We start from the raw sequence: 141,894 nt of genomic DNA on the forward strand, positions 1-141,894 counted from the left end.
ATTTAATTCAAAAGAACCATCCTTTATTGATTTTTATCCAAAAACGAAGTAAAAAAAATGAATTGAAAAAATCATAATTTTTTACATACGTTTTCAAATTGCTCGAAAAATCATTGGAAATGACTTCTTTTTATTCCTTTTCAAATCCTTCTACGTTGGAATGTAGTCTCCGAAACTTGATTGGTATGCTGATAATCTGATTTTTTGTATGAAAATGGTGAGTTTGAACGGTTAGAGCACATTTGACATTTCAATCTTGATACTTTTTGGGAGTGAGGTTCAGAGACTGATTATAATTTTTTTTTTACTAAATGAACTATTAAGAGAATTCCTAAACTTTAGGGATTAAAACAATAATAAAAATTCATTATCTCCAATAATTGACTCCTCATCTCTACAAAAGTTTTCAAATATTCAAAAGACCTTTTTACCCAAAATGTGTACATAATTTTTTAAATTCATCTTCAAATATTTGTCGAAGTCATAGTCTCTTCATATACAAATGAGAGGAATCCATGATGACTCACACAAGTAATATAATTACATTTAAACTTAATAATAATATATATTTTTTTAAAGAATATTAAATATTACATGACCTGCTTCTATTTGGCACAAAGTAAATAACTTCTTCTTACAGCACCCCCAATAAAAAGATCTGATGAATTTCCAAGACATGGGGGTAACTACTTTTGAAAAAAAGGAAAAAAAAAAAAAAAAAATTCACGACAACACCGTATTCCTTCTATCTTCATTCAAATCCACACTAAATTATATGCTATCCCCTACAAATTTGAATTATTTTAATTTATCATCATGCTTACGCATTTTTCAACATCATGTAGTCATCATCATTAATTCATCGTCAACATAATTGATTCAGAAAATTGATTAGAATTAATATTTGGCTTGTTTGAGAAAAGTGAGGATTTGGGAAGGATCTTGGAGGTTTAGATGGACTTTAGAAGAAGAAAAAAAATTACAATTAACCTTGTTTGGGATATTGAAGAGTTATAAGGAGTAGCCTATCAAGTAAGGTAATTGAGAACATCTGCTAAGAGAAGGATAAAGGGAGACATAAAAAGAGAGAGAAATAGGTATAGAGAACATGGAGGGTGAGATGAGAAGAAGGGGAGAGAGGCCTTGGGATAAAGAATCTTCACATCAAGAATCATTTTCCACGTTTGGTTTTAAAACTCGTTTTGACATCTTGTCTATGAACGAGATCGAATCGTCTCCAATGAATTTTCCAATATATTTGATTTTAAATCTCTCCTGATATGTTTGACTTGTCCATCCGTTTTGTTGGTGGACGATACCGAGACATATCGAACAAGTTGTCTCGATCATAGATGAGATTTTAAATCATGTTTCATGCGAGATTGAGATAAAGAAAGAAAAGATAAGAGTTGGTGCAATTTTACCCCTCTTCACACAAAATATTTTTAATTAATTTAATTTGAAAAATGAATAAATCATAAATAATACGAAAAAGGTCCATTAAAAGTCAGAAGCTTTTACAAAATTGCTCGAAATTTTAATCCAATATTTGAATCATTTTAAAATTTTGTGAATTATTCACAAATTATTGGAAAGATTGCTAACTATGGTGAGGACTCAATACCACTGATTAGTTATAAGTAATTCATTCAAGCAATCTCCTATCCTTGTTCAGGTTCCACTATTATATGCCACATGGCGATGAAAATGGCCCATAGTTAACTAGCAACCCAACGTCCAGAAGCTTAGGATCATAGCTTCAGAAATACTGCACATTGACCGAGCCAACGCTATAAATACGTCTCCAGCGTGAAACACCACCCATAAATTCTCCTTCTTTTCTCCATTAAAATCTCCTCTCAGACTGTCAACAGTTCTACAACTGAAACTTTAACAAAAAAACGATTTTTCCGAAACTGTCGCCTTTGCCGATTGGAATGAAACAGATAGAATTGAAAACCTCTATCTGCGTGAGATATAGGATGAAGTGTAGGTATAAGGAGCTGTAAATCTCTGATTCTATCTGTCTCGATCGAGGGTTAAGTTAACACTGCAACACTTCCGGAGCTCCAATGGAGGATCTTCCTTACTATCGTTGCTGATGAAGGCAATATCTTTTTCCACATTAGGTACATTTAATCTCCATCTCTCTGAAATATTTCATTTGCTCCGTTTTCTAATCTTTTGATCTGTATGTTCTTGACTCTTCCCCATTAATTTTGATCTTCTTCGATTGCAGCTATTAACGTTAATAGGATTTGATTTGATTGATTCCAAGGACGGATCAGTACTTTTTCATTTTTAATGCTAAATTGGGCCGTTAGTGTCTTGCCACTAAACGGAACCAACGATTCAGAAATGGCTCATGTTAGCAAGATCTGGTTATTGATTTTGACAATTGAATATAGCGGCGAACATTTGCGTTTTTTTTTTTTTAAACCTTCTTATTTATCTTTTCTTGATTTGATATATTATATTAAAAAAATAGAATTGTGATAATCTGAGAACCCCATGCGGCGTATTCAATCAACCACCCTAACGTAACCAGTTTGAAGCTGTAGATCTGCGCTCATCGGGATACATGGCTGTACTTCCTCATAAAAAAATGTATCTCGAGGGAACTATGTATCCCGAGGAGCACATATCTATGATTTCTGAACTTGCCACGTTAGGTGGCCGACTGAGTATGCCAAGTGGGGTAATCAGATTATCACAACTCAAAAAAATAAAAATAGAGTGAACATGTTTTTTTCTTTTTATTTGTTTACTAAATGTAAATCAATCTAACAAATTTTTTCGGTTCAATTTTATAAAGACTAGTATGTTCTTCTAAGAATTTGTAGATGTTGATTTTGTGATAAATCGACGTCGATCACGATCACATCATTAAAATAATAGAAAAATAAATAACACAAAGGATTTTACATGGTTTGGCAAACATGCCTAGGTCTACGGGATTGAGGAGCTCTTCCACTATAAATCTCATGGTTATATGACCTTTTCTCTTAAGTCTCCCCCTTCTTCATCTTCTCATCCCTCTACCTTTTTACAATGACTTCCATCTTCTTTAAATAGAAAAAATCCTTTCACCTAAAAAAAAAAAAAATCATAATCCTAGTTAAATTATAATTGTCATTCTTATCTTTATCCAAATTAGGAAATCTTGTTTAATTAGAATTTTTTTTTACTTGGTAACATTCTAACAACGAAATTTTTAAAAAATTACGCTCATATACCCCAAAATAAAGGATTTAGCATGATTTGTCACGGCACACCATTAAAAGAAATTCCCCCGACCCTAACCTTGAGTCTACTGACCTTGACCTTGGGTCTTTTGATTCCAACCCTAACCTACCGAACCTTGATCTTGGGTCTTTTGATGTCGACCCTGGTCTTGGGTCTTCTGGTTACTCCTGACCTTATGCGTTTTTGTTCCCATCCTTCTTTTACACCTAGCTTTATGCATACCTTACTACTCTTCTGGTTCTTCAAATCCCAATCCAAATAACTTCATGTATCCACCTCGGGATATGTATTGATAGTGCAAATGAACGGTTCAGATAGAATACAAATTTATCCCTCCACAAGATTAATGTAATAAATTTTTTTTGAAATGTGATAAACTTATGATGAAATTCTCATTCCAGCTCACTATTCATTTTAATCCCAAGATGTTACCAACTATATCCCATATTTTTCAAGTAACTATCTCCCAATCATAAAGTAGCTAGATTGTTGATATATATATATATATATATATCTATATATATATATTAATGAAATAGTCATTATATTATCAAGTGAGATTGTAACTTTGAAAAAAAAATGTAATGATCTATCTACTTTATAGATGTAAGACGGTCACTTGATAAAACCTAGGGTATCATTGTTCACATTTTGGGAATTAAATTGAACACGTAGCCAAAATTGAAATTTCGTCGTATTAGCTCACGAAATGATAATTTTTGATTTTACAATATTGTATGTCATCTCTGTTTGATGGAAAGCCTCAACCGTGGGTTCTGGCTACTATTTTCCTTAATGGGCATTCTAAAGATATCTAATTTTGATAATTAATAATAAGATTGCACTCATTACAAAATTTTGTATTTCTTTTCTTTTATATTCATGCATGCAAAAAAATCCTTCACGACTCACGTACATACTTGTATGATTTTGCCGGAAGATCTGATGAGATCAGGTCCTCTATACTCAAATTCTCCAAATTTAAAGTTGGGGATCTCATCATCTTAGCCCTTGGTTAAGGGTTTTTCGATCACCATGACCGAACAAGGGAGCGGAAAGGTTATTGGAATTTGGCAGATAGTCCGGTTAAAGGAGTTCCTCCAGAAATGGCAATCAATCACCCTTACCTCAGGGAGTAAAAGCCCCCCACCAGAAAGTAGTAGCCATGGGGACGAAGAAAAAGAAGGGGAAAGAAGGAGTACTAACAGTCCCCCAACAGAAAGTACAAGCCATGGGGGCATTTTTCCTGCTATCAACAAGCGGCTTAAGAACTCCTACGTATCATGTGATTCCGATGAGGAGAGCTGCCAAAGCCCTGAACCACCACCAGATGTCCCGAAAGGGTATCTGGCGGTCTACGTGGGACCAGAGCTCCGGAGGTTCGTCATTCCCACCAGCTACCTCACCCACTCATTGTTCAAGGTGTTGTTGGAGAAGGCTGAGGAGGAATTCGGATACGATCACAATGGTGCGCTTACGTTTCCTTGCGAGATCGAGACTTTCAAGTACCTACTTAAATGCATTGAGAGCAATTATAATCCTCACGATTGCCTTGATGATAGACCTGGTAATATTTCCTTGTTTCTTCTCCTTCTCTACTTTTTTTTTTCCCTTATTATTAAAGGGTTGGATTTACAGTGGGGGTTGTCGGGGGCACTCGCCGCCATCCACCACCCACCACTACCACCACCACCACCAGAATTTTCAAAGTATATTGATTAGTGAACTATTGCAGCAGATGGATAAAAAAATATGTCACTATTGTCCCCACAAATAATTTTTTCACTCTTAATTGTCCTCTCACAATTATTTTTTTTCACTTATAGTCTCCCCCCCCCCCACTCACTGACAAATTTTTTTTTACTCTTGATTGCCCCCACATGAGCAAAATCCTGGTTCCGCCCTGGTGAGAATGGTCTAGAGAATATTACTAGAGTGACCTTAAGATTGACCTCAATTCACACTTCGCTGATGTGGAGGTGTAGATGCTTTTCATCAAGATTCGGGTGAAAAACATCTATTATTTCGTGGGTACCTCCGCATCAGCAAAGTGTGCATTGAGCTCACTCCTAGTGTACAAGTCTATTAGATTATATCATCATCCAAATCAGATTGTGAATATGAAAATGTGGACCATCGAATGAACAACCTCACGATACTGTTTTGAAAATCAGGGAGCCCATTTTCTCTGTAGCTGTTGTTCTACAGTCATAGAATATCACATTTAACGAAATCAGCGACACTCAACTTGTACTACTCATGGTTTAGATCAGATTTGAAATTTTTTTATTTTTTTTATTTATAAAAAAGAAACATCTTCTTTTGCTCTGATCAAGTGTAAGAAAATGGACGGTGAACAACGTTCTGAATTTATACGGTTGGATGTAACTATTTTGATGATGTGACACACTCAACCGTTCAAAACAGCTACAGAGGATCTGCTCCTTTTGAACCCAATGACCCTTCAGTTCTTGTCCATCAAAATCAGCACGATTGGTGAATACTAGCGGTTCGGTTGGAATTTTTTTTTTTTTGGACCTGGTCGATGGATAACAAGCATGGGTATATGAAGCCCATGAAAACATGCAGGTCTACTGATCGAAAGTGTAACAAAATGATATAAATTTGGATAATTGGATTTTTTTTTTTTTTTTTTTTTTTTTGGGGGGGGGACGGGGATTTATTGGGGTTGTCAATGGATGGGATCAGCCCAGAATCAGATCCGTTCCAATATGGCTTTTGAGTGAATATTTGGATTCTGATAAGGATCCGGATCGATAAGTTTCCAATTTGATATCTTATCAGATCAGTTATTGATCAATCAGGTCATAATCCAATATAAATTATATTATTTACTTTGTCTAAACACGTAACGATCATTTAGATTTTGTATGTCAAAATGGGTTTGGCTGGATCCAATTGTTATCGGATCGAATATGGATTCGATAAAAACACAAATGACAAGGATCCGATTTGATGCTTTTCGAATGAGATACGAGTCCAATCCGATCCTTATCAGATGGGTACAAAATTGACCCTATCTGTTTGTTTCATTTATTTATTTTTAATTTTCTTTTTCACTAACCAAACAATTAAACTAAACTCTGTTGGTGATTTTGCAGAAAATGATCCAAGCTTAGAAGAATAATCCCAATATGGGTGGTTACAGAGGTACACATTTTAAGTGCTAGCTTTGGTGGTCCTTGTAAGCAAATTGCATTGTTTTGTGACACAAACAATTAGGGAAATTTTAGTTAGGATTTGTGGAGGTTGAATCCAGATCCTACCAGACTCCCTCTGTAGACTCTCCACTTCCTTGAATCTGGTTGATAGGATCTTACCCACATCTCATACTCATCAGAATCTGACTCACATCTGATGTTTTGCAATCTTTGTATTGTTTCATATATGGTAAACTTTTACTAACGTTCTAAAATTCAACTCGGACCACCGACATTTTATCAAATTGATCCAACCATGGTTCAATTTGATTGGACCGATTTGCATCTCCTAGAAATGCAAAAAAAAAAAAAAATATGGATTTTGTAACAAAATCGGATTGGGTCCAATTGGACCAATGGTTTGGTCTGTCTTTTAAAACACTTATTTTTAACATTTTCTTAAGGAATAACTAATAACCTCCTTGTTTATCCAAAAAATAAAAAATAAATTGTCTGATGATTGCAAAATTTGTTTTAGGTGATAATAATTTACAGTAGAATGAAAAAATTGCAAAGATAGGGAGATCTTAGAAATCATAACGTGCACTCAATACCATGATCACCGACAAGAAGTTTTAACCATTTTATCATAAAATAATGTAAATAATTCATCTCCAAGCAATCAACCTTGTGGTCACGGCATGCAGCCACCCCACCTCCATTAAACAATCCAAAACCATAAGAAAAAAAAAAAAAAAAAAATCTTAATAAAAAACAATTCAAATAATATATCACCATCACTTGAGCACTAATCATCGTCCAATCACAAAGCGTCCACATGATATCCATCCGTAGATAGTAAGGACATCCGTAAGCACGGCTTTATAATTTATATAGGCCCCTTGTGTCAAGGCAGCACAAGAAGGCTTTGTAGCAAAAAAAAATGGGTGTAAGAGGCAGTAAATTGAGGGGGTTGTTCAGGGCTCATGGAGTTAAACGCTTGAAAGGATCTCCCTCAACGCCTAAGGGGTATGTTCCTGTATGTGTGGGTGATAATAACAACATAAAGCGCTTCATGGTTCATACAACTGCACTTAGTGATGCAGAATTCGTCGAGCTTCTCTACAAGTCTTCTGAGGAATATGGTTTCTGTAACCAAGGCATACTCAGGATCAAATACGACACCAAGGACTTTGAGGAGTGGATGATCCAACGAGCAACGAGGCGAAACATTTTTAGGGTCAGACCCACTTAGCCATCTGAAACTATATGTATATTTCTTGGTCAATGTGGAGTAATTTGGGCAAAATGCATGTTGGGCATATTCATCAATCAATTATATTGGAGATTGGACATTTTTTGTATAATTGTGGTATAGTTGGGATTTTTGTCAAAAAATTAAAAAGGTGCTAAGATCAATAACAAGATGTCACATATGTGCTAAAAAGTAGTGTTATCGGTTAAATGGAGAGAAAAAACATGTGAGAATCTTGTTTCTTCCGGCAATGGGATTTGGATGTTTTCCATCTCTTTTAATTCACTCTGGACTTATATGCCATTTTGAGCTGACTCTGGACTGAAGTGAGTCAGTGTTTCACCCGATCGTTACTGTGTAAATACTATTAATCATGTATAAAGTATGTTGCAACACATCATCTCGAGGAAACACCTTAAGATCAATGAATGACATGAAGGAACAAGATTTATGTTGGAAAATAATTAAGTTCTATACCAATTATTAATCCGAAACCAACTTTCTTTATCTGGGAATTGGACTGGCAATATAGTGTAAAGGAAAAAACTACAAAGGTGGAGTTGATTTTTAATCTCATGAAATGCTCGATTTATGGGTATATTTTGTGTCTTATATGACACTACGTGAAAAAAAAAAAAAAAAAGAAAGGGTAAATTTGATGCCAAAGTTTATGAAATATAACTAAATCCAAGTAAATTTAATGGGCCTTGACTTCAAATTTACCCTTTTTTTCTTGTAGTATGACTTGCCCTTAGGCCAAAGCTAATCCCTACCTTGGGCCAATTCTCACACCCTAACCCAACCTGAAATACTCAACTCTATGCTTCAGCATGATGGGTTGGGCTGATAAGGTTGAGTACTGATAGAAATTCATAACATGTGTATAAATTGGGCGGGTTGGATAATTCTGATAGTGATTAGAGGTCTCATCAAAGCCAAACCTGAGAATCTTTAATTTTAACCGAAGTCCAACCCAAGGTTAGGTATTTAGCCCATCAGGTTTTAGTTTGGTGCACCCAAAATAATAAGCCAGTGGTGCATTTTTTAGGAGATCAACCATAATTAAGAAATTTCTCACATTTTTCTCCAAAATTGAAAAAAGTGAGTCTGTAATTAAATTACATCACAAATTGAGGATCTATTTTACTAAAATTTCAACTTGTCACGTTATTAATATATTATTGTTGAATTACACAAGTGGATACAGAGCAAGAAGGATGAATTATAGAATCCATGTGTGCACGTTAGCACTTGACCAAAGTTGCTAATGTGGTGATTTTATTATAGATTGGGAGGTAAGAGAAGCCATGAGGATGCGTCGATGAAATTGATGTCCAAGAAGGGTTTTGCTTCTTCGTCCGTTAGCATTTTTGCGTAGCTTACACGCTTACGTGTGTCTGCTCCAGGTCCCTTACATTTGTACTCTCCGTAGAACACAGTCCTACAAAATCATAGCTGAGTTAAGTTAGTTCTTAAAACAAAATTAAAATTTATTGTCGTCTCATTACCATCTATGCATCAACAAGTTGTCAATGGGCCAAGGTCAGGCAAGATTTGGATCATGCAGGTTGAGGGTACGGACCTTTTACCCCGAATTATCCCATAAGATATTGATATTTTGAATTGAATCATGATGTTAGAATTGAATGGAGGAACAAGATTCATTCAACATAACCAATGGCACAAATCCCCAAAATTAATAATCATAGGTCCCTAAGATTGTGGGAACTGGGAAGGACGTAGTGGGCGAAAATTACCAAATAAAGATTTAAAAAAGAAAAATTTATAAATTGAGAGGGAGATAATGTGTTAGAATGAATTTGATTTTTGTTAACTTAACCAGAATTCCACTTAAGCATCAGAAACTCTTTGATAAATAACACAACGAAAATGATGATACGGTGTATGAGCTTACTTATCACGTGCAGGGTCTCCCATGTCGAACCATCCTTTAGGGTTGACAATTGTGCCCATATACGTGTGGGCAAATACTACTTCCGATCTTTCCATCCATGCCCGGCCCAAGTAATTGTTTCCAGTGCCTGAAATGGTACAATGGACGAAAACAAATCCACTATCATCGTCTTCTCTCTCCCTTCCATTTGCTGTGATTACCCCATCATCATTAGCTACTGAATGTATCTCTGTTTGCTACAATACCATCCAAGAAGTTAGATCTCATGTAAACATGCTTAATATATATATGGGAAATGGTCAGCAACAAACATTTTGGCAAAACATTTTTCAAAACATGGGTTAGAGGTTTTGGAATGGGCTGATTTTTGGTGAGGATGATCTCCTCACCGTAGAGATCATCCTCACCAAAAATCAGCCCATTCCAAAACCTCTAACCCATGTTTTGAAAAATGTTTTGCCAAACAAAATGTTTGTCAAAATGTTTGTTACTGAACGGGACCCTCTATATATATATATATATTTAAAGGTCTAGTATCACTAAGAAGCTATATATTGTAGACGTGATGTTCAACATGTATATTGTGAGTTCCAATCGAAGAAGTATACAAATCAAATGGTTGTGATCATCTATTTTTGGTTGTCTTTTTTGACTTGGGTGATCACCAACGTCTTATACTCATGGCCATTACATTTTTTTATATTATTTAATTCTAAAATAGGCTTATTATAGATTGTCTAATCTTATCAATAATACTTAAGAACATTATTAATAAATCAATCTTTATAAATTCCAAGAGATCAAAGTAAGGAGTTGATACCAAGTAGAAAGATTTGCCACTCCCAAAGATGAAGTCAACTGTACCAGCTATGAAACAGTCCTTGAAAAAATGTTTGCCCTTATCATCACATAGAGTGTCTTGGAACCCAATGAATTTGCAGTTATAAAAGGCCGCCTTATCCCCGGAGATCCTCATCGCCACTGCCTGAGCTCCCACCCTTTTTCCGTCTGGAATTGGGGCAGAATTCTGATAAAACAGGAATTCAGTGGTAGCCTTGTGTCCATGATGTAAAAAATCCAAATCAAATGGTTGGAAGAACCAACAATTTGGACCTTTTCTTGTAAGTGACCAAGTACTACTTGCTGATCACAAGTTTTCAGTTGCACCCAACCTTAAAAATACTTTTTATTTTTTAAAATTCCTATTACTTGCATCTCATTTCAAAACTCAGGAAAAAAAGAAAAAAAAAAAAAAAAGGAGAAAAACTTTCACGTGAACATCCCCTTTAAAATTCGGTAGAACCCTCTCCTTTGGATTACACGTGGCGTTTTAAAGGAGGTATCCTAAATATTAATAAAAAAGTAGGCACACAAAATAAATATAAAAGATATCAAAGAGGTCTTTCTCTCCTCCACGTCACTCAGTTCATTTCTCCATGTGCTTTGGCCCAGTCTGGCCAACACGTGCGGGCGCGTGTTGAGTTTGGTAGAATTGTCAATGGATCGGGTCTGTATCGGATTGAGGTTGATTTGGTACTGATCCTTATTGGATTGGACCCTTATCGGATCGGGTTTTTTTTCAGACCTCGATATTGAGATCCAAATCCGATCCATTAACAATTGGTTCGGGTTCAAATAAGGTCAAATATAATTTTATATACAAACTCTAAATAAACTTCATTCATCTCAGTAAATATATAATATATTTATAAACTTTCTAACATATTATTGGATCGGGACATGGTTGATCCAAATCCGATCCAATAAGATATCGGATGGGATATTTATCGAAATCCAAAATATCGATGCAGACCCAAAGTTATCGGATTTTGGGTCTGATCCGATCCATTATAGCCCTAGAGTTTAGTTCCACATTGGACACTTATTACCTTATCTCTCTCCTTATTATAAGTTTTTGGGTCTCTTCACTCATTGGCAATTGGTTTTGAGATAGACCCCATATTTATTGGTGAAATAAATATTAAAGGCTATATGTCTTATAACGAGAAGGGTTACTCCAAAATTTTGACCTCGAACTCAAAAGAAGATTTGAGTTTTTAAAGAAGTATAATTTCCAAAAAAGAAAAGAAAGATAGAAGGTTATTGGAGTGATTTCAACTTCCAAAAGAGTATAATTATATATATTGAAGTGCATTAGTCACATTGGTAATGTTAAAGTAACAAAGGGAAATCAATAATAAGTGATCTGCAACTAGTCTAATTACTTTTTGTACAAACTTTGTTTGAGTGGACTAAACTTCCGCGTGTGAGTGGGCTCAAATGATTGTGCCATGTGCACGTATAGAAAGATGGTAGCTATGAGCCTTGTTAGCAATTCAGAATATGAAAAAAAAAATTGATACATGAAAAATTTAAGTTCTATTCGGTTTTGAGTTGCAAAAATCTGATTTAAAATTCGATAAATGAAAAATATGTGGTATATTCTTTATACATGTAATATCCTTCTCATTTCAAAATTTTCAAAAATAAAAAATTCAATAATATGATGATGAAATTGGTGATGTTAATAATGATGATTGTGATAATGAGAGCATCAAGGTTATTGTTCCATTGTTTTATTAAAGAGGACCAAAGTCAAGTGATAAATCATAAGTTTAAAAAATTAAAGTGATATTTCAAATAAATAGATATGGGTAATATATTATTTTGTTAAAAGATGAAAAGAATATTTGTCACCTAAAAAGATGTATTCCTCCAAAATTTTAAAGCATTGTTGCTTAAAAATAGAACTTTTGTTATACTTATAATTTACAAGTTTACATATTATACAATTACACAAGTTACCGTAGTATTTTTTTTATTTTTTTTATCGAGTTTTATAAAAATTAGTAAAAGACATTAAAAAAAATCATGATTTGCCGTTTTTTAACTTAAAATACATGAATTATTTAGAATAATTCAATAATCCGAAAAATAATACTTTCGTTAAAATAAATATTAAAAAATTCGTGAATTTTTTGGGAATTAAATGGGAGATTACCAATAAGGGCTATGGGTTACTCGCAAGTACAGAAATTGCACTTAATAACAGGTGAAGAGTACATAAATACTGTCAAGAGGTAGAAGTTAAAAACGATCGTGAAAGATGAAATTAAAGCTAAGTGGAAGTTATAGAGAAAGAACAAAAGACCTTAAAACGGACGTTATTGGTGATTATACGTGCACGTGCACGTCACGCAAACATTTGCAAGAGTCCCGATCGTATGCATCCAGGGTGGAGGATTAAAATCCTTCTCCCACGCCTCAACACATGCCACGCAAGCCATAATTCAAGGAAATTTTAAAGAGAAGATATTTCGGACACCAATTCCTTTGATTGTGCCTTACGTGGCATGCGCTGAGGAGTGGGAGGAGGGAATTAAAAAGAAGAAAGATAACCGTAGAGAGCAAATACCTCGAAGATGATATTAGCAGCCATGAAATAGTTAGACTCCACTGCAACTGTGGCGCTATCGACTGTCCCGTACTTCGCAGCTGTACCATTGTACGTCAACTTCGGCATCTCTGTCTCCTTCCCATAAAATGTGATGAACGGCTTCGATCGAACTATCGTTATTTTCTCTCGATACACACCAGGTCCTATCCACACGATCGTACGGTTAGTGTTCCCTGGCGCTATACTGTTAACGGCGCCAGTCACCGTTTTAAAGTCTCCATTTCTATCTTTCCTCACTTTTAGGATTTTAACGGCGTTTTCTGCCGTGAAAACGGAGGATTCAAGAGCTGCATTGGATGTGAAGGTGTGTACATTGTGGCTTATCCAGTTTTCAAGATCCGCCGGAGCTGGTGCCAAGTCGTAGGAGATGACGGAGAGAAAACTTGACAAGTTAAGGAGAATTGTCAGAACAGACGCGGAGACGGCGAAGTGTGTCAGTTTTCCGGTCATTTTGTTTCTGCTAGATGACTACGCATGTAAGAAGGCAGAAGAGAATTGTACGTTTTGAAACTTAAAACAGAGAAGTTGGCGCGATACAATATACACTGGTCAACTCGAGGGCCCTGTTTTAAGGTTTCAGTTACAATGGACTGATAGTGGGAGTACTGATAGTATACCCCCGGGAGTTGTTTACTTACTTGATTCCGTCGTAATGCATGCCAAATCAGTTTGACCCGATGATATTAGCAAACGGTTGAGATTAGAGACTAGAGAAAAACAACTGATATGTAGGAATTTTATATATATATATATATACAGAGGGCAAAAAATTTCAGAATGGACTGATTTTTTATGAGGATGATCTACTAATCATAGAGATCATCCTTACCAAAAATCAGCCCATTCCAAAACTTCTAACCCATGTAGGACAGAACACGTTTGTTAAAGTGTAAGGTAAAGCTTAGGGTGTTGAACATTTCCTTATATATTACGAATAATAATTTTCTAACTGACTCTCCCACGTGGCATACTCACAATACTCTTTTGATGTTGTATGTGTCAGAATGATAGATCTTTTTGCCTCAGGATACACAACTGTCATATTTATGAAGATGTACTTATGTATATCCAAAGACAAAATTCAATGATTCTAGCACATGCCACGTCAAGAGAGTATTTTGAGTATGTCATGTATTATCACAACTCATATATTAATTGATAATCTTTGTGACTATTGAATCATTATGTTATTTTTGAAAATACTAATGTTGAGGTGACACATGGTATTTACAACGATTCTCACAATTTTGGCATGAGATGTGCACATAATCATAAATATGTTTCCTCGCAATACGAGTAAAAAATATCCACGGTTATGTATGCATTTTCACGTCAAAATTGTTATTATTACAATAAATCCTATGTTACCCTAGCACGACTCGAAAGTTGGATCAAAGTAGGAAAAATGTCTTTCTCAAGTTTTTTTTTAGAGTCATTATCCTTTTATTTAAGATTAGTTACTATTTTGAGTATGTCACGTATTATCACGACTCATATATTAATTGTTAATCTTCGTGACTATTGAATCATTATGTTATTTTTGGAAGTGCTAATGCTGAGGTGACACAGGGTATTTATTGCGATTCTCACAATCCTAACGTGGGATGCGCACATAACCATAGATGTGTTTCCTTGTGATACGAGAAAAAACATCTACGGTTATGTATGCATTTTCACGTCAAAATTGTTAGTATCATAGTAAATCCCATGTCACCCTAGCATGACCTGAAAGTTGGATCAAAGTAGGAGAAAGGTCTTTCTCAAGTTTTTTTTAGAGTCATTATCCTTTTATTTAAGATTACTCAGTATTTTGAGTATGCCACGTATTATCACGACTCATATATTAATTGTTAATCTTCGTGACTGTTGAATCATTATGTTATTTTTGGAAGTACTAATGTTGTGGTGACACAGGGTATTTACTGCGATTCTCACAATTTTGACGTGGGATATGCACATAACCATCGATGTGTTTCTTCGCGATACAAGTAAAAAACATCTACACATTTTCATGTCAGAATTGTTAGTATCACAGTAAATCTTGTGTCACCCTAATACGACTCAAAAATTGGATTAAAGTAGGAAAAATGTCTTTCTCAAAAACAAAATTAGAGTCATTATCCTTTTATTTAAGATTACTCGCCCTTGACTAAAAGTCATGAAAGATGACTGAAAGTTAAAAGACCAACAACACCCCTATCTTTTTTTTTCTTTGCTCCACACTATTTTCTCTCCCTCCTTCCCTATCCTTACTAAGGGTACCTTTGTTCTTGTAAAATTGATTTCTCATTACACATGAATTATTATATGGCAAGTAACATTAAAGTGTACATCAATTCTCACATTGCTTATGAAATCATAGATGCTTTTCATCAAGATATTAGTGAAGAGCATCTATAGTTATTTGCATCTCCACATCAGCAATGTGAGAATAATCCGATGTACATTTCAATATTACTCTAGCATGACTCTTATTATATTATTATTACAAATTTTAAAAACAAAATTAACTTTGCATTAAATAAAATGAAGAACTTAGGATGATAATAGTTTCCCTTCAAGGAGAGATCACTATGGCTGAATCCCTTGCCCCCTTCCTTCTTTCCCTTATGGTCAAGCTTGCAGTTCTCCATCTTAGAAAATAAAATACATGAGACATTAACTCATAGATAATATTCCACATTGATATGAGAATGCAATAAGGATGAGAGCTGGTAGACCATCACATCAGAGATATTTTTTCTCCACTTCTTTCTGCCATGATTTTTCCTTAGTCCCAAGCTTACTCATAAGCATCAATTATGCTCCATATATACTATAATGCAACCATGTATGGAATTCTGCGGTAGATATCCCACCCGTTTATAGCTCAAATATGTCAATTGTTTCTGGAGTATTTGTTTAACAAACAAACATCTAGTCATACTGTACACACATCCAAAAATTGCACAATCACAAAGTTTGAGATTCAGAAAAATCAAGAAAGAAGAAAAAATTGTAAAAAGAGTAGAAAAATCCGAAACCAATTCCCAACCCAAAACCACATTTCCAAACTTAACCCACCCAACTCAATTCACTCAACAGTCAAAAACTAACTTAACCCAAGTCAATCTATCTAACTCAACCCAGTCATACCAACCCACCAATTCCCAAATATAGCCATTACCCAACCCAAAAATAAACCCAACTCACCCAATTGCCACCTCACCCTCCTATAATTTTCACCCATGTCTCTCTCGTTCTCCATGTTCTCCTCAACTTCAACCAACATGGGTCTCCACCATTAATTTTTCCCACACCTCAAACAAACTACTTACCAACCGATCCATCCCATCATTCTTACTACTGACCACTTAACACCAATACAATCCTAAATAAAGGCCACATTTATTCTCGCTCCAACACAACATCACATGCACCTTCCTCTTACAGTTACATCATTCATCTTTTGTTTTTTCATTAAAACAAGAGCAGTGATTGGATCTCACATCACATATCTTGACGGGAAAGTGGATAGGAGTCAAAGATGCTTTTTCACTTGTATCACACATCTTGACGGGAAAGTGGATAGGAGTCAAAGATGCTTTTTCACTTGTATCTTGAGGAAAGCATCTATGATTGCTTGCACTTTCAGTAAAAATGATGTGCGATGTGAGGTACAATGATGAGGTTACTTCAGCATTACAAATCGATGTAACCGTCAATGTTTGAATAAAAAAAAATATAAAAAAAAAGTGAAGGAACGGTAACCAAGGGCTACCTAATCCATAATTTTTCTTGCTCTATCTCAATACATCATTTATTCTTTGGACATTTAATTATCCTAAGAATATATTGTTTGAATTCAAGCCATCTTTCGGCGGGCATGAACGAGACAATTAATCAGAGACCTGGTGATGCATGTGTGATACTGTACAAATACGCCGCACGTGGAACTGCACTCGGAAACATACAAATAACTAGAAAGAAAGACATGACACGTGATGTCCATACAGTATTGCCCCACCAACCAACATCCGACTAGTGACTATCTGTAGTTCCTCCTGGTCTCTGCTAATATGCTGTGGGACCAGAAAGCTTTTTCTTTCTTCATCAGTTTTACTTTCTAAAAAAGAAACTTTTTTTTTCCCTCCCTCCCTCCCTCCCTACCGCTCATTGGTTTTCAGTGTACATAGTGCGTCCAAACACATTGTGGATTAGTATTTTCTATTTATTCTTGCACGACTTATTATTGATGTCTCTCACATCATCATGTATTTATTTGTGAACACAAATCTTTGCATGATCCGCGGGACCCATCCATCGAGCCTAAATCGGATTTCTCGAGCAACCTCGCACATGGTCTGGTCTCAGGTCATAAGCATAAGTCATTCAATAAGACTTGAAAAGTACTCAAATGCTCTTCTACTTCCACCATTAAATTAAATACATGAAGCAACTCATAATGTTCATAATATTTATATATAAGAAAAAATCATTGTCTTATCAAATTTATATGTCATCTTAATTGAATTATAGTCATCAAGTTAATCATGTTTCAAAAAGCAAACAAAATATGTAAATATTCATTTGATATGGTAGTTAGAAGAATACAAAAATAATTAAGTGGACATTCCATAGAAATCAACGAAAAATTGAGTGAACAACAATGATTGAGTTCGAAAATCTATTGGTATGTAGTTCCTTCAAAACATGTAAATATTCATCTCATGGTGGTTAGAAGCTGGCAAAAAGATTAAAGTAGGCACTTCGTCAAAATTGATGAAAATTATTGATTTAATTTGTAAATCTTTTGGTAAGAAGTTCCATGTATTCCATGAACCTAGAATGAATCATACCTTGAAACTATTTACTTCTTGTAGAGGAAAATTCGAGTATCACCTCAAGTTATTCTACTCTATTGCTCCGAAAAAAATTGCTCATAACTTCTCCGTGAGATACCTACCAATAATCTTCCGACGATCAAGTTAAAGATGCAGAAAGGATTAATCAATGTTGACTCGAATCGAAAGGGAACCAAAAAGATCCCTAACTTTTGATCATCCCCAAATATATAAGATCTCCCAAGATTCAAGATTTCCCTTTTATTCGGGATTTCATCATGGGAGATCCTATGATCATAGGGATCTTAAACTGAATTAGAATTTCCTTTATCATGTCCCTCGATTTTTGGGATCTCTCCTAAAATCTCAGGGTTTGATACACACGACATGGGATTGCACAAGGATATTGACTTACTCTGTCTTGCCAGTAAGACAAACTTCTATCTTTGCTCCAATTTTCTATTGAGCAAGATTGGATTATTAACCTATTTCGAGTACCACTTGTTTTCAGCAATTGCTTCTCTGTTCTCCAACTCATACCTTCATCAGGCCAAGTGTAAGGTCTTAATGGAATATTGATTTTATCCTCTACACTTCCTATAAATCTCTAGTAGGTGTATCTATTTCTACCTTAATAATTTTAAATCTCAATTCCTATCTCAGTTTGAAACACATTACTTGAAAGACATTCAATGAACCATCTTAATCTATTTTGCCTTGATTTAGACCAAATAGGGTACTCCAATATTTTTATGGGTACATTCACCTTTTATTTTATTTATTTTAGGTTCTCAGTCATTTATGATAGTTCAATTTATGGAAAAGTCTTTTTCATGATTGATATTCAATGCTGTAAATTGCAATTGTTCTTGCCATTGTTTTATAAAACTTCTTTCCATTTTACCGAGGTCGGGATGTGCCCAAATGTTGTCTACGTGACACTTTTTGATTGGAAACTAAACACATTGGGTTCTATGCTAAGTAGAAAATGGCTTGTGTTAGGAGTCCAATGTGTTTTAACGTCTAACTAAAAACATGTAGACACCATTCCTAATCTTTAGAAATGGGACAACATTATGGATCCTCATCCTATTCCTAATTAGATTTTGAAGAATATAGGAAAGATCGACATGTTAACCCAATATAAAAAAAGATAAATTTAAGAGTATGTGAGACAATTAAAGGCAATACTACACATTTTTGCCAAGAATATAAAGAGACTGATAAGGTTACTCAAATCATTTGAAGTATCAAAAGGAGCTCAATCATAATTTAAGTGATCGAAATAAATGTGTTTGGAGATAATTAAACAAAAAAACACTAGAGAATATGGGACCGTGTTAGAGACATGTTGCAAGTGTTGCTCGCGTGGGCCAAATTTAGCTTAACTTTCAGCTAATAAATTGAATGAACATGTTTAGCAAAGTAAGCGTATTACAGAGTGTGATACAACTTTGATAGGAAAGAACGCGGCTTCAGCCCTAACAAACTAAAATTCTTTTCCAACAAACCCAATCATTGGGTTCTTAAAGTCCTAATCTATATATATATATATATATATATATATATATATATATATATATATATATATATATATATATATATATATATATATATATATATATTTATGTTATATTTAATTAAGAACCACACTCCAACTAAGATTAATCTATTATTCTCCTTTTCCATAATTTTACCCACCACCTTATAAATATTTCCTAATTGCATCCCTTAGAATATTATTCAATTCTTAGCTTTTTGATTCTGGTCAAATTGGAACTAGCAGAGAAGATGTTTAATCCCAGGTCAAGTTAAATTGAAACATTGCTGTGAGGAAAGCCAAATCAAAGCACTCTGTTATCCATGATTTTGATTTTTTTTACTGAGTAGAATCAAAACTCGACCGAGTTCATACAGAAATTGCATGCAGTGTATTACTCATGCTTATGAAAGAAATATGTAAATTAAATGTTCTGAAACATAGAGGAAGAATGATGGTTGGAATAGTAAGACTTGATGTAAGTACACTTACAATAAAAGAAAATTGGATGGAAGAACATGATTTGGTCAATCGATCTTTCAAACATTATTTGAGACCATGATGTTTACCCGAGTCATATTGGTATCGTTCATGAACAACACAAGATGAGATCTAAGATTATAAACTTGTGTCTAGCCAGTTATCTTTGTATTGTTCACGAACGAGTTGAAAAACCGATTTTGAAAATCATGATCTATGTAGACTACATAGAGGGGTGTTTGGTTATAAACTAATTTCAATATGACCAATGGAATGAGGGGAATCATTTGCACCAAGCACCTCCTTTAAGAACAAATCATGGAACCCAAATACAATATCCACAATAGTAGCCAAATTTATGGAATATTCAGAATAAAGATAACAATAGATTAATAACAATTATGTTTTGAGAACAATATTAATAATGCCCATTGGGTCCTCTTAGAGTGAGTAACCGATGTGAAATGGGTTAATCCTCACCGTTCAAACTTCAAAGAGACTCATCTACCGATAATCGTTATTAATTACTTGGAAAATTTACAACTTTATACGGTGTGAATGAATAACACTTGTCGATATTTGGCCGGGATCTTACCCACGCCAGCGACGTCAACACGAGTAGAATTCGACAAGCTCGTCTAGAGATTCCTGTTGTGGGTCAGCATTCTCGAGCATCCATAGCAAGTGCTCGAACAGTACGACCTCGCATCCAACCGTTATTGTGTCAGATCCGACGGTCGACCTGTCAACAAGCTCTTGGACAAGAGGGTGATCGATGATGTCGGAGCTGATGAGATAGCGCCGGCGTGATTTTCCGACGTAGACTGGATGAAATCCTCCCGGAATCTTCTCTCCGGAGAAGGATTCTTGGTCGTCAGAAGGTGTAGCGGTACAGACGGAGCTGCTGTGAGTACGGCTCAGCCTGCTCATAGACTGCCATTTCTTTATCACGGATTTAAGCTTTGTTAGCTTACCACCTTTTGCCATCTACGAAGAAGAGTGCTTTCTGGTTTTGAAGAGTAGTATAATTGACGGAGTTATAACGGAAGCGAACTTTTTGTTAGACAATGTGGACGGAAAACCAGAGATGGGGTTCAGAGGAGACTGAGAAAGGGTAGAGAAGGTTCGTATTTAAAGGTGATGAGAGGGTCTTTAGCGCTAAAAAAATAAAAAAAAAAATTGGTCTTTTAGTGTCCAACAGCATGAACGGCTGAGATGGGAGGAAAAATACAGATTTTCTTGAGATAAATATGACTTCCTATCTCAACCATTGGATGATATAAAAAAAATTCCCAAAAACGTTAGGTTACTTTTGGGTTCTTATAGTATTTATATATTTTTAAAAGGCAATAGTGTGGGTCCACTCGAAATATAAAAGCGGGAGATTTGGAATGAAAAAAATAAATATAAATTAAATAAATTTGTGCTACCTTCTTCATTATTCGACCGTGAACGGAAACCACGGAATAAAGGAAAAAAGTCTTGACAGTATACACTTGATAGTTGGGTAACTAGTTTACTCTCTGTCTATTTACATAAACAATGTTTAATCCACGAATCCATAGACTTAAAAACAAAAGATGAAACTGGATCATGCATTTATTCATTAGATCTATGATGAAAACGTGATCAAGTTCAATATCTAAAACTTATCAATCACCCAACATGATATTTGTGGTGGGTGATTGGAGTAAAAATTTCCATCAAATACAGCTATACATGCAATCACGCAAGTAGAGGACAATTAGCCAGTGATGCCACCCAAAATTTATAGGCCACATGGAAGCCAACAAAAGAAGGGATTGACTCATTTTAGAAGATTATTGTCTGGCTTTATTGAATTTCAAGGAAATTGAAAATTAAGGGGAACGTCACACACACACACACACACACACACACGTAGATTGTATCGTCCAAGGAGTCGAGGATTGCATTGGACTTGAAACATTAGACTTTACGAGACTTTAACATTAGACTTGTAGGCTCAACATGGAGGGACGTGACAATTGACTTCTTAGAGTGTCATATCTCACCCAAATCCTCTAAGTATATGCAATACCCCACAAACCATACATACCAGGTAAGCATGGATATATCCCTATGGGTGGCTAAGACCAACAAGGGGGTTGAACTCAAAACTTATCCTTTTTTAGAGGGATGCCTTGCCCATTACACCCAAACGCCTATTGCTTTATACTTTTTTAGGATCAAGTTAAACAATACATATGAATTAATTTATAACTAAGGGATATAATACATCAAATCCATTTAGGATTGAGGAATGTAACAAGCAGTTTATACATAGAGGCACGGTGAGATATTTTAGGGTAGACCTATTAATGGCATACACAAATGCACAGACATTTAAAAATTGTGTGACATCTGGAGGCCTTAAAGAGAGTCAAACATTTGTTCAATGTATGAGTTAGAAGTTTAGGAATGGACTTATTTTTTTGTGAGGCTAATTTCTATAATGAGGAGATCATCCTCACCAAAAATCAGTACTCTATTCCGAAATTTCTAACCTTATCAAAGAGATCATCCTCACAAAAAAATCAGCCCCTATTTTGAAAAATGTTTGACTCTCTTTAGAGCATCCGAATGCTTCACTTAAAAATTAGGATTTAAAATATGATAAAGACCATTTTGTGATTTAAACTATTTACCAAAGTGATTTTGAAGATAATTTAAATGTTGAAACATTTTTGATAGATGAAAATTTGATGTCAACAAACACCTACTCGACGTTCTCTCCTTATAATAGTAAAGATTATGAGATTTCAATTTCCATCAATTTGTATATAGATAATGTAGGCTTATTGGGCAAATTTATTGGATTGGCATCATTCCATCTACTCAATGATCATAGAGGCTAAATAAAATTTTCTTTTTGTTTTATTTTCTTAAAATATTGGTGAGGCATGGCAAATATGCCTTACTATTTCTGTGTCCGTACAAATGTAAATGTTGATTACTCAGGTTAACATACTTTGTAAAAGGAAAAGATTGAATAATTGAAAGGAAAAAAAAAAAAAAAGAAGAGGATTATTCAATAATACACATGAAATGTTATCATTATTCAGTATGAACAATATTTCCTCGGGACCACTTGCAAGGGTGCATCCTCACTTACCCAGTGCATGTGATGTGTGGGTGTTGCATGTATTGGCCGTACATTCAGACACTCCAGCATCAAAAAATGAGAAGATGCTAACATTACATTGTACTTTCTAATACAACACAAGCAGGAATTTTCATTGTAGTAGTAGAAATGTTGTCCACTTGATCAAGAAGGGAAAACAAAAAAAAAAACCAGTTTGGTGCCTTGTTTCGTCTTGTTTGAGAGGAATATTTGATTAAAATGAGTAGCAAAAGTTAAATAATATTTGATTTCATTAACCTAAATTTGCAACCGGTAAATATTTGACAAGTGTTCATGGACTTCCACATCCGTCCATACTCACTCAAGTGCCAACTACAAATATGTTAGTAAATTAATTCTATTTACGAATATTGGTTGTGAAAGCGACCGACACATGCAAGTCTTTTGCAAAAGTCTTAATATATCATCATATTAATTATAAACTTTTTAATTTAATATTTATACATTTTATTATCTTAATGAAAAAAGTAAAAAATAATAATAAAATAGACGCATACTTTCTAGCTTCTCCAACTACCGAGCTTAACTACCCTGATTTGAAAAAAAAGGAGGAAATAAACAAATAAATTCATATATATTTAAATAATTGATTAATCGCATTTCTGTTGTTGATAACTTATTATATGTTTAACAATTAGGTAACTTTACTAATTAAATTCTCGAATGATTCTTGAAAGACAGCTTTACTGTTTGATCTGCTAACGTACACAAGTTTCAATTCATGAAGATTATCTGCTCTTGATGAATAAAATATTTCTTGGTAAGTTTAATTTCTTAAGTTAAACAATTAGAAAATGAAGACTTTGATAGAACTACATGACTTAAAAATAAGTAAAAAATCATTGATAACTTTAAAACCATATTGATCAACTGAAACCCTAATGCTATCGCTAATATCCAATCATGAGCATTTTTTACCATATGTTTCGTCAATGATTTTGAGATTAATGTTAGAGATTTAAATGAGCAACTTAGATCCTTCAAATTCAAATAGGCTTTAGTGAAGTAAGGTATGTCAAAATAAATCAAAATTTAGCGAGAATTATTATCAAGGCATGGACAATTTCATTACAAGATTCTATCATGTCTAAAATATTATCAACAAAGGATCCACAAGCTAGAGTACAAACTAAAAGTTAAAAAAAAAAAGAAATAGCGGCCTCTCCATCCTGTATAAATTTATAATGTATAGGATAGAACTCTAACTAAATCCTAGTCCTATATGTGGCATGATCTAAGAGAGATGAGAAGGACAACAAAGGTTGTATTTTTGTGCAGTTCAACTATGAGATACATATGGTGCTATTCAGCTCAGTTTGGCTGAGTCGGGCTGATTATTGATGAGAGAAGAAGAGCAAAGGGTTGGGACTTGGGACAAACTCAAATATTGCTCTGATTGGATTGTGAGAGTATCCCAAGAATCTAGGCATGATTGCTACATTCAATCATGTTGTTTCCTAAATGGATGACTTTTTTTCTTACTAGGGCTTTCCTTTAACTAACATGAAGATCTAAAAGAGGATAATCAAGAATCTCCTTGATTAAGGAAAGTGGTCACATATCTATGAGGATGGTGAAGGAAAAGAATCTAGCATATAAGTAGAGGAGAAGGTCATAAAAGAGATGACTTTTGGATGGTAGTTTAGTTGTGTTAGTCATTACTTGCTACAACTTTTATTATAACTTGAGCGACGAAGGGTGTTTAACAAGTATCACATCGGTGTAGAGGAGAAAGATGGACTTACCATTAAAATTATCATTGAAGTGTTCGAGGTAAATTCAAGAAAAGACCTCTACATATGTCAACTAATTATCCCAAAATTAAGGGCACATATATATATATATCTTGAAAAGAAGTTTCTAAGAGTTCCCACTTTAAACTTGTCTTCTAAATTTATCTTACTAAATCCTTTTTACCCCTCTTTCCTATATGAGTGCAAAAGTCGAATCTTTGTTTGTAAAAAAAATCATGAAGAAGTTTGTTTTCAGAAGGTAGTGCATTTTGATTCTCTTTTTAGGCATTATTTCCTAGTTAGGAATCTTTGTGTGTGTGTGTGTGAGTGAGTGTGAGTGAGAGTGAGAGAGAGTATTTGAATTAATTTCCAAGTCTAATAGGAAGAAGACCATGTGCTTAAGGAAATCAGAAAATATCATCAGATATTGAAGAGTTTTTAAAGGTTATTATACATCCATTGCTTCCTTGTATTTTTCATTGATACCCGAAACTTTATTGTGAGCGTGAATGAGAAAAAGGTGGGATTTATAATTTAATGGAATGGTGACAAATAAGATTCAAGTTTCGAGAAAGCCTCTAGGAATGTGAATCTGTTTAGCATATTAATGAATAGTGGAGATCAATTCCTAAGAGAGCCATGAAAGATATCAATATCGAAGTTTCCATTCACAAGAATCACTTAATGACAAACTACCTAATGCATTTTTTTTCTAAAATTCATAGTTTAATTTTCATATAATATTTTATTCATTTATTGTTGAGAATAAGTTTTGAACTCAAGACCTCTTGAGTGTTTTATTGTAAAAAGTAGTACTTTCCTTTTTTGGTGAAACATAAAAGAACTCTTTTCTTTTTCCTTTTTTGTTTTACTTTACTTTATTGATTTTGAAAGTTGTAAAAGCATGTCTTATTTCTTTAGTCTCACATCGAGTAAATACAAGGAAAGTTCTCAACTTATTTATAATCCCTCTCTCTTTAATGCTTGAGTGTGAGAGAGATAGAGATTGGATCTCCCGCGCACATGGGGGTTCAAGACACTATGAGACTGCAGCCCATTGAGTTTGGGACCAACCAGTCGGAAAACCTTAGTGCGCATACGATGCACACGCAGGGGGGGTGCATATTTCGGAATTTAAGCCTCACGTGGGTGCGCGTGATAGGTCCGGTTTTGCTAAATTTTTATTTAATTTCAATTATTGGCTTGTTGTTTATAAAATAAGTCCTTTTATTCAAGTACAGAAAAACGAAATACTTTCTGATCTCTCTTCTTCTCCGATTTCAAATAAGTTTTCTCTTCTTACTGCTTGTGAAAAGTTCGATCTAATTGAGTTCGTCGTAGATTTGTTATTTCCGAGTACACAGTTAACAGACTGTGATTGTTAAATCTTGGAAATCAAACGCCAGAAACCGACTGCACTGAGGATTCAATCCTAAGGAGGCGAAATTGATTTTAAGGACAGCGGCTTCTCCGTGCCTCAGTCACCGATAAGTTCTTCCAATTTTCTCGAATTATTTACATTATAATATTGCTTATAATTCATTGTTTCAACAAACCAGAATTAGAATAACATCCAACATTTTTTTCCCTCCATAAAATAATAGACTCGTATGGTGATGGTCTATGATTCCTTATAAAGATGTGATGGTAACAGTCAATTAAAATCATATCTTGATCAGATTTGACATGCTTCAAACATAATCTTAGTTGTTGTTCTAATCAATATGTTCCATCTAATGATTCTAACTAAGATTAAAACGCATCAAATGAACGTGATCATATCTTTTTTTTTTTTTGAATGATTATTTAGATACCCTTATATTTATACTTTAACTTGAGATACTTTTGAATTTCTCACCAAAATTATTGTACGATTAACTATAGTTTGTCCCCGCTACAAGCAAATCCTGATTCCGCCTGTCAACAAGTCCAGACCATTCTTTTATCAAAATTAAAATTTTCCTTGGTTTTATATATTTCATTATTTTACTTGTGTGGGCATTTAGAAACATTTATTTGAAAACTAAATCCATGTTTGATTCGACTTGGTTCAATTTGGTTGGGTTGATATGTTTATTAAATTATTTAGAAATATGTATATATATTGGGTCCCATTCACCACCCTACGCCTTACCAAACATGTTTTGTCCTACATAGGTAGAAATTTTGGAATAGGCTGATTTTTTGTGAGGATGATCTATATGGTGAGGAGATCATCCTCACCAAAAATCAGCCCATTCCAAAACTTTTAACCCCATAAAAAATAGTTTACAAAAAATGGATGGTCCATGATTTTTCAACTTGTAAATATGAGGCTAGAAATTTCGGCATGGGCTGACTTTTGGTGAGGAGGATCTTCTAATCATAGAGATCATTCTCACCAAAAATCAGCCCATTCCAAAACTTTTAACCTATGTAATACAAAACACGTTTGGTAAAGCGTAGGGTAAGTGTAGGGTGTTGAACATTTCCCATATATATTTTCTAAAATATCTCTACTTATATTCCTACTAAAAAACAAATCGCTAGTTTTGTTTGTCAAATCAATTTTATTACAAAATATGATCAAACCACTAGATTGATCTGATTTTTAAAACAACATTCAGAATGTGGAGGTTTTTTAACTTACTAATAATAGAATAGGGATTTTGATTTCGATTGAGTCTACTTGTTAGCCAGGATCATTCACAATAGGGCAGCATTAACTATTTCAATAAACAACATTTGCAATGCTCCTCTAGGCTTAGATAATTATATAATTTGAACACATTCACTTAGTGGATTACAGGTTTAAAGCAACAAGGGAAAACTTTGGAAGAAAAAAAATGACAAAAACGAGAATAAAAAGGTGGAAAATGATAAATATAAAAAATAAAAATTATACATTAAAAATTAAAAAAAAAAGATGTAATAGAATGCATTAGACATTTATTCTAAAATTTTAATATATTTTTTATGGAAAAAATTACTATTGAATATATATGCATGATAACATGTTTTCACATAAATTATACATTTTTATGATGTTAAGAAAAGTTTAACCATCAAATAATCTTTTAAGTAAAATAAAATACTATTGAAAAATTTATAACATCAATGCATTATCATCAAATCACATACTAAACAACATTTATGAAAAAACGAAAATAAGTTTAAGACTTACTAAGGGTTGTTTTGCTCAAATGGATTATTACAAAAGCAATCCAACACCATGGTCCTTTAGATTTGTTCAAAAAACTCAAATCCAATTTTTTTCTTCAAAATTTCATCTAATTTCAAATTTTAAAATTAAAATTCAATAATAAAAAATAATTTTATTTTTTTCAGACTTCATAGACTGAACTCTATTTCCAGTTGCATATTGTATATATTAGAAAGGGAAAATTACTTAAAAACTTGACTGAGAGATTTATGTTTAAATAAACCCTAAGTTTTGCATGGAAAGTTGATAGGACATTTAGTTAAATTTTTTTATTTCTTAATGATTCCTCATTATTGGTGAACTCAATACTATTGAGTTCACCGCTCTTTTATTTATTGTCGAATTTGACACTTTTTTATTTAGTGTAGAATTCACAATTTTTACAATCAAATTCACAATTACTTATAGTCGAGTTCACCACTTTTTAAATAAAAATTGGTGAATTTGACACTTGTAAAACCCATTCATTTTCAATTTTTAAGTTTTTTCGACTAAAATGCATGAAAAGATCAATTAAAAACTTAAGATAAAGACTTGTTTAGATTGAAAATAGTTTCTTCTTCCTTCTTAAATCTTTTCTGATGGAATGAAATCTCTAAAATTCAATTGAGGTATCAAAAATCCATATTTTTTTTTATTATAAAAACGATGAATTGGAATGATTAGGCCATTCAATCACGAGAAATGTGAAAGATGGGCTCTAGACTATACTGTCAAGGAAAGAAAAATTTACTAAATGGAATATTAGGAGACCGTCCAAAATTTGAACATTATTTAGAAAAAAATCCCTCCGGCAGGTCCTTTTAAGTAATTATCCCTATTGAAAACACCAAAGGCCCGTCCCTGTGTCTCCAAGTCGAAAGAGGAAACAATTTGGGGGTATTTCCCGTAGAAAACAGCGAGAACAACAGTAAGCGAAGATGGGGAAGGAGGAGGCAATCCCTGCGCCGCAACCTCTTCTGAACGAGACAATTCCCGACAACGTGGAGGCCTTGCTTGAGGTACCTCTCTCACTCTCTTCTTGCCCCAACCCAACATAGAGATATAGAGAACTTTTTTTTTTTTTTTTTTTTCTGTTCAGAAAATAAATGACTAATTCTATAACAAATTTCTAAGATTATTATCCATTAAATTACAAGTTAATTTTAATTATATGTATATATTGATATTGATTGGTATGGTGTTACAGGCAGCTAGATATGATGACATTGATGATGTGGTAAGCTTAGCTTCTGCGGGTGTCTCACTTGATTCTAAGGATTCTCAAGGCCGAACAGGTAAAAATTTATTAATATCCCTATTCATTCCATTACAACTTGTTTGGTTGCAATATTTGTGGCTTAATTTATTAAAATTAAGCTCTCTTGATAGACTATTCGATTGTTTTCATCAACTTGTAACTCTTTGTTATGTGCGAGTACCATCATCATGTCCATTTATAATCTCATCAACATTTAGGATACAATTTAATTTATGCGCAAAATACTTGATTGGGTCTGGCCTAGGTTCAATTTTTGTAAAACATCCGAATAAGCACAAAGTTTACTAAAATAATTCAATTTTTTTTTAAAAAAAAACCAAGTAGTAAGGAGATGAGGGAACGTTTCACTTTGTTCTTCCTTGTGTTTTTTTTTTTTTTTGGCTGAATTTATGAAAATTAAGCTTTTTGTTGTTCATTATTAGGCCATATATTTGATGTATCAGTAGCATTATGTCCATTTATAAGCTCATCAACATTTAGGATATGACGATGACAATAATCTTTATTAGCTTGCTTATCTTGTGCCTACTATTTTCAGCACTTCATATGGCTGCTGGTAATGGGCATCTCGATATTGTGGAGTATCTTGTCAGAAATGGAGTGGTGAGGATTTCTCTTTGCTTCTATTACTGGGTGCCTCACTGTTGGTATCAATGTTACCCGAATACTACATATTTGCTGAACCTTATCCATATCGACTACTTCAATTTTTAAGCGTGCTTGTCTTTTACACCTTGTATTGGTTCCATATCCTTTTTGTTTTTGGGTAAAAAAGTCTCTGGCTTCCATAGTCTTTTGCAATTTTTATTTTTCCTATGTGAATTATGTTTTACTTCTTTTTGATGAATTATTATATTGGCTGATGTGAGATTTGTGGGAGCTTTGGTTCTTAAAGACAAACTTTGGATGTGCTACATCAAAGAAGACTAAAATTTAGCAATGAAAACAGGCCATGCTATCCCCTGGCCAATGATTTTTCTGGGCCCAGCCTTAAACACAGATACCTCTGTCCAGAATCAACTGTGCCTACTACTAGTCAAGCTTGAACCCAGTAACCGTCCTGCTCTCATGGTCAAGGCACAGATTACTATTTTCAATATTTTACAAGCCCTTTACTAAAATATCTAGCCAACTTTAGTGATATAAACTGTTGTTAATGTAAAAAAAGTAATATATTTCACTTATGAATACCAACATAAAAAATCTTCCCAACTTTGTGCTACTGGAATCCACTTCTCTGTTCTGCTCCACTCAAAAGCCATATGGTCTTCATACTCCAACAAATCTTTTCTACGCAACACAATCCCCCCCCTTTGGAAATTAGTCCTACACTCCTCATTAGTGTTCCATGTGACTCAAATCCACTTTAAACAGGAAATTTACCATACGATATTGCATGATGTCATAATTCCAAGAATTGAATTGAGATGATGTTACATGACACATGTAGAAGACACCTATTCTGAAAGATGGATTTTCTTGGGCTTGTGGCAGCCATAAGAAACACTATGTTTTTTAATAGTTCTATTTAGATAAAGGGGAGAGCTGATAGTAAATTTGCACCAAGTTATGTTTTTATTTATTTTTATCAGTAAAGATAATTTTATTAAGAGAAGAAAAAGCGCGGGGGTCGAGGGGACCAACCCAAAACAAAGAAAAAGAAACAAGAAAAAGAAAAGGTAAACAACAATAACAAAACAAAAGACTCTCACGACAACGAGCAAACCCTATCCCATCGCACAACAAAATATTCAAAGAAGAGCCCCTTAAAAATCTTATAAAGTTAACTCCAATAGAACATGTCCTCCAGAATAGACAGAACTAATCCTTCCATCGTAGTCTCTTTCCCCTAAAAAATGCATTGATTGCGAAGTTTCCAAATCCCCAACAAACCACGAAAGGAACCAATAACCAAAGAATCCGTTTACAAGACGAGAAAGAATCGCCCCACGACAGTCAAGACTCTAAAGCCAACTTAACTGATCTAGGAAAGCAACCCACAATACCAAATAAATATAATAAGTGTGACCAAATGTGGTGAGCCACCTGACAGTGAATGAGTAAGTTGTCCACTGTTTTTGTCTGAGACCTGCACATACAAACACTGATTCGGCGAAATAAAACCTCTTTTAATCAACTGGTCCGGAATAGCGAGTCTCCCTAACGCCACCATCCAAAGAAAAGTCGAGATCTTCAGAGGAACCTTACCACCCCAAACAAATGAGCAAGGTAAAGATGATACAATACTAGGAGCGATACCCTCATAAAAAGACTTCACCGTAAATTTTCCATCCTTATGGTCACTGGATGATAAGAGCAGCATGAAAAAGTTGATGCATTGGATCCTACTGATCCATCTAATGGTCCAATAATCAAGTGTACAAATTGAAGAACGTGACTTCTAGTGCTCTAGATCTATCATGAAGAAATTTAAGCAAATTTTTCTTGGGATAAGATATCTACAAAAGTAAGCACTCTGAGTCTGTTGGTGGAGACGTTATTGGAAGATAACGAGGGTACCTGCAATATCCTTATCGGTATATTTATTAATCATCTGTCTAGAGGTAGTTGCTTACACTGCATTTGGATAGAGCTTCTTGATGACTACTCCTGCGGGGAGCTAGCATGCGTTTGGATAGATTTTTGCTCTTGCGTGGAGAAGTGTATCCACACAAAGCCTTAGCTTCGCCTACTTCTAGTTGTGGTTGAGACCAATAATGATGAAACAGACTTTGGAGTCTCCTGTTAATGATGTTAGCGATGAGATGGCTGAACTTGATGAAATCTTCGAATCTTTGTTTCCTTGTCCTTTTATAAACTTGAACTTAATGCTTCCAAAATTACACTTGTTTCTGTATTTGTTGGGGACGACTGCCATATTGATCCTTCACTGGAGGAGACTACAAACCCAACATATGCAACCTCTAGTGTAAAATTGTTTACCCTCATCTTTAACCTTGAGATTCTATTTCTTCAAACCATAGGAACAAGATAAGATTTTGGCCCATAGCTCGGTTGGTTTAACACATTGCAAAGCAACTCTGAGGTCGTGGGTTCAAGTCCAGCTTACCCATCAAATATATAGAAGGTTGATACGAAGACTTGCATATATTAGTATTACATTTTGTTTGTGTTAGAAAGCTGGTGATTGATGTCCTTTGAGTAAGCTATGTTTAATTTCTGTGCCTGGAACACGATACAATTTTTCTAATACTTTATATACAATTTTCAAGTCCTCCAAATTTTCTCGAATCATTTTAGAGAACTGCGTTTGAGAGTTTAGTCTGTGATGCAGGATCTAAATGCTTCTAATGTGGAGAAAAATACCCCTCTTCATTGGGCTTGCCTCAATGGGCATATAGAGGTGATAGTCCAGCTTCCCTACTTGTGGTTGTCAATTTGATCCATCATGCCAATTTGGTGATAGAAGTTTTCTCTCAGGTGGTTAAGAATTTAATTCTGGCAGGAGCGAATGTAACCATTCTAAATTGGTATGTATTTTCCACCCTGAAAACAAATTCTGAAGCCATTATTAGTATAGTAAAGATGCTCTTTGTTTAATCTTTAATGCTTGTGATGTTGGGTGTTGGTTAGCTATGAGCGGACGCCAATGGATGAAGCAGTGAGCCAAGGGAAGATGGAGGTGATCGATGCAATCAATGCGGCTGTGACACAACTCGAACTTAATGGCGTTAGGGTCTCCTAACACCATAAGGAATCCACATCTTCAGCTGTCTTATGATGTTAGCTTCTGCATTAGGAATGTTGGTGAAATCTATAGGCTAAATATGTGCAATTTTGGCATCTAGTCAATTTGCATTACATGTAGAAAGGGTAATAGTTTTAAATTCTGTATGAGTGTTTAAATAGATGTAATCGTGGAATCAAGATGGGAGTTTGTTTTGAGGCTATGCAATGTTATAAGGTCAAATTTCATAATTAACTATTGAGTTCTGAAAAATCTGTAGAAATTTTAAATTTTAGCAGCTTTCTGATCTTGAAAATCTTTCATGATCCATGTTGATAAAAAGTATATTTTATAGAGAAACGATTGTTATAAATATAACCATTGCAACATTGAACAACAATAGTGTAATAGTAGCAAAACTTTAAAAGGTTGCATGAATATTGGTCACTGAATCCTTCAAAGTGCAATTATATTCTCATTCTTTACATAATAATAAAAAATCTATTTGCCACACTAAGTTTTACTTACAACACACCAATCCTTTTGAAATCGACTAGTAATTTACATATGTATAGGTGTGTGTTATAAGTAAAAGTTGGCATGTTAATAACAGTTTTCTAAAAATATACAAAAGATTTGTTGATAAGAGCATAACCAATTGTAAATATCATTGTGTCATTTCAAAATTTAATTTCTTTTAATTCGATCAAATAAGGAAAAAAGTGTTCTTTATTATTTATTTATTCTCCATTTCAATATTACAACTATACAATAAGCATAAATTTTGAGAAGGGACTTCTAATGTGAAAGTGAAAATAAATGAAGATATTACAACCATACAAGCATAAAGTAAATTTTGCCTTTAAGAAAGGACTTGTCATGTGAAAGTGAGAGTGAGTGAAAACAATGAAGATTTAAGTGGGCCACAGATCAAATTGAAAGAAATTAAAATAGATTGACGTTACATCTGAGTCTCCGAAATTTTGAGTGTCAGTCACCATTATTCACTAATATCTGAGATTCTCCATCATTACAAATATCCAAAATTTTGAGTATGAGATTCTCCATATTCACTTGTCTTCAAGAATAGACAGACCACTCGTTGACTGTGTTGTTTCTTGGGTACTTCAAAATTTTTATTAAGACGAGGAGGGGGGTGGAGGGATTTTGTTATAAAAAGTTGATTAAATATTAGCCAAAGGAATTCATAAATTACTAATTAGAAGAATAAATAAAAGATAGGAATTTGCAAATCTGTTGTCTTCTGAACTAACAGTTGGTTCAATCAAGGAATTCATCAACTATGGAAATGCACAACATCACAGCACAGCACTGGTGGAAAATGGAGAAAAGAAAATTGACATTTGAGTAATAATTATTCATTGGATCTCAAAGCATTTGACCGTTTTAACTTCACTCAGGGAAATGAAAACAAAATACAAACCACTTTCTTCTGCAGAAAAAAGGGGGGACCAAACCCAAACAAGCCCAAAAAAAAAAAACAAAAAACAAAAAACAAAAAACAAATGCGTTTTGCAATCATAAACAATGAAAATTATTCCATAAAACACAGCATACTTCGGTCACAACTCCCAATCTACTCATCAACAGCCAGAGGAACTGAAAGTGCCTGAAATAAGATGATTTCACACAAAAGAAATAATCAGCTGAAATAAAGTTAAAAATAACAAACCATTTGAGAGAAAATAACACCCCGTATTGGAGACTCCCAACACTACTTTATTTTTAAAATCAAAGTTTTGAGCATTGGGGATGAGCAAAGGAGCTTACCAACTTACGATACTTGAGGGCATAAAACATCTCGAGATAGCGCTTGGTCTCACGACGTTCAAGGTTGGATACGTGCTTCCAAAAGCCATAAACCCCAGACAGTGTCATCAACCTCTCAGAGTAGATCTGCCATGTGTACCTGTGAAATAGGAGAGGAACAAATGAAAATCTTCAGCAAAACACAGTTCATATCTATCACAATGAAACTTCCCATAAAGATTAACTCGCTTACTTCTCATAGATGCGCTTCAGGCCTTCTTGCGAGATTTTGTCCCAGTGTCCTGGGTCTTCCTTACACTTATCAAAGAAGCTGACAATGAGCTCAGTGGCCTTATCACCTTGATAGGGATCAATATGGAAGCCAGATTTTCCGTGCACTATTATCTCTGCTGGACCCCCATGAAGAGTCGCAAATGTGGGCAACCCACAGGTCATGGATTCAACAACAGTGAGCCCGAATGCCTCATAAAAGGCAGGCTGTACAAAGACACCTTTCGTGTCTGCTATGTAGCGGTAGAGTTCACCATTTCGCACCCGGTTCATCTGGGAAGAAATCCATCGGAATTGACCATTCAAGTTGTAGGTCTCGATGAGATCATACATTTTCTTCATCTCCGCTTTTTCTTCCAAGTCTTTTGATTCCTTCCTCCGGTCACCAGCCACCACCACAAGGTTAACCAACTCCCTCAATCGAGTGTTCTTTCCGTACCACTCAACCAATCCAGTTATGTTCTTCACATGGTCCAATCTTGCCATTGAGAATATTATTGGCTTGGTATGGTCGTTCAATATACCGCTGGAACACCCAAAATCAATAATCATTCACTAATTACGACAATAGGGGAAAGTGAGGCAAAGATCATGCAAAAGAAAGAGAAGCTCACATGTGTTCTGCATTCTGAGTGGGATCATAAAGAAGCTCCTCAATTTCTGGGTGCAGGGCTGTAAGTCGTTTGTCCTTCTCTGTATAAGGGAAGTAAACACTCATATCAGCTCCTGGTGAGACAATGTTGAATTTGGGATCAAAGACATCAATTCCATGAACGACTCGATAGAGTCCTGGGAGAGTGAAAGCAGTGTGACTCTCATACTGTCCAACAGTGTCCTTGCTGAAAAGGAAAATAATTAAAAAAATTAGGTCACATAAGTAGAATAAAACATAACTAAACAGGACAAGCCACTAGAATGAGAAAAAAAAAACTGATGATAATACCTTCCAGCAATCTCTTGGAAGGTACTAGTGATAATAAAATCTGCATGGTTCATGGCAAATAGGTCAGCTGTGAACTGGCATGAAAAGTGGTACTTTTCTTCGAATGTTTTCCAGTATATATCAGAATCTGGATACTTTGTTTTCTCAAGGGCATGAGCAATGGTGCACTGCATAGAAAAGCAAACAAAAAGAAAAGAAATATTCAGTTTCTGACAATGCAATGAGAACAAACTTAAAGACCATAAATTTTCCACCACCAACCTGCGTGACTCCTAATTTGTGTGCTAGCAAAGAAGCAACAAGATTTCCATCACTATAGTTGCCAATTATCAGATCGGGCTTTCCTTCCAACTCTCCAGCAATTTCATTTGCGACATCCTGATAACAGTTGAAACAGAGGCCAATGTGAAAACTCTTGGGTTAGAGTAGTATTAACTGAGGCTTTTATAAATTAGAATGGTAATAGAATTAAGAACCCTCGGTTAATAGAGATGATTAGTTTGAAACATATGTTACCTCTGTGAATGTCTCCAAGTATGGCCATACTTCAAACCGTGAGATCCATTTACGAACAACTCCCTTCTCATTTCTGAAGGGTACTCGGAGAATGCTCGTATGCTCCGTTCCATAGACTTTCTCAAGACGTTGATTGCAGGTAGTCCCCACCGCATCAGGTAGCAGACGTGTCACCTGGGTTTGACAGCATTATTAGGCATTAAATTCTGGCACAAAGAAAGGAAACCAGAAAATTGCAACCGAGCATTGCCCATTGGATCTATACCTTATTTCTAACTAGAAAGTTTCTCTAGTCATTCACTACATATGAACAAAATTTTCAAGAAAAGTCAAGGAGAGGGGAAAAAACTTACAATGAGAATTCGGGGAATGATATCAAGTCCTTGCTGTTTAATGCGTTGAAGCATCTCGCTCTCCATGGCACGAACTTGATCCAAAATATAAACAACCTGCAAACAGAGTTCCAATAGGCAGAGCATCAAAATCAAAACAGAACTAATGTTGAGTCTCAGAAAATACGATGGTTATTGAATGAGAATTTACCTGGCCACCGGTATCAGGATAGCCCAGAACATCGGCTTGTGCAAAGTATCCATGTGGAGAAAGAATCACAACATTGAAAACCATTGGGATTCTCCCAAGGAATTTCTCTAATGTATATGGATCGGGTGCCTCAAGAAGATCCAAGAGCAAATGAATCATCTCCAATACACGCTCAGCGGTATCACCCCACCCTTTCTCCAAACCAATCTCTTGGAACCTATGATCAAACTCTGAATATGGAGTATCTGGAGGAAGTGTAGACAGATATTCCCCTGACTTCCTCAAAACTGATTGGAATACATTGACGTTTTGGATTCTGTCATTCAGCATCATTGCCTATGCAAGGACCACACATTATCATGTTGGAGTTACATAAATATGCTCCAAGAAATACCACACCAAATTCATAATTTCTACAAATTTATATTACACTTTTCCGATATGAATTTTGTGAAATTTGCTAAGACACAGAAAAATACAGACACAATTTACTTATAGAAGCCAAAATTAAAAGAAAAATATAAAGAAATAAAGACAAGGAGTGCACTAATGTGTGGTAGAGCTTTTACCTTCCCTTTGTAGTGATGCACTCGAAGAAAATCAAGCAGAGGGTGCATGCTATCTCTATCGTGAAACATTTTTGCAGAAAGATGCCGGTTGAGGAACTCCACACCATTGCCGATAGACTTCGAAAGTGTAGGACGGGGAAATGACGCATTGAAGGGCTCAAAGTCCAACTCAAGCACAAAGTTATCATTAGAGCTGCATTGGAGAAAGCAACAATGTGGCAAATTTAAGTTCTGAGAAAACAAGCATATGGAAAAAAAAAGAAAGAAATCATAAAACACAAATTTAATAATCTTCCATCAGGCTTTAAGTTACCTTCCATTCACAAGTTCTTCCTTGAACTTCAAATATTCAGAAGCGGTCAGCTCTTCCACAGCCAGAGCATTCGTATTCACACGGATATAATCCCACACTCCAGGCCTCGGACGAAAAGCGAGAGCAACCCATGGAGGTAAGACTATAGCTTCCTACACAACAAAGAACAAAGAACAAATTAATTAAGGCGTGATTCAAGAATCTTATCTAAAGTTGCATCTGTTATTGAACTTGCCTGTGCAATTCTTAAAACGTCTCCAAATACCCCTTCTGTAAGTTTCTTCTTGTCATGTTTGGGTAGTGCTTCAATTTCATCTAAGATATGATGGGGTTGCAAAATTCCCTTTCCACGACTTTCAATCCTACATATTAAACCAAGATCCATGATAAGCAAACATTGATAATTCAATATAGGTCACTCCTCACCAGTACTAATTGAATTTTGAACATATGTTCATATGGTAATTTCTAATGGCAATTTAACTTGAGCAGATGAAATAGATTCACAATTAGTGCCTTTATTATGTCTATCAATGGTAAAAATTGAATTCTAGAAAAACAAAAAAGGGTGGAATTGGAAAGAACACAAACCTTGACAGGAGAGACAACAATTCGTTCCGGAAAGAAGAAAGAGTTTCATCAAAGCGCTCACGAAGGCTATGAGAATGAGTCAGCGTGGCCATGGCTTTCCTCTTAAATTCTTAAGACTCTGAATCTCAGTCTGCAACACAGATACAAAAGTAAAGAACAGATTATGAAAACCCTTAATTCATAGACCCTATTTATAAAGGAAAACAGGATTGATTAGAAAGTCAAATGTGACTAACAGACATCTAGAAGCGTAAAAATTCTAAACCTAACACCGCAGTATTACACGCAAGCAAAATGATTAAAAGTCTCACAAAACTTAATAGATAATATTAAAAATTCTTTAACACAAAACCCAACAGATCTAAGTGAGTGAATCCTAGTGTTCAGAGGCTCAGGAATCTCTCCGTAGACCGCGAAAAACAAAGAAATTCTAAGGAACGCGGGACCTCGTTTTGGAAATTTATGGAGGACGAGCTGGAAAGAACGAACCAAGAAGATAATTACAACAACGGTAAACGAAAGAGAAATATACAGAGAATATTCTTTGGGTCTGTTTAAGACTTTGCGTCTCCATTTTTGGATCAAAAAATAAATTATTTTTGCCCAAAAAGACATAAAACTATCAAAAAGAAATATCCAGACCGAATCTTTAATCTCCTGTTTCCATAAACATTTCAAATTCACTCAAAGTGGGAGATTTTCGACAGAGAAGACACGATCGCAGAGAGAAAAAAGAGAGAAGGAGATTCCACCAAAAACATCAAATTTCCTAGCTAAAAAGCCGTGTCACAGTGAAAGATGCAATCGCAGAGAAAATCTAAACGATCCTCAACCAAATTTGCACGAAAACAACCACATTTCAGAGAAGAACACTTTTGTCGATCAATCATTCGCAATAAATAGAAAAAAGAAGAGAGATTTCGACATGAAACAGTTGACAAAGATTTACCTTCGAAGTCGAACGAAGAAAAATCAGAGACGAAAACAAACGAACGAAAGAGAAAAAAACGTTGAAACGGAAAAAACAATAATCGAATTCGAACAGAGAGAACGAATAGAACGCATTCGAGATGAAGAATGAATGATCCTCTGACCCCTTTATATACCAGTGGAAGTCCTTTAGTTGCTCTTCTTAGATTGGAGAGTGGGGACTCTGTTTGTGTGAAAAAGCTCTCACAGCTTCCTGTTGTTGCAGTGTTTCTCTCACAAAACCGCTTTTCACCATTACTGGTTTTGCTGTTGTAGAACCGCTGCGCCATTATTATTATTATTTTAACCTTTAAGGGTTTTTTTATTCTTTCTTTTTTTTCTTGGATTTTGGGTTTTGATGCAACTTCCTCTTTGCACGGCTCGCTTAGTGCGGTGACAAAAGTCGTGTTTTGGCGCGGAAATCGTGTTGCAGTACTAATCCTGTACATCGAGGAGTTAAATAAATATCCTGCCATATGTCAAAATATTTAGATTAATTATCCTTAATATTTTCCTAACATTTGATGCAATGATGCATCAAACATATACTGTTTTATTGACTCTGGCCTTTGGATTTGATCATCTTTTCATATGAACTAACTAATGATCTTTTGACCCCCCCCCCCTCCCCTCCCCCTCCTCTGACACTCGCCCTCCTATACCCCCATCACAACACCACATATCATTTGTTTTGAAATACACATAATCATAAATCATTTTCTTATGTATCCTAAGACAAATAATCTATGATTATGTGATTGGGGTGGGAGGGAGTAGGAGGCATCATATTATCACGGCTCTATTGAATTTTTACTAGTTTAATGAATTGGTAATGAGGTTTTTAATTTGACAACTTTTTCTCAAGAACAAAGAGGGTAGATCAAGAAAAAAATCACCATAGCTTTCAAAAGGGAAGGGAAACAAAGTGACTCTAAATCAAAATACACAAATAAATATTTTTCTATATTTTCTATATATCTAAGATTGTTCGATTATATCTAGACAAGCTAATTTGGTATTTAGAAAATTCAATATGATGGATATTGCTTTTCTGAGTTTGTGAAAGAGAGTTTGTGAGAGGGAGAGATTAAGACTAAGTTTAAAGTGGGACATATAGTATGACTTAAATAACTTCAATTTTAAAATGAATTTCAATGATTAGGATATTGCTAGTCTTGGTGTTATTGTTTTATATCGTTTGTGTTCTCTTGACGACGAGAATTGTTAATTATGAACTAGTATAGGGGAAGGAAATTCTAAGTCTGAGTCATTCAATGTATCCATAGATCATCACCCATCTCTTCCTTCTTATAATCGATGATCTAGGGGTCAAAAAGGGGTTTCACGTTTTTCATAAAGTCTACGGCCTTCAATTAGATTTTAATCATAGATCATATTATCGATAAGGGTATCACCACTATGAATTTTCACTCTTTTGTAAAGTGAGTGGTGAATCTTCTAACTATTTCCTAATCCATTATTCTTTTGCTTTTATTATGTAGTCCTGCAATTTTTTATTCTTTTATAAACTATTTATGCTTCCTTTTACCGTTTCATCTATTTTTCAATACCGATGAATCATAGGCCTTGGCCCTAGAAAAATGATTCTATGGAAATTGACCCTCCTTTGCCATTTTTGTTGGCATCGTGATGAAACGAAATAGCCACCCTTATGAAGGGAAGGAACACTTTCTTCATGAATTTCTTTTTAAATCTTTGAGTTGTTGCACTTTTTTAATTATAAAGCTTATAAAGAGTTTAAGGAGAAGTTTTTCTAAGGGTCTTTTACACGAGTAGGATTTAGCTGATAGACCTTGATATCTTTTTACCCTCATCTTTTTCTTTTAATAAAATTCATTTATATATAGAATAAAAATATTTCAAACACAGTAAGGACTACCAATTGACTCGTTGGTCTTCGGTGAAAAAAGGTTTAGGGCCTTATAATTCTCGACCTGAGCAACTGTTTTGTAAAGAAAAAAAAAATTATAACATAATAAATATACTTTCATTTCTAAATATTTTCAACCTAAGATGAAGATTAGACTTTATTTTGATAAATAATAATAATAATAATATCAAAAGCTTCAAAAAATATTTAAATTTAATTCATGCTTGGTACACTACAAATGATTTGCACTGGAAATATTTTGTAATACAAATGGTTTGCAATGAATTGTTTACTACCGCTTGATAACCATAGGGAAATCTCTTGCAAATCCTTCTTTTTTGTTGTTGTTGTTGTTGTTGTTTGATCTTTGCAATAATAAAATTTCACTGTGATTTTGCAAATGATTTGGAGTACTTTTTATGTCATAAATCATTTGCTAAAATTTCTTAAGAATTTAGATGATTCATACAAACTTTTTGCAATTCAAATCATTTGCATTATGTAACCAAGCACGGGTTAAATTGAGTTTAGAAAATTATTTTCATTTGTCGCACACCAAACAGGGTCTTAATGTCTTTATTTATAAAGCTAATCAATTAGGACTAGGCTTAGGCTTAATTGACTTAGACAGATGGGCGTTTAAGCCTGATTTAGGTATAGTCCGCCTCTTTGGGGGCAGGTTAAGGCTCATCCAAGCGTCATTTAAACCAACCCATTGATAGTCGTAGACGTGGTCATCGAAGACTTAGATGGCTGAAATGGTAGACCCAAAAACATAAATGGGTCACCAAACCCCAAAAAAGGAAAAAATATTGCCACATGCCAATAAAGTAGACATATAGTTTTATAACAATCTTACTTCATGAAGTACAAAATCTAGACAAGTTTTCCCTCGGCGATCATTCTCTACGGCTTTCCAAAGAACGCTCATCATGTGAGTGGTGATTCTGTGTTTGGCGAGCTACCAAGTGATATAATATTATACCATATACACGGTGTTTTAATTCGAAAGACCGTAGCAATATATTCTTGCTTACTTTTTAGAGAAATCGAAAACAAGATCTCTCAATTCGAGGGCCCCGCGTACAAACAAGAGATAAGACATCACCAATTTTTACAAAGTCGAGATACAGTACAGTCTCCCTTACGTATACATAAAAAAGGTACCTGCGTGGCATGTTTGGATTGGAGAACACTTTGGGCTGCGTGCACGGTTTGGTTAGGAGTCGTAGGTGATTTAAACTCTATGCAAAGGGTGCCACATAGACACCTTTCTTATAAACGGGGGATACCGTATTAGATCCCGAGTCTCTGTTTTTTCAAGAGATCGAAAGGACATTTTCGTCAAAAGTCGGTGGGTCATATTTGTCTAAAATTAAATTCAGTAGTTTTTGAATGTCAGCGTGGCTGATGACCAACGAAGATGGCTGACTTACAGGAATTAAGAAGCTTATCCAAGGTATTTTGTATTTTATTTTGTATTCGCCACGTGCACTCTGAAAATCTATTGGCTGGGCCTATGGTTTTGTGGGACCACGTGTGCTCATTTTATACGATTTCCATTGGCTACGGTATTGTGGCCAATCTGGTGGTAAGTGGACTTAGCGTTGTTTAATCTAAGTGAGTGGAACCAACAACGACTGAGATGGAAAGATCGAGAATTCAAAGATCACTAGTAAACCTGAATCTCAACTCATCTCGACCATCCATCAACCTCGCATTTCAAAATAATAATAAATAATATATATATAACTTAGAAAACTGTTTTACACTTAGGTGGATACAATTCTCCAATTAGATAGAATTTCTGACTATATGGTAGGAAAAGAAGGTAAACCTAAAACGAATGGTGGGTCTCATCCACTCTTTCCTCACAAGTCAAACTATGTGGATGGTTTATCAATTCCCTAATCCTGCCCAATATGGTTTTTTTTTTTTTTTTTAAATCTTTTCAATAATGGAATGGGTCCATGTCCACATCATCAAATCACATTCCGCAAATTAATGAGTCATGCTTAATAAATTTCCTACGTCAGCAATGGACCTAACGTGCTTGAAAATGAAAATTCTAAGGTTGATGGAGGAGACTTAAGTCGTAACTTTTAGGTCAATCAAAGAAGATTAAGATCAAGGATATATTATTATTTTGAAAAAAAAAAAAAATTGAGTGCATCTCAAATTCACCACCAAATTATCTATTTCAAAGATAATTTATTAAGAGAGTTACCATTGCCACATCAATTTTCCTACATGAAAGTGTTGATTTTTTAATTCAATTTTATAGAATAATTCAAAAACTCACTGATGTGACATATGCAAAAATCATTGATTTTCTCCGTCAGGATACACAATGACACATTTTTATAAGGCTTTTGCAAGCCACATCGTTGAATTAAAAAATCATTATACTTTACAGGAGAATTGATGTGGCATTAGTAAAAATTAGTGTGACAATAGCAACTCCCTTTATTAAAGATTCGGCGTTAAATTTGCAATTGTTATCATTGCCTTCATGTGGGCTCCAAAGAAAAATTAAAAACAATTGCATTAGCATACAAGAGAAATGAAGAGTACCGACAATACAATTGGGTCCATTTGGTTGATCTAACTTTAACACATGGCACACCTAACGCCCTAAAATTGTTGTGTGCAAAGTTAGTAGAGAGAATTTCAAAAAGATTTCCCTTAAATAACAACTTGAATAAAGAAGATTGAAAGATTTTTAATTCAGTTTCGAAAAGAGTAATTTAACTATAAGTATTTGCTTTGTCTTCTTGAAAGTCAACCAAGTTAACTTAAATTTATGAAATCTTGAGGTGTTTGGAACTTTGAATTAACAAACTCCAATACTTATTTTATTTAAAAGAGTTAAATTGATAATTCGTTGAGCATAAATAGAGATGAGATGGTGAATTAAGGAGTCAAAAATATTATAAATAAAATTAAAAGCATATGCATTCGATAAAACTTAGAAATACTTCCATTAAATATTAAATCAAGAAAGGATCAACTAAGATGATGTGGGCGGCACATTCAACGATTAGGGAGAAAAGGAGAAAGGAGAAAAATCCAAAATTATGATTATGAGAATAGTAAAAGATGATATAATCTCTCTTTCAATAATAAAGACATATTGGAATGAAACAACGAGACTGTTACAAGGTTAGTTTTATGTGTATTGTATTTAACGTTTTTTTCCTTTGAAAATAACAAGTAATATAATTTAAAATGTTAAATATGTTCTAATTAAAATTTTCTTATATATTTCATTGTAGAATTGATTTGATTTGATGGACATCCCTGTCTAAATAACATTAAATTATTGGTTCAAATTATATAAAAATCTAAAGCACATCAAACACACATTTGAGATAAGTTGATGAGGCTATTAAAAGCGAGTTTAGTTGTCGTATCTTCAATAGATCTAGCAAATTTTCGATTCTAATATATGAAGACAAGATTAACAATACTATTAAATATAGGTTAGGTTGCGATGTTTGCAATACGATCAATAATTTTATCAATTTAATCTATAATAACAATTTAGTCTTAAAACAAATTCTTCATGCACCTTACGTCATCAAATGTGTTTTTTCTTCTTTATTTTTTTTCCCCTCTTTTTGTATCTTGTGAAGATCTCTATTAGCATGATTTTTAAAAAAAAGTTAATTACTAATCATCTACAAATTATCATCACATCTATAGATATGTGATGTTTAAGGAACTTGATCTCATTTACATAGGTTTGGGAGTCGTTATCATTCAAAGAGTTTAAGGTGTGAATGGACACTATAAAAAAAAAATTAATTATATTTTTCTAGAAATTAATTACTAAAAATTGATATTCACATAGATATAGAGGGAAATGAGATTTGATTGTGAGATATATAAGGTGTTAGATACCTTAACTCTCACCAAATTGCTGGTTATCAAATATTGGTCAAGAGTGAAGTATGAAACTAATATTATGTTTTTTTTAGTTAGAAGAGATTGTAAAGAAGTTAAGAATTAAACGAAGTATAGTTCAACCTTTAAACTTGTCAAAAATGATAATAAACAAGTTAAAGAAAGAAAATTGTACTTGTTGATGTCTATTTCAAATCATCCCATTTTATAGAGCAGTGTATCTTATCTTCAAATATGAGTTATAAATGAATTGTTTGATTGCCTCACAGATCAACGATTTATTAATGCTTTAACATCTACCTATCTAGTTGAGCAATTGAGGGATAAAAGAGTTGAAGGGATGGATTTGATTTTCTTTCTAGGCCATTGATGCACATGTTACAAGGCCTTTGGATGATTGAGGGTTGAGCAGATGGCACAAGAACAATGACTCACAAAGGAGAGGGAAAGAATTAAAGTTTTATGAGGGATAAGACCTAGTCAATGTTCTGAAGCACCGCTCACAACTAGATCAATTCGATTTTGCATAGATTAAGATATCAGATATCATTCCCTACTCGACTTTCGTGATTCCGAATCATCTCTCGACTGCCTCTCACTTGAAAGGTGTCTTCCTTCCCTTTTGGGGGTTTTTTATTTTTTACAAATTAAACAATGACACCGAGGTAGGGAATTCTTTCTAAATACCCCCATAACTTTTAGGTAGTAACTTAATAAATACATTAGTAAAATCTTATTTTCTAAATGCCTCGTCACCTTAAGAAAAAATTATAAAGTACCCAAAATACCTTTTTCTTAAAAGACTTGAAATACATATATTATTTTGGCGGAATGGACAATGAAATTAAACAATAATTTTAAAAGAGTGTGACATTTGATTTGAATATATATTTTATCAAATACAATATATGCATTTTGAATATTTTAAGAAGATTAATTGAGTAGTGAGCTCTCCACTTATCAAAAGTGACAAGATTGCTGTTTTTGTAAGAGTGACAAAGTCGTCACTTTAACCAATTATATATAATTCATATAATATTTTAATGATATTAAATGTTTTGTTTCAAACATCATTAGATAGTATTGTTTTTTATTCATAAGATTTCAAATAAGTGGTGTTGCATTTAAAAATAATAGTTTTATTAAGGAAGAAATTGTAACAAACTGAAACAGTAAGACTTGAAAGGAGTTGATGTCAATTTTAAGGGAAAATATGTAAATAGTATAATAATACGGAGAAAATTCATGATTATATTTATTAATAATGCGCATTGTCTTCATATATTTCAAGCCATTCGGTCAATTGCTCCATTTTCTCTATGTCCCTTAGTTCCTTATCGTTCTCCCCAAATTTCATATGCTTCTCGTTTATGTGAATTCTTGCTTTAATGTTTTCAATGCAATTAGATGTAATTGGATAAAAGAATTATTTTTATAATACAATAAGAACTCAGACAACAAACAAACCCTTATTTTCATCAAAAAGACAAACCATCAAAAACAAAAAGAAATCATTGGAGGAGAGTTTGTTATTGAAACAGGTGTGTATCAGTTGAGACAAATCATACTAAACTGCGACGTTGATTTCATACGGGGGGAACGTGATATAGATTACCTTCAATTACTCTTGTCGATATATTTTGATGTAGAAACTCATAGTGACTTATAAGTTCAGGATCAGGATTTTCCTTTTCTAGGCAGGTAAGAAACTAAAATTTTGAGCAAAGTGTTAGCATAGGTAGTTCCCTCCTCAATGGCACTGTATGGTATACTATCGTCTCCGGGTTTGTGGAACTCGTCAAAAATCCATAGATCGTATTAGTTGTGTGCCCCCGTGAAATCGTTTTTTAAAGATGTAGTGAAATAATAAGGTGAAAATTTTATATTCAGTATTGGTGCTGAGCCGTTGACCCGGTCCATGGATTTGTCCACCAATTAAAAAAAAAAAAAAAAAATTCAAACAAAACCAGTGGATTGATTCCATGGTATTCGTGCGTATCTCATATGAAATTATGGCCTTTGAAATTGGAGTCCACGTTGGACACCATTTCTTGTTCTTCAAGGTTCCCCCATGTGGCTACTTCGTACCTTTGTTATGGTAGGTGGCCACACTTTTATCCTTCATTGGAGGAATTGGGGTTCATTCTATTTATTTATTTATTTTTAAAGTACATAATTTTTATTTGAGTCATGGTAAACGTACGTGGGTGATCTGGCAAAGTCAAAGAAGCATAGATATTTTTCTTCGGGATACACAAAGAAAAAGTCTACGATTTTGTGGCCTTATCACATCGGCCGTGTATATGTGTCAAGCTTTTTATTTAATTACAAATTTTCCTGCAAAATCTCGGGAGAGTCTTTTAATAAGTGGTTTTTGAATATGTACGTGCCTGAAGATCTATAAAAATGATTAAATTTAAAGAATTAAAAAACTTATCCAAATTAATTTATAAATAATTTTATTTTAAAGAATCGTCTTGTCTCTGTCCGACACGTACACGTATTTCTTTTTATCCGAAAATACATTTTTTTTTAATTGTTGTTTTGTAGGACAGACTGGGCCAAAATTATACTTGAATTCCTTGGTCTTCTGTATATAGGAGGGCGGCTTTAAATTTCTCATTTGAGGTTGGCCAACAGTCCTAACTTGGAAAGGAAGATGGTTTCAAGCGAGCTCCTCGCATAAGGTGACACGTCATTAAAAAGGAAAATTCACTGTTTTTATATATTTCATATCGTACCCTTAAAAATGCAGTCTTGCATGCAGATAATTTTTTTTTTTTAGAGAGATTTATCGGTAGACCTATCTATTGCAATTTTATCATAAAATCTCTTTTACTTTATCAAGTTTGTTATCGGTACAAATCTTACTTTATGAATCAAGTTACCATGACTAATTTACTAAGATTTCAAATCTTACTAATTAGGCCCACGTGGACAATCAAATTAGCAATCCAACAACACATACTTCTAGATTGCATGTAAAAACTTAGATTGAACAGAAAAAAAATTAAAAAAAAAAAAAAAAAACTTTTTGATCTTGATAATAGATGTTGAAAATAGATGGATATCGAACTCTCAAATTTAAAATTAAAATTTAACGATGAAAATTATTATTATTATTATTATTTTAAGTTCTTAGAATTTTGTTATTTATGATCTTGTAGAGTAGATCATGTTCTTGCATTGCAAAAATTAATGTGATTAGAATCCACTCCAAGGCATGTTAAGTAACAAATTAACTGTAAAATATTAAAAATTTATGACGTGGATCCTACTTTAAGGTGGATAACAAACTTCAGAAAGCAAGATTCCCTTGGAGTTTTTGTAATAAAAGTGCAACAATTAGATCTACCAGGTAAATCCTTTTATTTTTATATTTTATGAGTGATGTATAAGTTATAATTAAGTACTAATATAGATCAAAGCAATCACGATGTCTGCTTGTTTGCAAATCCACCAAAAAACACACTCATGGGAGTAGTAGGCTGATTTTTTTTTTTTTTTCAAATTTACATCTATTACATGACATCAAACTTTTTATAGTAATTAATACAAGAAACTTTGCATTTCTAACGATGTGTCCATTTGATCACCTCCATGCTTTACAACCAATCAGGTGATTGGTGGACCTATCACTGGATAATATTTTTTTAGAATCGTGATAATTAGTACAAGAAACTTTGCATTTCTAATGATGTGTCCATCTGATCATCTCCATGCTCGACAACCAATCAGGTGATTGGTGGACCTATATTGGATAATATTTTTTTAGAATCGTGATAATCTCAAGGCCCCCCCAACATATGCCCCCATCTAATCAAGTGATTGGTGGACCTATCATTGGATAATATTTTTTTTAGAATTGTGATAATCTCAAGCCCCCTCCCAAACATATGCCCCCATCACAGAACCGTAGACATATATGCCCCCTTCGATAAATGGTTCTGTGATAGGGGTGTATGTCAAGAGGGGGTGTTAGAAAATCATTATTCTTGTTTTTTCTAATGCTATATCAAGCAATATCAATCTCTTAACCTTCAATTATTTAGTGTCATGTAATTGTAATTTCAACAACATTTTTGAATATTTTCCGTTCAAAATGACTTCATCTTTTACAAAGACATAGGAAAAAAGAAAACAAAAAAAATACAAAATGAAACCGATTTAGATCAAATAAGTATGGTTGTTGAATTGGATAGGATTTTGACAATGTGGGAAGTGTATCTCACCTATCCTCACCATAACAAGTATGAGAAGTTTTACTTTTAATGTGTACAAAAAAGTGTAATTCATCATCAATTACAGTCCACAAATTGATGAGCGTTTCTTAACAAATCTCCTACGTCACTAATATACCGCATATGATATGCGTGTTACAGATTATGGGACCCAATTGACCCATGATTCCTACTTGTTTTTCTTGAGCCAATAGTAAATGAATTATAAGATGGGGATTTGGGTGGCTTGATATGCAAGTCTGCTCTTACCTCATATCCAGTAGTGGCTTGGCAGTCCATGTCGGACACTGATTGCGCTCTTTCTCTTCATCTATTGAGTTGGTGGGTGGGTCATGCCCATGTTTCATGTCCAATGGGGGGTCTCTATTCCCATCGTTTGAAATACAAGCTATTACAATGAGAGTGTTGCAAGTCCCTACTAACGCCAAAGTTGTTGAAGTTTGCAACTCTCATTGTCCTCCAACTTCATTATTCATAATTTTGTTGAATTGCAATTCCCATACAAAAGGATTGGAGTAAGTACCATGCTATCTAATTTCCTAGACCGTTTGATCTCAAACTGTACGTGCCCATTTTGCCTGCATCGTGCCCAGTGGTCTTATTCTAATCTATGCTTGTCAAATAAATCATATCTGGTTATCTTCATTTGCCAAGTCAATTGTGTCACCCACATCAGTCTATTGTGACAAAAACATAAATCAAAATCCATATGCATGGAATTTACAACTTATCTAACTCAAATCCAAATAAAATGCTTTTTATTTTTTTTGGTGTGTACAGATCGAAGTTAGACAGCGAAGGTTGACAAGGTTTCCTAATTTTTGCCCAACCTATTCTCATTTTTCAAAAAAGCATAATTCTAAAAGTGGACGAGTCATCCTCAAATTTGACCCGCAACTCATGAGTCATCAAATTAACTTGACTTCATTGGCAACTGAGTCAAATAGTTTTAAAACAATAGTTCAACTTCAGAGATTCATTACCATTAAGCCCAGAGGCGTCAAATACAGGTTTTAGATCAGATTGATGGGACTACAAAACACTAAGTTTCCTCACCGTGTTTGCACTATAGGCAACAACTAGACCCACTATTATTTTAATCTGCAAAGACATTTCGGTCCTTTTCAAACTATTGGGCTTGATTTGGACATTTTTCCACTCATTAAATAAATTTTTTCCATATGGATTGGCCAATTATGGTTTGAACCAGCCAATACAGTGCCTCTCAAATTACTAGACACCACGACTAGTACGACATACACCTAATTTAATTAAATTAAGATTACGACGCACCAACAACCATCTTAAAAGCCATTTTTATACTCAATACATATCCGAAATAAGTTGGTCGAATAGATCCAAAACTCTTAGTCCATAGGGGTTTAAGATGGGAATAAATATGATGAATTTTATATCTGCTACAAATCCCTTTTAATTTCTTAATTTTCAATTTTCTCACAAAATTTGATTTTACTGTTTTCTACATCACTTTTCGGAGCTCATATAAGGACTGAGGTTAGCGTGATACAAGTTTCATTATGCTCCTCCACTCTTTTGATTCATCCTACCAACTTTTCTCATCCCATATAGATAACGATATTTTCAATATTTACCTATCAAGAAAAAATGCTTAAATTTTTTTAATAATTTTAAAAAGAATTTATATTATATTCTTTTTCTCCATCTCATCATTGTATTGGATATTGTACGTCAAATATTTGTTGAAGAGTAGAAAATTTTAATAACTATAATACCTAACAAGTATGACTGACCAAACCCATAATTCTTCACCATTATTTTCAAAACATTTAAAGAAAACTAGTAGATTGGTTATGAGATTGGTCTGCAACAATGATGATGGCCTTGCAATTAAAGAAGAGGGAGGTTTTTGGTTGGGAACATATCCACTTAAGCCACAGAAGGGGGGGTTAAGGTTACTTTACTTCTAATAAATCTACCTTATGTCATCATCATTAATTTAAAATTGACCAAATCTAGCGGTGATGTGATTGCTGATCAGAATAAGGTTGGATATGCATGCAACAACTTTGGGACCCACATAATTGTGGTATTTCTTTGTCAAAAGCCCATTTGATTGGATGATAGCTGCCAACCACACTGAGGTTTTGTTAGGGAAAAACAGTGATACCTTCTTGAGGCGTGTTACTCACTACAAGTAGAAGTAGTTGGTAACCAGCACATTATACATTGCTATATTTATTGAAATCGATTAGGTTGGAGACATCCTTGATTCTGTCACCACTTCAAGAAATTTTAACTTCAGGAAGACTTAACAGGGGCATTTTCTCTTGACATTGTTTTAAAAAAAAATTTGTTTTTTGTTTTTTTAAATTTTATACGGATCTTATTACATATAATATAGGTAGATTTTAAATTCATCATGTAATTTTAATACAGCAATCAATACGCTTCTCATTTTCTATCATGGTTTAGAGTCATCCATTGTCTTATCGGGCAAAGAGAAGTGAAGAGAAGAAAAAATAAGTGAAACCCATTAAGATAAGATAAGATAAGAGAAGAGAGCATGGATTGACAAGAGAGAAATTTGGACAATCTTGAAATTTTAAAGTGTCTTAAAAGAGATTTTGGAGTAGAGTTAGAATTATGAAATATTTTAAAAGAATTTCTCTTCATTTCTCTCCTTTTCTCTCCACTTTTGGAGAGAAAGAATACTCAATTTTTTTTCTCCTGTTCTCTGCTCACTTAACAATCCAAACAAGAGAAATGGAGAGAAACTCATTTATTTGCTCTCCGTTTCTCTCAATCCAATACAAAGTTCCTGCACCACTTCTACGACAAATAACATTATTATTGCCAATCGAATTTAAAATGCCATAACCATACATCTTCACACAACACACCATTGCAATGCTCCTACAAAATATCTCTAACATCATATTAGTTGTGAAATTGCTAAACCCCCCCCTCTCCCAAAAAAAAAAAAAAAAAAAAAAAAACCCTAACATTCCAATGAGAACTATATCAATGCCACCATCACGGCCCAGATTGCTTCCACCATATTGCTACTGACTAAATAACAATTGTGGTGATGTAAGCACACACAATTCTCTATTATAAATGTACCGACTCGATTTCATCCATTCCCAAACTCCTCAAAATGGAAGGCGCTAGTAATCTAAAACCTTTGTATGGGAAATGAATGTATATTGTAAGGGTGGTCATTGATGAGAGATTAAAGAGACAAAGAAGGGGAAGATTTCATTAATTCATGTTTCAGATCTCAATATGTAAGAGAGACGAGGAAACAAAAATGTATGCTACTCGCCCACTCTTCAATGGATCCACGAATAAAAAGTAACGTTTTTAAGATTTATAGGCAATGTATTCTTGTATCATATTCAATATGGGCTTGTGTGTGGATTCAAAGCCCATTGTGAGAAATTCTGTAGGTCCACCGGAGAGATGCCCAACATTCATGGGTCGATGGGCTCCAAGAGCATGCCACGTGTCGGAAAATTGAACGTATTGTGGCCCAAATCCTGGAGTAGGCAGCATCTTAGCTAACTTCTTTTGTTTCAGATCAACGAAATAGAAAAATTAAAAACTAGCCGTTACATATGTCTTTCTAACACAGTACTCCAAAATCCAAAGTTCCAAAACCCTAGAAGCTCTCTCAGTAACGCTCCTTCGTTTTCGAATTTTTACAAACCTTTTTTTTGGGTTCTTCAACCGTTAACTCTTTAGTTCGAATTTCGCATCAAAACTGTCTAATTTGGTCGATTCCGGTGCGTCCGTCAGAATTTTTGAATTTTCCGGTGGGCTTCCCGGTGGTTTTGGAAGGAACTTTACAACCCTCGGTTGCTTCATTTTGAGGGATTTGAATTTATTGTAAGTAGTTTTATTCTCGTGTTCTGGATTTGTTGTTTTTCAATCTCAGGTGATTTTTGTCGATTCAAGATAACAAAATAAATGAGGAGATTAGGGTTTCAGATTCAAGTGGAAGAAGTTGAGTTTTAGTGTTCTTATATTCTTTTGATCCGTGTTGAATGGAAACATGATATCGTAAAGTGATTCTTTAAATCTTTTTGGGCACGGATTTGTTACAGATTTTCAGACGTTTAGTCTCTGAGACTGAGTAAAATATCTAAACGTAAGATTATTTTTCTGAAACTGGTGGCTTAATTTTACTGTTTGGATCACCATGTTTGCTTTGCACGTATAAAAATATTTTTTGTTCTTCTGAAGCTGAAGTTTTGAGAATTACTCTGCCACCTCAAATTCCAACTCACAACCATTAGCTAAAAAAGTATTGGATTTTTAAAGGCTTCTTAAATAAATTTCCTAAAAATTTCTACGTAATTCAGCGATCGTCTTCTTGTTGAGCTATTTGTTGTACTTATTTTCTTTACTGACATTGGATCTAACTTAAAGTCTGTTTTTGCATTTTAAAGTTGAAGGTCTGTTTGAATTGCCATTTTTGTGCCAAAAATTGATAAGTTGTAATTCCGAAAAGCTCTTAAAGTTATTTTCTTTTCTCACATAAATTGAATTTTTGACCACTTTTATTTTTTCCAATTCTTCAATAGAACGTGGCAACCTCTCCCCTTTAATTCTCAATGCCCTTGTTATATGTGTTTTTTTTTTAAATTCATTTTGAATCTTTCTCTGGAGTTTCTTCTTGGCTTTTTACAACATGTGTCAGGTTTATTATATTGAGTAATTCAGTTTTCACTTTTTATAATAATTCGTTTCTCTAAATGTTCAATTTTGCATCACAGGTATTTTTTTTTTAATTAATAGAGATGATGGTTAGAACACCCGCCACACCTGCATCAAAGGTTGACAGAACCCTTGTAACATCTACACCTGGAGGAACAAAGTCTCAGGAGGAGAAGATATTTGTCACAGTCCGAATGCGGCCGCTCAGCAGAAGAGAGCAAGCACTGTATGATCTAGTTGCTTGGGATTGCACAGATGAACACACCATTTTGTTTAAGAACATAAATCATGAGCGGTCTACAGTTCCTTATACCTTTGGTAAATATATAAATATTATGTGCCTTAATATTGCACAATTAACACTGTCAACTTAGAATTCTGCTGAGTTGAATCTGCATGATTATGATTTGCCCCGGGCTATTGTTAGAAAATCAGTGATTTTATCGCAGACTTAGCTGAGTGCCTGAGTCCAAGTCATCAATTTAAGATTGTTTTCTTAGTAGAATTTCAAGTTCACAACATTGATCAGAGCTTTTCCTTTTTTACTCCTTAATGTCTACTGGTGACAGATAGAGTATTTGATCCAACCTGCTTAACTCAGACAGTTTATGAAGAAGGGGCTAAGGATGTTGCATTATCTGCTCTTACAGGAATTAATGGTAAGTATAGATGTTCATATAGAAATGGAAAGTTCCAATTTGTTCTTTCATACCATAAATGTGCTATATATGTGGACAATCTAAGTTCGAACCTATTTCTTCTCTTGCAGCGACAATATTCGCGTATGGACAGACCAGCAGTGGTAAGACATTTACCATGAGAGGGATTACCGAATATGCTGTCAAGGACATTTACGAGCACATTAGGAATGTAAGTTTTAATTTATACCTAACATTGTTAAAATCTCTAGGGTAGGGCTTGTATTTCAATTGTATAGCTTGTATGGCCTAAAGGGTTTGACAGAAAAAGAAAGAAAATCAGGTCTTGTGTATGTACTGTTCTAAAATTACAATTGAGTCAAATTTCTCAGACAGAAGCCTTGAAATGAAAAAATTCCTGTAAAACATATTTGATCATATCTTATATTCCATGCTATGAAAGCTTTCTTTTTCTATTTTATTTGATTCTATGAAATATAGTCATAGAATTGAAAGGAGGAACATGATTCATCCAACTGATGACATATTTCAGGATTGAGGCTTTGATGATGAGATATGAAGTTATGGTCAACTTTAACAAATACTTCAATCCTGCCATCTTATCATTTTTCAGTAATCAGACTTTTCATTTTTATTTTTCAGTAATTTATACTAGTATTATGCTCAAAAGTCATAGATTTGAGTATTATACTCTCGTATTTGAAAACACTATATCCCTTATCATTGTGATATTCCTTCAGAGGATATATTTTGATTTAGTGGTTTATTTTGACATGCATCACAGACTCCGGAAAGGAATTTTATTTTAAAATTCTCTGCATTGGAGATCTACAATGAGACAGTCATGGATCTGTTGAATCGGGAAACTGGTCCTCTTCGACTCTTGGATGATCCTGAGGTATTTTCTAGAGAGTATCTTTTTTTTATAGGTATAGATTCAGATGAGTCCTTTTTATATCCAAGTTGATTTAGGTTTTTCACTTGAATGCAGAAAGGGATAGTCATAGAAAAGCTAGTTGAAGAAGTGGCTAAGGACAGTCAGCATCTTAGAAGCTTAATTGGAATTTGTGAAGGTGTGCAAGCTTAACTGCCAAGTCTATCATGAATTTTATTCGATGAGGAAAAGCTCATCTATGCTTCACTATGTCAACAACTGCCATTTTTGTATAATGTGTAATTTTTAATTTAACCCAGTATCCACCACCACTTCTATTCGCAGCTCAAAGACAAGTAGGTGAAACTGCCTTAAATGACAAGAGCTCGCGATCACATCAGATAATCAGGCTGGTGAGTTTACTTAATTGGACTAATTGATGGGGTGGTATTCGATAATGTGACGCAACATCATGTTTCCTCCCCAATCAGTTGTCAGTGGGCCCCCACCTTATACCTTGTGCACAAAATCATCCCAAGCCAAAATTACTACTGTCTGTTTAGAGGTGTTTTCTTATCATCCAACCGATGGTAAAGAAAATTTCCCCTTGTTGGATGTTTAAGCTTTCAGGTATTTATTAGTCAAAGGGATTTTCATATTGATTGATGTTCCTTGTTCTACTGTATATGTGCACAAAATCATCCCAAGCCAAAATTACTACTGTCTGTTTAGAGGTGTTTTCTTATCATCCAACCGATGGTAAAGAAAATTTCCCCTTGTTGGATGTTTAAGCTTTCAGGTATTTATTAGTCAAAGGGATTTTCATATTGATTGATGTTCCTTGTTCTACTGTATATGCTGTACTGCCATTGGTGAAATGAATGAGGGGGAGTAAGCATGAAGTTTTACTTTGTGCACGTTGTCAAATATTTCATGTTAATTTATTTAGACATCAGTTTTCATGCATAAGGCTAACTGCTAACTTACATGCTATTTTCACTTTTGATTTCAGACTGTAGAGAGTAGTCTCCGAGAATACACTGGCCGTGTAAAGTCCTATATTGCCACTCTGGTAGGTTCTTACTTTTCCTTCTATTATTCTGATGAAAATTTTTAACTATAGACTTTTGTTTGAAATTTCGCAGAATCTTGTGGACCTCGCAGGAAGTGAGCGGGTCTCTCAAACAAATGTAGATGGTATGAGACTGAAGGAAGGCTCTCACATTAACCGAAGCTTGCTGACTCTTACATCAGTGATAAGGAAACTCAGGTCAACTGTGCAAAGATTAAAACTGTTATAAGGACCAGTATACTGCTACTGAATGACCTACTTCTTTGTTATCCTTTCAAGCTTGAACTCAGATCTAGGACAACAAAGCTTTCCTGAGAGGTTTTTAGCAGAAAATTGATAGTAACCAAATAGTTATTATTATTATTATTTTGAAACATGGGTATCCAAGCTTTAGTCATTAAATAGTTATTATACTAAGGTGTTTAAATCAAATAGTTGACCCATGTGGTCATCGAACTGGACAGTACACTCAAAATGCTCCACCCTGGAGTCCAAAGATCAGTCTGATCAGGTGATCCATTAAATGAATTGCATTTTTTGGCATGTCAAAAGTGGTATGGTCCAGAAGAAAAATCAATTATTAAATGCCTAGAATCATACTATTGAAGTGATTTTCAAGCAAGGATCTCTCCTAGATTTTTCATGGAACTGGCCACTTGCAGCCGTATGTACTGCGAATGTTGTGTATGGATGTATATGCCATCATTCATCTTATTTGATTAGAAACTGAGCCGCATCTGTTACTAATTATATTTCACAAGTTGTGGAGTGCATAGTATTCTTTGTCTTATCTGGGTTTTCACCTACTTGCAGTGGAGGGAAAAGGAGTGCTCACATACCATACCGGGATTCAAAGCTGACACGAATACTGCAGTCTTCACTAGGGGGAAATTCTCGAACTGCAATCATATGTACAATGAATCCAGCTTTAAGTCATGTGGACCAAACTAGGAACACACTCTCATTTGCGACTCGTGCAAAGGAAGTCACGAACAGTGCCAAAGTAAACATGGTATGCATTATGAAACAGAGGGTACTTGCAATTTTTTGAGGATTTCCTTTTTGTACATAAGCATCAGAAACTTGTTGAACCACCATTATTAGTCTATTTTCACTCTTACTTTTAGCATGTAGGTTGTATTTCGTGTTTCTCTAGATAAATTTTGTCTGTTATAATTGGGATACGTTATTAAACCATGGTGACAGAAAGTTCTCTTAGTCACCCTTGTCATGGGCACTTGCCAGTTTGGTAAGTGTCTGAAACACCAACAGGTCCCCCAGTGAGATCACATTTTGTGTATGTGATGTTTCTTGATTTCCCATTGAATTCCATTAATGAAGGAATTCATAGTTTTATTATGGATAATAAAACCAACATAACAAAAGGGCTGCTTTGGGATATTTCCTAGCCGTCAATTTTTAATATTGTATCTTCTCCATGTGTCCATAATGAAGTTGCACTCTACAAATTCTGTCCTTATCCTAATTGTGTCAAATTATAAAGTAAATCTGTTGAGCTTAACTTTTGGATTTATTTCTACTCTAATCTCATTCTCATCCACTAACACCATATCTTTTTTTTTAAAACATAGAAGAAACTCGTTCTTGAATATGCTCAAGTACTTCATGGTTGGCCTCCCTAATAAAAAACCAAACTAATTCACAAATATCTTTGTTTATTGTATAAATCTTTGTGCCTTTACTCCTTTAACTTTCTTTACTTATTATATATCTTTATTTAATTATACACTTGGCTCCTTCTTTCCCTATATCAAGTAAATGAACTCTCGAGGAGCTCTATCACATGCTTATTCTAGTTCTTTTTTTCCAAGTTGAAAGATTGCCTTGATGGTTGGCCCCCCTAAGCTAAAACCAAACTAACTCACAAATATCTTAGTTTATTGTATAAACCTTTGTGCCATTATTCCTTTAACTTTCTTTATTTAATTTGTGTTTTCTTTCATTGCGTGGACTTTTACTTGACCCAGGTTGTTGCAGAGAAGCTTTTAGTGAAGCATTTGCAGAAACAAGTCGCCAGACTTGAAGCAGAGCTTAAATCTCCAGAACCTTCTTCATCTTCCTGCTTAAAATCACAATTGGAACAAAGGAACTTGAAAATCCAGCAGGTATGATAATGCATATTCTTACTATGTAATGTAACAACAAGACTCCTTTTAGGGGTAACAGATTCTTGCAAGGAAAGTTCATTAAAAAATGGTGTTCTTTGTACTGTATCAGATACTTATTTAGCTATTAGTAGAAGATAATACATGATTCAAAAAACCTCCAATTCAGGTCCCCAAGAGAGATGTTGGATTTTCTTATGTGTGTGCTTCTGTAGACTTCCTTGCACCTTAATATTTTTCCTTTGGTGGAACTTCTGATGGTGCAGATGATGTTGGAAATGGAAGAGCTGAAGCGTCAAAGAGACCTTGCACAATCTGAGCTTGAATTAGAAAGAAAAAAACACAAAAAACAGAAGGTGCGAGGGATTCCTGTCTCTTATTTTGTTTTTATTTCCTTTTTACAGTGGCTTACGTTAGTTATAATTTCAGGGAAACCCATTTGAGTCATCTATTGGAAACGGGCCAGTTTTGGATGCACCTGGTTCAATGAGTGGAACAAGAAACAGAGCAGGAAGGAATGCACTGTTGAGGCGATCTATTACTTCTACAGATCCTTCCATGCTTGTGCATGAAATCCGGAAGCTTGAGCAGCGGCAGAGGCATCTTGGAGAAGAAGCAAACCGAGCACTAGATGTACTACATAAGGAGGTTGCCTCTCACAGATTGGGAAGCCAAGATGCTGTAGAAACCATCGCAAAGCTTCTCACAGAGATTAAGGAGTTGCAAGCTGTTAGCTCCATCACCGAGGAGATCGAGTTTAGAGAAAATACCAATCTCAGAGAAGAGATCACTCGGTTGAACTCTCAGGGAATCACTATTGCCTCCCTGGAAGAGAAACTCGAGAATGTTCAGTTGTCTATAGACAAGCTGATGATGTCTCTTGCAAATAATAAGGAAAGTCCCGATCCTAAGACCCAATCAAAGAAGAAAATGCTGCCCTTCCCCTTGAGAAATAGCACCAACAGGCCACATATAATATGGTCCCCATGCTCACCCTTGTCTTCTTCTCGGAAGGCAATGGTGTCTGATCAGGAGAACAAGTTCCCACAGAATGAGGATCTTGTGTTTGAATCTGATCTGGAACCATGTAAAGATACTCCACCAAAGAGTGAAGACAGTCGTGGTATCTCATCAAGGGAATGTACACCTCACCCACGGCAATCAAATTCTGTTAACGTGAAGAAAATGCAGCAGATGTTCAAGAATGCAACTGAGGAGAACATAAGGAGCATAAAAGCTTATGTGACTGAATTGAAAGAAAGGGTTGCGAAGCTCCAATACCAAAAGCAACTTCTAGTTTGCCAGGTGAGCAACATGATCTTCTTATATTTCATTCAGTTCTATAAGGTTTCATGATTATTGTTTTAAATCCTTAAATTAAATTCAGATGCCATGGAAGTCAAATTGATTCATTTTTCAACTGCGCTTTCTCTAATTAAAATCAAAGATGAGTTAGGTAATTCAAGAATGGTTTTAAAACTATAGGTTATTTAAAGCTATATTTTTACTGGATTTCCAAGTATTGATTGGTCTGGAACACTTGTGCCAAGTTTACCGGTCTCTTAAAGAACCAGGGGTCTGGGTAATGGAGGGGTTTTGAACTCAAGACCACTCTCCTTTGGATGGGTTTTTCGATTGATTTTGGGCTTTTTCCATCCAAGAGATGGCCTAAAGTTGAACAATCTACTTTACGCTCTCTTGGATAAACACAATTTTTTCCTGTCATTCCTATGGTACTGCTACAGTTTTATGTAATCCAATGTTCTCCTAAATTTTACTAAGAGTCAAAATAATCCTATCTCATCTAGAATCCAGTTGATTTTTTCAGGGCCTAATTACAGCTCGTTATCTAACTTCTATAACATTATAATTTCACATTCATACTGTTTGCTGCTATTAGGTGTTGGATCTGGAAGAAAACGAGGCTTCAACCTATGAAATGGGAGTACCAGATCATTCTCCCATGTCATGGCACCAAGTGTTTGAGGACCAAAGAAAGCAGATTATCATGTTATGGCATCTTTGCCATGTTTCAATAGTACACCGTACTCAATTCTACTTGTTATTCAGAGGTGATCAAGATGATCAAATGTATATGGAAGTTGAGATTCGAAGGTTGACTTGGTTGGAGCAGCAGTTGGCAGAGGTTGGCAATGCAAGCCCTGCCCTATTGGGGGATGAACCTGCCGGCTCCGTTACCTCAAGGTATTTCGACAGTCATTACTGCTGTCTACTCTGATTATTTTGTGGTTTAGCCCAACATGGACTTGTCTAACTGCCCCTTTTTTTATTTATTTATAATTTTTTGAATTTACGCCTGGCTTCGTTTGTACTTGATGTGTGCACAGTATCAGGGCTCTTAAGCAAGAAAGAGAGCAATTAGCCAAGAGAGTGAGTTCAAGACTAACAGCACAAGAGCTAGAAATGCTTTACATAAAATGGGAAGTCCCAGCGGGTGCAAAACAGAGGAGGCTACAGTTGGTGAACAAGCTCTGGACCGACCCACATAACATGCAACATATACGAGATAGCGCTGAAATCGTGGCAAAGCTTGTTGGTTTTTGTGAGCCTGGCCAACAATTGTCGAAGGAAATGTTTGCACTTAATTTAGTTTTACCTACTGATAAGAAACCATGGATGGGCTGGAACTTGATCTCAAATCTACTAAATCTTTGAAAAGAAAAAAAGCTTTTTTATGGGTTTTGGATTTTTTCTTTTAGTAATAGACTCTTGCGGTAGTATTATTGATCATGCATGCCAAGTCGATGGCCTACGACACAAACACCGCCGGGAATAAGGATGCTCCTTGGGATTCCCAAAAAGAATTTCTCCCCAGGAAACCTCTGCTGATTCCAATGTCTTCTTATCCCACAGTTTCTTTGCAAATGTGCAAATTACATATGGTCACCATCTTTGGTCTTAAAACAGGTTTCATGCGCTTGGTTTTGGGGTTTGAATTATCAAGCAAGGCCATGCTGATTCTTCTCTATGAGTAGAAGTTTGTACAATTATCCTCATGGTGTATTTTTATGATATAATGTTTACAGAAAGTAATATGGACACCATAAATTCTATATTGTTGCATTTACCAAGCGATTTGACATGTAACAAAAGATGATGGTATCTTTCTCATTTGAGTAACATATAAAATACTGACCTTGATTTCCCTCCAAAAAAAAAAAAAAAAAAAAATTAATCACATTCAACTTCAATTTATCTGGAAACACCCCCTCTAAAATTTCTTGATTTTATTTTAGACTTCGATAATTGATTTATTTGGGAAAGTTATCTAGGATACATTTTTTTCATTTTGGTCACATTGGTAAAGAGTAAGGATGTCAAAAAAGCCTGTGTTGCTAAAATTCTGACTCAGCCCCATTTTTAGGGTCCAATCCGGGCCTGGAGTCCTTTCAGGGCAGGCCTGGACAGTGTCCCTCCAAACCCAACTTGCTAAACCCTGAAATGGGGCCCTTCCAACCCCTCCCAAAAAATAATGTACTCTTTTTTATTTTTTTCCCCTCAAAAGTTGGTCTATAGGAATCAAAATTTAAATGGGTCCTCACTTCTAAACTAACGAAAAGTTCCTAAATCAAACTTTGGCTGACAAGTCTAAATTGGGGCGGAACTCATATGGTTTGGGTTTTTGCAAATAAAACCCATGGTCCAACAAATCCCAAGTGATCCACATTAAGTATTGAACCCATACACCCAACAAACGGGTTAGCTCATGGTTAAACTCAAAGCCCACTAAAATGGGTCAGATCAATAACCATATAACATTAAAATTGTTTATGTAAAATCCGGTTAAGTTGGGAGCATAATTGGAAATATCCTACACCTTAAGTCTATAAATACCACAGTCTCTCTTTTATTGGGGGGATCTAGATCATTTTCTCTTGGAAAGATATAGACATTCTTTTAGAGAAAAAAAAGCTCTCAAGCCATCCTCTAAAGATGAAGTAAAGTTCTTCAAAAAACCTAAACTCCGATTAAAGAGATGATCAAGTATAAAACCCTTTTTTGAAAGTTAAAAAATCATTTTCAGTCAATCAAGCGCAAACACACTAAAAGAAAAAATCTCCACAAAGACTCTACAGAAGATCAAACACAACAAAACCACCATCAAAGCAATCTTTTTAGTCGATCACGTGCAAAGTATAAAGAGAAGAAAGTTATACACACGTCGCCATCTTTATTTTTTTTTATTTTTACCGCCACTAAAGGATTGTATTGAGACCCGTATCTCTAATTTTATCAAATCAATAAATTATTAATTCCGATCTTATTTGACGTATGTCGAGGTAGATCGTGAAATTACTTGTCGGCATGGTCTAACTACAAAACCTGGCCTTAAACTTACTTTGTACCCCGAGGTATGGGTTTGGCTCAAGTTTAGAACTTGGCAGGGGCCTGTCTTGATATTATTTAGATTTGATTAGGAAGAAATCCGACCTGACCCAACCCAAACCAATTTAGGCCCGTAACTGAGAAGACTAAACGATATATAAAAATAGAGTAATTATAACCAAAACCTAAGGTAGGAGAGGAGAAGAAGGATTTTGGGGAGAAAAATCAATGGTTTTTTTTGGTAAGTAATTGAAGATGGGGTTGCTTAAAGTCATTTTACATTAGTCTCATATAAAAGACCATGCTCTAGGGGTATGTTATCAATTTTAAAACATAGAGATATCTCAAATAGTCACCAAAACCCAGAGGGGCTTATTTATAAATAGCTATAAAATCTTTTTGCTTATGCTCAGGGCTTTTCCGGTCTGCTCGAAACTGCAAAACCTTTCTGGAACCTAAAACCCCAACCCAAACTCGACGAATTTTCTTTTCTTGTTCAGTTTTGGAGTTTTTTTTTTAAAAGGGTTTTTCGATCGATAGAGACTTCACCACTGCTACAATGGGGAGAGAACGGGAGGTTCAAAAGCAGCCAATCTCTTACACAGTCGAGCAGCTTGTAGCCGTGAATCCGTACAATCCAGACATCCTTCCCGACCTCGAAAGCTACGTGAACGAGCAGGTGAGTGAGACTGTGTCTCTTTTTATTTATTTATTATTATTTATTTTTTATCAAAAGATGATCTTCCTGTTATTAAGTTCGTTTGATTCCGTAATTTGTGTTCTATGGCATATAAATATGTTGAAAAAGAAGATCACAAATTTAGGGCGTGTTTGGTGTCCATTTTCATGTAAAAAAATGGTATTTTTATTGTTTGTTTCTGGATTGGCAATTACACTAGGACATCAGTGTGCTCTGTGTTCTAGAATACCATTCCAATTTATAAAAAATACTTTTTTTTTTTGTTGAACTTTTGAGTTTGAATTTTTAATTTTGTTTATATGTATGGCTGCATATACCTTTATATTAGTTATTTTCACTTTATTAACATGGAATCTTTTTACAAAAAAATTAGGTTTCATCTCAAACATACAGTTTGGATGCAAATCTGTGCCTTCTTAGACTCTATCAGGTCAGATCACTTTCTCTATCTCTATTTTCCTCTCACACTCGCAAATCCACATGGTGATAGTAACTTCCTAGATTTTCTTGTTTGCTTCTGATTTGTTTGGACAATTTTTATTATAATGTTAAACTGATGAAGTTTTTTTTATTTGTTTCACTCTTTCCAACAATGTTTACTTTTGCAGTTTGAACCAGAGCGGATGAGTACCCAAATTGTCGCCCGCATTTTGGTTAAGGTATTGTAAAATATTTTCTGCTTTGTAGCATATATATTTGCACATAATTTCGGAAAATTTCTAATGTGTTAGTGTTTCTGAGGTTCACTAACTGCAAATTATGCACTGCTGTATTTTTTACATGGATTTATTATTATTATTATTTTGATAGAGAAATATTTTTTATTTACTTTTATATCGTAATAATAATAACTAATAAAAGTAAAAGATTTGCTCCCTGTTTCTTGCACTTAATTTCATTTTTAATTCTTAATTAATTTTTCTCTTGAGCAGGCTCTTATGGCAATGCCAGCTTCAGATTTCAGTCTCTGTCTCTTCTTAATTCCAGAACGAGTGGTATGTTTTCTTTATCCTTATTCTTGTTGAATGGTTACTAGAATTCATGTTTTAGTGATGTGATGCGTTGGGTGTGGCTTAAAGAATCAGTGGCTCGAAACAAATTAGTAATGTTGGAGTTTTTCAAATTTACTTGATAGACGTTGGTTGAGACTTGAGATCAGATGTGCTTGATTTTCATGGATAGTCATTGACTGTTAAATGGTGGCTTTTGATTGAAATTTTCTAGGTTCACAAAAGGACTCTAAAAGTATTTTTAAAAACTTTTCATTTGGTTAGATGGTGGGTGATATTTAAGAGTTGCTTTACCATATTAGAAATAGTTTCTTTCTCTAGTCTTCGGAAATCATGGACGATGGGTACCATTGGAAAGCTCCCAATGAAGAGCTTTCTGAGTAAATATGTGTCTAGGTTGACGATGCATGTGAGTTTTTTTTTGGTTTTTCCCATTTTGGTTTGGTTGCGATTCACAAGACCACTCACTGGTCAGATTCTATAAGACAGCATTTCTACTTTTTAAACTGTTGTTTTATATATTTTTTTTAATAAGTGTTGTTTTATATTTGGATTGTGATGTATTTACATCTGTCTTGATTACCAGCAAATGGAGGAACAGTTCAAGACACTGATTGTTCTGTCCCACTATCTTGAGGTATGTCTTTGCGGTAATCCATGATACACACCCATGAACACACATGCATGAAAGATTCAAATTTTCTGCTTTATTTTTTGTCTTCTCTGCAGACAGCAAGATTCCGCCAGTTCTGGGATGAGGCAGCAAAGAACCGCAGCATAGTTGAAGTCATGCCAGGTAACCGTGGAAGCTGTTTTTATGTAAGCTTGTCTATAAATATAATTTCTTGGACTGGCTTTGATACTAACTCCTAGTTGTTAGCACCTGCAATTCCTGAAATATGTAGTGGAAGTTCCTACTCAATTAGGTAATAAGTCGAAAATCATTGCTAATGTGGAAATTTATTATGAAAGGAATAATGGACTAGGGAAGGGAATATTTTTTTCTTAGATAATATTTTGAAAGAATTCTATAAAGGAATGAAAGCAACCATTATTAATAAGAGAAATTGTTTTTCACCACCAGGGCTGTTAAATGTTACTACAATCACCCAAGTTGCCTTTTTCTTTTAGATTATGCGCTCATGCTCGTTGATCCTAAAAGGTAAAAGTGCACATTTTGTGTTGCCGTCTTTTTTTCCTCTTTATTTTCGGTTTAAGGGTAAGCAGTTTATGGATTTGCAGGACCTGCCAACAGAGAAGTCAAAAATAAATAATTGATATGCCCAAAAAAACTATTTTCCAATCAATCATTGGTATTTACAATCCTGGGAATCTTGTGGTGCTTCTTTAAGTAGCCAAAAGTCTTGCAAATTGAATTTCCCAACTTTCCTGTCCAAAAGTATGAGTTCAGATTCGATGATAATAGGGACATCTGATAATTGAAATATTGGATAGTTGCAATGGTGCAGACGGTATTACATCGGTTCTTTTGTTAAATATTTAGGCTACTATTTTGAGCATACATTAGTTGATTTTGTTATTGTTGTGCTTACAATGAGGTTCAATGCAGGTTTTGAGCAAGCAATCCAAACTTATGCAATACATGTCCTTTCTCTTACATATCAGAAAGTTCCCAGGACTATACTTGCTGAGGTATACTTAATTTTTCCCTTACCCTTCCATTTAATTTTGGTAAATTGCTCAAAATGAGAACATTTTGAAAGAAATACCCATTGAGGATAGTGTGCTGAATTCTGAAAAAAAGGGCAATGGTAACATTTTGAAAGAAATACCCATTTAATTTTAGCAAATTTTCGTGTACTTTTCTTTATCCAAATTTGCTTCAATATGCTTGGGGAATACTGAAGATGTGATTTCACTTTGTCGTTAGAATAGATAATTATATTGTAGTTCATATTACATTTGTTTGCCCCTAGGGTTTAGTCAGTTATCTCATGCATGCCTACACCGCCACACATTCATCAATCAATTTTTCACACGATGAAGACAGTTGACATTTTATATTGCTTTTTAAGTACACATTAAGAAGGACGTTTGTGTTTTTACAGGCCATCAACATCGAAGGCCTTTCCCTAGACAAGTTCCTAGAGCACCAGGTTGCCAACTGTGGTTGGATTCTTGAGAAGGGTCATGACCGCGGCCAACTCATTGTCATCCCTCGCAATGAGTTCAACCAGCCGGAGCTCAAGAAAAACACTGCAGATAGTATCCCGTTGGAGCACATTACCCGGATCTTCCCGATTCTTGGCTGATCGTCCAACAAGGAATGTGACATGATATTTTGCATTTTTTCCTTTGTTTTCCTCAATTATGTTGAGTATTAATATCTATGATTCCTATTGCGTCCCAATTAATTTGGAATCACATTTACTTTTCACATTCCAAATCACTTCTGCTTTTTCGCAGATGCTTTCCCAGAGGACCACTGCTGTTCTGTTATTTTATTTTGGCTTTATTTTAATTGTATTTGTAAATGGTTTAGTTTCCTCTTCATACATTGACAAGTTTTACAATCCTCCTATTCTTATTTAACCTATTATATAACACCTCCTATGCCAAACGGGATGGAAGCTGCCCCCATTTGTTAGTGTAGGATTTTATACACAATTTCAACTGGATTGTTTCCTTGTATATGGGATTGTTTATGGAGGGATAGGGAGGACAAAGTGAGATGAGAGAATGAAGAAGATCAGAATAGATAAAAAAAAAAAATCAATCGAATGTAAGCAACCCTAGAGAAATTTGTGTTTATATGAAGTCTATATCATCGGATCATGAAAAGATGATGTACACTAAAATTTTAATGATTAAAATAAAAAGAATTACAATAGCATTTTGATTATGTAAATATGCAAATGCCATTTTGGGCGTTTTGAAAAATTCCAAAACAACTGTCTATTGGAAAGTTTCTCAACAGTTGTGTCATCAAAACGTAACTCCCAACTTCAAGGGAGATGCTCATACCCAGTTATGAGCCGTTAAGTGTTTATGGGTAGGCATTTTGGGAATCCACTCCAACTGGACAACTCATAATTACAATTCATAAATATTTTAATATCTTTTTAATTCAATTCAAATTTCAAACTATATGAAATTAACTTATTATTAGTTAACTGTGAATTTTTTTCCATTCAAAAAGATGGATATAAGTCTGAAAATTCCATGACCCAAAAAATGTTGTTCAATAGGTAGTATGTTGGAGACCCCTTATTTTGGACTCCGCCACCCAAAATGGTTGATGAAAGGGGATGGGTGGTGTGATAGTTCATGTGTTGGAGTTGTTCACCACTTTTTATTTATAGTTGAACCTATCACTTTTTAGTGAACTTAGAACTCGACGATAAATAGTGGTGAACTCCACGTTGTAAATATGTGATTCAATTTTTATTTTTTTTCTATGGTATTAGATAGATTTTTTCAAAATACATATATTATAATTGTGAAATGGATGATCGGATCAAAAGTTACATCAAATATTCAAAAACATTTTTAGATTTTTAACTTAATTATTCCTTTTCCATTTGTCAGTCAAAAATCATTGGAATAGATCTCAATCCACGTTTGAAAACCTAAGTATGTCAAGTTGTGAACAAGATGGGAAGATGGTGGTTTGGATACTTCAAAAGGATTATATAACACGAGATGAAGTTCATCCAAAATTTAGGGATTGTTTAAAAAGAATGCCCCCCACCAGGGTCTTTTAAGTTATTTTTCTATAAAATTAAGATATTATTGAAAATGAAGAGGGGTGTTTTAAACATAAACCGAATCATAAAGGATTCTTTAAAAAAAGAAAAAAAGAAAAAAAGAAACAACCCTAATACCTAAACCCTTTTAAGAGAAGTCTGAGAGAGACTCTTCTTCTTCTGTGTGTGCGACGGAAGGAAGAAGAAACAAAGGTGAAGTATTTTACTCTCTCTCCTTCTCAGTCAAAACTAGGGTTTTATCTCTTTCTATTTTCCTGTGATTCTGAATGAAACGAAATTTGTTTTGATAACCAGATCTAAGAAAAGGAGTTGTATTTAAAAAGCATCTGTCTGTAACCATAATCATGGCGACAGAGAAGGGATTGTCTCAGAAGGAAGCAGACATTCAGATGATGTTAGCAGCCGATGTCCATCTGGGGACCAAAAACTGCGACTATCAGATGGAAAGATATACCTTCAAGAGAAGGACTGATGGTTCTCTCTCTCTCTCTCTCTCTCTCTTTATTATTATTATTATTCTCCGTTTTTCTATTAATTATTTGTTCCTATGTTAGATTGTAAAAAAAAAAAAAATGTTTATCTACAGAGTTTTAGTAGTACATAACAAGTTTCGATCTTTGAAAGTTTAACCAAACTTTCAGTTTCTATGTGTATGTTTATTGGATAAATGACTCCATCTTCAGATTCTCAATACTCTGATTTTCTGTGAATAAGATAGTGTAGAAATAAGATCTATTCTTTGGAGTTTCTGTTTTGTGGAATAAGCAGAAACCTATTTGAAAGGGAGATTTGGGATTAAGGAATTCAGTTGTTTGAGTTGAGATGACTTTCAAATAAATTTATGAACTTCTTTTTCTTTCTAAATCATGTTTTGTTCTTTTTTCGGACACAAAATATAACCATGATAGTACGTCACTGAGAATGTCTGTGTATAACAGTAGATTTTGGCAGTGAAGTCGCATACAAACGGGGTGTTCTCAGTGCAGAAGGGGGGGAGGGGGGCTACATAAGAAACCCCCCCCCCCCCCTTCTCATTTTCTCTGATTAGGGGGGGTTGGGAAGAATAAGAATTCTCTCTCGTCTGTTCAGCTATGGATCATGTCTTCTGTTGTGCTTTCCGTGGCTAGGAATTTGTTGACCCATATGAGGAGACTCTCAACTCCTTTTGATTGTTGACTTTTTTGATGTTGTCATATATGATGTGAGAATGAATGATGGGAAGGCCTTGGAATCTTAGAAATATTTCACTACATACTGCACTGATTGAGGCATCAAGAATGATGAAAATTTAGTTGCTGTTATAGGGATTGAAATTGCATTTGTCTGTTTGAGTTGCAACTCTAGTGCAATATACATGAGGTCTTTCAATATTGATGCTTGAATATCATAACGGGAGTATGTTTTGTTGACTTGAGATTCTTTTGACTGACTTCTCCACTCCTGGTTATCAGGTATCTACATCATTAACCTTGGTAAAACATGGGAGAAGCTATATTTGGCTGCCAGGGTTATTGTTGCTATAGAGAGCCCCCAAGACATAATTGTTCAATCTGCTAGGCCATATGGCCAGAGAGCTGTGCTGAAGTTTGCTCAATACACGGGTGCTCACCCAATTGCTGGGCGACACACCCCGGGTACATTTACCAATCAACTTCAGACGTCCTTCAGTGAGCCTCGTCTGCTCATCCTCACTGACCCGAGAACAGATCATCAGGTGAATTCTTATTCACTGACTGGTGTGTCAACCTTTAGTTACAATATCAGAAATATGGAGAAATCTAGCATTCATATAGATAGATAGGTGGTGGCACTCCACTTTGCAGGACGAATGTAGGAACTTACCAAATGATTACAGCCACTTGACCGATTTTGGACCTTGTATTGGGAATTGTTCATATCGGCTTTCTGCTGTGAAAGAACTATAGCTGCAACTTGGGCGGGTTGGGGATGAACCTGCGCTCAACCCACACTTGGCAAACACGAACCCCATTCCGTACCCAACCTCAGGCATGGAATACTCAACTTGTACCTCAGGCATGGAATGCTCAACTTGAGCTCAACCCAAGCTGGGTTGGTTCATTCCTCATTAATACTAGATAATTAATTAATGATAACGACATATGAAGATAAGTGGTTTGTAAAACAAAGTTTAAATTTGCAATAATATGTCCTAAGCATATATTTCAAAGTTCACATATGTGAAATTATAGGAAAATGTAAAGATGATGATGATTAACTAAAGTTTGAAATGTGAATTGTGAATGAGAAAGAAAAATATATATTTAAAAATATATGAATTATAACCATATTAGGTTTGGGTTCAGGCAACCCAATGACTATGCCCGAACCCAACTGGATTTGAGTTGGACAAATTTTTTTTTTTGGGCCCAAACCTGACCCTAGGTCAACGTTCAGCCCATCGGGTTCAGGTTTGCCCATGTTGCAACCCTAGAAAGAATGGGATAAATTGATAGAATTTTTTGTCTAGGATCACCACTGGTTTTATCGTATTGTAATTTTTATGCTTAGGAACCTGATTCTTACTAATAATTGTCAATTGTCAATAAATTAATTGCAGCCAATCAAGGAAGCTGCACTTGGTAACATTCCAACCATTGCCTTTTGCGATACTGACTCACCGATGAGGTATGTAGATATCGGGATCCCCGCCAATAACAAAGGGAAGCATAGTATTGGCTGTCTGTTCTGGTTGTTAGCAAGGATGGTTCTGCAGATGCGTGGCACTATTCTTCCTGGACACAAATGGGATGTGATGGTAATACCACTCCTGGTTCTGTTTGTGCACTTAGTTGATGAATCCAATTTTTTCAATTGTGATGTTTCAAGTTTACTTTTTCTATGTGCAGGTGGATTTATTTTTCTACAGGGAGCCTGAGGAAGCTAAGGAGCAGGAAGAAGATGAAATCATTGCTGCTCCTGATTATGGAGTGACAGATTATTCGACAGCCGCTCTTGGTCTTCCAGGTGATCAATGGCCTTCACAAATGGCTGATGCACCGTGGGTTCCAGATTTGGCTGCTCCTCCAGCCATACCTGCCGTTCCTGGTGTTGACTGGACATCAGCTCCAGGTCAGAACAACTAATCTCTGCCATACACATCTATCACTATTTTACTTTCTTAGCCTATGGACTTTCTTCATTTTAGGTATTGAGATTTCTAAAATTTGGTTTCCCTTCGTTGTCTTTTGTTTTCTTTACATTTCTTTACTTTTGTTTGGTGTGGTCCTGATTTACCCTGATGTTCTCATTCTGAGACTTGTCTCTATTCCTTTTTTTCTAATCCAAATGCGGAGGGGTTCCAGACTGATTTGCTACTACCCGGTAGTTTTTTTAGTTCTTAGATCAGGACTATTACCCAGTAGTTGTTGTCTAGTCACTTGTGATCTGTCCACCTGTGCAGGTTAATCTTCTTCACAAGACTAGATTATTTTGATTTAAGATTTTAGGACTATTTAACATCTCTCTCATATTTATTGTATGGTCCAGTAGCATTACAAACATTTCTAGTCTCCCTGTAAAATTGTATCTATTGATAGTGTTGAATCGTCAACCAAGGCATGTGGGATGGCGGTGATCGGTGTTTCGTGCTAATATATGTTCACCCCCTTATTATTGTTAAAGAGTTCTAATTACCTTTTGTGATCGAAGTTATATTTCACATGGATTACACATACTAACAAGATACTTTTTTTTATTTATTGTTTTGTTTCCTCTCTCGTGTGGACTACAGTTCCTTTGTCAGGTGATGGTTGGGATGCCGCAGCTGCACCTGCACCTGCACCCGTACCGCCAATGGTTGCACCAGGAATTGATGCCCTTCCCGCACCAGCTACTGGCTGGGATTGAGGAGCATAGATTTGTGTCATATGCAACCATGAATCTAAACTGTTTTGTTTTCTTCCGTTTCCATCGAAGAGTAACTTAGATCTCTAGTTTGCCAAGTTTAGTAAGTTTGAAATGGAGAGTTCAGTGTAGCTCAACTTGTGCAATGGATTCATTCAGTTTTGAACCATTGATTTTCTTCTTTGATTGATGAATGTGGTTTTAATTATAATTTACTTTGGAAAATTTTCAGTTTCAATTGGTGTTTGGACAAACCATATGGTTGTCTGAATCCTATTAGAATATCTTGCATTTAATCCAGTTCCAGGATAGCATGTTTGAACATAAAACTTATTATCCATTGGAATCCTGGTTTATTAGAATAAAAAACATGTTATTTTCGAAATGGAGTGCACTGTAGAAGGTGATAGAATGAAGGAGGACAAAAAAATCAATCATTGAGATTTTTCGAAAAGGTTAATCTTCACTTTTTGACATTTGTTCTCTACAGTTTTACCTCTAGCTCCAGTGACAATTGTTAGAAATGGTTTCATGGTTTTAGGTTAAGATACTGAATTTGCTTGAACGGTTTCTTTTAGTCTTTTATCTTTGTAGTTTGTTGAATTTATTTTTATTTTTATTGGGTTCAACAAATTCAATATCACAATATCAATGTGTAGACGGGTTGAAATTTGAAGAAACATCTCAATTTAAAGAACCTAAGCAAATTGAACAGGTAAACCTCTTAAGTGATTTAATTCTAGAAACAAATTCACTTTTTCTAGCCCTATCAATCAGGTTCAAATCAAGTAAAATGCCTTGCCTTAAGAGGTTTGCTTTTGATTGTCTAAAGGATAAACCAGTAGTTGGGACGTCTTGATTGTCCATTGACAGGGTTTGGGGGTTTGGCCCCCACCAGTCTACTCAAACCCAGTTTCTTGTCTCTGATTAAATATTTTATTATTAATACTTAATTTCTTTTAAAATTTATATCAATTGAATGCGTAGATGCTCAGTCAAAAAAAAACATCTGATTAAGCAATGGAATCAGACACCCAACAAAGTTGGGTTGGAGTGACTCCTACCTTTTAGCCCTAAAGTAGTAGTAGTGTAGTGTGTGAGCTCTCACCAAGACTATCAAACGTGATCAATTTGAGCTGTAAAACTCATAAGCTCTCTAAGACAACAGTAATCTTCTCAGTTGATTACTACTAGGGGTGCAACTTAATTCGGTTCAATCCGAGAACCGAACCAAACCGTGAGATTTGGATTGGTTTGGTTCGGTTTAAATTGGTTTCGGTTTGATTTTGGATTTAAAAAATAGAGAACCGATGAATTCGGTTCGGTTCTCGGTTCAGGTAATATAAAAAATCGAACCAACCCGAAAATCGAATTAATAATATTTAAAATAAAATATTAAATTTAAATTTGATTTTTAATTATTTTATAAAACTTAATCTCTCTCTCTCTCTCTCTCGCTCGATCGTCTCTCTCGTCTCGCTCTGTCACTCGCTGCCACCGCCACCATTTGCCATCGTCTGCCACCGCCACCGTCTGTTAGTACCACCGTGTCTCTCACTCACTCTCTCTCTCTTTACTCTCTCGCTCTTGCTCGCTCATCTCTCTCTCGCTCGCTCGTCTCTCTCGCTCGCTCGTCTCGTCTCTGCGATCCGCTACCAGTGCCACTGGCTGCCAGTGCCACCATCTCTCTCTCTCTCTCTCTCTCTGCGATTTGCTGCCAGTGACTGCCAGCGACTCGACTCTGTGACCTGCTGCCAGATCCTACCGCCGGCTTGTTTTTGCCACCTGCTGCTAGATCCTGCCACCGGCTGGTCTCTGCGACCTCTCTCTGCGGCAGCGTCCTGAGGCTGCGACCGACGACAGGTTTCCCTCCATCTCTATCTCTCTCTCGACTGCGATTGACGACCAACCCATAAAACCGAACCGAACCAAACCGAATTAAGATCGATTTGGATTGGTTCGGTTCTGAAAGAATTCGGTTCGATTTTGGTTCTTATATAATGGAACCGATCTTGATCGGTTCGATTCTAATTTTGTTCTAACCCGAACCGAGTTGCACCCCTAATTACTACTAAGCATAGCATAGGAGAATTTTGCATGAAGCAAGTCTCTTCATCATCAAAGCAAAATTATTTTGGATAATATCCTAAAAGTCAGTTATAGTAGGCTTACCCCCTGCAAAATGCAATTTTTAGGTTTACCACCTTGACTTAAAGTCAAATGTCTTTTTTGAGAGTTGCTATTGACATCCCAACTTTTACTTATTACACTCCAATTTCTTAAATTAATTATCATACCCCAATTAAAGATTAAAACACACTCTTCAAACATTACAGTGATTTCTAATTGTTTACAATTGTGATTAGGGTCATACAAAATCGAAAACCCAAAAAATAGATATCTTGCAAAAAAACAAACAAAGGAGAGTTTCTATTAGCACCCCAACTATCTTACTTATCCTTGACTATTATTTATTTTCTTGGGATTTTTCCCAAAACGTGTGCAACTTATGTCCCAATTCCGATTTTGGAACACTCTTCACTTTAATTCTCAAAACATGTATTTCGAGTGATTTCATTACTTTTATAATCAATGAATTCGCTTGTATATCTACAAATTCGTAGATTTTAAAAGTGACAAACTCACAAGTTTGAAGGTTGTAAAAATGACGAATACATGTCTTGAGAATTACAATGAACAATGTATCAAACTCGGAAATTCGTCATATATGGAGATTCACCCTATTTTCTTTATTTTTTAATTAGGGGTGTAATAAGTAAAACTTGGGCTTCAAGTAACAACTTTTTTTTTTTTTTTTTTTTTTCTGACTTATCGGTGTAAAAAAATAAAAAAATAAAAATCAAATTTTCACTTAATTTGTCAACAAAAGGGATATTAAATTTCGACCAAAGGTGTAAAATTAATGTATTTTGCAAGGGGAATATTATCAAATTTCACAGGGATTATATCTTATTTGGACCCGCTAGGCCTAAGATGGTCCAACCCGTATGCTCACACATATAAATGCCATAGGGTCAAACCTCTTTAATCCGAACCACTCGAATCAATTACCCGAAAGACGAAGAAGAAGAGGGGAAGGAAAAAAGCCAGTCGAATCCGAGTTCGATATTTTTGAAGCTCAAATCTCTGCAGAAACCCTAATTCTCTTCAATGGCTCCTGCGAAGAAAAATAACAAAGAGAAGATGATTCGTCGCAAGTGAGTAATCAGCTCTTCTGTTTCGAAAAATTTGGTCTTTTTTTAGTTCGAATTTCAATTTTTTTCTGTAGAAATCACGATGTTGTTACTCCAATCTGTATGTTAATAATGGTTACTTTGATATCGAACTTTGTTTTAACTTCTCAATTTTAATGCAGAACTGTAAATTAGGGTTTCTTCTAACTTGAATTTTTTTTTCTATCAGAGAAGAGAAGAAAGAAGAACCGGAATTACCCAAATATCGGGATAGAGCAAAGGAGCGTAGAGAAGATCAAAATCCAGACTATGAACCAACTGAATTGGGATCATTTCATGCTGTAGCTCCCCCTGGGAATGTTGATCTATTGTGAGACCACATATCTTTAATGATTTTGAAGCTTGAAGATTTTTTGTTGCTCTTTTGGTTTTCTAAATTGTTACTTGTGTAGATTAGCAGATGCACACAAGATATCCATTGAGAACAGCAAGTATCTTGGAGGTTGGTGTACTGTTTATTATGTATTTATTTATTTTTCCTTAGTTGTACTGGTTAGCATGTTTGGACTTTGGAGGGAATTTTGATGACTTGCTCCCTTGAACTGAGATTCCATGTTCTGCGCTTTTGACCTTTTTTTTTCTCCCTAGAACTCTTCAGATTGATGTTTAAATGTCTTGGTTTATGCTTTAATGCTTTAAATATAAGGTGACTTATAATTTCCATTTTATTAGACGTAACATAAGGAATTGGTTATCACGTGGAATTGACTGTTCTGTGCGGATTTCCCCCATATTTATGGAATTGTGTTGTTGGATACATGTTCATTTTGAAGGTTAAAGCTTTGTTGTGTTGATGCTCATCAGTCACCAGAGATTGTTAGGTCATCATTTTTTAGGATTGTAAGTGGGCCGGGATAGGTCGTGTTCTATTTAGATTAGCCTTTTCTGGCTGTTGCTTTTAGCCAGAGGTCTCTCTCTTTTCCAAGAAAAAATTACTGTTTTGGGGTTGACAGAAAATTTTGTAGCTTAGGGAGATACAATCAATGTTAATGGTTTGGGTTTTGGAGAATCAGGAGGTGCGTGGAGACTTTGGCATATCATTAAACAAATCTGGGAACTGCCTTTCTTTATCTTTATGTTAACATTTTGTTCTTTGTTTAACATTTCATTCTTCTTTATCCCTTGGTTGGCTAGTGTAATTGTGGATCCTTCTGCTAATGGAGGAATCTTAGGGAGGTTTTTTATTGAGTGCAGTGGAGTTACTATTGTAATATTTATAATCTTTCATTCCCCTCTTTCTTTTCTTTTTTTAATTAAGTTCATCTTGATACTATACTAGTCATTTTTTTGTCGGGCATTTGTTAATGCAGAAACATTATGGCAGTACCTATTCTATTATACAATGGCTTGTGTTTCTGATCAACCTAGAGTCCCCATTCAGTGTGCCCCTTCAATCAGATGCTTTTACCCTAATGGGTCCCAAGATTTGGACACTTTGGATTGTTAAAAATATTTGCTCCCTTTCATTGTAGAACTCCATACTATCAGAAGTACATTAATACCAAGACCATTTATCTTCTTAATTTTGATATTTTTCACGTGTTATTTCTTAACATTGATAACTTCTTTATTATCCTTTGTTTCAAGTACAGTATTAATGAAACACCTAATCAGCTATTCTAATATTAAAATGTCTGATTCAGCTAAATCTCCTACCTAATAGCTGATAATATTTGGGACAGAGACTCTTTATTTACTAAGAAATGGCATTTTGTGTCATGTTGCTCATATCATCCTTGTAAACTGTAAGGAGCATTACATTTTCTATTTCAGTATGAGAACTTTGTGTTAACTAGATCAATGTTTGTCAGGTGATGTTGAGCACACACATTTGGTGAAAGGTTTGGACTATGCTTTACTTCACAAAATAAGGAGTGAGATTGACAAGAAACCAGATGGTGGAGATGAGGCTGATGAAAAGTCAAGGTAATAATTTTTCTTCTTTTCTGTTCCTTGCACTAAAGAAATTTCTTTACCTATCAAAAGAAGAAAAATAACACCGACCTTTCTCTGTTGGCCACTAAATGAGCCTTCAGAAATCTAATGATCTGCAAGGGAGTCTTAGGAATTAAAGTGTCTACTTAAATATTTAGTTCAATTATATTTTAACTTTTCTCACCCACATTGTTTTGGTGGTTCACAAACAGAGCATCTAAGGAAGACCAAACATTGTCTTTTCGCACTGCAGCGGCAAAGGTGCATTATCTTCTTAAGAATGTGAAGAGCTGTTGATTTTATTGCCATCTGTAACTTATAGAATGAGAAGCAGCTCTTTTGTTTGTGTTAAATAATAGTGTCTGAGAATCTTGTTTTGTTGTTGTAGTCAGTGTATCAGTGGATTGTCAAGCCTCAAATGATGATCAAGTCAAATGAGATGTTTCTTCCTGGTCGAATGGCTTTTATTTTTAACATGGTAACATTCTTCTTTTTCTTCCCCTAAATTTATGTAATCCACTACCATTTTCTTACCTGTTTCTTCTTAATGAATTCTCCTTGGCAATCTTATCTTAGGGTAGTCTCATCAGAAACTGCAGTATGAGATTGTATTGCATCTGTTTATCTGGCCTTGTGTCAGAATTTGACTGATCCTTTTTAATTTGTTTTTTGTGCATTATTTTTTCATTCACTTTTCTAAGTCCCACCTAAGTGTCCCTTGTTGCGTGCCTAACTGTTAGCTTCATGGATGTACACCAATGTCATGCACATAAATATTTTGTACCAATTCTAATTTGAATGTTTAAATCGACTCTTGATAATGTCACTATCAAAGCTTCAAAACAGTAGAAATTTATTTTTCAAGGAAAAATTTTCCAAGGTACTTACCCAGGAGTGGCTACCTTATATGGGAATAAACTGAATTTGTAGTACATAAACCAACAAAAATTTCATGATGTATCCCTACATTTTTCTTTCACTGAAACAAATACGAAAAGAAATATGGTGTTTCAATATTATATATATTGAAGGAATGCACAATCCATGGTCGGGGAGCTCATTTGTTGGGTGAGCCACTAATTGGAGATTAATGTATGAAAATTGGATAGTTGTGAGGAAGAATGACATGTAGTCATGTGCTTTGGATTCAATCTATTTGTTTCTAGGATAGATCTATGGTTTTGAATATGTTTTACTTAATTTGAATGTGTGCCCTTAATTTATAAAACAAAGTTTTCTTACTATAAATCTCTTTGTTGCATTCTAGGAGGATGGGTTTTCTCATGATATCCCAACTACACTGCATAGAAGTAAAGCTGACTGTCCACTTCCGGAGGTTTGCATCATTCCCTTGTCCCCTGTAATTCATTACTCCCTTTTTACTGTTGAATTGGATGGCTCATTTGATAATGGTTGGATATATTGTTTAGGAAATGGTTACTGTCAGTGTAGATGGGTCTGTGCTAGACCGAATTGCTAAAATTATGTCGTATCTTCGCCTTGGATCATCTGGAAAGGTTCTGAAGAAAAAGAAGAAGGATAAAGATATAAAAGGTGTGTTTTATTTTCTTATGGATTCTACTGATCAACTTATCAGGGAAAAAAGATGCTACCAGGTTTTTTTTTTGGGGGGGGGGTTAGCTGGACTTGAACCCATGTCCTCGATGTTGCATTGCAGCAAGTCTACCAATTGAGTTATGGGTCCAACTAAGGATGCAGTGCTTATCATGAGGTACAGTCAGTAGTATTGCCAAGATACATTTAGAATAAGGCCAAGAGGAGAGTTGTTGCTAATGAGAAACGGGATTAATCAGTTTTTATTAACTGCAAGGGATGATGAACCCAACTAACTGATAATGAATCTCGGCTTCATTCTTTGAAGCTTGGGTAAATGATGATCAGGTAGACTGCCCTGCAGAAACAAGTCTAAACCAGAAAGCCTACTGAATACAGTCCTAAACACCCAATCAGTTGAATTCTTTTGGGTAATCAATAAATTATGAGAAATGGGCTACATAAATGTTCTTTACTTATTTGGTTAGGATTGTCTCAGTTCAATTTTGGGGCTATGACCTGTTCTACGTGCTTTCTGCTGGCATCCTTGATGGGGCTCCTCCATGCTATATTCTCCCACGTCAATAGATTTTGTTGATAGGAAGAACTTTTGTTGGGGAGAAGGAAGCAGGAGGGGGCATCTTGTTGTTCGTTTCCCCTTATTAAATGTCTGTATTGTTTTAGGGAAGATTTCTGCTGTTGGCATTGAATATGAAGAAGAAGAGAAGCCATCACACACTGATGGTGGGATGTTGAAGCATCAAAAAGAGCGGGAAATGTTACCTCCACCACCACCTCTGCCCAAGAACCACCTCGATTCGAGGGAAAAACAAGCCACCATTGTTGCTAGAGCAGACGAGGATGACATATTTGTGGGTGAGGGCATCGACTATTCTATTCCTAGCAAAGACATGAGCCAAAGCCCAGGTTCAGAGGATATGGAAGAGTCTCCTCGAAATAGGGAAAGGCAATCCTATTTCAGCGAACCTGTTTATGGTCCAGTCCCACCAGTTGAGCCGGCTCAGGATTGGCAACAACCAGTGAGTTTATTGTTCATTTCATTTAAACATTAATGGTTGTCCATAAAATGATTTTCTCAGTAACATTGAAGAAATTTGAGCGCTGAAACTTGGAGAACAAATATACAAGTGAAATATGAAATTCCAGATGCAAATTGGAAATTTAAAACCCAAAATATGTAAAAAAAGTAATAAAATCTGGACTCTAAATCTCACACTACCTATCCCTTTTTCTTTTTTCTTTTTTCTTTTTTCCATTTTTTCTTGGGTGTGTTGGATGATTCTCCTTGTGATTTCTCTAAGTCTCCATTTGAGTGAGTTCTTGGTTAATATTCTCCATTTTGACTTCACAGAACGGATATGATGCCATGCAAACACAAGTAGTGGCTCCCGGATACCAAGGAGAGTGGCATGACTACCAGTACGCTGAGCAATTGGCCTATCCTGAACAATACCTCCAGCAAAACATGCAAGCTTATGATGTGCAAGTGGGCTTAAACGTTCCACCTGACCCACACTTCATGACCCAAGAAGAAAAGGATCGAGGCTTGGGGTCAGTTTTCAAGCGTGATGACCAAAGGCTTCAGCAACTGAGGGAAAAGGATGCTCGAGAGAAAGATCCCAATTTCATATCAGAGAGCTACTCTGAATGCTATCCTGGGTATCAAGAGTATAATCGTGAGGTTGTGGAGAGTGATGATGAAGATGACTTGTCAAAAATGGATATGGGCGGCCGGGTAAGAAGTCTAATCCTTATTTTTTTTTTGTTTCATGAAAATTAAGAGCATGCCTGATACCTGTATCAAAATAATAGATCTAATTTGTTCAGTTTTAGACCTTGTGAGCAATCTCCAGTTTAGTTCCTGAAAAATTCATGAATTTTTCATTTTTTTCAATGAAAGTATTATTCTCCGGATTATTGAACTATTTTGAATAATTCATGGATTTTAAGTTTGAAAAGAATAAAACGAATTTTTTATAAAACTCTGAAAAAATAAAATAAAATGAAAACTTGTTGTATGTTACAAAGTGTAAACCTTAAGTTGTGACGTGTAACACAAGTCGACTTTGAAGCGGCCATACTTCAAAATTTTGGAGGAGGATTACTTGACATGTCCCTTTTTTCTTTACAAAACTAATGACATGGCACTCTACATTTATTTGAGATTACCACTAAAATTTTCAAATTGATGATTTGTCCCTTGGCTTTGGTCTTCTTTTAGAAATCAATGGAACAATAACCTCAATCTCTTCATTATCACCACAATCATTATTACCATCACCAATTTCATCATCACCATCACTATTAACATCACTATCATATTGGCGAATTTTTGGTTTTCGAATTTTTGAAATGAAACGAATAATACACGTATGAAGCATATGCTACATATTTTCCATTTATCGAATTTTTGCAATCCAAAATTGAAGAGAACTTGAATTATTCATGAATCAAATTTTTTCCATATTCCGAATTGCTAACAAGGGTTTAGATTGTGTGAAGCCATTACATGAACTATCAAATATGTTATATAGACAACAGGAAAAAAAGGTTGCACCTAGGCATATCAAAATTTGTTGTGAATGTGGAAGCCCTTGCTTAAACTATTAACTATTATCATCTTGAGTATTTTCTTAGACCATCGGAAAGAATTCTGGAAATTTTCATTTTTATTGAGGAACAGTAAAGTTTGTGATTAGGTGAAACTTAACTTACTATCAGCTAAAACCATGATGAAAATGATTCACGTATATTAAACCATGAGCTAAATTTGATGTTTGATACATAGTATTACTTTGATGCTCATACAGGCAAAGGGTCGTCTTCATCGTTGGGATTTTGAGACTGAGGAGGAGTGGGCTTCGTACAATGAGCAGAAGGAAGCAATGCCAAAGGCGGCATTCCAGTTCGGTGTGAAGATGCAAGATGGTCGTAAGACCAGGAAGCAAAATAAGGACCAGAAGCTCACCAATGAGCTGCACAAGATTAACAAGATCCTTGCAAGGAAAAAGATGGAGAAGGGTGAGGTCCATGATGATGACCACGGGCAGTATGAGGATGATGTGCAACCTGGAAAGAAGCTTCGAGTGTGAGAAGCTTGACAAGATTACAATGACCGAAAACCTTTTTTTATTTTATTTTATTTTTTGGTTGGAGAATTCTTGTTTGTACCAGAAATTTGGTTGACTTCGATAGTTGCTTCAGATGTGCTAATAGTAACAAAACCTCCATTTTTCTCTTGTATATAATTTTGCAGTATTTGGGATGGTACCTGCAGCCTCATTGTCTTAACTCAATCAGCTATTGCACGTGCGTGTTTGCACGTGGAGGGTGATAGGTACCATGACTGTTCAGTAATTCAAAGTATTTTGATGTCATTTATCATTTTAGTGGTTACGTCGTCGCCACCACACCAACCTTCTCTTCTCTTTTTTTTTCCCCTTATTATAATACCTAATTAATGAAATTATATTTAACCCACCAAATAATGATTTAGACACTAATGAAAAAGAACTGATATTGCTATATCAACTCTTTTTTTTGTTTTTTGGTACCGACCCACTGCATATTGGCTCTTACTTGAACAAATTGAAAAACTTTAGTGCAAGCACTGTTGTGATTCAAACTAGAGATTGGGTTGTAATCACTAATACAGATAAATGAATTATTAAAAGATGATGATTTGATTATTCTTGGTATTGTATATTCTTTGAAGCTCCGACGATTTGATTAAAGATTTTGATTGAAGTGAAATTTGGAGCCATTCCATCCAATTATTAAAAGGAGAATCCATATTCATTTTTCTCCGTGATGATAATTTGGTGCACCACACCAAGCTGTATGATGTCTGCTCCAAGGCCCCCTTGGGTGGAGTAACGACCTTGTGCGTCTTGAGGGCTTTAACAACATTGGTTCCGAGCATGATAAGATGTTTTTGACCATCCATCAACAACTTTACAATTTAGGAAAGCAGTTGATATTAATTTTCAAATATATATTTATATATTTATTGTTGATAATGAATCCCATGTTCTCCTATTCGTATGATTGCAAGAGAGTAATAAATATAAATAGTATGATGCATTGTAACAAGGTGTACAGTGATGCAAATGATGATTATGTAATCACCTCCCAAATCTTTTTTTTTCTTTTTTTTCTCCCTCTTCAAATGAAATCTCATGGAAGACCAAAATCATTCATTCCAGTTACCCAAATATTTAGAACTCTTTCAGATGGTCAGGTCGGGTCAGGTCAGGTGGATACTTGATCTAGAAGATTTCCCCAAGTTGGACCAGTCTTGGCGGGGCACGTGTCTATTGAATGCGACTGGCCATCTAATTTTAGGCATGAAGAGCAACAAAACGTTTGAGTCAATATTGGGGTGCCGAGTGCGCCACTACCATCACTTGCATCACCTTTGTTTTTTTATCAATCATAACAAGAATTTTGCTGTATTCATGAAATGGGAAAGCTTTTGATGTCTAGTGTCTCATGGAACACTTTTGATTGCATACGAAGACGAAATAATGATAAAGGAACAAAGTTACATTTAAAATCTTTTATCTTTAATTGAAAAAAAAATCTTAAAATCCTTAATGATTGCATGAATGACGAAATAATGACAAGGAACAAGGTTATGTTACCAAATGGGAGTCTCTATCATACACAATTGATATAAATAAAAAATAGTTAGGAAATCAAAATTTACTAATGAAAAGACAGATTTACTCTTTCTAAGAAACAAATAAAATTAATCATTTAAAATCCTTTTATTTATTTATTTATTATATATATAGGGTTAGTGGGTGCATAGATCAAAAATCCACTTGGCCTGGTAGAATTGGGTGGTGGTGGATCAAACTTAGTTTGAGCCAACTTTCCAACCACCCAGGATATACTTTCATCTAACACAATTTAATCGTGATTGGGCTCCCCCAACTACACATACGCAACACCCCCCCTGCAGTCCAACACCACATGATAGGCTAGAGAAGCCTAGTTAGACTGAGATACACCAACCACCACCACGTTCCTATCACCAACCAAACCATACCAACCTTTTCCTGCTGTGACTGCCGACACATGACATGGGAACACAATCTTCAAGGCAATGTCACGAGAATACCTGCCCGACAAGACTATCAATAGTATGCCATTTCTCATTATTTGTTTACTTGAAATTTTCTCATCCATGGGTAAGCGACACACCCACACCAAAGATGCTCCTCAAGTTGGACATTTGAGAAGATCTTAACCCCATTGAACAACACACACTGAACCAGCAGCTTTCACAAAAGCAACATGAGGGAGAGCTCCACCAATGGGATGGTCCATATTGGTCAGTCTCTCTCATAGGACCATGGATACAATGTAAAATAACAAGTTGAAATAGATGCTTTATCAGAGTCACAATGTCTCTCCACACAATACATGTGATCATCCACATTAATTAACATTCAAATAAAAACCCAAAGGCACATCAAACCACTCAGAAAACAAAAAAAACAAAAAAAAAATTTATAACTAATACCTATATATATATATTTCCCATTACACCATAAGCTAGCTGCTTGAGAACTCTCCAACATTGTTGAAGCATATATATATTTGTTTGGTCACCATTTCCATCACCAACAACCACTCCTGAAACAAAGACAATAAAAGATATACAACTCTTAATTAAAACCAAACAACCTTACAGAGAACACAAATGAGAATTAACTAACATGTACTTGGAGAAGGGTAAATTTTACTTAACAGGAGGTCTTATTTACATAAAACCAGCAATCAGAGAAGATCCCTCAAAAGACTCCCCCAACCATCTGAGGGAGGTCATCAAAGCTCCAGAGATCCATCGCGTTCACACCATCCTGAGTGGTGTCACCACTGAGTAGGTTCTCCATCGAAGCATCCCAATTCCCCTCAAGATATGGAAGTTGAAGGAACTTCATCTGAGACTCAAAGGCCGATAGCTCTTCAGATAGATTCTTTGCGGTATTTTCTTGAATTGGCACCATAACTTCGGAGTCGGTCTTCAGTTTCTTAGTTGGGCTTGCATCTTCTGCAAATTCAGACTCATCACCTTCTATAGTGGCTGAGAGAATTGATGAGATTTCTGGAGTCTTGCTTTCCTGTTCTCCCCACCCAACGTCAGAACAATTGAAAGAATTGCTCCCTTGGTCCGAGTTAAAACACAGCGTTCCACCATCAGAAGGTGCAAATGATTTGAATCCTATCGGGTCTTCAAATGTGGGTAAGCCAGCCATAAACCCAGATCCATTGATTTGGGGCTTCTCTTCCATAAACCCCATAGAGTTGAAGAAATCTTGATCTGAGTTATTCATGAAACTGAAATCCTGGTTGAAATTTGGCTTCTCCAAAGTCATGTTTGCTTTGGGGAGTAGTTCCTGAGGGTTTGACTTCACGGTACGGTGCCGAACTGAGGAGGGAGTCTCCTCAGGGAAATTCACCTTGGCTTTCTTTCCACGAATCCTGCGTGCCTCAGCATCGTAAGCCCTTGCGGCTTCTTCAGCAGTGTTGAAGGTTCCAAGCCAGACTCGGACACCTTTTCTGGGGTCTCTGATCTCAGCAGCCCATTTTCCCCATGGACGCTGTCGAATTCCTCTATATTGGTTCTTCCTCTTTCTCTTAGCAGATTTCTCAGCAGGCCCATTGTATTCAACAGATTTTACAGTAGTAGATCCTTCTGAGATTCAATTGGAGAACAAAGAAACATTTATACCCATGTATATCAAATTTCTCTAGTGGATCCTAACAGAAGGATTCACATCCATGCATGTAACATAGAATAGATCAACCTAGCTTGGATAAACAAAAGAATTACATTAATGCAAAATCAAGGGCTTCAAGCCTTAAGCTACAAAAACCCTTTTATTTATTTATTTATAACACTAATCCATTTCTAAACGGACTCAAAAATCCTTGTTTTTTTTTTAAATTTAATTTCCCAACAAGAAGAATAAATCATTTTTCTTTCTTTCTTATAGCAGCAAATTGTGAAGAACATGGAAATAAATGTCAGAAATCCTTCACAAATTTCTAATTCTAAACATCTTTTTTCCCCTTAACTCTTAAGAGATCAAACCCAACAGTTAACCTTCTCCTTCTGGTTGATCTAAGTCAAAAGGGATTTCTAACACCTCTGTATTTTTTTCTCCTATTATTTTTCTTCACCATGCAAGCAAAATAATATACAACGATGGCCACAAATAAAAGGTACAAAAAAATTAAAGCAAACCCTTTAAGTTACTCCTAGCTTCATAGACATTGATCACCCAAAAAGAATTACAAAATAAAACCAATTACGCACTTTGACAGCACGAAGGATAGAATCGTAGGGATTCAAGCGACACCAAGAAAAAAAAATGGGGAAAAACTCAACCTTTACCTAATATAAGAAGATAAAACTTATGAGGTCCAAGATAAGATCGATCAAAACATATAGAGAAGATCAAACAAAAACCCCAACTCAAAAGGGAAAAAAATCATTTTTCAATGGGAAAAAAGAAAAAACATTTCAGAAAACAATCCCAAAGGCAAAACCCATATCGCAGAAATTGCAGAAACCCAGTAAACAAGAACCAAATTCAAACCATAAATGAGACCAAAAATAAGGGGGAAAAAAGCATGATCGTCCATACCTCGTGATAAACCAGATTTGGAAGAGATGGATAAAGGCTTCACCTTTACTACCTCTTCATCAGATTGTTCCTTGAATCCCTGAAAATAGGCCTCGAAATCGTCATCGACATCAACGATCTCAGGATACAGTGGCTTCGAATAGTTATTTACGGCGTTTTTGTTCAAACCTGACCACGGGTAATCCGAAGTGAGTCGTCGCGACCGAGTCGTCGGTATGAAATCGAAGATTATAGCTCCACCACACATCTTATCTTGTTCTCTTGCAAGATCGTTTGATACGAATCAGAAAAATCTTGTTTTGGAGAAATCTATAACAGATTGGTGGATTGATTTGAAAAGTTGAGAATCGAAACAAGGGTTTTAATAGAATAGATGTAACCAAAGAAAGAAAGGTTCTTGAGAGTTAGTTCAGACTTCAGACAAGAAAAGAAAAATAGCTCTTTTTTTATGCTGATGAGAAAGAAAGAGAGCGCAGACAACAGAGGAGTTTTAAACTTCTAGCAAAATCGGTGGAATTAATTAATATGCATTTTAATTACCAGATTACCCTCGGTTTAAATTGTTAATTACACCCATCATAATCTCTCCCAATAGTAGGGTTAGGGTGTGTCAATGGATAGTCGAAAATTCGAATCCGATCCGAATTCGAATTCTAAAAATCAGATATTATCCAAAAATTTCGAATATCAGATTTGAATTCGGATAGTTTTATATATTTGAATTCTTATTGGATACGGATTCGGATATTAACATTTCAAATCCTCTAATATCTTATTCAAAATAATATATAATATATATTATTTTATTTTATTTATTTTTTATATAAATAATTTTATTTTATTTATTTATTATATATATAATAGGTTTTCTTTAATAATGAAAAATCAATTGAATAAGGAAAACTTATATGTTTTTTAACATACAAATTATTCGAATTCTAATTGGATATTATCCGATACGATAATTGGATTCGAATTAGGATATAATTTTAGAACATCCATTGGATTCGAATTCGAATTTGAATATTAGATAAAAATTTCGGATTCAAATTTGGATGTTATTGTATCCGAACAGATAAGCATCCGTTGACAACCCTAGGTAGGGTGCACACGAACACGGTTTGCTTTGGTTCGGGGGTAAAATTATAATCGAACCAATTTGATCATTTCTACAAATCTAAAATTGGAACCGAACCAACTATCCCCTCGAATCCAACCAATCCAAATCAACATTAGTTCAGTTTAATTCTCAAATCACCTAAATATAGATATCAAGACACCAATTGTCAAATCTTACAATAAAAAATTCCACAACTGTCAATGATTCCGATCAAAAGACTCACCAAAGATAATTTCATTGATAATATAATATTAATATTTTTATAATCTCAATTATCTATTTCCTAACATAAGTGATTTTTCCAAAATTGAAACTCATTAGATGGTTAGGGCTATGCCATTTGGACCGCTTAGATTTGTGACTATTTATTAGAATATAGAAAACAAACCATGGTAGCTCTTTTTTTTTTTTTTTTTCTTTTTTTTGTTATATTTAATTTTATTTATTATATATATGTATATATTACTATTTATGTAATGAAATTGGTTTGGTTTAGTCTAAGATTCCTTGAACTAATGAACGAGTCAAATCAATCAATTTTTCAAAATTGTAAATTAGAACCAAACTGATGAGCTAAAAATTTGAATCAAACAAATCCGACATGCCTTGGTTCGGTTTGGTTCTCGGTTTGGACCGGTCCAATGGGCACCCCTACTCAATGCTATGATTAAAATCTAGTTTTATTTATGAGAAATGTTAAGTTGACGTCATTTTTGGCCAACGCCCTAGAACCTAATGACATGTTGGTTGACAACTCAACAAACGTTTAACATGTGGTGCAATGACATCATCAATAGAGAGAACTTCTCTCTCTTGCTCGATGCCCACATATAATCTTAAAAAGGGTCGTTGGGCCGACATTGATTATTACATTAACAATCCAATAACACAATCTTTTAGATTTCATGAAAATATTATTTTTCAAGTTTGATCCAAGGTGTTGAAAATGGACGGTTATCGAACATCTAAATTTAAAAATAAAATTTAACAGTGAAAAATAACTAATAATTTTATTTTTTTTAAAGCTCATATCCTCTACAATTCTATTGCATCAATCATGTTTTTTAATGTCACAAGATACTCAAATCAGAAAATTTGTTTTTTTACTATGAGTAGGAGAGAGAAAAGGGTGTCAGGGGCCTTGGCCAAAAAATCGTGCATGTAACATCACTTTTATTTATTGAATTCCATCTAGAGTAATGCTGAAGTGACTCAAGATTGACATTGATTCTCACTTTGTTGACATGGATGTGTGTATGGAATCATAAATGCTTTTCATCGAGATAAAAGTTAAAAACATCTATGATTTTGTGAGCACCTCCACGCCAACAAAGTGAGGATCGATATCATTATAGCAAGACTTCCATCCAAGGATGTCAATGTATATATATACAGGGTCAGGATCAAGGGACATATATAAAAACATATGTAAAAATAATGTAATAATAAAACAAATTCAAATATGGGTTATAGGTTTTGAATTGAGCTGATTTTTTGTGATGATGATTTCTATGATGATAAGATCATCCTAAAAAAAATCAGTTCAATATGAAACTTCTAACCCCATCAAAAGTTTAAGATTGAGCTGATTTTTTGTGAAGATGATCTTCTCATCATAGAGAACATCCTCGCAAAAATTCAACTCAATCTAGAACCTCTAACTCATATTTTGAACAACCATTGTTTTTACATATGTCCTTTGATCTGCCTCGATATATATATATATATATGTATATATAAACTGAGGTGTATGGATCTCTTAGAGAATGCATTAATCCTCTAGACACATGCACTAGGTAATTTTGGGATAAATCCCGAAGGGTGGCCCCTAAGGGGGGATTCGAACTCGACCTCCTCTTTTTGAGGCACAATCTTGGCCATCTCACCAACCCTTTGATTGTTGATGGATACTTATTTACTTGGACAATTTTAGGTTTTTTATTTATTAGAATCAAATTTTTTTTATTTATTTACTCTAATAATTTTAGATTTTTCCTTGTATTTTAGTCAAAAAAATTAAAAATTGAAAATAGGTGGGTTTTACCAGCGTAGAGTCCAATAGTAAATAAAAAATGGTGAACTCGACAGTAAATAGTGGTGAGTTTGACAGTAAAAATTATAAACGCGATAGTAAATATAAAACATCGAGTTTGATAGTAAAAAAAAAAGTGGTGAATTCGATAGTAAATAAAAAAGCGGTGAGTTCGCTAGTAACACGGGACCATTAAGAAAGAAAAGGTTTACTGAATCTCCTATCAAGCTATCATGCAAAACTTATGGATTATTTAGAAAGAAGCCCATCTGTGAGAGTCCTTTAAGTAATTTTTCCTAAGATTTAAGGAGACAAAACTCAATCAATGAGGTAAGGGATCATGATGTTTCAACGTTTTCAAACCTTGAAGTTCAACTAAGTGGTAAAAAATATGAGTCTTAGAGCCAACTAATTTAAGAAAATAAAATTAAAAAATTGAATCTTTATTAATTAAATTTCTTAACATATTAAACTCAGATCAATCAGGAAAGGTAGGTCAAGTGTTCAAAACCCCGTGAAGCAATGAATTCCTTGGGGCCACCCTTCAGGGTCAATTGACCCTCAACTCAACCAGTTGCACGTATAACTTTTCAAGGGGCTGGTGCGTGTTGCCGTGAGATTAGTCTCACTCGAAGGGTGAGGATGCCCACAAAAAAAAAAAAAAACTAAACTAAACTCAACTCGGCTCAGTAGGATGGCTCCAAAATGAGAGGTTGCATCAATTGCATGAGTATAATAATAATCTAACACTCTTTTTTTCAGATGACCACTTATGCTCTTTGATATGGTAGTTACATAATCATAAATCTTTTTCTTGTGTATCTCGAAGAAAGGGATCTATGGTTTTGTGATGGGTGTGTCTGAAAAAAAGAATCTCAAATTATCATGATTCTTTTTTTTTTTTTTTTTTTTGAAAAGTCAACAAGGTTAAAGCAGACCAAACCAGCATAAGAAGGGGTTTAAACTAAGGCCTTGGGAACAACCTCCACGAGGTCTTACCACTGAGCTAAGTGGGTCTTCTTCGGATCAGCCATCACAAAACCAATTGTATGAGGTCTTATCACAACTCATTGTATGATATTGTTTTGTATCATATTTTCCTCTAACCGCGTAGATGTCATTTTTAAGAGTTGCATAGGATTGATAATCGACATTAAATAATGCCAAACCTCTTAATATGGGTTGGAATCCATTTCTCTTTTTGTATTAATCCTTTCTATCCATGATTTGTGGACTCTCATCAATGATCATTGACACATTTATCACCATTTTTTTTAATGGCGGGCAATCCTTTTTGGAATTGATTGATTGGTATTGCATTTTTTATTTCCTTGATTAGTATGGGACCTTCTTGACTTAAACCTAATTCAGATTTCTTAAATATAAAAACCTCCATTTGCCGGGTAGACAAACTTATCTTATAAAAAGTTAGTCTATAGTTTAAGGCTTGTTCTTGATGTTCTTTTGGAGATTATTCTAAGAAAATTTCTTTCTCGTGATATCTATTTGAATTATTCATTGAGTCGGGCTGGAGTGACCTAAAGATTGACCTTATTTCGCATTTTCCTGATGTGGAGGTGCTCAAAGATTCATAGATGCTTTTTATTCATATCTTGATGAAAAACATCTATGATTGTTACACGCATCCATGTCATCAAAGTGCGAAATTGGGTCAGTCTTTGAGGTCACTTTAGCATTATTCTTATTTACTTAAATTTTTTTAATATATATTTATATTTTGTAATGAACTAAATATGAGTGGCTATAATATGACCCCCCTCCCCCCCCACGTGGCATACTCAATCAACTCTCCCAAAGTGGGATGTGCAAGAATCATAGATTTTATGCCTCGGGATACACAATCACACATCCCCATAAATCTGTGCCGTTGTGTATCCCGATGAAGGAAATCTATGGTTCTGGCACACCTCACACTAGGGGAGATGATTGAGTATGCCACATGGGAGAGTCAAATTATCACGACTCATTAAATATTAATGGGTTAGGATTTGTAGATGTGTTCATTCACAATCTTGAATGTGTCTACAAAAAAATCCAATGGTTGAGATAAATCTTAGGGATATGTGATTGATCCTAAGATACATATCTTATCTCAACCATTGGATTTAACGTTTATAAGGTTGGGATTGTGAGTTAACACATGAGTTCCATTTTGATGAGTATTCCGATCCCAAACCTTAATATTCTTAAAGAGTCCTAATAATCGAACTCACTTTTTTGTACACTCCCTTCACATAACCATTCAAAATCATAAGAACAATAATTTTTTGACATCCGCCTTTGAAACACACTCCATACACCCGGCGTGACATGGGCTAATACCATAGATTCTTTTTCATAGGGATGTACAATTGTATATCCCTAAAGAAAAATCTATGGTTCTAGTTCATACCACGTTAGAGGGCTTATGGGAGCATGTGTTGGAGGGGGAGTCAGAAAATCACGACTCAAACCATAAAAATCTGTTCTTATGTATCTCAAAGCAAAGGATCTATAGTTCTGTAAAGGGAGTGTACAGAAAAGTGAGTCAGATTATCACAACTCTATTCTTAAATTGCAAAAGTACTCTATGACAAATCTGGAAGTATTAGATTTGAAATAATCTATCTATAAAATAAAATAATATTTTTATCTAAGAAACTTTTCTTAAATGAGTACTAAACCGATTAGTGCTAGATTAGAAATTGATGATCTAGATACTGTTAGATCGCACAAAATATTATATATGTGGGCTCCACAAACTTTTGATGATGGATTGTGGGGGCATTTATCATGCGAGCCTTACTGTTCCTTATTTTGTGGGAAATTTACCTAACTCAAAGAAGAGTTAATTTCATCAATTTTGACTGGATTCGAAGTTAACTTTCATGTAGTATCTAACTTGTTCTCTTAAAATTTCAATGAAATCACATCTTTTTGTCAATCAATACTAAGAAAATAGTTGCAGGTCATATTTTTATTTGTATATATTGTTTGGAAATTTCAATGAGACATCAAAGTTTGTTTCACTGTTTTGTTTTTTAGAATGAAAATTAATAGTCTATCCTTTATATTTTCCAATATAATATATATAATTTTTTATTATATATTATAATTGTTATTGAAATCTTATCTAATAATTTTAGTGTCATATAATTGACAATATAGGGATGACAAGTTGTGAGATAATCCAACCTAAACTCTGGAAAAGAAGAGAAGCCATAACTTACTTTGATACACACAAAAAAGAGGAAAAAAAACAAGGAAAAGAGAAGGTAATCTTTCACCATAATTTATTTATAATCTCAATTTTCTTTCAAGAAAAAAAAATGAAAAAATAACTCTCTACACGTAATATAACAAAAATATTATTATCTCGACCCTTAGAAATTCATTAGAACCAATACATTGGTGCCACATCTCACCAAGACGCGAAGGGTAGAAATGGTGTACCTTTTAATTAAAATCAAATTAGAACAGGTATTGACCCTTAAAATTTCACCATTACATGTTGATTGGGGTCATAATAACCTCAACTGGGACCAAAGGTAGGTGAAGAACGCCACTTTGATATTTTTGAAACTAGTTAAGAAAAGTATCAAAATGGAACTTAGTACTATTCTTTTGGGAAATAGGGTCAATTATTAAACCTACATATGTTTCATAAAACTAGAAAGAACAATCAAGTTTTGATTGATATAAGTGACTGACATATGTAGAATCTTAATTAATTATTAGAAAGATAAATATACCTAACATGTTTAGAAAATTGGATTAATTTTGACCTGGTAACCGGTAAGGGGGTACCATTGGATCACTTGTTCAATTAGCTTGTCAAAATGTAACTCAGAAAAATAGAAAAACCAAATTTGAAATATGAAGTTTGATGTTGACCAAGAGTATCTTGATGAACTTTTATCTTTGGTTTATCGGTTCATCCGGCTGCTCCAAGTTTGAGAAGAATAAAAAGCAACACCAACGTCCTTTCAAACTTGGACACTCGTCCTTTTTGTTTCATGGTAGTCCTTGGGCACCGTCCCCATCAATTTTATAATTTTTTTTTTTTTTTTTAGAGATTCTATTGTCATATCAACTTTTACTAACGTCATTCTAATTTATATTATATAAAGGAATACTAACATTCAAGATCTCATTAGGATGTTAGCATTTTTCAATATTATCTCTATTCATTTTGATTTTTAGTTAGTAAATATGAATATGTTGATATTTTACATGATAAATCTTTTTTTTTTTCTTATTTTTGAAAATTAAAGGGGGCTAGGCAGACCCCCAATTAGAAAACAAGAGACCCTTCTACTCTTTTATAAATATGCCCGCAAGCATCCTTACATATGATGGTCTTGAGATTAATAAGGAGGCTTAAAAGATCCAACCTAATATTATGTGGAGAGCTAAAGAAACTTACTAGGAAATCATCAACTTGGTTTGCCTCTCTAAAGTAGAGGAAGAAGTCGATCTTATAGAACAAGGAAGTTATAATTTTTGATGATTTTGACCAACTTCTCTTCTATCTAAGGGGGCTTGTTGTGGCCATTGATGCAATAAATGACTGTTTTCGAATCAACTCTAACATTCAATGATCTAATGTGAAGAGTGTGTCCTACCCTTTTAAGATAGCTTGAAGTTCATGGAACATAATAAATACTTATTTGTGTTGGTTGTTAAATAATTTATTGCAAGCAAGATATGTAATTGAACATTTATTATATAAAAAGTCTAATTTATCATTATATTTTTTACTAAAATAAAATGAATAATGATATATATATATATATATGTATGTATGTATATTAGAAAATGCTAATATTCGCATGAGGTCTTGAATATTAGAATTTCCTTTATATAAATCACTAATGGTGAATCTGTTGTTAAAAGTAGATTCATATCTACATTCAATATCTCAATTTACGTTCTTGTGAAAGATAACAGCCAAATTTAATTTGTACATAAGGTGTGTAAAGTTTTGATATGGAACCCATCTTCACTCTCATCCCTAACCCTTTTTCTTTTTTTTTTTTTAAATCTATTTTACATATTTTAACTTTTATATTCATTCTAATTGTAATTAATTTAATCATCTGTCCGACTTTTAAATCTCTCCAGTCTTTTAGCTGAAAATTTGATAAAATTTTAAATTAAGTTAAAAGTGTTAGACACATGGGGATGAAGACCAATCAAGAAAATGCTCATCCCTAGGAGTACTAAGGAGATATACTGTCCCCATTCTCCTCGTCTTTTTCACTTTAAATGAACTAAGCTTTTTTTTTAACTTTTAACCTTACGCACGTGTCAATTGTATAGTTGACAGATATTGACCGGACTGGACATAAAAGTTTGACACGGGCATATGCATGCATCAGGCATCGGCTGCAAGACAGGAAGTAAAAGAAAGACGAAGGACAAAAGACAAAAGACAAGGTTATTTATTAACATGGGGGCATGTCATCAGTTTTAAAATATGGGGGGAATTTCTAATATTCACAAAATAAAAAAATAAAAATGGGGATACGTTTAAATCAGCCTAAGTTTAAATATAAAGATAAAAGACATTTATGAGATCTAAAATTGGTAGATGCACTTAATATAATGAGTCCTTACCAAGAGTCCTTGGGTACTTCTCTTGACATCTAAAAACATGGTTTCGATGCTTTAGGATTGTAGAGGAAGAAATTTTCTGAATTTTGAAAAAAAAAAAAAATTTCATTTTTAATTTAGAAGTTAGGTGAAATTTGGGTAGTCATCCATTTTCAAAACCTTGCATCTAAATGTAAAAGAAATTTTTTTTTAGATATGAATTTTCTATGTAACTTAAAAAGTTAAATTTCTGAAGTGGTAATCCATTTGAACAAAACTAGTAAGACTCAAAATCTTACTATGTTAATAAAAAAAAGTATTTTACTAATATAATATTAAAAAAAAAAGGTTAGAAACAAAACTAGGTGTAGGGAAGTTGAATCTAACATAATTCCGTGCCCCAAGATAGGAGGATTTTGTTTTCACTTGCGTTTTCTTTTTTTCTTATTTTGGTCACCTTATAAGGAATTGGGTTTATCTAATCCCCTAATCCAGTTTGATACTGGACAATACAATCACATCAAATTATACGAGAAATTCCCATAAAACAACATGCTATCTCCCAAAATTATACGACAATACATGTTTTATGTCACCCCTAAGAAATGTCATACTTCACTTCTTTGCCTATTGATTGATCCATACATATGTAAGCTATTTGTACGAGATATTAGATACCTTAGTGTTTTTTAACCATTAGATTTGAATGCCTAAAGCGATAATTTTAATGACTAAAAACCACTCCTCAAAAAAGTATATATATAACAAAACAATCAATGAATATGAATGAAACGTTTAAATATCATAGATTCAGCCGGGGATGCCCACATTAGATCTCATCATTTTTTTTTTGGGAATCGAGGTATCCAGGCCTCTTACAAGACCCAACTATTTCTTGGGGTATGTCCCCTCCCCCCACATGGAACAAATAATTTCTGAGATAAATCCCTAAGGAGAGATTCGAACTCAAAACCTCTACTTCTTGAAGTGTGATCATGGTCATCATCGTTTATCAAATGGTCAGATCTCTTGCACGCATTATATCACAAACAAAAGGAATAAATCTTCATCATTGTGTTGAGTTGTGCTGGGGTGACACAAAGGGAGATACAATGATGTGGTGGCGTGCACATAACCATAGATGCTTTCCTCGAGATACTAGTAAAATGCATCTTTGGTTATGTGCACACCATCACATCATTTGTGTCTCCATTTGTGTCATTCCAGCATTTTCCTTTTGTTATATATCTATAGAAGGTGAGTTGGTCACATTACAGTCTACGTGACATCTAATTCATGTGGATTTTGGCCTCATATTAAAACAAGTCTAGGTTCAATGAATCTAGACTTGGTGATTATAAGTTTCTTGCATAAAAACATTTTCCTCTATATTCATTTTGAAAAAGAGGGGGACGAGTTAAACCTAGTTAGAACTTGGACTGTCAATTGACCCAGGCCTGTGGTAACCGGGCCTAAAATCTTACCCAAATATAGCCCATCTAATGGTTGGAGTGAATAAGATAAAATATTCACCTATGTCGAAGTCTGGCCCGATGCCCAGGTATTCATTCGGTCCGAGGTCCCAACCCAAACCCTATCTTAAACGGGCTGGGCCGCACCTAAACATAGCTGATTGACTACTGCCCAAATAGAAATCCTATCTAGATTTCATATATGTTTAACCTTATTTACATTAAAAAAAACAAAAGCTTAAATGGAAAGCAATTTGGTGTTATTTTTAGTTGACTCTGACTGTGTACCAAACTTTGTTTTAATGTTCCTTAATAGGTTGAAGATATTTAAAGGATTACATTCCCTAAAACATTGAAAAATACAATGTATAGGCTTATATTATTTAAATAATTTTTGACATTTTTTATTTTTTTATTTTTTCAAAATTAAGCTGTCGATTCCAAGGTAAGGATGGACACGCTCCAAAATTATTCTTTTATATTCAATGATGATGAAGTCCTCACACATCATCAACTAAAGCTCAAGTGGGACAAGCGGAGATGGCACGTGTGTTCCAACACGTGCACTTACAATTTGTTTGTGTCTGTGAGTGGGGCCCACTTAGACTGGGTGGTTTTTAAGTATATGCGCTGGCTGTCATGACATGAGATGGCTGAATCGCTACATGCCAATGTGCCCCTCTTCCTCACAGTCAGTCACAGTTCCATATTGGGCATTTTATGAAATTGTAGAAAAGCATCCTTCAGGCCCATAAAAGATTGGCCCACCCATTAGTCCATTTATACATATAAAAAAAGATCTGTTCGGTTAGTGATTTATGGCCATATATTTAAACAAAATTATCTCATTATGGATTTTATGAGTAGGCCTACAGCTGGCTTCCAGACTTGAAAATAAATCTTTCTCAGGTCCAATTGTTAGAACTCACCAATCAGATTGCTTTACCAAATGAGTGTGCAGAACATCCTAGTTTACTTTGCATTAAAGAGTGTCTCTCAGATAGGCTTTAGCCCAACTTGCCTCACATATTAAGACCTGTACTTGGCTTACACTAAGGATGGACCTTGGGCCCTGTTAGCCCCATAACTATTGAGCACGGATGGACTGCGTGTCAGATGCTATATTGCATGCATCAGTAAGCTATGTGGGCAAGGCAGCAAGTCGTATGGGTAGAAAAACATACCAGATGAACAGGGTAGTGAGCCGAATGAGCAGGGCAGTGAGCCGTGTGGGTATGCAGCGTACTGTGAGAGTTACACGTGATGATAGCTTAAGTTAACGGGCCACACGTGGGAGGTCCCGGGAGATAGCAAGGCATCCTAGGGAGTGCTAGGGATGGCCTATGCAACATGGGGAGAAACAGATCTTTGGGTCAGAGCTCTAAACCCGACCCATAATCTAGTATGATCAATCTCATGAAATGATGTTTCCTTCTAGAAACAGGCAAAAGACTTAGCATACTCTTTAGGGGGAGCACTCCGTGTGAAGTAGGCACACTGGCCCTCGGCTGAGATGTAGCTTGTGTGAGGGTGCATAGTGCATGTGTACCCTAGAGACATGACAGACAACGAGGGGCGTACATAAGCGATCAGCCTAGACGCTCGAGAGTGGAGATAAGTGATATCTACGAGACGACCCGAGAAACATGACTGAAGCCAAGGATCAAACTATGCAGCAATGTACTAAAGAATAGCTGAGTAACTGTGACGATTGAATAGTTATGTGGGTTGGTTGGTTGTTGGGAGTTATGTCCCATGCACAGATTACATGTGGTGTAAACATGTGGGTAGATATCTATAAGACACCTGACAGAGGTGATCTCATACAAGAAGGACACTTGATAGAGGCAATCTCATGCAAGAAGGGCACTTAGCAAAGGTGGTTTCATGTAAGGAGGACACTTACCATGGAGTTAGGGAAGTTCTCTAAGAGATGGACATGTGTTAAGCTTATGGGTTGTAAAGATGGTTGGTTATCCATCTGACCTCTTCTTGAAGAAAACACATATGGGCTTATGTAAGTCAACTCTCTAAGTTTTATACAGGTGTCATGTGATGTCACCATAATAGTTTTGTTAAAGGTTGCAGTAAAAAGAACCTCCATTGTCATGGGAAGACAATGAAGCTGAGTTTTGTATCCTCCCATAATCTGTGCAGGAATAAAATGGGTTGTTGCCTTAAATTGTTATTGTGTGTGGGTGTGTGAAGGCTGAGACTAGATCAATTCTAGTGCCAACACGAGTAAGTACAGTGATTAAATAAATAAAAAAAATTAACATGTAATATTGTCCCCATGACAGGCCCATTAATCTTCAGTCTAGTAGGTCCTTGGAACACTTGGGCAAATCAACTTTTAGATTTTAATATTTAACTTAAGAGTCGTGTCAACTAGGATACTAAGTATATGATGTATTGAAATAAGATATATAATGATACGTGTAATTTGTTGAGAAAATAGGGACAATCGAATTGAATCGAAACAAAATGTAAATCACATATAGAAACATAGATTTTTATGTGATTCCCTCAAGATTGGGGATACTTCCACGGATCACATCAATTCTGATATGAAGAGAAAACTCACAGTTATAAATTATATACTTTCACAAAAAACACAAAATATAAATACCTCAGAAAATCTAATTAGTGTTTTAAATAATATTAGTGCAATTACAAAAATAACGTTGGAAAATTTTCTTTTGGTAGCTTTGCCCTAAACTTGTAGCGAGCTCAGTGTCTAATTTGATCGGCGTGAACTTGTGGCTTGATTTATAGTACTTCTTTGTTAATTAATACTATCAGGCTCTACCATGATTTTTAAATTCGTTTGAGACCAAAATGTATTGCCCAAGTTAATTCGGTATCGAAGTTAAATGAGACCAACTCACAAAATCATTTTTTACTGAGATTTAGGATTCACATTCATTTTTTTTTATTTGTCTCACAAAACGTCTCAAACGTATCGAAAAACTCGTTCGAGATGATTTGATATCTTGCCTGAATGAGACGAGACACGAAACCGAGTTTTAAAACCATGACCACGACACAATTATCATATAAATGGTTCTTTGTTTCATTATACATAATGAGATAGAATCGTTCACAATTTATCATTTTTAGTATAAGTGAATCTCGTAAATTGGAATTTAATATTGAAAAAAAAAAAATTCTTCCAGATATGTGAAGCCATTAAATAAATAGTGTCAAATCTCTTCAAAGATCGAAATTTGCTTTAAAATAGTGGGAAAAAAATATTCATTTTGAGACGAAGACGAAGCTTATCGTCAATTTTTAATGATTGCCCATCAAATCTAGGATGTGAAGTGTCTTATTAGATTTGAAGGGCCAATAAAATTTGTTAACTGAAAATTGGAAAAAGGGCATCTAATCGTCGTGAATCTAACAATCACTATCAAGTGGGTCCAGTGTGATCCATGATTGCTGTGACAGCGAATCAGGTGTCAGCCCCACCTCTTCAGACCCAAACAAACTGTCAAAAGTCTGTTCGAAAGATGGAGGAAAGGAGTAGAATTTCAATTTTTTCGTATCTCGAGGATGTGCAGTTTGATAGAGAGACATAATGGCCCACGTAAAGACAGCTTTGCAGCACTGCTTGGCATCCCAAACTAGCACTATATAGTTTATAACAGTCGCAGTTAAAACATATTGCATCGCCGTTACAATAGTAATGTCTTTCTCTTCTATGTTATCATTTGTATATAAACATTAATAATATATCTAATTATCTATAATATATTTTTTATCCTATATTTTTAGAATGATTTAAAAAAAAATTAATAATAATAATAATTTTAATATTTTTTTTTCAAATTTGTTAGATTTTTGAAATTAATTTCTAAATTAAATTTATACTCAAATTTCATTTTCATTTCAAAGTCCACAAACATGCAAACATAATCAATTAATTGATCTAATTGATATTGATTTATCTAATCTTTACGATGTGATGAGAAGCATCGTTCATACAGAATATAATGCACCTACTTTATTTCTAGCATCCTTATTTATCTGTAACATCCCGAACGTAGCATACTCGCTAAGACATTTGTTAAAATTTTTCCTTATTAATCATTATGATAAATGATTCATATTTGCCGCCACAACGATTTCTTTAATACTTCAATTAATAAAATTAGAAAGATTCTATTGCCACACCAACTTTTGCGAACATATGCCTTATTTAATAAATAAATCATCAAAAAATTAACACACATCTTGCGGTGGCGTTAGCAAAAGTTAGTGTGACAGAGAAACTCTTTAAAATTACCTAAAAGAAGATTGAGATCGTAAATTTTGATACTCATACCCATACCCAATAAAATTTGATGGTCTAAAAATACCTTGAAGGAACCACTCTTGCCATCTTAGATCTATTATACATGGGTATTGAAGGATTAAGGGATTAGGGGAGAGAATTCTCATATAATCAAAACTTGATAGTTAACGTGCATAGGCACTTCTAGAATATTATATATTAACAGACATTCAAATTAAAAAGAAAAAAATTGTAAGGCGACAATAAGACCATTTATCCTTTGTAGAACTAAATAGTGATGTTGAAAGAACATCATAATAATAAATTAAACATAACAAATATGAGGACATTGAGATGGATGAGTGAAAACTAACAAAGTTAAAATTAGAAACAAATACATTTGAAAAAAATGTAAGAGTAGAAGCATAAATCAAAAGGAGATGCAGCGATTAAAAAATTCGAATGGTTCACACACAAATCATGGTGGTAAATTTCTCCATTTGGTGTGTAATGAAAAAAGTTGGTGTGCACTTCAAACTATCTTAATAAACGAAACAAACATTGCGTGATTGTGGACCACACTTGAGGGAGAGTGACATAGCCATACTAGCTAGCAAGTTGGATTCCAGCAATGTAGCTACGCTTAGCTGTGCTTAGCTTTGAAGGGTAACTCTAGTGTGATGACATGCTCTTCCTGACCAAAATCCTCCAGTCCTCACCCTCTATCCAAAACTCCTTGCTTTTTCTGCCAAATTTTTTTTTTTCATGCTTTTATTCTCTTTGATAAATTATTTGTAACCTACTCAACCTCCTTCGACAATGTCTAATAGATGCACTTAAATTTTATATCTTGAAAAGCCCTTCAATTTATATTAAAGTCAAAAACTTTTCTTTGTTTTTAATATTTTAATGCTTTTATTAAAGGCCTTGACTTTTCCTAAGCCTTGCTCCCATTTGAGTTTCAAGCTTAACCTCTTACGGCATTAAAATGTTTGCCTTGGATTTGGTGTTTTTCATGATGAAGAAAACTTGCAAGGCTTGTAATCTCTTAATCGGATTAATTCTGAAAAAGTTGCAAATTTTTTTTATTAGTGAAACTTTTTTATCAGCCTTTGGCCAGTGATTTTTCCTCCTTTTATAAAGAGGTTTTTCATGTTAATATGGATATGTGCTCTCTCGGTATTTTCTCTATAATTTCTTTTTAGTTTCAATCCATAGTCACATTAATATTGGACCACGCGATCATAACAATTTGGACTTCTCCCAAAATCCTATTGTATTTCTTAGATTTGAAGACTGAAGGAGGCAAAATCTTAAAATCAGAAAAATTTATCCAAAAAATTATAGAGAAGAAGTCTGAGGGATTTTGTGACTCTTTTTTCATCCATTTTCAAAAACATTTGGGTGGGGGCAATGTTTAAAATCACCCAAATAGGTGTAGTTTTCATCCTGAAACTTTAATTTATGAGATGGGTGTCAATGTGAGACTAATCTACATCTCCAATCCTCGTCACCCATACCTTATCCCCAATATTAAGGTCTTCAACGTGAACCCTGTATTTTTTTTTTTCACCATCTAAAGATTTTGACACAATTTTGAATTAATGTTGGTAATGTAGAGAGGGTGTTGGAAAAACATTTAAAACAAGATCTTCTTTACATAATCAGATGTCAACCCCCAGTTGTTTAGGGATTAAGATGGTTAGTTTGTTAATCTTACGTGCAAATAAACGAAGTCTTACAATACAATCAACCAAATACCATCACCACAAAACATACAACTTGCATTAAAGAAAGCAGAACAAATAGAAAAACTAACTTAAAAAGGGATCTACCCCAATTTTTTTTTTTTTTCTTTTCTTTTCTTAACACACATTCTTCTTCACCTACAATAAAGATCTTCCTTTACTGTACAGTGCATACTAACTCTACTCGCTTTCCGAAGTAGAAAACGCAACAACTTTCTTATAATATATATTGAGAGGATATAAATTAAGCTTAAGAAAAAACATAAACCCAAAACCCTCCACACAAAATCACATGGGCTCCTGCATTGTCACCACAATGGGACTTGTGACCACATGCTTTCCATCTTTCCACTCTATTGATCCACTCTTCATGCTTGTACTTCCAGGACTGAGCTTCACTGCTGTGGTCTGTATCCTCACTAGGAAGCTCAGCTTCTGGCCCAATCTCCTAAACACAAGCTTCTCCGGCTGCACCGTTACAGTCGTTCCACTTGGAGGTTTTATGGTAACTTGATAGACTGATTTAGGATCCCCAACATTGGTTACAGTTCGGATAAAGTGTGTCGACATTCTCTCATTTCCATATTGTTGGAAAACTGTGGACATGGATGGATAATTCAAATTCCCAACGTGACCGCTCTTTTGGGCACCACGGCAATCTGCATTCATCCTTGTGATTGCTATGATGTTCTTTTGAGAGTAATTCGAGTTGCATAGGAAGTCCACATAATCATAAGTTGATATGTCGTACACTAGCCCAGGGTCCAAGGCCTTCTGTGGGTTTACGTGACCTGCTCCATAATCGAACACAGTTGACATGTTCAATGTCGATTCATCAAGCATTGGTTCCCCTCGATTGTCTACTATATATGCGGTTGTCATTAAGGCTGAACGGATTGCAGCTGGGCTCCATTCAGGGTGGGATGCCTTCAGCAATGCAGCTAAGCCCGATACATGTGGACAAGCCATAGAAGTACCAGAGAGAATGTTAAACTCTGTTGGGCGCTTATCAGATGAAAGTCCGCTTGGGCCAATCCGATCAGGCCACGCTGCAAGGATGTTCAACCCCGGAGCAATCACATCGGGCTTCAAGATTTCGGGGGTTTCCGGATTGGGCCCACGAGCCGAGAACGAAGCGACCACTGGTGCAGGCCGGACCCTGAGACGGGTTCCTTTGAACATGATAGTGGCCGTTGCAGGTGATCGAGTCCTGGATTTGGCGCTAATGTACTTCCTTATCTCATCACCACCTGATGCACCAACAGCAGTAGCAGGCAACACGTGGCAATCAGCCACTAATCCTTCTCCATCAAACACACCATTGCCAAAATCATCCCAATTCCACCCGACTTTTTCACAACTTCTCCTTTAGCAGCTCTTGAATTAATACCTCTATCGCACACAACGATCTTTCCTTTAACGAAATTGGGATCTAACGATCCATCCAAACAGAGTGAAGATGAGTATCCATCACCTCCTTCACTCCCGGCGTAAATTAGAGGGTAGAGCTGACCTGACGCCAAGCTAGGTCCTCCGTAAAGGCTAACGCCAGGGATAGTTCTTCCGTTGCCAAGCTTCACATTGGCCGGGAAATCCCTGTCAAGTGTTCCCGCTCCGACTGTTGTCACCCATGGTGCAACGTTCGTGACTGTGAGACCGCCAGGTCCACCATTACCGGCTGAGGCCGACACGAACACGCCGTGTTCGGAAGCTCCGAACGCACCGATAGCAATTGCGTCGAGGTAGTAAGGAACAACGACTCCACCGACACTAAGTGATATGACATCGACTCCGTCAGACACGGCTGTATCGAACGCTGCTAGAATATCGGCGTCGTAGCAGCCAGCGGTCCAACACACTTTGTAAGCGGCGAGGCGAGCCTTTGGCGCCATTCCAGCTGCTACACCACGTGCGTAGCCTAGAGTTGATGCCGGAAAAACGTACCTTCCGGCGGCGATCGACGAAGTATGAGTGCCGTGACCGTCTGAGTCCCTTGGAGATCGATACTCCAAAGTTTCGTTCATCCTACCGTTTGTCGCCTCGAATCCAGCGCAGAAAAACCTCGCTCCGATCAATTTCCGGTTACACGAACTAGCAGGGAAATCCTTCCCAGCGACACACTGTCCCTTCCATTTCTCCGGCACCGGACCGAGATCTCGATCGTTGAAACTCTGTCTCTCCGGCCAGATCCCCGTATCAATTACTCCGATAACCAGATCAGATCCGAAATCAGACTCTTTAAGCAATCCAGAGCTATCGGTGGTCTTTAACCCCAAAAACTGAGGAGATCGTGTGGTCTGAATCTGACGGACCTGTTCAGGAATAACGGCAACAACACCAGATAACTTCTGGAGTTTCTCAGCTTCTAAAGAAGAGAGCTTTACAGAGAAACCATGGAAGATTGTCTCGTAGGTGTGAATAATCCTAGTTTCAGCGGATTCATGGGAAAGTTCACTTTCCGAAGAGATCAAAGAGAGAGATCTGAGAGTGGACTCGTACCAGTGCTTGTGAGTAGGGAAAACCGAAGGTTTCGCATCATGTTGGACGCGAATGATGAAGGTTTTTTGCTCCTTCGAAACTGAAACTGAAACTGTAATGGAGATAAGGAGTGAAAGAAAGAGAGAGTAAAGTGTGATTCGAGAGATAATCGCCATTAGAGAAACTTTCCTCTGTTCTTCGAACTCAAAGTTGAGATTTTTACAGCGAGAGAGAGAGACAGAGAGATTGTGTGGTGTGTAGTAGTCTCTGCTAGCTAAGCTAGTGTGAGCAGTGAGCGTAGTGTTCCTGTGAGGTTTAAGTGAATATTGAAAGCGAATGATGCCTTTTTATTTCGTGAGATGAGAATAGATACGATCGATCGTTCCATGCTTCCATTGCCTTTATTTTTCCTTTCCTTTCTCTTATTTTTCCTCTTTTTCAATATATAATATATAATAGCTACTAGTCCTCTTGTGAGTGCGTAACAATAACATATATAGAGTGAGAGAGAGCCATAGCGAATGTTTCCTTTGTATTTTATTTAACAACCGATCCGATCATTGAGAAGAAAAATTGTCAAATAATCCAAACATCGGTCCGACACCGGTCCACTTTGATGGGATTGTTTGTTTTTTTATTCCTCTGCCCTCCTCTCATACACCATCTAAAAGGATTGACTAGGACTGGCAAAAGATTCTATCTCGATGAATACCATTCAAATATCAATGCCAAATTTTTTAAACATGTACCTGATCTCATCCGGATGGATTAATAAAATTATATATGATCCGATCCGATTTAAATACATGTTTTATTTTCAAATTATTAATATTCAAAAATATATAATTTTAAAAAAAACCTACTTTCCAATTATAAATATAAAAGAAAATCAAAAAGACTAAAACGTTTTATCCATATGTATTTATGTTAAATATTGAAGTGACCTCAAGATTAGACCCTCACATTACACGCCCTGACGTGAAAGTGTATGGGAACCATATATGCTTTCCTTGAGATATGAGTGAAAAAGTATCTTATGGTTCTTATTCACTTTCACGTTAAGATGTGTGATATGAAGTCTAATTTTGAGGTCACTCCAACACAACTCTGTATGAAATTACGAATAAAAATATGTTCGGGTCGAATTTTTTTAAGAGTGGATTGAGGTACATCCGAAATTTTGATTTTTCATATCTTTTCGAGTTAGATTGATTCGGAGCAGTTTGGACATCGGGTATATTTCGGATCATTGCCAACCCTGGGATTGATGCCTAAAATATCTTCTTTTTTTTCTTTTAATTTCTTCGGATTGTGGCTTATGTGGCATGTGTTGAGGTGAGGGAAGAGAGTTTCTATCCTCCACCCTTGGTACATACAATCTAGACTCTTTATTTAAATACAGAATTGTGATTTATTTGTCTCCCCTCTACTTTCCTGACGTGGCATGTGCATAGAACCATAAAATATTTCTCGAGATACCCATCTACACATATTTATGAGGATGTGCAGTTGTGTATTTCGAGGAAAATCTATGGTTTTATGCACATGCCACTTCATAATAGCAAAGAGGGAGTCGATTGATCATTAGTCTTAAATAAACCAATTTGATTGGACAATTTGTTTTTATTTATTTTTAAAAAACATCTACTAGTGGCACCCCCATATTTTACACATTACACCCCAATTAAAAATAAAGAAAATAACTTAATAATAGAGAATAAGTAAAAAAAATTGGGGTGAAAATAGAAGTTCTCATTTTTTTTCTTTTGTTACTCGTTGAGATATTTCTCGAAATGTGCGGAACTTATGACAAAATTCTAGTTCCCATACACTATTCATTTTAATTCCCAAAACATGTTTTGTCACTTTTATAAGCAACAAATTCATTGATAGATTACTAGTGAGATCGTTGATATGGAAAAATCGTTGGTATTTTTTCAACAAATTTGTTGATAATAAAGTGACGAATTCACTGGAAAAACATATTTTGGGAATTAAAATGAATAGTGCACCAAAACTCAAAATTCCGTCATATTCAACACATAGAACGGACATTCACCCTTTCTATTTTTGGATTTAGGTTTTTATACAAGTATAATCATAAATGTAAACAACGTCTGAAATTATTTGAATGAGTGTATTTACGTTGAGATTACAATTTGATCCAAACCTTTGTAATGTATGAAAAGTGTGTTTTAATCTTTAATTGGGGTGTAAAAAATAACTTAGAATTTGGGGTGTAATGAGTAAAATTTGAGATACCAATAGCAGTTTGTAAAAAAATTAAGAAATATGTAATTAATCTCTTTCCAAAATAATTTAAGCTTGGACCTTATTTTAGTTTAGTTATTTTCTTTGTTAACATAATTTTTGGGGTGCCAATGGGCCAGGTCGTGTTAGATTTGTGTCGAGGTAAAGACATGCTAAAAATTTACCCAATCAAGTTCGACCCATTTAATAATCGTGTCAAAAACTTATACTCGAAATGAACAAATTTATTAAAGAGGTAACATGATTTTACCCATATAATCCATTAAGTAAAATTATAATCTTAAACGAAAAAAATAAGTTCCATTTTCACCAACCAAAAATCATTCTAATTGTCTTGGAAAAAAATTTCTCTACATCTTTGTGGCGTTGGATCATGGATTCTAATGCCACAAGATAATGCAGTTAGAAAACTTTCCTTGCTAACTTAGTAAGAACAGTTTTTTTTTTTCTTTTCCAAATTAAAAACTTAACTTTTAATTAAAAATATATTAAAACATCATCTATATTTAATATAATTTGAAAAAATATATATAAAGTAGTTCTATGAAATTATAGTAAAAAAATGGCTAATTTAAAATTCCTTGGATAACGTTATATTGAGATATATCATAGGTTTTATAATTTAAAATGACACGTTAATGACATAATAATAAAACGTGTTACAAGTATCAAATAGCTTATTTGGTAAAGCCTTTGGGGTAATGATTCCAGAGACCTGGGTTCAAATCCCACTAACATTGAATTACTAAACTCATTAAAAACAAATTTACTAATAAAAATAATAATAAGTATGTCAAAACGGGTTGACATACTTAACCTAGACAGTATTCGTTTAATTATTGTATTAGATAGGTCGACACTATTATGACCCAAATCCAATCAGGCTTGACCTGAATCCACTAGTTTCGTGTTGTTTCATGCCTTGTATTAAGATTGCCACCCCAACATAATTTCACGATCTTTTTAATGTTGGTGTAATTAAGTTATTTAATAATTGAATTCAAATTAGAGAATTAGATAATGGAAACCATTGGTTCTCATGCATTCATGTATCAGTGTAGTCCAATTATTCGTTTTGGGATTTTAGGCTTGCATTGACTCATTCCCATCTGCAAGATGTTCTTTCTTTTCCTTTGGCTACTATAATGTTTATGTTCACTTATTTTTTCCCTTTAATGATTTTCCTTTAGTGGCAAAGTTTATCTTGATTGGCGATGATTTGGGTCTTCCTTCTTTAAGAATTGTAAACCAGAGGTTTCCCATCCTAGTAAATTCTCTTGTATCTATACATTTCTTATAACTTAAGAAAAAAAAAAAATCACACAATCTTCAAGTTTTATTGGTTATAGAAAAATTTAGAGAACCTATAGGGCTCTTGTATAGATGATAAAAACAATTATACTTACAAATAAAACAAGTATACATAAAGAGTAACATAGACACTTGATTATGTATCTTATTGAAAGTGAACAAATTAATTATTGAATTTCCATTTAAAATGGGTCCAATACAATAATAACTTTAATTCACTCACCATTCCTAATTTCTTTTATCAAGTTCGACGCCTTAAAACATTGATCATGAGCATCTACAAATATTTGAATAGACATTACAACTTACTTGACCATTGAAAACTCTTATTACAAAATAGCTTTAATTAGTTGGTTGCACTCTATGGGCCCTTTCTTGTCTTTAACTTTTGCTATCATCATCATCACCGATCTGATCTAAGTAAGCTTTAATTGATTTTGATCATCTAATTTGCAAATATGTAAATAAAGTTGAAAGTCAAATATCAATAACTAATAATGTAGTATATCGTATTTATAAACCTATTCTTCACAGCATAATCTACTAAAGGTATATCAGCATGTATAGGCCAAACCATTAAACATATCATCTCGCACTACTATATCGGCCAAACTATAAATCATTATGACTTTCACATAATATTATCTGTGGGCTAAATGATTAATTTCGACTAATATATAAAACTAGTTAAATTATTCACAAAGGTGACCCTAAAATGTCTATTAAGAAAACTAGAGACTTCAAAACGCTTAGAAATTGTAATCATGCTAAAAATATCTATTTTTAGTTCTAATATAGACTCCAAATATGTATCCATGAAATTAAAAAAAAAAAAATCGTGCTGGAATAACATTAAAATTGACATATATCAATTCTCACATTACTAATGTGGAGGAGCACATATAGCCATAGATATTTTTCACTCGTATCTTAATGAAAGACATTTATAATTCCATCCATATATTCACATCAGCAATGTGAGAATTGATGTCAATTTAAATGTTACTTCAATATATTTCAATTAAAAATAATCTAAAATTTCTACATATTGAGAATTTCTATTAACATACCAACTTTTACTTAATATGAAATCCAAACAGAGAAAAATTGATGGGCAACGTAAAAGATTTTAGACAAATAAATATGGGCAAAGGAAGTGTCGGCAGCTGCGCTAAATCTAATGGTTTGGCTGTAAAGAAAAGAAGATTTACAGAGATTACGACTCTTTAAAAACTTCTACCCTTTTAACTGTTGTAACAGTAGCAAGTTATAAGAAAGAAATAAAGAAAAGAAGCTTGACCCGATTTCCACCACGTCACGCTTTCGTTCCAGCTGTTGGATGATCTGTCGTTATCTCAAAAGCACTGAACTCCTTCTGACGATTCCCTACACGTGTCAGTCTGTTTTACCCAGCAGGGAGGGAGTCCCTCTTCATTTTGTTTTATTTATTATTTATAACTGACATAATCTAGGCAGGGACACGTGGGAGTAACACGTATTTAGTAAAGAAAAATCGTAAAACGCGTTTTAATAGCTCTACCCGTGACCGTAAGAAAAAGCTTGGAACATTCTCTGGAGACTCATCTCTTCTGTAACAAAAGTAATATTCAAATGGTGTACATCAGAGAGATGATCATCCTCCTTAGCTGTTTGTTTGATAACTTAAAAAATATTGTCAAAGATTGGGCCCATCATCCTGATTGGTGGAGTAATTTATAGGTGATTTAGATATGCCCCCATATTTTAGCAAATATTTTAGATACCAGTCTTTTCAATTAAGAAAAATTACTTAAAGATCCATGATAGAGGATTTCTTTCTTAATTAATAGTCCTTAAATTATGTTATGTTATTTGATAGTCTATTTAGTGAAATTTTTTTTTAATGGTCCCTTGTTATTGTTGAGCACATTACTTTTTATGTATTATTGGGTCAACACTTTTATTGTCTAACTCATTATTTTTATTTATCATCGAGTTCATCACTTTTTATTTATTGTCAAACTCGAAATTATAAAATTCATCTATTTTTATTTATTTTTTTGAGATTTTTAATTAAAATTTATGAAAATATCAATTAAAAACTTGACATAATAATTTTTCTAGATGATTTCAATCCAAAAGAATTATCTATAATTGATTTTCATCCAAAAATAAAATAAATTTTTTTTTTTTTTGAAAAAACTCTAATTTTATACACATGACTTGAAAATATTTGAAAATGACTTCTTCTTTCGTCTCAAATCCTTAACGTAAGAATGAAATCTCTTAAACTTGATTGGTATGCTTAAAATCTAATTTTTTGAATGAAAATATTGAGTTCAAACGATTACAACACATTCAGAATTTCAATCATGAAAAATGAAGTTTAGAGACTGATACTAAATAAATTATTAAAAGAAATCCTAAAAATTAGAGATTATTTAGAAAAAAATCTTTCTTAAGAGATTTTTAAATAATTTTAAAAAATTTTATTTTATTTTTGAAAAACAGGGATGTGTTATCGCAAATATTTATCAAAAGGTTGAGACAAGTGTCTGAATCACCCTAATTAGTCTAATCCCGTTTGAGAATTGGGCCAATATTTTGACTAAGTTGAAAAGGCAGTAACAAGGAAGAGACAAATGACACCAAAAAGTGTGTTCTACATGGCCATATTTCATTGTATTATATAATCACCTATCAGCTATCAATTATCTTATGAGCTGACAGCTGATTGATGTTAATGACATTTGATTTTAAGAGTAGTGATAACTGGACTCCTCATGTGGCATACTAAAAAAATACTCTCCTGGTGTGACATTTGTTAGAACCATAGATTTTTATGCATTGAGATACACATAAGCACTTCTGCATAAATATGTGTAATTGAGTATCTCCAGAAAAAAGATGTATGATTGTAACACATGCCACATCAAGAGAGTATTTTGAGTATGCTACGTGGGGAGTCCGTAATTCATTACTCTAATTATAAATATAAGTATTATTTAAAAAAATTAAGAATATAAAAAGAAAAAATTATCATTATCTCCAAAGAAATTGAAGATGAGTTGCATCCAATGTTTACTTTTGAATTTTTTATTATTTATTTATCATAATCAATTCTGATCATAAATGATGCAATCAAATGTCCCTAATATGCAACATGCAACGTAGTCACAAGTTTTGCGGAGCTGATCCTCCATGACAATATACAAAATTGGTACCACTGAAAATTTGTCCGACAATCAAGGCTCATTGATCGTCCATTTTCAAAGTGTTGAATCATTAAGAAGATAAAAAAGAAAATTCAGATTTTTTTTTTTTCAATTAAATCAGATCTAGGACTTAAACACTAGAGGCTGTGGGTTTTTATTTATTCTTATTATGTTTGTCTATGTACTGTGGATTAAGTGTTATAAGGCATTATAGGAAAAACTCGCTATAGAGGACTTGCTCCCCAAATTTTGAGGTGCATGCAATGGCAATTGGCTAGGATCAAGGGCACGCAACGACTGTATTAGGGTTTAAGGGATATAAATCTTATTAAATGGGACCCGTGTTTTTATGTAATCTCTAGATCATTGTGAAACATATACATACATGGATGATTCACGATTAACTGTACTCATTATTGATGTCTTAGAAAATATGAGGGTGGAGTGGTGGTCCTTGTTTTTAAAGAACACTCTATTGTACTCTATTTTATTTCTTATTTAAAGTTCTTTTGAATTTGGAATGACAATTTCCACTCTTTAACATTGAAAGGACACTAAAGAAGCTCTTTCTCGTGTCCCTCTCTTTTGTAGTGAAACAAGAAAAGAGACCAAAGATTCTAAAAAGGAGGGAACTAGAGGATTTTGAAAGATGGGTTAAAAAAAAGAAAGGAAAGAAAGAAGAAGAAGAAAAATAAAGCAAGGGATGGGCCATGACATACTAAAAGAAAATTTGGATTCAATTTGGAGTAGGTGCAGGTCACATTCAGTTGGTAGTCTCATTATTATAATAGGAATGAGTGGTTGCTATTGAGAGTCCAAAGCTTTCATATTGAGAAAACTTTTGCTTGCATGTTCTTTTCTTCAAACATTTGAAATAAATGTTGTTTAAACTTTAATAAACTTTTTTTTTTTAAATATATAGTAAAGTTGGGTTCATGGAGAAGGTTCTCTCATCTTTATCTTCATGGCGATTAACGTCTTTTAAGATTAGATCGAGAAGATCGATCATATACGTGGCTAGTTTTCTTTGTGATTATGATTGTCCTTTCACTATTATTCTCTCTTAATTTGAATTACTTTTGCTAAACCCTAGATTCTGAAAGTGATTGAAAAGGGCAAAGAGTGAAAAAAAGTCGTAATTGAGGGAATTTTTGGCTCTAGCAATTGTCACCTTGCCCTAGCCTAAAAAAATGTTTTTAGCTATGACTAATTGTTCACAAGAGCATGTATTAGGGATTGTAAGGGATACCCACATCCTTATCTTTGCAGCCAAATATGCCATAAGAGATTTAGATATGTTTTGATCAATAAAATGAAATCTTATTTTGTCATTCAACTTTACCTACAATTATTTTTTTATGTGATAATTAAAAACATGTCTTCGATCAAATTCTTTTTTGTTACCTCGATCACCATCAATTTTAGTCTTCATCTAGCTTTCTCGGTGTCTTAAACTTGTATAGTGACACTCCATAGTAATAGTACTAGTTGCTGTGATTGGTATTTGTCATACATGAGCAATATCATTTTCAGTTGAAACCATTAGAGTTAATTTCTTAAATACAATCATTTTTATTTTATCTTTTCATGGTCCTGTCTCTCATTAATTTTTCCATCTCCAACTTTTTTTTTGATAATGGGGTTGTCCGACTAGGGAGACTGAATGAGTTGGGGCCAAAACCAAGGCGAATGAGACCCTCCCTTAGGCACTTGCAACGTATGCACATCACACTCACCAACGTGTATACAATCTGAATTCTATAATACACTTTAATTTGACATCTGTGGATGTGTGATTTTAGATTTTCGAAGATCACCTCTATAAGGGTTTCAATTTGCCATCATTCCTTTGTGTAAAAGAGTGTAAATGATCATCCAGAATGCATTTTTTGAATGAGTGTTGTTGTGGTGTTTAGTGACTCTCATACAAATAAGATAGCAATCCACCTAAGATCTTGGTAAATGATTCTGTTAGAGAGAGGGGAAGGTGTTAGGCACTTCTCTCTCTCCATCAAACGATAATAACCTTAACAATGTGATCATTTTTTATTAAAAAAAGAAATAAATAAAAAGGGTCGAATGATCAACGGCTTGTACCCTTAAAGGCAAGGAATTTGTTATTGGCTCATTAAAATCTTGTCTTAGGAATAAATTTTTGAAAATTGTTGGCTAATGACTTATAAGCCCATTCTCATAGGTTGAGAAAGACCCAATTATCGATTGCTTCAAAACGAGTTGAGTGAGGTGTGTGCAAAGGGTGTCTAAGGGTTTAAATGATTTTCTTTAGAAGGTGATTACAACTCTTACATTTTCGACTGAATCGAAGTTCGATCTATCGGGAGTAGGGAAGGGTGAGCATTACGTCTTAGAAGCTTTTTAAAAGAAAAATTAAAGAAGTGAAAGGGACGATAGAACATGAAAATAAAGGAGAGAAGGAGATGGAGGGGAGTTATGTTTTCTCTAACCCATTTGAAGTCTTGACTTTTTCTTTCCTTCGTTTTTTTTCTTATTTTCTTTTTCTTCTTAAGTCCTTAATAGCTTTATGTGAGTTCCTTTTAGAAGAGAGGATGTAGTGAAAGGGAAAGAGAGTTGAGTAGAGAGGAGTTGAGAATTTTTAATCTTTTAGGATTTGATAACATGTCCCTTTTGAAAGATGAATGCGGGTATTTATAGGTATTGAGGGTTATTTTTAGGGGTATGATGGGATGAAAAAGTAGAAAAATGGGAAATGACATGAGGTTTGATAGTAAGGGATGTGACATTTAGGATTGAGAAGATAATATTCGTGGAAGGAGAAGTAAGTGGGTAGTTTTTTATCAAAATGAGTTGGATCTCTCAACCCATTTGGGTAGAGTATTAGGTGGGGTAAAGATGTATGATGTTTGGTTAAAAGAATGAGTTATATAAGGGATTAGATGGTTAGATTTTGAGATGGTGAAGGAAATAGTGACAAGTGTCCCAAAAGTGTGGGTGCATGAGTTAGGTGAGTTGATTAAGGAGAATGGATTGTGAGTTGAGGGAATGATGAAAGTAGGTTATGACATGGGTTGTTAATGGATGTATGGGTTAAGGTGTGAGTTGTTTTACTTTTTGAGGGTGATGATGGGTTGATTAGAAGAATGTGGGAGGTGAGTGGTGGTGATGACAAGTATCCCCTTGATGATCAAGGGTTGCATGGACCTTGATTTGTTGTAATTAGGAGTATGGGTACAAACGAAAAATATGGATTTTAGGTTTGGGTTTGAGCTTGAGGGTGTTGGGTTTTTGTATTGATGAGGGCTTAGGTTTTAGGATTGGCTTGAGATTAGGGTTAAGTTAGGTTTGAATTTATTTTAAGGGGAAGTGGATAACAGTTTTGTAGGGAATTGAGGATTAGTAGGTTTTAAGCGGGCTTAGGGTAATTCTGAATTCGAGAATGGAACGGTGAGAAATAGATAAGGTGGGGAGGATGCAAAACCTCATTGTGGGTCCATGAGACCTTTAAAGTCTTAGGAACCTTCGATTCAATCAAAATACCGAGTTTCGATGATTTGAACTTTTTAGGCCTGTTGATGGATTTTACTAGAAAACTACTTTTTTAGATCCTTTCGAGTGGGAAACCGTTCAAATTGGAGTGTCTACAACATTCATCTTAGTCCATCAACACTAATTATATACATAAAAAAGTCTTCACAATTAAAAGATTAAAATGAATTAGTTACCTCATGTTATGTAAAAGTCTAACTTAGGCATACCCCTATGGGGTTTTGGTAAATATTAGATATACTTTTTATTTTTATTTTTTATGGTATGCCCTTGATGTATTCTTTTGTAAGAGAATACATACATCTTAGATATCTTATCTAAAACTCCAAGGGGAATATTTAAAATAGCTATCCAAAATGACTATTCATTAATATTTTATTATTCTTTAATTCAATTCAAAATGGAGAGGATGATGAGTAGTGCATTGGAAACTCATAAATCAAAGTATACCCGATTGAAGAGGCTTGTCAAATAAATCAGGCATGGTACACGTGGAAGATGAAGGAGTTTATGTGCTTTCAAAATAAGAAAGGCAACCCATCCCACATAGCCCAGATCATCTTGCACCAACTGGCCAAGTTTAGGCACCCAACCCAACCAAACTTACCCACAAAGAGCCAATCAATTTTCCATTCTGAACCCTCAAGAAGAAACCAAGATCAAAATTAATAATGGTGCATCTGAATCCTAATGGTTGTAGCTAACATTACCTTTTGTTTGGTAACATAAGAAAACTTTTGTTACCACACCTACTTTTTATTGTAACCCAGCAATGTATTCTCTCTCCCATGGCATCCCTCTCTCACTTTCCTTCTCTTTGACTCTCTCCTTGGTTCTGATCACAGAGGAAGCATGGTTGAGAGAGGGGGAATGTGATGCTATAATGGTAACATAAATAAATAAAAAGTTTACAGAATCATTGTTACTGATATGTTTAGTGTGTTATAATAAAAACTTGGTGTGATAAAATATTTTATGGTTATCAACAAAATAATCCACAAAATAGAATTTTATCATATGAGAACAAAAATTCATGTAAATTAGATTGAAATGTTGCAAACTTTATACGGGGTAAAAATATTCAACTATCAATGTAAACTACTTCGAGATACAAATTACATGAATCCCCAAAACAAAAGTTGGGCCAATCACCAAGGATTCGGTGCATATCTATCAAAATGGAGATTGCGAAAATGGAAAAATCCAAGGACAACAAGAGTGGTGGATGAAAATTTTCAAAAACAAATGAAATCCATGGATTTGAAAGCATTGTTTTCAAATTCAGTTTTGCGTCTCGTTCATGCCTGATACCGAGTCGTCTCGGATGAGTTTTCCGATACGTTTGAGATGTCTCGTGAGACAAATCACAAAATTGAACGTGAATCCTAAATATCGATCAAAAAATGACTTTATGAGTTGGTCTCATTCAGTTTTGATACCAAGTTAACTCGGGCGATAGGTCTCGGTCTCAAACGAGTTTAAAAACCATGTTTGGAAGATACTTGCAACAAAGTAACACAATAAAAGAAAATCTATGAACAGCAAAAGAAGAATAATAATTCAAATAATTGGTTTTAAAAAAAAAAATAATCCAATTTGAATGGAAAATTCAAACCCAAAAAAGAAAATTTATTGAGATTAGTTAAATTATTTTAATCCCAAAATGCCTTTTTGGTTATTCTTAATGTCCTGACAAAAATGACAAATTATCCTTTTTTTTTTTTCCTCACTTAATTAGTGGGGGTCAGTTAATGGCTGTCTTTTTTTTTTTTTTCATGTTCATCAAGGTTCATGAAATAAGATCCACATAAATTAGAGATAACTATCTAGACAACAATTCTAAGAAAAATTACAAATGAAACACGTATGGTACGTCTAATCTTAAAAGAAGAAAAATATCCACACAGATAGATTTGAATGATTAAATCAGATTGATAATGGTCAACCTTAGTATTTGAAATAAAGTACTGATGATGATGATGATGATAACATCCAAATCTCTTTTGTTGGAATGATCCAATACACGGGTCCCATTATGAAGTTGTCCACTACTAAATTTACAATCACAGAAAAAGATTAAGCCCACTGCTTGTCTGATTAATTATCTCACTTTACATTTTACAATGAATTATTTTATCTTCTTAATCATACATTTGAGTTGTTCCTCTTCGAACTTTTTTTTTTCCTTTTTTGAAATATAATTGTGTTGGGGAAACATCAATCAATCCCATTGACCAACAAGGATTCTACATGGACCAAGGGTCCACAATATGGTCAAAGATTTTGAATTGGTCATTGGGGGTAAAAGATCTGGACAGATGACCCATCTGCTTCCTGTGGGGGATGGAGTCGTTTTCAGTTTAAATAATAGTTTGTTAGTTGGATGAGTGACCCACTTAGGTTTCAATATCACTCCACAGTAATGCAAAGTTGCAAACCAATTCTCCCATACAGAATCAGTTTAACAATTTTGGGCGTCGGCCTTCTTTTCAGAAGAGAGATGTTGAGTTCAATCCCCGTCATTAGCTATCCATAGGGATTTATCCCAATTTATCTTGTGTGTGTGTGTGTGGTTTGTGAGGTTATTGCATAGGGATTTGATTGTGATCCGATACTTTAAGAGACTAATTTTCTTGTCCATATATATATAATTATATATACACACATACGGTGAGTGTAAGGAGTTAAAGAGAACCAAACATTGTGCTAAATATTTTTCAATAGATGGATTAGAAGTTTTGAAATGGGATGATTTTTTGTGAGAATAGAGATTATCTTAAAAAATAATCTATTCCGAAACTTCTAATCCCAATTTTCAAGTTGAAGAATCGTGGACAATTATTTATTTGTAAACTACTTTTGATTGGGTTAGAAGTTTTAGAATGTGCTGACTTTTTGTGAGGATGATCTCTACATCATCACAAAAAGTCAGTCCATTCTAAAATTTCTAATCAAAATGTTGATAAATGTTTGGTACAATGTTTAGCTTTCTCTAAGGCCTCGAATGTTTTTTTTTCTCTATAGTAACACTTTCCTTACTAACTTAGTAAGATTTCACATGTGATTGGTGGATCCCAGATTCCGTTAGCAATGCAGAGACAAAAAAATTAAAATTATCATTAGTAACACTTTCCTTATTAACTTAGTAAGATTTCATATCTTAACGAGGGTCATTGAGCCCAAATGGATCACCAAATTGAAAATACAACACCATGCCCTCCAGATTTCATGGAAAAAACTTAAATCCCATCAAATAAAAAAAATAATTTTTTTTTTATACATAATCCCATGTTTTAAAAGTGGATAACTAATGAGCCCCCACATGACTCTCAAATTTAAAATTAAAGTTTAACGGTGAAACGTAACCTTTTAATTTATTTATTTTTAATTATTTAATTCATAGAATCTTGTCTTTTACATCCTTGAGGCATTAGATCATGTTTTTAATTCAAATAAATTTACTAAGATTTGAAATCTTACTAAGTTAGTAAACCTAGACTTTTAATCAAATTTTAATGGGTGATTTTGACATAACCAACTACCTTTTGATGAATATTAGAGATACCCACCACATTTTCAAATTGATGACTTAGATCCCTTGACTGATGTCCTTAAGGAGGGACCAACTACAAATCACGCTTTGAGAGAATAAGTACTTGTCAAAAGGCTAAAATACCCTTCCAGTTAAGCCATGCTCACGTTTGAGAGGATAAGGAATTTTCAAAAGATTAAAATATCCTAAAATTAAAATTCAATAAAATAATCAAGATATCTAGTATCAAAATTAGTATGGGACGTCAAATTTAGAGTGTAAGATTGAAAGTCTTGACTTTTCTGTTTTAGAAAGCTTGTTATCATCTTCAACCTCTCATTTTGATAAATACTAAAATCCTAGAGAAAATCGATTATTATATATTCATTCTTTGCATGAGTCACACAATATAGAAGAGGCAGTATAGGTAATCTCAAAATCACGATCATAGTTCTAAATCTCAAGTTTTTGCATCTTTTTTGAAAAAGAAAAAAAAATTATTTTTCACTTGGACTTTTTAAAGTTCATTACCTTTCTTTTTTTTAGAACTTTTTAAAATTATTTATTAAATCTGATGCATACATGAAATTGTAGCCTGCAAAGGATGTTAAATAAAAAAAAGTTTGAAAAAAATGAATATGTTATGAAAAACACATTCCTTACTAAGTTAGTAAGGAAATTTCCTAACCCAATCATCTTGTGGCATCCAAAAACATGATTCGATGCCACATGGTTGCACATAACAAAATTCTAAGAACTTTGAAAAGGAATTTTTCAAAAAAAAAAAAAACTTATTTTTCATCATAAATTTTAATTTTAAATATGGAAGGTCGGTAGCAATCTATTTTCAACAGATCAATTTTTAGTTATATATATTTTTAAATCAAAGTTTTTCCATGAAATCTAGAGTGTTGTGGTGTTGGATTGCCAATTTGGTGATTTATGTGGGCCCAACAATCCTTGGTAAGATTTGAAATCTAACTAGGTAGTCATGTTAGCCTACACTACCATCTTTGTGTTTTAATTGTAATTTTGTTCAAATAGAAACTTAGTTTATGTTCAAAGAAAATTGTTACTTTGGTCGTCTGGCTTAGGATGATTGTACGCCAACTAGCTTAGTTGAAAGGGCAATTATAAAATCACCCTACAAATCAATAAGGGCAACCCACACCCTAGCCGAATTGTTTTATGTTATATGGGTTAAAAATTTCGGAAGAAACTGATTTTTGGTGAGGATGATCTCCAGACCATATAGGATGATCATCCTCACCAAAAATCAACTTATTCCGAAACTTTTAACCCATATATGACTAAATTTTTTGGCTATGGTGTGGGTTGCCCTTATTAATTTGCTTTTAAAATTACTCTAGTCGAAAAGAATCGTTATTTCATTTTATGTTTTAGATTCTTTTAAATGCATTAGATGGTGTTTCTATTATTCCATTTCTTTTAGATATTCTTATTTACAATAATTGACATTTTTTCGATGAGGGTATTTTAGTAAATTTAAAAGGCATTGATTCGCAAATGAATTTAGTGTGAGGGTATTTAAGTCTTTTGACAAATACTTATTCACCTAAATGTCATCTTTTGTTGGTCTCTCATTAATGACAACGGTCAGGGGATCTATGTCATCAATTTGAAAATGTGGGGGGTATCTTTAATATTCATCAAAATGTAGGGGTGTATCTCAAAATCACCCAATTTTAATTGATTATTCTGATATGGTTTCTCTTAACATGTTTTCTTTCTTTTTCTTAGAATGGAATTACGGGAGTTGTACGTGTGAAATTTTGATTGATTTATTTAGAATTTCACTTAAACTTAATCTCTCTCTCTCTCTCTCTCTATTTTTTTTTTTAGGAAGTAGTAAAAATAAAAATAACATGTTTGACTCCTGCAATTTATATTATTAACCAAGGTTGACCTCTAATTAAATAAATGCCATGAATTATTTTTTCATTGTTTCAGTATAGGCTCAATTTGGTCATTCGAACCAAGCAACCTTTTTTCACGTCTAATACTTCATGTGAATGTTAGCATTATCCAACATTTTTTTTTCCAATAATACATCTTTTCATTTTATCTTTCAATGAAAAAGATAAGGGTATGTTAGTCTTTTACATAATAAATGTTTATTTACATAATAAATGCTACGAGCATTTATGTATTTTGAAATCAAAATCCTTATTGTAGTAAATATTTTGAGAATCAATACTAGCATAATAAATATATTTATTAATGACATAATTAATGTGTTTATTGTATAAAAGACTAACATATTCTTGTATTTTTTTATTAAAAGACAAAATAGATAAAGGTATTATTGAAAAAAAAGTATTAGACAATCCTAACGTTCTCATAAGATCTTGAACGTTAATATTCCCCACATATATATAAAATTTCAACCATTTCAAATAAACTCCCAATTATAAATGAATTAAAGCCACTCAAACATATTAACCATATAATAAAATTGCAGGACTTTGGGTCCATTGTACCATGAAATTTCAGGGCTTCGATGATAGTATCGTCACATTATTTATTGTTATTAAAGATGCACGGTCTAAGATGTACACTTTGGCTATCAACATTTGCAATTTTGACAATGCCACTTAAACTAGAACCTAAATGAGTTAGTGTCCATTTTTAGTCTGGTAACCAAGTCGTGCTTCTAACCCCTCTTTCTGCGTATGACAATTTTTTTTTCCGATAAACCCTTATCTCTTCATTTTTTGTTCTTCTGAAGGTCCGTGATACCTACATGTCTGCAATTCAAATTTAGAAAAACAAGTGATTGCCAATATTTTTAATTTTTCAAAAGGTTTTGTGATCGCTCTTATTACGCTTCACAACATATACATTTTTGAGTTGGCTTGATTTTTGTTCTTATTTTACTTTGTATGTGAAAGATCAATCCATCCCATTGACCGGCTATTGACTGACAAGAATTCTGATGGACCAATAGGCAATCAATGTTATGAGTAGGAGAGGCTCCACAGTATGGTCAAAGGTTTCGAGTTGGGTTATAAGGCTAACGATCGATTAGGACAGATTACCAATTTGTTCCCTATATGGGATATAGTCTTTCTCACTTTAAATAATAATTTGATTAATCCCCCCACTTAGCCTCAACGTCACTTCATAGTTATTGCAAACCAATACTCACATGTAAATAAATTTTAACTCATATCAAACCTAGTTTCACATATAATAATTGAACTCACCCATCTTGTGATTCTATAGTTCCAAATACATCAATCATTTAATGAAATTTCAGGCCTTTAGCCCCATCATCTAACAATATTTTTATGTACCAACTTTGTAATTTAAACTACGCGACTCATACAAAACTAGACTTAAAATGAATTAGATAACATTGAATACGATGTTTGGTATTGTAATATGTGGTATTATTAGAATTTTCTAATACCTATTGTACGGCTAAAGTTTACTATAAATTCATATGATGTAACTTTAATTTGACATATAGTAAAAATTTAACTCCTCACTCTTGTGGATGTAGACACACTGTCGAACACGTTAAATCTGTGTGTTTTTATTTATTTCTTATTTTTTTTCTCTTTTCATATTATTCATCATAATTATCATACATAGCACAACATTTGGGGATTAGATTTCTGCTCCTGCTCAATCCCTAAAAGCAGTTTAAAAGGTTTGAAATTTTCCTTTGATGGATGCTCAACCTCAAACTTCCACAAAATTCAAAACTAAAAATGGAATAGAAGCAGAAGAAACTCTGATCAACCAAGGAATTCTATTTGATTTTCTTGTGAAATATTTCAATATAATTATCAAAATATTCATTAGGTGATTTTCATTAATCTCCAATTTTGCAATTGTGATTCTTGTATATTATTTTGATTCTATAGGAATTATAATGGTGAAAATGTGGGTTATCATCAAGGTCTTCAGATTTACTTCAACAATTATGATTTGCCAAAAGGAAATTAACCATACAAACATTATTATCTTTCCTTGCTTGGAATGTTAGAGTATATGACATTGTCGAAGTCATATGCTCCATCTTTGTGTAGTACTTGGATTTTGCCTTACTCCCTTTCATATAATTGTGTTTGACAAAATCTTGCAGTCCGTCTTAGTATCCATGACCTTCTATTTTATTTTATATATTTAAATCATGGGAAATCTTCGGCGTCCTAAGTTTTACCCTACATTTTGCCGTAGGTGTTACTTGATTTAAAGGTTTTGGAATTGGCTGATTTTTGATGAGGATGATCTCTATGGTAAGGAGATCATCCTCACCAAAAATCAGCCCATGCCAAAACTTCTAACCCCATGTTTACAAGTTGAATAATCATAGACCATCCATTTTCTAAATCACTTTTGATGAGGTTAGAAGTTTTGAAATGAGCTGATTTTTTATGAGGTGATATCCTTAAATCATATAATGGAATATATATATACATGCATATAGAGAGATGAGAAAAAGCAAGAGGCCTGCATGTGTGCAAGAAGGTGACCACACTGGCCGACTACCCTCTATTTATACACATTAGAATTCTATGGTATCTTCCCATCATGAAAATTAGAGTTCTGGTTGGAACTACTCGCCTCATTGACATGGAAAATCACAACTCATGTTAGTAATTAGAATCTTTGTTGCATTGAAAATGTTGTTGATCCAATTATTCTTACCATAAATAGTTGTCAATTGTAGTAATATGAGTTCTAGTACTGTTTTTTTTGTTTTTTTTTTTTGTATTTTAAATCATATATATATATTTTATGTTTTCATAATTTAAAATTTTTATTTTCAAACAGATCGAAATATGAATAAATTAAAATTTTAAACCTTGCATTCTAATGAGAAAACAAACACTTAACATCTACTTCTAACAAGTAAAACTCGACGGTGGGTCACTAATGTTAACTTGGGTGTTTTCCATGGGACAATATGATCTGTGAATGTTTGGTCCCACCCTTTGGTACGTTTGATGTTGAATTAGATATCTTCATTATGGGGTTCCCAAATGGGTGCATGGATGAAAAACAACAGAAACCAAGAACATGTTTAAAAACAAAAATCTTTTGGCAACGAAGAAATCACACAATTATTCAGAACTCATGGTCACTTAGGTGTTTGATTCACCCTGGGCTGGGCCAACATTTTCGTGGTAAAGTGCACAATATGATAATGACATGTGGGAAGAAACATTCAAGGTCCTTGGGGAATAGTTTATCTTTCCAAAAATTCAAAAAGAAAAAAAAGAAAAGAGAGAGAGAGAGAGAGAGAAGGGGATTCTGTTATCGAAATCATTTTTCAGATACCCTTGGAAAAGATGGAAGAAAAAAATATAAGTTCCAAGCATGGTTTTTAAATTTGGTATCGCGTCTCATCTCGTTCAGCTCCGATACCGAGTCGTCTCGGACGAGTTTTCCGATATTTTTGAGATGTCTTGTGAGATAGCTCAAAAAATATAATGTGAGACATAAAACTCGGTAAAAAAAAATCACTTTGTGAGTTGGTCTCGTTCAGCTCTGATATCGAGTTAACTCGGACGATACGTCTCAGTCTCGGACAAGTTTAAAAAACATGATTCCAAGGGGTCCGTAACTAAGAATATCCTCCCATCTCTATTGCACATTTGACGCTGAGGTAGAGAGAGAGAGAGATTAGGCTATAGTTTGGAGGAGACCTCAAGAAAACATGATTTAGTCTCAAAAGTCCAAGGGCTCATCCTATTTATAGAAGTGTGTGGATATAAAAAAGATGATTTCCCAAGTATGTTTATTGATGATGATGACATGTGAATTATCAAGACGATCTCATTTGTCGGCTCTATTCTATTAATGACATTGTTTGGATGCAATGTTATTGTTTTACTTGTAGAAAACAATGTTCTAGTGGCTTTATTGGGATCCATTTTTGATGAGGTGTGGGACTCCCATTATGAGAAGACTCAATTTTTGCCCCTAATTATCTCTCAATGTGATTTGGGAGTTATTGGAAAATTGACATACAAGTCAATTTGAATGTACTCTTTTATTTGGATCTAAAGAGACTATAGGTATATAGTTCATACCTCTTTGTTCAATTTGAATTGCCTTACAATGCCGAGGACAAAGAAATCAAGGGATTCTCATATGCTAAATCCTCTACCTTTGGATAATATTGTGGTAGGATAAAAATTATGGTAACCATGTACCCACACATGAAACCCCATTGAGCTCAAGAGCAAAAAGATTATATTTGAACAAAATATTCAACCAAGTTGTTCCAAAATCCTTGTGTGTCCATCCATTCAAATTTTACCAATTGATGGTAGTTCCTATCTTAGTAGTAATCAAATGGCCGTTGCCTGCCTAGGGTCTATCAAGAACAAAAACATAAAGTTTCCTTGTTTTGAATGACTCTATTCTATCTATTTTGGACAATAGTTATTTATTTATTTTTTGGGAAGATGTTTCTATGAATATATATCTCTAAAAGAAAGTATATTAATTATTATTATTATTATTATTATTATTTGAAGTTAAAGTATAAAATGTTAGAAAATATAACTTAAACTTAAATTGCTCTGAGGCACGTAGTAATCTACGTTGTCTTATAGACAACAGACGCCCCCACTCCGATTGAATACGAAGATGCAGATGGGTTGCTGGCGAACTTGTCTTCAGGATACAACAGAGCCCAGTTCTAACACAACTGTATATTTCCTCAAAATTTGCATTATTTTGAGAAAATCTGTCACTCAGAATCTCAGATACACGAATGCCTCTTTTCGTAGAATTTTTTTTAATTAGTTATCTTAACAGAATTAATCTCCATAAATATATAACAATTATAAAAATCACACCCATTCGTAAATGATTTTTGAATCTCAATAAGTATGAAACCCATTGGAACCACTAGGCACCTATTCGGATCAAGGAATCCATTAAGCACCCTTAGGTCCCTTCGACACCTTCCGGATCAGCTTTGGTGCCTATCCAAAATTGGACGGCCCTATTAAATATTTAATTTTTCTTTCTCTCTCTTTCTTTCTTTCTTATTTTATATCTATATATATAAATAAAATAAAAAAGAATTATTAAATTTCCATATAGCTTGAAACCATTAGGAGCTCTCAAGGAGAGAGTCTTAGGAATGAAGAAAGAGTTTGAGAATAGGTTCTTATTTATAGGTTTAAAAATCCCTCCAAAACATTTTAAAAAGCAATGTGGGATTTATAAAAATTTGAAAAAAGGAGCCAAAATAACTTTTACAAATTTCAATCTATGCGAAAAGTTATCAACCAATAGAAATGTTCATTTAAAAATTACTTACTTTTCTTTAACAAAAAGTACACCAACCATAAAGTAACTTTCAAAAATCATTTTAAAATAAACTAAATTAATTTTATTTGAATCAATTTTAAATAAATATTAATCAACATTTATTTTAACATAAAAGATGAAAAATAGTAAAATGGATTAAAGATGAAATATAATAATAAAGTTAGAGAGATGCAGATGGAAAATAATAAAATGAATCCCACAAAAATTATTATTGACCTAACTGAAATGAAATGTGTACAACAGATGTATTTTATTATATAGATTAATAATTTTCATATTCATATATTAATTCTTAATTTTGTCAATTATAAATTTCAATGAAAACTTATTCAAACATACTCTTCATAAGGTTTCTCACTATTAAGATTCACCAATTCAAAAGGTGGAGATGGTGATTATTGATCATTCACATATTTGACAAATCTTGATGCAGTACTTAGTTTTATTATTAATTTTATTTCATTAATAATTACTGATAATTTTGATTTGGGTGACATTTGTTTAATTATGTTTGATTATTCTCACCTTGTAAGGATATTATCCAATGTCCACAACATAAATAAAATAAATCTTTGGATCGAAAATCTTTTAGATTATAATAATAGCTTCCAACACATGTAGTTTTACTAATGGGTTGGTATATGTTGTCTCATGAAAAAAATGCAAAAATTTCAATCTCAATATCAAACGATCATGATTTACTTATAGATACGTGACTTTGTCCTTGAAATACATGAAATACAACGGTTGGGTTAGAAAACGTACCGCGATCTCTAGGATAAAATCTGACCGTTGATTTTGTTTTATCGGTCGCAATTTTGTGGTTTACTCGTGAGTCAACGGATCTCAACCCTTATTTCATTGCGTCGAAGTGTTAAATTTACCAAAATCACCTCAATGGTGAAGCAAAATCCATGAAAACGTTCAAATTATCTAAAGGGGTGTTTTCGTCATTAAAAGCAGATAAAACCACTAAATTCAAAGAACTAAAACCTCTCCGTATTGTCCGGACTGATGAAAACTTCCGCTTTAAAATGACCATTTTTGCCCACATCAAACGTTTAAGAAACTAAGTAGGAAATCAATTTCAAGGGTATTTTCGGGACAATAAGACCCCTTTGACGGCATATTTAAAAGGGACTATTTTTCCCTAAGGGACGGTTTCATCAAACGGAAGAACGATCTGGTATAATCGAATCTCGACACGTGTCCTAACTTTAGGAGGCATAAATGATAAAATTTTAATTTAATTATTATCGATGTAAATTCAGCGGTTTTTCCTTAAAAAACCAAATTTATTTTCTTTCTTCTTCTTCTTCTTCTTCTCATTTTAGGTACTTTCAAACTAACACTCTCTTGGCTTTCTCGGTAAGTTCTCTACCTACTCTCTCTTTCTCTTTTTCATCATTTATCAGAAAATTTACAGTAAATTATGGATGAATTGCTGTGGTTGTTTTTGGGGTTTTTAATGAATTATTGCTAATGGGGTTTTAATTTCATTTTGTTTTATGTACTTTGAGAGCAATTGCATGAACTAAGAACGGTGAGATTGTCCATTAAAGAGTAAATTTTGCTAATTTCTAATGAATATTAGCTGATATTTAGAGGTCTGGTGGATTTTGTTTATTTGGGTATTTGTCAATTTGTTGTTCTGTTTATTGCATGGTTCGTGTAGTGACTTGGGTGGTTAAAATAAGGGTTTTGGAAGGGTTACTGAGGGTTTGTTGGTGGTATTCGTTGAAACGATGGGTGTGTTATAGGAGTAATTCCAATTTTGGGTTGCTAAAGATAATCATATTTAATGTATGTAGTTTGTTAAAGAAATGGGTTTTTTTAATCAAGGGTTGATAACATTTTTAAGCTTCAAAGGTTTTTTTTTTGGATGGGAATTTCTGTTTATGATTTTGGATAATTGATGATGAAAGGGTCATTTAGAAATCTGTTGATACCAGTAGTGATATTAGTAAGTTTGATCAAATATTTTCTCTTTGAAGCTGCAACTTGGAATTGCTCTGGTCAATATATACAACAATTATATCAAGCAATAATTGTACAGTTGTTGGGGATCTTCAAAATTTGTATGTCAATGAAATGTTCGTTTTAAAGTCAGTGACACCATATTTACTACTTGCCTCATTTTGTATACATTAGCAATTATGGATGAAAAACATATTATACCCTTTTACGTGGCATTTGATTTTTTGGAGCAATTTACTCATGGATTATGCTTTCCTCCACCTGTAGGAATGTTGGATACCAGATATTTACTACATCTTTGGTTTGGGTATAGTTGTGACATGCTCTTCAACTGATACCTTAATCCTCCTAGAATTGTTAGCGAGGAGGATAGGTATCCCATTTTGCCTAGATAGAACTTTTGCAGCTACCTAAGCTGGATAGATTACCCATCTAACGTTGCTGGAGAAAACCTTGTGTGCAATTATAAGATTGTGATTATGTGGCGATGATCTGATTGATCAAATTGGTTGTAGCCAATCTGTTGTGATTTTATAGCTTATTCATTCATTCCAAGAAGAATACTTATTTATTTACTCACATTTTATATCTTCTGAATTATCGAACTTCTTCCCACCGTGGCCTTAATGGAGAGCTAACATAAATTTAACTTTTGTTTGTTTAGGTAGGAGCCAAGAGAATATGAGAAGAAGCAGCTCTTTACACATCGCATCCAACCTACTACCATAGAAAGACTTGATAATCCATAGAGGAGTCCCAACCACACAAACTCTTTTTTATGGACGAGTTTCTCGATTACTTCCTCTCATCCTCTTCATGGTCGGAGGGCAATGCGACTGAAAGGTTATCTTGGGTTGGCAATGAGCCAGTTCAAACAAATGGGCTACTCCCTGGTTCAATGAGAGCAGACATGGGTGATGAAAATAATTCATCCATAAGCATGATTCCTTCAAGTCATATGATAGAGAGTTTAGTGACTCAAGGTTCTTCTATGCTTGTTGGTGGGGATGTCCAACCAAAACAAGAAGGTCTAGACTGTGGAAGCAAGCCCTCATTTCCAGGAGTGGCAGACAGTAACTCGAAAGCTGGTTACATGAGTCTGCAGCTGAACACTAATTCATTGACCCAGGGCACATTAAATCATTGCTCGCCGGAGCTGCTATCGACAGTTAGTGGTTCAGCTAAGTCACCTCGTGCACCACCTGAATCTGGTTCTGTCGGAAGCAATGACAGTGAACCATCAGGGTTTCAACCATCCCTCTTAGATTCTCAATCCCTCACATCAATCCCGCAATTATGGCCTCCACCATCTTATGAGGGTGTTTCTTGTCTTTCCTCGGTTATGGGACAAGATAAACTACAAGGCTTTGGTTTGCAAGGAGAATATTTGGATACGAATGCTACTAATGTTTTGGGGAACAGATACCTTGGGGATGATAAAATTCTGCAAATTGGCAACTTGCCTGCCTCATTGTCTGTAGATGTATAATTTTAGAAGTGTTCGACCATTACTTAACATCCCATAGGGTTGAGGAAATATAAATTGGGGCTGCACTTGGATGGTGTGATCCTTCCTTGCCACATTATTGACTAGTCTATGTCTGCGTCCTCCCATTGATAAAATGTTCTTCTGATTATTGGTCCAAACCCAAAATGTGCAACAACTGTACAATTCCAACTATGTGAATATTTTTCCTTTTCTGAAACATATCAAATTCTTCATTGGCCAACCAAACTAAATAAATTCATTTGATGGTAAGGATTGTTCAAGTTGTATTCTTTCTTGAGGGCCAGCTGTGAGTAAATTAATGGTTCGATGCTCTGAATCAACGAGGCATCCTCATTTTCTGGTAGAGAAGAGAGATTCCACCATCCAATGCAGAGAATCGCCCAAAAATATATTTCCTTGACCTGGTCCATCCCATCTAACATTTCTTGTGCTTGTCTGATATGACAGGAACAAGACATGCTGAACAACCAATGTTTGTCTACTTTCGCCGCTGGACACCATATTCCATTGGCAAGAACAGCAGGATTACACTCTCAACTGCAGGTGTTTCATATAATTTATTTCTCTTTTAACACTTTTTTGTAGGCTTTAGCTGGTGCTTACTATTTTATGTTAGTCATGAGTGTTGTTCTCTTATATCTATTGGTGCATAGTTGTTGCAGTCAAATGAAGGAAATCTCATCAAGCATTATACAGACCAGTTTCCTGTATCTCAGTTACCGCAAGTACCTGCTACTTCCAGTGGTGGTTGTAATGGCGCTGCAAAGCCTCGTGTGAGAGCACGTAGGGGTCAGGCTACTGATCCACACAGCATTGCTGAACGGGTTAGTATGCAATTTCTTTTTTATCATTTGAACGGGTTAGTATGCAATTTCTTTTTTATCATTTGAAAGAAGCCCTGCTTATATTGTAAATTTCTACAGATTTCCATAACTAGGACTGGGTTGTAGCCTTAGGCTTGAATTTTTTTTCTTACTTGTTGGTTGTAAAAATTTATTGCTGTGTATGATAATATCTAAACACATATCTAAACGCAGCTTCGGAGAGAGAAAATTGCTGAAAGGATGAAGAATCTGCAAGAACTAGTCCCAAACTCTAACAAGGTATTACCTTATGTTGGATTTTCTTATCCTTATTTAGGTACGATCTCTTTTTAGAATAAAATGTTCTATAATTAGTCGTAAGGACTGGTTGGGTCTGTCTACATTTCATCATGTACTTCAAGTTTTGGCTATTGAGAGTCAAGAGAAAACTGTTAGCAACTATAGGTGACTCTTCTCTGGTTCTATTTGAATCAATTTTCTGGTATATCATGAGAAACATGGTATCAAGTGACAAACTATGTTGGATGAGTCTGCTTTTTTTACCCAAATTGAATGAATTATCACGTCACAACTTGTCAGAATTATATCCAACATGTCGCCCCACCAAACCCATCATCAGATCCAAATGTGTTGGGCTTGGAACTGTCTTCGTTTTTTCCTTAGAACTCAGGTTACTATTTAATTCAACATTATAAGAAAATTAAGTTGCCAAGTACAATTTGCATACTGATTCCACCACAGTTGGAATTGCATGGAACTGCCTTTAGTCGGTTACCTGATATGATGGGACTCTGGAATTCCATTTGTAAACATGTCTCTGAAAGTGGACTGGCTCAGCTAACCTGCTTTTATAATTTTAGCAAGTTAATCATCAACTTGGTAAAGTTGTACTTGTAATGGAAGAATAGTCTCAAGTTGAATTCCCAGGCTTGCTCTTAATTGGCTTTATACTTGTATTTTAAATTATTTGATGATTGTGACATAATGCATTATGAAGTATTTGGATCTGATCTATTGATAAGTTCTAATGATATTGCAAACGAGGGATCTTTAAATCTTTAATGTTTGAACTGAATTCATTCTACTGCTTCTTGAGCAGTCGGATAAGGCATCGATGCTTGACGAGATCATTGAGTATGTCAAATTTCTTCAGCTTCAAGTCAAGGTTTGTGAAGAAAGTTCTAATCTTTCAATCATGATTTAAAAGTTTAATTCTTATTGGTTATCTGATTTGGGTCAGTTACGAAGATTCACCACCAAGTCCAACAATGATTCATCTAGACAGTATAAAGCTAAATCATTTAGAAAGATGCTTTCTAATCTTGTTTGGATGACCTGGTCTGTCTGATATGCTCCGTTGCAGGTTTTAAGCATGAGCAGGCTGGGGGCAACTGGGGCTGTTGTTCCACTAATTACAGACAGTCAAGCTGAGGTGTTCTCCCCTTCCTTTCATAACTTCTCTCAGATTTACCTGAATTACTTTTTTTTATTTTTTTTATTTAGATTTATATGAATTTCTTCAATTTCTTACATGAAATGAGCACAACTGAGTTCCCATTCTCTTTGATGTTTGTTTCTCTGTGGAAGTATTTTTGTTTTATTGTTTTTTCAGTGAAATGGTAATATCTGTGATGTGTGGACCATTTATATCCATCATTTGAAGTGTATATTGATTTAAGGCGATTTAGACATACCCCTACACATTTTGGCGATTTAGACATACCCCCGTTGGTTTTGTGTTTTTGCTTTCTTTTTTCTTCGCTTTGTTGTTTCTCCTTTCTTGTTGTTTGGGGGCTATCTCAGCCTCCCTATCTTCTTTTCATTAATACAAGTTATATTTATCAAAAAAAAAAAAATTTGACCTCGGTGTTCTGTAATAGACTAATGAGAAGTGACCTAAATGCCCCCCATCTTTTAACCTGTAACCAAAAAATTTTACGTTGCTCTTCAACATTAAGATTCTATCTAGTTCAAACTTCAATCATCAAGGAAAATATAGGAGTGAAGTAGAAGATGGTGGAATTTTGGATGGAAAAGTTGAGGGTTTGCTACAAGGGATTAAGTCTAGGTTCTTCAAATGATAGATTGAAGAGCTTGTAGATGACTGGTTTTAGGAAGAAAAATCAAGGGTTTTCTGTTACAGTTGAAGATGAGGTTACGTTATATTTTGTTAGTCTACGAGAGAATACTGAGGTATCCCTTAGTTTGAAAACAAAGGGAGGGCATCTCAAACATTCACTAAAATGTGGATGGGTATGTCTAAATCACCCATTGCTTTATTTCTACATTTTTTTTTTTTTTTTGAAGGGAAAAAGAAATGAATGTACCCAAGCACCATTCATCCACACTTGGATGCATGTGCGACGTTTATATATAAGTATTTTTTTTTTACTATATATTTATGTAGATGATCACTGAGGTTGTAGTCATTGAATGGATCCCAAGATCAACAATTGTATGTATTGTGATGCCAAGGTAATTCTCTCATCTGAGATTTTGTTATTTTTCAGGGCTCTAATGGTCTACTTCTTTCACCATCTGCTGCTCAGGGAGCTGATCCTTTTGAATCTCCAGACAACATCGCCTTTGAGCAGGAAGTAGTGAAGCTAATGGAATCCAATGTAAACACAGCCATGCAATTTCTTCAGAGCAAAGGTCTCTGTCTCATGCCCATTGCCCTTGCAACTGCCATCTCTGGCAGGAAGGCATCATCTGGACCAGTATCTGCAGATAGAAAGAAACTCATCTTGACCCATGCCCTTGTTCATCAAAACCATGGACCTCCTCCACCTGGCATTGGTATTTCCTCTTATGGCGAGAACTTTGGGGACAAGAATTTAACCGGGATCCATAATGGTGAAGACAGCCGAATCAGTGGTTGCAATGGGACCGTCATTAAACAAGAAGAGGTGAAAAACACTATTTGCAGTTCAAGTGAACTGAAACCCAAGACATAGATGATCTGATCTCCCTTTCCTGCTTCCAGTTTTCGTTTCTTAGATCTTAGATTTCAGTTGGATAATCACAGGTAGGTAGCAAAGAGAGCAGAAAAAAAAAAAAAAAAAAAGTACCGAACTGGGATTTTGGTTATGGAAATTTAGGTTTTTCATACTGTATATATGCACACACATGCATATATGTATACCTTGGGCACTCAAACGTATGTATATGTATGGATGTATGTACTTGTATGGGAATTAAATAAATAATTTGGTGGGCTTTTTTAAGAAAAATTCAATTCACAAACAAGATATGGATGAACTTATTTCTGTTTTTTTTTTTTTTTTTTTTTTGGGACACTCAATAATGCCATATAATTGGAAACTGAACTGGTACAAAGATCTCAACCTTCCGTTCAAGATTTATATATATATATTTAATTCGATCTTGATCTAAAACTAATTGTTCCAAGTATAAAGATGGAAAAGCTCTATGCATCAAACATAACATAAGAGCAATTTTTATTTTTAAATCATAAGCTTTGAATTCATTGTCAAGCCCAAAATATAACCGGCAGATGGGTTCTTGGGCTGTTTCTTGGCAAGTACGCTAATGGTTGGGCCCAATGATCGTGGGCCAGAGAGAATGTACCGCCTGCCACGTGGATGAATGTGGTAGGGGCCGTAGGGCTGTCAATAAATTGAAAAATCTAGTCTCAATCCCAAGACATATATATGAAGCGGCAAACATTCGGCAAGGTTAATGGGGAGGATGATCTTAGAGTTTCCAGGAAACGGATCCCCATGAACCCTCTATCGAAACGTGGCCAGATCATTTGGCACACTCTATCGAAACCCCTACATATTTGGGCTTCCTTTCCACACTAAAATAATCTCTGATTGATGATTATTTATCTGAATGTTTCTTATCAGAAGAAACCTTATAACTTGATGTCATTTATTAGGTCTGGGCCTGGGCCTGGCCCATGATTTAAATGCCAAATCCAACTTCTGGAGTGCGCGACTGGACCTAATTTTTGGTGTGTTTAAGTCCAGCCCACCAAGGAGGACCGAAATTGGTTGAACCATTATGAATTTGAAATGGGTGTGTATTGTAGTTGTAGTCGTACCAGTTTAATCGGTGTAAGTCGGTGCACCCTAGCGTAATTCTTCCTCTAAAAAGTAAAAATGCGCTTGTTAGTTGTTTCCCCTCTCGCAAGAAAATCAATCTTCCGCTGTTAATAATATATAAGAAGAGAAGAGAAGAGACGTTTGTTCAATAGTTTCTTTTGGGTTAGGATATTGTTGTGAGATTCGAACGATAATGGCATCTGAGGATTCTTTGAAAGAAAGATTACAGGATTTGCAGAAACAGCTCGGAAGGAAACAGACGTTCGAAGAGGCTGTATCCGCCATTAAATCTCTCCTCATTGAGAACTACTCCTCTGCTTCTCCCTCTCTCCGCAAATCGGTTCGTTTTCTTTCTCTCTCTTACCAGAATTTTTCTTTAGCTGTTTCTTGTTTTGTCGATTTGATATGAGATCGATGCTTACCTTCATTCGTATAATTATGTCTCAATTCCTTAAGATTTGCTTCTTGCTTCCGTTTTAATTCTCTATTGGTTTTTCTTCACAAGGATTTAAAATTAGGGATTGATTAGATCATAATTGGATCATTTTCAACATTTTTTTTTTTTTTTTTGGGGAAATTTCTTGAATCAGAAAGATATGTTGATGGATCGGTGGTTCTTGGTTAATTTTATTGTCCTAGAAATTCCATTTTTTTTATAAGATTACTATCAGTTTCTGATTAAAGAAAATCCATAATTTTGAGTCTTCGTAGAAATTTATTACCGGATCTGAAGTTATAATTATAATCAGTTCTAATAGTTGCACATAATATTGAAAATAGAAGTGTTTTTTCACCGAATTGGTGTTAATTTTGTTTTTGGGGGTGGGAAATTACGAATGGCAAACTAGGTTTATCTAAACAAATACACAACTCAAACTGAATTTCAGGTGATGTATTAAGGAACTATAGTGATGAATTTTTTTTTTATGGGTATGCTGAATTTGAACCCACGACCTCAAGGTTGCTTTGCAATGTGTCAAACCAACCGAGCTATGGGTCTATGCCCAAATATAGTGATGTATTCGTTTTGTGTTAAATCCAAATCGGAAAGTAGAATCCCCATGTTTGTTTGGTTGTAGTTTGTTGTCATTTGATTTTGAATTAATCAACTATTTCTTATGTGCTTTTGCAGATCTATTCTGTTATTTGTCGGGTTGCAACCATTTTACAGACGAGATATACCGCACCTGGATTCTGGCTTGCTGGTAAAGGGCTTTTTGAGGAGGCGGGGCGCCTGGTTACTGAGTCCTCCGAAAGGCAACATTTGAGGACTTGCATTGGTAAAGCCTGCGAGCACTTGCGTGATTTGGAGGATCAACCTGAAGTTTTGGAATCTACACAAACTAGGGAACCTAGAGGTATTCCATTTATTTACTTTATATGAGTTGACTTGAGGCATTCCATTTAAATGAGAGAGCTTGTATTGTTTGAAATTTAATTTCTTTGTTTCATTTGTGTTTATGAACAGGTTCTAGATATCTTTTTGAAGGGCATCTGACTGTGGATCCTGAGCCCCCACGACCTGCTTGGTTAGTGGCACAGGATTTTCTGCATATAATTAATGCAACAGCCCAATCATCTCAAGTCCAGAGAAGGGACAATAATGGAAGCACATCAGAAAGCGCTTCTGAATTAATGGAAGAATTGGTGAATAGCATAGGCCATAACTTTCAAGACCTTGATGATGTCATTGAAGCTTCATTGCAGGTATACTACATCTTTCTCTCTTTTGCTTCCGTGTGTGTGTATATATACGGGACGGTTCATGGGACAACAATTGTGATAACATCTATGACAACTGTTTTTTATAAACCACTTTTGATGGGGTTGGAAGTTTCGATTTGGGCTGATTTTTGGTGAGGTTGATCTCTATGGTGAGATCATCCTCACAAAAAATCAGCCTATTCCGAAACTTCTAACCCCCGTTTACAAGTTGAAGAATCGTTGACCGTTTATTTTTTTTGTAAACCACTTTTGATGGGGTTAGAAGTTTCGGAATGAGCTGATTTTTGGTGATGATGATCTCTATGGTGAAGAGATCATCCTCACAAAAAATCAGCCCATTTTGAAACTTCTAAGCTATATAAGACAAAAACCATGGTCATAGTTGTAGTCACTATTTTCATTTGGTTATGTTTGACACAATGTCTCTTGGTAGCTTGACACTCTTATATGTCCATAAACATGTATTATGGTATAATTTTAAGCTATAACTAGTGCAAAATATATACATAAATAAACAAATGAAAATAGGGAAAAGGGATATATAAAGTAATGGTGCCTCGACTGTGCACCAATGCCTTGGACCTTGAGGCTTGCACCTTTACTGTCTGAGGAGGCTTCAGCCTATTATGTTTCAGCCGGGCCTTGCCTCAGTTATTTTCTTTTCCTTTCTGAGAAAATATAATCTAATCTTTTCCTTTTTCAAGATTTACTTGAATGTCAAAATCCCTAGACAGAGATTTTCTTCATTTTGGACATCCAAATTGTTCTTACTTTGTTATATGCTTGTAAGGACCTAGCATCCTGGGTTTTATTTTTCTAAAATACAATAATATATTCAAAGAGAGAAGCATTACTTCATTTCCTTAATGGTAATTTAAATTTTGTTCCATTCACACTGGTGCTACTGTGTCACAATTTGTAATCAAGGAGGTTTTGATATTGATTCTCTGCCTAAAATGTATAGGAGATTGGTGCTGGACCCCCACGACGACCACCAGCCAGTAAAGAAGTGGTTAAGAAGCTTCCAGTAATCACTGTTACCGAGGAAATCCTAGCGAATCTGGGAAGTGAGATGGAGTGTGCCGTTTGCCAAGAGAATTTGGTCATAAATGACAAGATGCAGGAGTTGCCTTGCAAGCATTTGTTTCACCCCCCTTGTCTAAAGCCGTGGCTGGTAATCTAAATTAATTTCACCCCCCCTTTCAAGCACTGGTAATCGACAATAAGTCTTCTGATTTAATTGTTGGTTTGTTGTACTGGTGATTGAAATCAGCTTACTATTTTTTTGCATTAATTAATCAATTAGTAGCCTGGTCTTTTAGTTCAATATTGGAATGTTGTGCTGGAGAAAACTGATTTATGCAATTGCCTTTTTATTTCTATGTTGATGATGTGAGAATAATTAAAATCAGTTCAGGAGACTAGATTCCTGCCTTGGCAAAGGTTGAAATAATGGTCAAAATCTCAGGCTCGGATTTAAATTGGTTTTGATTCTTGGAAGAGGTAGGAGCTGGAATAGTAGGGTAGCAAAGTAGGGGATAGAGCTTCAATTATACCGTTGGGAAAATCGGGGAAAAGACCTCTTGTAGGATACTAATCCAAGAAGGCTTACGAACTAGATAGAGGAAAAAGATAAATTTCATTCAATAATCTAAAAGTCTCATTTACAATGCTTTCATAACTTCTGTCTATGATAAAGGTAAAATCTCAAATCTAACTTGAGACTCAAGGAATAAATCCCTGCCATCCATTTTAAGTGAAATATGTTTCCTAGTTAGATATCTGAGTAATAGATGTCAAAATTTATAGTTTTGTTGTCCAGAATATTAAAATCTCTATAAAAGTTGTGTAATAGATTTTAATCTTGAAACAAGCTTTCCAACACTTCAGATAGCTTCTCAATTATATATCTTAATGTAAAAAAAATTTATGCCTCTAGAAGTAGTAGTACTTAGGCCCATCAAGATTTGAGAACCTGAACATCTTTTATTGGCATCTATTAGTGTTTGCTTCAGCAAATCTTAATCACTCTTATTTTATGTAAAATTGATTAACTTGATTGTTGACTGGATGAATACAAAGTAAAATAGTAGGTTTTGCTGGGTAATTCTTGGAGCTAAACAAAAGAAAGGCTTCTCAACTGAGTTTCGAATTGTTCAACATGATTCTGATAATTTGGTTAGAGCAGATTTCTTGCCACTGCATTGATGACATTAGCTACAGGTTTTTTAAACCATCATCATTATCATGCATATTTGTCCCATTATGTGGGTTGTTTGTAGCTTTTTTCAAGTTGTAAATATTAAAATATATACAGGAACTATAGATGTCTGACTCTTTACCATACCCTGTTCAATGCGATTTTTATGAGTTTAGTATTGGAGAAATGGTAAAAAAATTCCATTGGTAGAATGTCAAGGAAATTTTATAAATATATGCCTTTTGAGCTTCAATGTATGGCTTCTACTGTCTTTCATAAAACTTGTTTGAATAATTTTTTTAAGTCCAAACGTAAATTAATTGCGAGGCATGTATGTATCCTCCTCTTTTCCTAATTTTGCTTGCTTAGTCCAACTTCACTTTCGCTTGATTCTTCCTGAATGAAGTACTTGAGGAGGTTTATTAGAGTCTGATGTTGTCCTATGTATGGCAGGACAAGCACAATTCATGCCCAATCTGCCGATTTGAGCTGGAAACTGATGACCATGTCTACGAGAGCCAGAAAGAGCGAGACAAGGAGGCTGAAGAGGAACGCAAGGGTGCTGCAAATGCCCTACGAGGAGGTGAATACATGTATGTTTAGAGGGATTAGAAAAAAACTGAATTTATTGGAACTACTGTAATTTCCTGTGGTTCTTAGTGGTATGTATAGCTGTTAGTCTTATTTTCTTCTACAATAACTACCTTGAACTGGCAACTTTTAGCTATGTATGTTGTTCCCGTCACTCTGGTGCCAGATATTGTAAATCAAATCCCAATTTCCCTGGGCTTGATGGACAACTGTTCTATTAGGATGTGTTTGATTGCATGTTAAAATGGGTGGGGATTCAAAAAAAAAAAAATTCTTTTAATTTATGGAAAATCTCATTTTTCATGTTTTTTTTTTTTGTTGATTTTTTTCCATGGAAAATGGATTTCCAACTTCATCCAACCCCCTTCCCCTTCCACTACCCATGACCGTGACTGGAATCTCTCTCTCACACACATACACATAAGGATTGAACACCCTTAAATGGAAGATGAGTTATGAATGGGTCACCTGCATGGAATCTAGCTTGGGCCCTCTCATTTTCTGTGCTGTGGAGGTGTGTCGTTGGTTGTGTCAAATTTTTATTAGAGTAATTTTGAGATGACCCCTTGGATTTCGGGGGAAATTAGAGGTACCATACCTGGAGTTCTCATCATACTCGTGATACACCTTCCCTGACTTTGGTCTTTGGTCTTTCTATGATTGGTTAATAAAATGGTCGGAATGCCCTCTTTAATCTCTTACAAGGAAGTCCTTGGTGAAGGAATTAATACAAATCTTCATGGATAGTGGAACTGTTTGAAAAGAAAGAAAGAAAGAGAGAAGAAAAGCAGCTTCATTGAAGGAAGCTGTAGAAAATGTTTGGAAGGTCGACTGAGTCACTAATCTCAGTTGGGTCCATTACTAACATCCCGATCACCCAATGGAATGGAATGAAATGATACGTTTAGGTGTGGACAAAGACATGAAATGGAATATTATTTTGTTGGCTTGTTCTTGTAACAATCATCTTTTCCCCCCACCAATTCATGTGAAGGAAAAGGAAAACAGTATGGTTTTTCATGTGGTCTCTGTGACAATAAAATTTCAAAACTGAGTCTCTGTTAGTTCCAATTGATCAATCTCCGGTCTAATGGGTACTTAGTAGGTGGATCTTAATTAATGTCAGCCTAGAAATAAACATCCAACCACATCATCAATTCCAAATAATCAATCGAAATAGATGAATATTTTATTATCAGCATCTCTTTACATGGCTAGAGAGTAGTGACTTTCTTTCTCCTTTCCTGTAATAATCTTCACCAACCTTTTTTACTCATAGTGAAATATTTTACAAACTAAAAGCTATATTGATAATCAGATTCTGAATATATCCGACCTGTGGTGAAATACTATGGCTAATCACTTCCAAATTAACATTAATAGGGGGAAAATGACCTACACTATTGAGTATCTTCAGAGGATAAATCTAATCTGCCTTAAAATTGAGAGGCTTCATTTAGGCTTTGAGCCACTTTCAGATGGAAACAACAATAACAGGGGGATAAAAATTATACAACCCAACCCATAATCTAACCGCAGCTTTTTTTTCTCTTTATGTTTTAACAAAGAAAACAAATAAATGGAACAGATTACATAGAACTTCAGGTGGTCAACCCCTACGAATATCCGTTGGCAGCTTTCTGTGGTTTCCTCCTGAAATTGGTTATGCTGCAGTGAGGGCAAATGTACTCCAGCCCATCCGTTTTTGCATAGTCCTGTCACATTAAAAATTATTAATACAATAGAACAGACCAGAAAGGCATTGGCAGTGATGATTAAACTTCTTTCTTTCTTTTTTTCCAAATTTGAAGGTGAGCTAAGACACGACTATCATTACACCCCCACTAAATGTTACATCTCCACCCACCCACCTACATAATACAATGCATTCTACGCATCTCTCACATTAAGCATGCATTTAGATTGTGGATGCACACCACAATCCATATCATGAGGTACAAACATTTCCCATATTTGTAAACAATAGACCATGTAGTATTTTAGATATGTATTAGATTTATATACATTTTATACTCAGGTCGTGGCATACCTTAAAAGCACCGAGTCCCTGCCGTCTGTCACAGCCAAAATGTGCCCACTCACCACATATGCCACAGTTCACCCAATCACCAGCTGCACTACTGTGA

The 141,894-nt window shown here is 34.6% G+C and overlaps 15 protein-coding genes across 24 annotated transcripts in view; 9 read left to right on the forward strand and 6 right to left on the reverse strand.

The window, feature by feature from the left end:
- The first annotated feature begins 1,868 nt into the window (after positions 1-1,868).
- On the forward strand, positions 1,869-6,918 carry LOC147397732 (uncharacterized). Of its 2 annotated transcripts, none has more exons than XM_086449637.1 (3): positions 1,869-2,129; positions 4,267-4,813; positions 6,369-6,918. In XM_086449637.1, the coding sequence occupies exons 2-3, from the start codon at positions 4,282-4,284 to the stop codon at positions 6,392-6,394; spliced, it is 558 nt and encodes a 185-aa protein (XP_086305763.1). In that variant the 5' UTR covers positions 1,869-2,129; positions 4,267-4,281; the 3' UTR covers positions 6,395-6,918. The 2 variants fall into 2 exon arrangements, with proteins under 2 accessions (XP_086305763.1, XP_086305762.1); XM_086449636.1 differs by having other exon boundaries at positions 1,872-2,129; positions 4,187-4,813.
- A 432-nt stretch (positions 6,919-7,350) lies between these two features.
- On the forward strand, positions 7,351-7,662 carry LOC147397733 (auxin-induced protein 15A-like). Its single transcript, XM_086450221.1, has one exon. The coding sequence runs from the start codon at positions 7,351-7,353 to the stop codon at positions 7,660-7,662; it is 312 nt and encodes a 103-aa protein (XP_086306347.1).
- Positions 7,663-8,782: 1,120 nt separating this feature from the next.
- LOC147397734 (putative pectinesterase 63) lies at positions 8,783-13,722 on the reverse strand. 3 transcript variants are annotated; one of them, XM_086450833.1, is made up of 4 exons: positions 12,993-13,722; positions 10,398-10,604; positions 9,578-9,813; positions 8,783-9,117 (listed from the first exon to the last, which is right to left on the reverse strand). In XM_086450833.1, exons 1-4 carry the CDS (start codon positions 13,482-13,484, stop codon positions 9,042-9,044), a joined length of 1,011 nt encoding a protein of 336 aa, XP_086306959.1. In that variant the 5' UTR covers positions 13,485-13,722; the 3' UTR covers positions 8,783-9,041. The 3 variants fall into 3 exon arrangements, with proteins under 3 accessions (XP_086306959.1, XP_086306958.1, XP_086306960.1); XM_086450832.1 differs by having other exon boundaries at positions 8,785-9,103; positions 12,993-13,716; XM_086450834.1 differs by lacking the exon at positions 10,398-10,604 and having other exon boundaries at positions 8,785-9,103; positions 12,993-13,716.
- A 6,436-nt stretch (positions 13,723-20,158) lies between these two features.
- LOC147397735 (auxin-responsive protein SAUR77-like) lies at positions 20,159-20,964 on the reverse strand. Its single transcript, XM_086451210.1, has one exon. It carries the CDS (start codon positions 20,862-20,864, stop codon positions 20,487-20,489), a length of 378 nt encoding a protein of 125 aa, XP_086307336.1. The 5' UTR covers positions 20,865-20,964; the 3' UTR covers positions 20,159-20,486.
- Positions 20,965-28,806: 7,842 nt separating this feature from the next.
- LOC147397736 (ankyrin repeat family protein) lies at positions 28,807-33,222 on the forward strand. Its single transcript, XM_086449642.1, has 6 exons — positions 28,807-28,976; positions 29,165-29,252; positions 29,775-29,839; positions 32,532-32,600; positions 32,678-32,727; positions 32,831-33,222. The coding sequence occupies exons 1-6, from the start codon at positions 28,896-28,898 to the stop codon at positions 32,940-32,942; spliced, it is 465 nt and encodes a 154-aa protein (XP_086305768.1). The 5' UTR covers positions 28,807-28,895; the 3' UTR covers positions 32,943-33,222.
- Positions 33,223-34,267: 1,045 nt separating this feature from the next.
- Positions 34,268-39,548, reverse strand: SUS4 (sucrose synthase 4). 2 transcript variants are annotated; one of them, XM_086449639.1, is made up of 14 exons: positions 39,410-39,548; positions 38,461-38,590; positions 38,105-38,231; positions 37,870-38,021; positions 37,557-37,749; positions 36,988-37,323; positions 36,798-36,893; positions 36,445-36,618; positions 36,190-36,306; positions 35,929-36,095; positions 35,600-35,824; positions 34,948-35,511; positions 34,716-34,854; positions 34,268-34,554 (listed from the first exon to the last, which is right to left on the reverse strand). In XM_086449639.1, the coding sequence occupies exons 2-14, from the start codon at positions 38,550-38,552 to the stop codon at positions 34,522-34,524; spliced, it is 2,415 nt and encodes an 804-aa protein (XP_086305765.1). In that variant the 5' UTR covers positions 38,553-38,590; positions 39,410-39,548; the 3' UTR covers positions 34,268-34,521. The 2 variants fall into 2 exon arrangements, with proteins under 2 accessions (XP_086305765.1, XP_086305766.1); XM_086449640.1 differs by having other exon boundaries at positions 37,870-38,017; positions 38,101-38,231.
- Positions 39,549-53,047: 13,499 nt separating this feature from the next.
- On the forward strand, positions 53,048-62,070 carry TES (ATP binding microtubule motor family protein). 2 transcript variants are annotated; one of them, XM_086449643.1, is made up of 15 exons: positions 53,048-53,337; positions 54,228-54,486; positions 54,738-54,827; positions 54,938-55,038; positions 55,612-55,725; positions 55,819-55,900; positions 56,047-56,114; positions 56,714-56,773; positions 56,847-56,971; positions 57,587-57,785; positions 58,762-58,899; positions 59,166-59,255; positions 59,329-60,204; positions 60,800-61,104; positions 61,248-62,070. In XM_086449643.1, exons 2-15 carry the CDS (start codon positions 54,252-54,254, stop codon positions 61,573-61,575), a joined length of 2,811 nt encoding a protein of 936 aa, XP_086305769.1. In that variant the 5' UTR covers positions 53,048-53,337; positions 54,228-54,251; the 3' UTR covers positions 61,576-62,070. The 2 variants fall into 2 exon arrangements, with proteins under 2 accessions (XP_086305769.1, XP_086305770.1); XM_086449644.1 differs by lacking the exons at positions 53,048-53,337; positions 54,228-54,486; positions 54,738-54,827; positions 54,938-55,038 and having other exon boundaries at positions 55,640-55,725; positions 55,800-55,900; positions 61,248-62,069.
- A 1,594-nt stretch (positions 62,071-63,664) lies between these two features.
- On the forward strand, positions 63,665-67,490 carry LOC147397739 (eukaryotic translation initiation factor 3 subunit K-like). The gene is made up of 8 exons (XM_086449645.1): positions 63,665-63,925; positions 64,320-64,376; positions 64,555-64,605; positions 64,879-64,941; positions 65,543-65,593; positions 65,686-65,752; positions 66,527-66,609; positions 67,026-67,490. The coding sequence occupies exons 1-8, from the start codon at positions 63,806-63,808 to the stop codon at positions 67,227-67,229; spliced, it is 696 nt and encodes a 231-aa protein (XP_086305771.1). The 5' UTR covers positions 63,665-63,805; the 3' UTR covers positions 67,230-67,490.
- Positions 67,491-68,764: 1,274 nt separating this feature from the next.
- On the forward strand, positions 68,765-72,773 carry LOC147397740 (small ribosomal subunit protein uS2-like). The gene is made up of 6 exons (XM_086449646.1): positions 68,765-68,876; positions 68,979-69,158; positions 70,136-70,398; positions 71,263-71,460; positions 71,552-71,774; positions 72,436-72,773. The coding sequence occupies exons 2-6, from the start codon at positions 69,029-69,031 to the stop codon at positions 72,549-72,551; spliced, it is 930 nt and encodes a 309-aa protein (XP_086305772.1). The 5' UTR covers positions 68,765-68,876; positions 68,979-69,028; the 3' UTR covers positions 72,552-72,773.
- Positions 72,774-75,594: 2,821 nt separating this feature from the next.
- SMU2 (RED family protein) lies at positions 75,595-82,582 on the forward strand. The gene is made up of 11 exons (XM_086449647.1): positions 75,595-75,766; positions 75,972-76,112; positions 76,195-76,244; positions 77,614-77,728; positions 77,950-77,998; positions 78,126-78,215; positions 79,005-79,073; positions 79,168-79,291; positions 79,976-80,331; positions 80,664-81,047; positions 82,123-82,582. The coding sequence occupies exons 1-11, from the start codon at positions 75,720-75,722 to the stop codon at positions 82,402-82,404; spliced, it is 1,707 nt and encodes a 568-aa protein (XP_086305773.1). The 5' UTR covers positions 75,595-75,719; the 3' UTR covers positions 82,405-82,582.
- Positions 82,583-84,676: 2,094 nt separating this feature from the next.
- On the reverse strand, positions 84,677-87,460 carry LOC147397742 (ethylene-responsive transcription factor RAP2-12-like). 2 transcript variants are annotated; one of them, XM_086449649.1, is made up of 3 exons: positions 86,974-87,460; positions 85,071-86,015; positions 84,677-84,955 (listed from the first exon to the last, which is right to left on the reverse strand). In XM_086449649.1, exons 1-2 carry the CDS (start codon positions 87,218-87,220, stop codon positions 85,114-85,116), a joined length of 1,149 nt encoding a protein of 382 aa, XP_086305775.1. In that variant the 5' UTR covers positions 87,221-87,460; the 3' UTR covers positions 84,677-84,955; positions 85,071-85,113. The 2 variants fall into 2 exon arrangements, with proteins under 2 accessions (XP_086305775.1, XP_086305774.1); XM_086449648.1 differs by having other exon boundaries at positions 85,071-86,018; positions 86,974-87,458.
- A 15,771-nt stretch (positions 87,461-103,231) lies between these two features.
- LOC147397743 (subtilisin-like protease SBT1.5) lies at positions 103,232-106,144 on the reverse strand. The gene is given in 2 exon segments (XM_086449650.1): positions 103,232-104,541; positions 104,544-106,144. Coding segments are annotated over 2 exon segments (2,364 nt in total). The 5' UTR covers positions 105,871-106,144; the 3' UTR covers positions 103,232-103,504.
- A 21,928-nt stretch (positions 106,145-128,072) lies between these two features.
- Positions 128,073-134,370, forward strand: LOC147397744 (uncharacterized). 3 transcript variants are annotated; one of them, XM_086449651.1, is made up of 8 exons: positions 128,073-128,218; positions 129,492-130,310; positions 130,785-130,880; positions 130,991-131,161; positions 131,375-131,440; positions 132,261-132,326; positions 132,525-132,593; positions 133,672-134,370. In XM_086449651.1, exons 2-8 carry the CDS (start codon positions 129,606-129,608, stop codon positions 134,116-134,118), a joined length of 1,620 nt encoding a protein of 539 aa, XP_086305777.1. In that variant the 5' UTR covers positions 128,073-128,218; positions 129,492-129,605; the 3' UTR covers positions 134,119-134,370. The 3 variants fall into 3 exon arrangements, with proteins under 3 accessions (XP_086305777.1, XP_086305780.1, XP_086305779.1); XM_086449654.1 differs by having other exon boundaries at positions 131,000-131,161; XM_086449653.1 differs by lacking the exon at positions 128,073-128,218 and adding an exon at positions 128,250-128,393.
- Positions 134,371-135,287: 917 nt separating this feature from the next.
- AIP2 (RING/U-box superfamily protein) lies at positions 135,288-140,050 on the forward strand. Its single transcript, XM_086449657.1, has 5 exons — positions 135,288-135,571; positions 136,364-136,589; positions 136,700-136,938; positions 137,921-138,130; positions 139,610-140,050. The coding sequence occupies exons 1-5, from the start codon at positions 135,425-135,427 to the stop codon at positions 139,757-139,759; spliced, it is 972 nt and encodes a 323-aa protein (XP_086305783.1). The 5' UTR covers positions 135,288-135,424; the 3' UTR covers positions 139,760-140,050.
- A 1,113-nt stretch (positions 140,051-141,163) lies between these two features.
- Positions 141,164-141,894, reverse strand: part of LOC147397746 (ARID/BRIGHT DNA-binding domain-containing protein) — a 10,421-nt gene continuing 9,690 nt past the window's right edge. For both annotated transcript variants that reach the window (XM_086449656.1, XM_086449655.1), the window contains 2 exons: positions 141,798-141,888; positions 141,164-141,462 (listed from right to left, as the gene is read on the reverse strand). In XM_086449656.1, the coding sequence (XP_086305782.1) occupies positions 141,364-141,462; positions 141,798-141,888 (190 nt within the window). In that variant the 3' untranslated portion in view covers positions 141,164-141,363. The remainder of the gene's footprint in view (positions 141,463-141,797; positions 141,889-141,894) is intronic.

Source organism: Akebia trifoliata, chromosome 8 (assembly GCF_017979445.1).
Source record: "Akebia trifoliata isolate Shusen 1 chromosome 8, ASM1797944v1, whole genome shotgun sequence".
Taxonomy (NCBI): Eukaryota; Viridiplantae; Streptophyta; class Magnoliopsida; order Ranunculales; family Lardizabalaceae; genus Akebia; species Akebia trifoliata.

Coding starts and splice junctions, on each gene's coding strand:
- LOC147397735 (XM_086451210.1), bottom strand. CDS start 20,864: ATGGCAAAAGGTGGTAAGCTAACAAAGCTTAAATCCGTGATAAAGAAA.
- LOC147397734 (XM_086450832.1), bottom strand. CDS start 13,484: ATGACCGGAAAACTGACACACTTCGCCGTCTCCGCGTCTGTTCTGACA. Junction 9,814..10,397: donor GTGGCAAATCTTTCTACTTG/GTATCAACTCCT, acceptor ATGGTATTGTAG/CAAACAGAGATACATTCAGT. Junction 9,104..9,577: donor GGAGACCCTGCACGTGATAA/GTAAGCTCATAC, acceptor ATGATTTTGTAG/GACTGTGTTCTACGGAGAGT.
- LOC147397742 (XM_086449648.1), bottom strand. CDS start 87,220: ATGTGTGGTGGAGCTATAATCTTCGATTTCATACCGACGACTCGGTCG. Junction 86,019..86,973: donor CAAATCTGGTTTATCACGAG/GTATGGACGATC, acceptor ATTGAATCTCAG/AAGGATCTACTACTGTAAAA.
- LOC147397736 (XM_086449642.1), top strand. CDS start 28,896: ATGGGGAAGGAGGAGGCAATCCCTGCGCCGCAACCTCTTCTGAACGAG. Junction 29,253..29,774: donor GGATTCTCAAGGCCGAACAG/GTAAAAATTTAT, acceptor TACTATTTTCAG/CACTTCATATGGCTGCTGGT. Junction 32,728..32,830: donor AATGTAACCATTCTAAATTG/GTATGTATTTTC, acceptor GGTGTTGGTTAG/CTATGAGCGGACGCCAATGG.
- LOC147397739 (XM_086449645.1), top strand. CDS start 63,806: ATGGGGAGAGAACGGGAGGTTCAAAAGCAGCCAATCTCTTACACAGTC. Junction 63,926..64,319: donor AAAGCTACGTGAACGAGCAG/GTGAGTGAGACT, acceptor CAAAAAAATTAG/GTTTCATCTCAAACATACAG. Junction 64,377..64,554: donor GCCTTCTTAGACTCTATCAG/GTCAGATCACTT, acceptor TTACTTTTGCAG/TTTGAACCAGAGCGGATGAG.
- LOC147397733 (XM_086450221.1), top strand. CDS start 7,351: ATGGGTGTAAGAGGCAGTAAATTGAGGGGGTTGTTCAGGGCTCATGGA.
- SUS4 (XM_086449639.1), bottom strand. CDS start 38,552: ATGGCCACGCTGACTCATTCTCATAGCCTTCGTGAGCGCTTTGATGAA. Junction 37,750..37,869: donor GAAGAACTTGTGAATGGAAG/GTAACTTAAAGC, acceptor TCTCCAATGCAG/CTCTAATGATAACTTTGTGC. Junction 34,855..34,947: donor CTGAAGCGCATCTATGAGAA/GTAAGCGAGTTA, acceptor CCTATTTCACAG/GTACACATGGCAGATCTACT.
- LOC147397744 (XM_086449651.1), top strand. CDS start 129,606: ATGGACGAGTTTCTCGATTACTTCCTCTCATCCTCTTCATGGTCGGAG. Junction 130,311..130,784: donor CTGCCTCATTGTCTGTAGAT/GTATAATTTTAG, acceptor CTGATATGACAG/GAACAAGACATGCTGAACAA. Junction 131,162..131,374: donor CACACAGCATTGCTGAACGG/GTTAGTATGCAA, acceptor ATCTAAACGCAG/CTTCGGAGAGAGAAAATTGC.
- LOC147397732 (XM_086449637.1), top strand. CDS start 4,282: ATGACCGAACAAGGGAGCGGAAAGGTTATTGGAATTTGGCAGATAGTC. Junction 4,814..6,368: donor TTGCCTTGATGATAGACCTG/GTAATATTTCCT, acceptor GTGATTTTGCAG/AAAATGATCCAAGCTTAGAA.
- LOC147397740 (XM_086449646.1), top strand. CDS start 69,029: ATGGCGACAGAGAAGGGATTGTCTCAGAAGGAAGCAGACATTCAGATG. Junction 69,159..70,135: donor CTTCAAGAGAAGGACTGATG/GTTCTCTCTCTC, acceptor CCTGGTTATCAG/GTATCTACATCATTAACCTT. Junction 71,775..72,435: donor TGACTGGACATCAGCTCCAG/GTCAGAACAACT, acceptor TGTGGACTACAG/TTCCTTTGTCAGGTGATGGT.
- AIP2 (XM_086449657.1), top strand. CDS start 135,425: ATGGCATCTGAGGATTCTTTGAAAGAAAGATTACAGGATTTGCAGAAA. Junction 135,572..136,363: donor CTCCCTCTCTCCGCAAATCG/GTTCGTTTTCTT, acceptor GTGCTTTTGCAG/ATCTATTCTGTTATTTGTCG. Junction 138,131..139,609: donor CTTGTCTAAAGCCGTGGCTG/GTAATCTAAATT, acceptor TATGTATGGCAG/GACAAGCACAATTCATGCCC.
- TES (XM_086449643.1), top strand. CDS start 54,252: ATGATGGTTAGAACACCCGCCACACCTGCATCAAAGGTTGACAGAACC. Junction 55,039..55,611: donor TTTACGAGCACATTAGGAAT/GTAAGTTTTAAT, acceptor CATGCATCACAG/ACTCCGGAAAGGAATTTTAT. Junction 59,256..59,328: donor AAAAACACAAAAAACAGAAG/GTGCGAGGGATT, acceptor TTATAATTTCAG/GGAAACCCATTTGAGTCATC.
- SMU2 (XM_086449647.1), top strand. CDS start 75,720: ATGGCTCCTGCGAAGAAAAATAACAAAGAGAAGATGATTCGTCGCAA. Junction 76,113..76,194: donor CCTGGGAATGTTGATCTATT/GTGAGACCACAT, acceptor TTACTTGTGTAG/ATTAGCAGATGCACACAAGA. Junction 77,729..77,949: donor GAGGCTGATGAAAAGTCAAG/GTAATAATTTTT, acceptor GTTCACAAACAG/AGCATCTAAGGAAGACCAAA.